The sequence below is a fragment of the Bradysia coprophila genome (genome assembly GCF_014529535.1).
Source record: "Bradysia coprophila strain Holo2 chromosome X unlocalized genomic scaffold, BU_Bcop_v1 contig_12, whole genome shotgun sequence".
Lineage (NCBI taxonomy): Eukaryota > Metazoa > Arthropoda > Insecta > Diptera > Sciaridae > Bradysia > Bradysia coprophila.
In genome coordinates this window covers 5,975,610-6,097,505 of record NW_023503293.1, presented here as the reverse complement: position 1 = coordinate 6,097,505, position 121,896 = coordinate 5,975,610, and the positions used below count along the sequence as shown (strand labels likewise).

General features: G+C 34.9%; 11 protein-coding genes across 26 annotated transcripts; 7 read left to right on the top strand and 4 right to left on the bottom strand.

Moving 5' to 3' along the window:
• Nucleotides 1–200: 200 nt before the first annotated feature.
• On the bottom strand, nucleotides 201–4,106 carry LOC119067292 (prion-like-(Q/N-rich) domain-bearing protein 25). Of its 2 annotated transcripts, XM_037170183.1 has the most exons (3): nucleotides 2,174–4,106; nucleotides 1,591–2,113; nucleotides 201–778 (listed from the first exon to the last, which is right to left on the bottom strand). In XM_037170183.1, the coding sequence occupies exons 1-3, from the start codon at nucleotides 3,992–3,994 to the stop codon at nucleotides 612–614; spliced, it is 2,511 nt and encodes an 836-aa protein (XP_037026078.1). In that variant the 5' UTR covers nucleotides 3,995–4,106; the 3' UTR covers nucleotides 201–611. The 2 variants fall into 2 exon arrangements, with proteins under 2 accessions (XP_037026078.1, XP_037026077.1); XM_037170182.1 differs by having other exon boundaries at nucleotides 1,591–4,106.
• Nucleotides 4,107–5,290: 1,184 nt separating this feature from the next.
• On the bottom strand, nucleotides 5,291–11,185 carry LOC119067317. The gene is made up of 3 exons (XM_037170228.1): nucleotides 10,988–11,185; nucleotides 5,618–5,794; nucleotides 5,291–5,562 (listed from the first exon to the last, which is right to left on the bottom strand). The coding sequence occupies exons 1-3, from the start codon at nucleotides 11,152–11,154 to the stop codon at nucleotides 5,445–5,447; spliced, it is 462 nt and encodes a 153-aa protein (XP_037026123.1). The 5' UTR covers nucleotides 11,155–11,185; the 3' UTR covers nucleotides 5,291–5,444.
• On the top strand, nucleotides 11,147–20,757 carry LOC119067316 (transforming growth factor beta-1-induced transcript 1 protein-like). 2 transcript variants are annotated; one of them, XM_037170227.1, is made up of 6 exons: nucleotides 11,421–11,483; nucleotides 11,713–11,723; nucleotides 15,655–15,699; nucleotides 16,475–16,648; nucleotides 20,209–20,442; nucleotides 20,508–20,757. In XM_037170227.1, the coding sequence occupies exons 2-6, from the start codon at nucleotides 11,721–11,723 to the stop codon at nucleotides 20,580–20,582; spliced, it is 531 nt and encodes a 176-aa protein (XP_037026122.1). In that variant the 5' UTR covers nucleotides 11,421–11,483; nucleotides 11,713–11,720; the 3' UTR covers nucleotides 20,583–20,757. The 2 variants fall into 2 exon arrangements, with proteins under 2 accessions (XP_037026121.1, XP_037026122.1); XM_037170226.1 differs by lacking the exon at nucleotides 11,713–11,723 and having other exon boundaries at nucleotides 11,147–11,493.
• LOC119067311 (enoyl-CoA delta isomerase 2-like) lies at nucleotides 12,253–25,062 on the top strand. 2 transcript variants are annotated; one of them, XM_037170220.1, is made up of 5 exons: nucleotides 12,253–12,264; nucleotides 12,850–12,857; nucleotides 24,233–24,319; nucleotides 24,373–24,564; nucleotides 24,625–25,062. In XM_037170220.1, the coding sequence occupies exons 2-5, from the start codon at nucleotides 12,855–12,857 to the stop codon at nucleotides 25,012–25,014; spliced, it is 672 nt and encodes a 223-aa protein (XP_037026115.1). In that variant the 5' UTR covers nucleotides 12,253–12,264; nucleotides 12,850–12,854; the 3' UTR covers nucleotides 25,015–25,062. The 2 variants fall into 2 exon arrangements, with proteins under 2 accessions (XP_037026115.1, XP_037026114.1); XM_037170219.1 differs by lacking the exons at nucleotides 12,253–12,264; nucleotides 12,850–12,857 and adding an exon at nucleotides 22,902–23,054.
• On the bottom strand, nucleotides 21,701–28,131 carry LOC119067305. 2 transcript variants are annotated; one of them, XM_037170213.1, is made up of 6 exons: nucleotides 27,918–28,131; nucleotides 25,963–26,271; nucleotides 25,651–25,899; nucleotides 25,469–25,582; nucleotides 22,478–22,681; nucleotides 21,701–21,950 (listed from the first exon to the last, which is right to left on the bottom strand). In XM_037170213.1, exons 2-6 carry the CDS (start codon nucleotides 26,263–26,265, stop codon nucleotides 21,762–21,764), a joined length of 1,059 nt encoding a protein of 352 aa, XP_037026108.1. In that variant the 5' UTR covers nucleotides 26,266–26,271; nucleotides 27,918–28,131; the 3' UTR covers nucleotides 21,701–21,761. The 2 variants fall into 2 exon arrangements, with proteins under 2 accessions (XP_037026108.1, XP_037026107.1); XM_037170212.1 differs by lacking the exon at nucleotides 27,918–28,131 and adding an exon at nucleotides 27,566–27,832.
• Nucleotides 28,132–33,661: 5,530 nt separating this feature from the next.
• Nucleotides 33,662–44,975, top strand: LOC119067301 (carboxypeptidase M). Of its 8 annotated transcripts, XR_005085905.1 has the most exons (11): nucleotides 38,121–38,349; nucleotides 38,947–39,138; nucleotides 39,199–39,531; nucleotides 39,601–39,788; nucleotides 39,971–40,000; nucleotides 40,819–40,920; nucleotides 40,988–41,073; nucleotides 41,135–41,512; nucleotides 41,628–41,799; nucleotides 43,282–43,306; nucleotides 43,365–43,504. XR_005085905.1 is itself a non-coding variant. In XM_037170205.1 (10 exons), the coding sequence occupies exons 3-10, from the start codon at nucleotides 38,951–38,953 to the stop codon at nucleotides 43,506–43,508; spliced, it is 1,449 nt and encodes a 482-aa protein (XP_037026100.1). In that variant the 5' UTR covers nucleotides 33,662–33,813; nucleotides 34,062–34,128; nucleotides 38,947–38,950; the 3' UTR covers nucleotides 43,509–44,975. The 8 variants fall into 8 exon arrangements, 6 of the variants coding, with proteins under 6 accessions (XP_037026100.1, XP_037026099.1, XP_037026101.1 ...); XM_037170205.1 differs by lacking the exons at nucleotides 38,121–38,349; nucleotides 41,628–41,799; nucleotides 43,282–43,306 and adding exons at nucleotides 33,662–33,813; nucleotides 34,062–34,128 and having other exon boundaries at nucleotides 43,365–44,975; XM_037170204.1 differs by lacking the exons at nucleotides 38,121–38,349; nucleotides 41,628–41,799; nucleotides 43,282–43,306 and adding exons at nucleotides 33,662–33,813; nucleotides 34,059–34,128 and having other exon boundaries at nucleotides 43,365–44,975.
• Nucleotides 44,976–46,947: 1,972 nt separating this feature from the next.
• On the top strand, nucleotides 46,948–51,757 carry LOC119067304 (ubiquitin carboxyl-terminal hydrolase MINDY-3 homolog). Its single transcript, XM_037170211.1, has 9 exons — nucleotides 46,948–47,191; nucleotides 47,271–47,404; nucleotides 47,479–47,667; nucleotides 47,755–47,919; nucleotides 48,194–48,347; nucleotides 48,411–48,548; nucleotides 48,614–48,773; nucleotides 48,834–48,993; nucleotides 50,114–51,757. The coding sequence occupies exons 1-9, from the start codon at nucleotides 47,071–47,073 to the stop codon at nucleotides 50,261–50,263; spliced, it is 1,371 nt and encodes a 456-aa protein (XP_037026106.1). The 5' UTR covers nucleotides 46,948–47,070; the 3' UTR covers nucleotides 50,264–51,757.
• A 2,145-nt stretch (nucleotides 51,758–53,902) lies between these two features.
• On the top strand, nucleotides 53,903–61,203 carry LOC119067302 (zinc finger protein OZF). 4 transcript variants are annotated; one of them, XM_037170209.1, is made up of 8 exons: nucleotides 53,903–54,052; nucleotides 54,764–54,810; nucleotides 54,881–54,919; nucleotides 55,020–55,152; nucleotides 55,971–56,105; nucleotides 56,238–56,592; nucleotides 56,715–56,789; nucleotides 57,336–61,203. In XM_037170209.1, exons 2-8 carry the CDS (start codon nucleotides 54,766–54,768, stop codon nucleotides 57,988–57,990), a joined length of 1,437 nt encoding a protein of 478 aa, XP_037026104.1. In that variant the 5' UTR covers nucleotides 53,903–54,052; nucleotides 54,764–54,765; the 3' UTR covers nucleotides 57,991–61,203. The 4 variants fall into 4 exon arrangements, with proteins under 4 accessions (XP_037026104.1, XP_037026102.1, XP_037026105.1 ...); XM_037170207.1 differs by having other exon boundaries at nucleotides 54,869–54,919; XM_037170210.1 differs by having other exon boundaries at nucleotides 53,907–54,378.
• Nucleotides 61,204–62,496: 1,293 nt separating this feature from the next.
• Nucleotides 62,497–67,475, top strand: LOC119067297 (probable aminopeptidase NPEPL1). Of its 2 annotated transcripts, none has more exons than XM_037170197.1 (11): nucleotides 62,497–62,688; nucleotides 63,273–63,564; nucleotides 63,628–63,665; nucleotides 63,741–63,772; nucleotides 63,850–64,178; nucleotides 64,255–64,434; nucleotides 66,319–66,412; nucleotides 66,484–66,634; nucleotides 66,702–66,884; nucleotides 67,008–67,118; nucleotides 67,195–67,475. In XM_037170197.1, exons 2-11 carry the CDS (start codon nucleotides 63,273–63,275, stop codon nucleotides 67,324–67,326), a joined length of 1,542 nt encoding a protein of 513 aa, XP_037026092.1. In that variant the 5' UTR covers nucleotides 62,497–62,688; the 3' UTR covers nucleotides 67,327–67,475. The 2 variants fall into 2 exon arrangements, with proteins under 2 accessions (XP_037026092.1, XP_037026093.1); XM_037170198.1 differs by having other exon boundaries at nucleotides 62,676–62,881.
• Nucleotides 67,476–70,931: 3,456 nt separating this feature from the next.
• LOC119067312 (filamin-A-like) lies at nucleotides 70,932–72,597 on the bottom strand. The gene is made up of 5 exons (XM_037170221.1): nucleotides 72,156–72,597; nucleotides 71,923–72,083; nucleotides 71,675–71,861; nucleotides 71,502–71,612; nucleotides 70,932–71,219 (listed from the first exon to the last, which is right to left on the bottom strand). The coding sequence occupies exons 1-5, from the start codon at nucleotides 72,247–72,249 to the stop codon at nucleotides 71,032–71,034; spliced, it is 741 nt and encodes a 246-aa protein (XP_037026116.1). The 5' UTR covers nucleotides 72,250–72,597; the 3' UTR covers nucleotides 70,932–71,031.
• A 39,485-nt stretch (nucleotides 72,598–112,082) lies between these two features.
• LOC119067276 (venom carboxylesterase-6-like) lies at nucleotides 112,083–114,421 on the top strand. The gene is made up of 9 exons (XM_037170153.1): nucleotides 112,083–112,283; nucleotides 112,382–112,525; nucleotides 112,592–112,742; nucleotides 112,801–113,180; nucleotides 113,256–113,421; nucleotides 113,475–113,659; nucleotides 113,715–113,995; nucleotides 114,062–114,258; nucleotides 114,322–114,421. The coding sequence occupies exons 1-9, from the start codon at nucleotides 112,083–112,085 to the stop codon at nucleotides 114,399–114,401; spliced, it is 1,785 nt and encodes a 594-aa protein (XP_037026048.1). The 3' UTR covers nucleotides 114,402–114,421.
• The last annotated feature ends 7,475 nt before the right edge of the window (nucleotides 114,422–121,896 follow it).

The window sequence follows — 121,896 nt, the reverse complement described above, 5'->3', positions numbered from 1 at the left end:
CGCAACGAATTTGTAACTAAAATTCCAGCAAATTTAATTCGCAGAATTAATGTAATTCGAAATGACCATGAACAGTGTGTGTGAATTAGAAAATGGGAAATGTTCTCTAGAAAACTGCGCAGATGACAAAATTCCACTCGTATCAGTAATTTTGCAAAACTTACCATCCTTGGATACACAATGGTGTAGACCTCACGTTTTGTGGTGGAAAATAATCTTTGGTTTTCATTAGGATTTATTCATTGTATTTTTGTTCATATTTTCACTTGTAAATAATTAATTGATGCTATGTGTCACTAATGTCTAGTCTACGGTAGCAGTTGTTTTATTTATAAATAATTACTGCAAAGTATTTTATGTCTCTTACATTTATCTTACTCGGTTAAGGATTATGGAAAATTTTATTTAAAAAGAGAAATTATAGCAACCAAGAAAAGCTCTTCGTTTTATGGTATAGTGCTTTGAAATTTCGTTAAAAAAATTTATCCGGTTTGAATATCTGATACATGAGTGAACTTGAATGAAATATAAGCTCCGATCTCATGCGTTCGATTTATTTTTGTCGTAGACTCATTCTGTTGTAAACTAAAAAAATGTTTCACAAAAGTTTCTTATTCAAAATATCCATCATCCGTTGAGCATCCTTCGGTTTCGTTATGATCCCATTCCTCACAATACGTGTCCTGATCGATAAACGCACAGTCTGGGCGCCTACAATCCGGATAACTGTAACATTCTACTGAACAGCGATAACCACCTTGAATACAACCGGAACAATCTGAAAGAGAAGTTTAAAAAAACCGCTTAATCTAGGTAAAGAAAGGTATTGAACGAACATGCATGGGTGTTTTGTCCTTCTGAAGCCGGGCTATTGTCTTATATAATATCGAAAGTCGTTCTTCCTAGCGGTTGCTGTGAGATAGATTACTGGAATCAACAATCAGAAGTGCTGGTGTGCAGCGCAGCTTTAGAATTTTCGAACTAAATGATTATTTTTGTTCAACCGGGTTTGAATACATGAATGTTTTCATGCGCACCATCTTAAGAGTTTCGTTCAAACTTTTAAAATATTCGTTGAATCCTAATTTCGGTGTATGACATAAAAGCGTATGTATTTACCACATAAGAACCTAACATAGGTTTGCATCTGAACTAAAATATTGAGTAGCAATTCAAGAGGTTCTTGAAGTTGTTTTCCGGTAAACAGTTTAGTAATAAATCATGATTCTGAAGGTTCTAGATTAACGGCTGAGGGTTTCTATAGTGTTCATTTATAACTTAAGTTGCTTATATGTAGTTGTGTCGTGAAAAAGGAAATGATAACATGTGTCAGTGGAAGGGAAGTTCAATTTTACGGTACTTGTGCTAAAATGTGCAGTGGAAATTTAAATTATGCGAAATAATGAAACTTTGGAGGCAAATAAAGTCACACCTTAAGTGTAGTTTCCACTCAACAAAAAGTATTACGTGAGCGAGCTGTCAAGGAAACAAAGGAAAAATTTAATAAATTCAATTTTGCCTCCAGTACGAAGTACTTTTTTAGCAAGTGGAAATCAAGCCTCAGGAATATCTTTTATTGCTAATACGTACCCACAGCTCCTCCGCTTAAAAATCGTCGTCGTCCATAAATTCGTCGTGGCGGCGGTGGCATGATTAAAATCGGTGGCTGGTAATGAATCATTTTCGGTTTTAGATAGATTTTCGGTTGAGTGCAAATTTCACCGCATCGATTGTACTTCTTATGGTAACACGTCCATTCGTCACCGTTTCGTTTACATTGTCTGGGCGTAATAACTTCGCAACACTTTTCGGCTACCTCACCTTCGTCTGTTGCATTCTGTCCGTTAGTATCGTAATCAAAACTATCGTCAATATTCGCAGGCACGTATATCTGATTCTGCTGTCCCGGTGGTCGTTGATGATGATGCGCCACATTGACGATATTCGTTATGCTGATATGACCATCTTTTGTGATATAATGTGTCGATTGCGGACAATTTGAACAACCTGTGTTCGGTGGGAGAGGATTTGTTTGGCCACTTGTGGAACATGGTGGATTGTTTGATGGACAAGGTTGACAGGGTGTGTTAGTTGCTGAACAGGGTTGACAAGGAGGATTAGTTGTTGGACAGGGTTGACAAGGTGCATTGGTCGTCGGACAGGGTTGACATGGTGTACCAGTTGTTGGACAAGGTTGACACGGAGTATTTGTTGTTGAACAGGGTTGACAAGGTGTATTACTCGTCGGACAGGGTGGGCATGTGGAATTTTGATCATTTGGATTACAAGGTTGAATGATCGGCGGTACAACTGGAATTACAGGTGGATTGCCTGTGCCAGGTTCAATTGGTTCCACAGTTGTGATCATACAAGTTCCATTTATCCAGTAGTATCCTGGTGGACAAGGCGCAAAGCATGGATTTTCAGGTCCAGGATGTGCATTGACACAAATTCCCTTGATCCATTGATATCCAGTGGGACAAGGATTAATTTCCGGATTGTCTGATGGTACGCACTTTCCGTCGATCTTCTGATACCCAGGCGGACAGTCACCGGAGCCGATATCAGTCGTAATTACACAAATTCCATTTATCAATTGAGTATTCGGAGGACAGACATTTTGACAAGGCGATTGTAGGCAACTTCCATTTACAAACTGGTGGCCTGGTGGACACTCATTTGATTGGGTGAGTATACATCTGTCATTTATCAATTCGTAGCCGACAGGACAAACTTTTGATGATTGACCAGTCAGTATACATAAACCATTGCTTAAAGTGTACCCAACCGGACAGGCGCAGGACGATGTTTGATTCGTCTTACAGCCTGGTTCAGTGCAATTAGCAATCGGCTTTTCAGTAGAATCTGGTTGTAGTGGAACGCATTTTCCGTTTATTATTTCAAAATTGGTCGGACATACCGGTGGATAGTGATCCTGTTCGTAATAGCACAGTCCGTCCTTATACACATAATTCGGAGGGCACATGGGTGTCGGTGGATGTGACGTTGTTTCATTTATTTGTACACATTCACATCCCACTAATTGATAACCAGTCGTACAGTTTGGAGTGATAAAAGATTCTGTTTCGTTTGAAGCCACAATTTGTTCCACACACATCGAGTCAATTAGAGTAAATCCTTTCGGGCAAATGATTTCTGAACTGACACATTCATTTCCGATCATTTGAGTCCGTGGTGGACATTCGAAATCGGGTTGTTTAACAATGTATTTTTCACACACATTATCCCTCAATATAAAACCGTCTTCACAGCTGTTGGTGCTATTCACACAACTTTGTCCGTTCCAGCTGTAGCCGTAATCACATTGAATCTTGACTTGATGATGACCGATGCATTTAAAGTTATCCATAAACGTTCCACTGGGACATGCGCCTACGTCAAACATTTCACAGTATCCGTTATTTAAGACGAAACCTTCTGGACAGGATGGAACTATTCGATACAAGCACTTAGCTCCGTCCCAGTAAAAATCATTCGGACAAACAACTGGAGCTTCAAGTAAACCGACACAAAAATCACCGTGCAGGTGGTAGTTTTCTTGACACAATGCTTGCACAACACTAACACATTGTCCATCAATGGTCAGATTATGTCCTGGCGGACAAATTGGCTCATTAGCTAAACGTTGATAGCATTCCTGACCATTCCACTCGTAATAACGTTCGCACACTGGCTTAACCGGAAGTGGATCCGGATTTGTTGGCGGCACAGTTTCCGGTTGCCGTATCGGCTGAGATGAACATTTCGTAACGGGTAATGTACTAGATTCCGGCTGTGCCGTCGGTGTAGCAGTAGCAGCCTGCACTGGTAAACAGTACTGTCCGTTAAAATAGTAATTCGGTGGACAACGTATTTGACTGTACGCACAAGAGGTCAGGGCTGAACTTGTACATTTTGTCGTTCCACTTATTTGACCCAGTGTGAGTTGAATTCTTAAAATAATCGCTACGACGATGATTATGCTAATCGTCATATTTTACAAAACGAAACACTATCTAATTGACTACCGAAATTTGACTGGCCGTTTGTAAATTTTGATTCGAATGGGGTATGATAATCAAATTTCTGTTTATATTAAATGGGTCGTGTGCTATACACAAATTAAGTTCTAATAAGTTCGGCATCGTTTTTGTCTTATGGAGAGCAGTCGTCTTTATTTAAATCATTTTTTCAGCCCCAAAAAATACGATGTGCGTGCTGGTTAGGGAGATCGTATCTAGCATTCGTACGTTAATGAAGCTAATGAAGTAACAGACTTTAAACTTAAATCTGTTGAAAATTGACCAAAAGAAGTAACAGACTCAATAATTGCATTAGTTCTAGGACTGTCATCCCCAGAAGATTAATTATGAACCACTGGCACATCAAAGCCTGATGGTTTTAGTGATGAGAAACGTAAGATATGAAAATCTGGATTTAGGAACAGCCTGACACGAGACGCAGCTTGTATCTTTTCACTTAAGACTTTTGATTTTACCCCACTAATTGAATCACTTATTAATTATGTTGATGATTCATTTAGACATTCGCGCATGCAATTACATAGACACAGTGCCACAAGTAGATTAATTGAACATGAAAACCAACAACACTTTTATTTCTAAAGTAGTATGGCTTTCACAACTAAATGTTTTACAGAGGTCAAGCTTGTTGATAATGTCCGAAAAATCGTCAATATGCTTCTTAAGAAACATTGTGTTTTGGGAGCAAATAAAATGTCTCGTTACATTATCGTGTGGATAAATAAAATTAAACACAAAAAATGCTTCTGATGTTGGTGATAGAGTTTCTATAATACTCCTCTTCCACGTTGTCTGGAGCTTTAATTTATTTTGCATCACGGTCTCTGTTTTATTTTCTTAGAAAAGGGCTAATCGAACTAGTAAAAATTCCATTCTTTCACACCTGTTACGGACGGCTTTCATCTGTTATCTAAAACGAATTAAGAAATAAAAGGCAAGCTCTGACGATGACCTTATTAGATATAGCAAAAAAAAACATGGTCAAAGAATTGAATTAAAAGATTCTATGGAATAGTATATTACTATACAAGGGAAGGAATTTGATATTTCGTATCCAGATGCCCTCGGACACTTTTACTCATCGTGATACGAAATATAAAATTATTTCCCGAGTGTGGAGGAGGGAAAGAATTTTCCCTAGGGACGGAAAGTCTGATCAAATGAAGTAATAGATCTCAAAATCTGATGGCAAGACTGTAAAAGTGCAAAGCTAAAATAGAAATGTCCAAACAAGGACGTCAATACAAAACATTTATTACTTTTCTATAACTTAAATTGTTTTTTGTCACATCATCTCAGCAAGCAGCACATCAAATGTATTCCAGTCGAAGTGACTGAAAGTAGTGCGTATATTTTTGACCTTGTATTGAGCTTTTTTTTCACTCAGAGTAAGTAATTTATTTAGAAGTTTAATTCCGCTTCCAAAAAGTCTTTAACATACGTCGCAATAAATGAGTTGCCAGCATCGATTAACTCGGTTCTAGTCTGATCGATTATGTTGTTGGTCCTATTGAAAATTCTGAAACATTCCGCTATTAAACAAGGAGCTCTCTACTTATCTAATCTGTACAAACCTTCGTAATGTCGAATTTGGAGACGGTTTATCCGTAGGAAAGTCTTTTGTCTCAACTGCTACATCTGTTTTAGCGATTGTTTCAGCCGGCCGGTCATCCTTATCAGTTTCATTATCATGATGACATTTCACATGCAAGTGCTGAACGTTTCGTGAGAATTGAATTTTTTTCTCCGATCTGATAAGATGAGAAACAATTGAAAAATAAAAAGATTTTTATTAGCTACAGTGCAGAGGTTATTGTTAGGAATTTTATTTCTTAAAAATGATAATTTGGATCAATCTATAGTCGTTCTTACAGAAGGATCTTGTCAAAAGCAGTGAAATTTTAGCATGAATTTGCTTCAGTTGTTTTTAAGCTGATCCACACAAACAATCAACACTGTTTATAGATCTTGATACGGTTTTGCCACTACCACGCGCGTGCAGCAGTTTCAACCGTATAAACAAGTATAAACGTTTAGACTCTGTGTGGATAAGCCGAAAAACAGCTGAAGCAAATTCATGCTGAAATTTCACTGCCTCTAACTCTAACACTACATTCAATAATATATGAAATACGCTCAATATATCGAAAAAAATCCACATGAAAACGGGAGTTTAGCGAGCTTGCATTTATTAATGTTTTGTGGTCTCAGACACTTTTTATTGAGGACGTTTTCTTATCAAGTGGCACGACATTTTCTTTGTCTACGAAGTTCAGAGTACTTTAGAAGAAATTTGAGGAATTCCATGTTGTTTCATGAATTTAACCTGTTGCAGACGGCAATCATCTAATCAGTATTATTATCTGGTCTATTACTTCAATCGATCAAAGTATTTTTAAACTGTTTCAAATCTGGTACTTCAATTTTTTAACATGCATTATAACGGACCATATTACCTAGAGCTTGTCAATGTTTTTGTCTTCGTTATCAATAATGTCACGATAGTGTAACATGTGCATATAAGTAATAGCGGTTCGAATTTATATATTCAAAGTCAAAGAATTCTACCAACATTGTTAGGATGACCAAAACAAAATTTCTTAAAATATAGCCAAAAAAAATGTCTGAGGTTTTCGTGGTAGAATGTTATTATTTTGACTATGCATTTAAAATGAACGTGGATTATGTTAATTTCTTAGCAAATGAAGTACTAGATTTTCTGAAATTCTGTTATTAAATTGCGAAGTTTAAAATCTAGCACTTCATATGTTGAACCAGAATATGTAATATACAGATAAGTCATAAACAAAAGAAAAAAATGTGTCATTTTTCACATATTTTAAATAACAAGCCCTGTCTGCGACAATACTGCCATTATATTTATATTGCATGTTCAATTGATTAGACATAAATCTCTGGGCAATTACTTCTGCCGGAATTCAGATTCGAATATCAGATTTGAGTGCATTCATAATGATACGTAAAAGCTTATATTTATATTATTAGCATCATGGATGATATCAATTAACAATTGAAAATTATCGTCAAGTGTGAACAATTTAATCGCGCAGCAATAATAATTTTTTTTTTGCAAAATTGTCGATGACATCATTTCGGTGTGTTCAAGCATAAATATTTTATGGATTTATTTTTATTGTTTTTTTAAGGTGTTTTCGCTCTTTTTAATATTTTTTGTTGTTTTGTTCTTGCTGCTTTTTTTATTATATAAATTGAAACATTTACTTAAATGAAATTGACGATTTTCGATGAAGAATATTTTGTTTTTGTTTAAATTCGAATACTGGTGTACAAAACCAACCAGGCAGGCCTGTGTTATCAATAAAATTGAAATTTTTATTGTTATCTATTGATAACGAATATATTACGACACTATCGTACACCGTACTTCATAGTCTAATTCGGTATTCTTTGAATAGTACAAATAAATCAAGTCATAAAATACTAAAATACCTCAAACAAATTGCCATTTCTAGGCTATAGTTTCTGATTATTTAACTAGTATTAAATACCAAGAATTCGCTATCACAACACAGTCTGAAAAACCATTTCGATCCGGAATTAATTTAATCCATCCGATTAGAAATGCTTTTCTAATCATTACGGACGTGTCATCCGATATAAATCGAATGAATGCTATTTAAGAAAATGACGTGATTATCTCCAGTCATACATCGCTAAATAACCTTCTCTCAAATCGCCTATTTGCATGTTTCAGTTTCGAAAACAAGAAAAGCTGCTTTTATACACATCCATACACCAAACACATACCAAATTATTGATTCGAAAAGATAATAAAAACCAACCCCAAGCGACTAGGTGGTGCCTGGTATAGACGGCAGAAATATAAAAAAAAAAGTTTTCTGAGCTGCGTATGGATATAAATATTGTAATGTTAACCGAACATGCTTTCACTTGTCTGTGGCCTGAAATAGAATCGAAATTTTACATTTCACATTTTTCAGGGGCACTCGCACAAGTTTTTAGGATCAGAGTTTCCCCGTACTACATTAGAAAATGTTCATGTAAAGCTACAGATTTAAAGTATAAAGTAGAGAGCAGTTTAAGAGACTAAATAGAATAGCGATTAAATGAACACTGTGACTGTCAACCTTGGATAAAGTCTACAATTTGGGAAGCCCTAATCTTGCAATCCGATTGCAAAATGTTCTTCGAGTTTTGAAGTGATTGGTCAAAGGAAATTCTATAAAATTCCTAAAAGTTCTAAAAAATTAAAAATTGAAGAATTTAGGAATTTTATAAAGATATTTTAGAATTACATTCCTTAAATAGGTTAAAGGGCAAGGCATTTTTCAAAATATTATCTGTGAGAATTATGCACAAAATGTTCGATTGGAAACAATAACGGATGAGTATCATCTGTTATCAATAAAGAATTCAGAAATAAGCGACAGACTCTGACTAATGTGGTGTAATATAGCAAAAAGCATGTTTAAAACAATGAAGTAAAAGATTTGCAATCAGTGAAAACACTTAGATCAATTGAAGTAGTAGATACGATTGTAAAACTTTTTATATGTTTGCCGTCTGTGAAAGGTTAATCGGTTGAAAATGCTTAGGACTAATGAAGTAGTTTGTTGAATACAGATCTATGAAAGATCTACATCTACAGGGGATTTTTCACAGGGTCTCGAAAAATTCGTTTTACCTAAAAGTCGGTACGTGTGAGAATTTCACAAGAAGTCGTTTACAAGGTTTTTTCAAAAATAAAATTTGATGTAGATCCAAACCTTGGTAATCATCACTCACTGAGAATTTATAGCATTTGCTTTTACCTAATTTGAGAATCATTTCAAAATGATTTTCAATTAAATACTAACCACAAGACCAACAATCAATCTATCATTGTATCAGTGACCCCTATTATGATCGAACTAAATAGGTTTACGTTTCAAAACAACTTGCATATCATATAGGTCGTAATTAAACTTTCTATCGTTGAATGACGGTTGGTTCGATGCCTATTTTACAATAATCGTATATATAATGCAAATGCATATAGATCGTTGCAATTGAGAAATCAATTGTAATTATTTCGAGGCATGCCGCAGAATAATTTATGGTTTTAGAACAAAAAAAAAACTTTTTTTTCTTCTCTTTATCACGAAGTATGCAACAGAGAATCTAAATCAACTTCATTTCAAATTAACATCGACTCGAACAACGTCTGAAGTCTTTGCATTCCGAAGAGCTTTTTCCGCTTGATGTTTGTTTTTTGTTTGCTTTAAAAATGTTTGCATTTCACACACATATACATGTATAGAACGTTCGTCTTTGAGAAGTGATAATAAAACTACTCTCGTAACAATTTTAAATTCCGAAATGAAGAAACTATTGTGTATGACGTCAAACGCCTAGCTTATATAGAATAAGTTTTATTCTACTTTGCGAATCAGTAATCAACCTCAATCAAACTGCACAATTTTATGAACAAGTAAACAAGTAATTTAGAACGACAAATATTCGAAAATGGCTTGCACCACAAAGATAATTTTAAGTTGAAGAGGCACTTGGACTTGATATTGTTTACTGAGGGTGAAGCCTAGAACCAATTTTATTGTTGTTTCTTAGCACATTTGATTTTTGTACCAGCCCTGTTCGAACGTCGTTCAAACTGAAAAATGTTTATTTTTATTTTTTAAGAAATCGAAATTTAGGCAACATCAACTTCTGTTATAAAGTACTTCAATTGGCATTAGGCAATTGCCGAAACTGTATGGTGTTACATGGTATCTAAACAGTGAAATGATAACAGATGGTGCTGCACAGACCGAGTAGGTGACGCCATCTGTTATCATCTCTGTGTATCTAAATGGTATTTTATGACAATTGTTGAAGTGTTATCCTGTGAGTGACTGAAACCGAACTTTTACATCGCCATCGATTATATTGTCAGGTTGTAGCGGTAACGTTTGCAATTTTATCGTTATCCATTAATCGATTCCATCAACAGCCCGATGGCGTAATGGTTAACTCACTCGTTTGCTTTCCATTATTCGATTGCGTTGCCAGTGTGAGGGTTCGAAACTCAACCGCAGCAGAAAGAAAAATCGATTGTCAGACATGTACACAAATACACATCTGGATGAATCGTTTCAAATCAAGTGTAGTTGTGTGTAGAGCTGTCACACGGCTTACCGGTCAAGACATTGTTGGGAGCTGCCGGTATTCTATTCCTACTGCGGTTTAAAAACCCTCAACCAGAAAACCGTCTTAAATTTCAAGCGAATGTAAAACGTTCAAATGGTTCCAGATCTTATTCAGACTGATTTATTGCTCAAAAAAAAGACTAAATTTGACCTGACACATTTTACATTGAGGAACATGAAGTAGAGTGTAGTATGTTAAAAATTATTGCAGAATTTTGAGAATTTTATCAGAAATCATTTTCTAGAAAATAGGCCCTGATCGAGCGACACCAACATTTCCCATTACAAAATATTTTGAGGCTTAACGACGAAGGACAAATGAATTTCGTGAGTGTCAACCCCATTGTACATTTCCGAGTTTTTTTACGAACTCCTACGGCCTGGTGTGTGCAGTGCATACTATTTACAGTACAGAATACACTAAGCGTTTGTGAAATCTTGCCTACAAAAACTACAATTCTAAGTGATCCAAATTCTAAATTAATTTTTCTAACAGCCAAAGGCCCGAAGAAGTTGAAGACATAAATTCGTCCCGTTTTGCGTACTTCACTTACCCATCGTTACAAAAAAAAAACAAATCCATATCCAAACAACCTTGAAACGAACCCCCAATCATCTAACGACCGAAATTAATTCAGTTGCTCTCTAATGAAAAGTGCACACAATAGAAATTTTGTCTAATAATACGCCTACAAATCCATCATATAGCATCAAATGTTCAATTTTTTTTTTCATCTTTTTTTCTAAATGACTTACACTTGTGATCGTCTATTTACATCTCCACATTCATTATATCCATTAAGCATTCTCATCTGATATTGTGGCAACGTAAGGCAGCCTGTTCTTCTTAGCATCGTCATAATTTTATGGTCGTTCTCGATATTTATACTGCTGGCAGAGCTCACTTCTCGTCGGTACAACATATTCGTCGTATCGCAATTCGCAGTTATAGTGTTCCGTTTGTTGTTGCTCACATTATTACCACATTGACTGACGACTGGATTGTTTATTATATTCAAGGTGCCATCAGTATTGCACGTATTGTTGGACGAGGAACAACCAGAATTGAAATCGGAACGAATTGTTTGAACAGTGCCGGGAATCTGTGTGTGGTGTTACGATTTTTTGGAAGAGAAAAGAAAGAATTTATTTTGTTTGAAAAAAACATTCGGTTTTTTTTGGATTAATCAATTTTGTGTGGTTCCAAAAGCGAATTGTTTTCACTGTTTTTCGAATAATTTTGTGACTTAGTCAATAATATGGTAAGTTGTGGACTATTTGCTGTTTTTGTTAGCTCTTCGTTCTATCGTAATTTTCTAGTTTATATCACGGTGACTCTTCATGTGGTTTTGTTATTATAAAATGAATTTGTGTCGGTCAAATAAGTTTATATAAAAAAAAAAAAATTCTAATTCGATTCGATTGGATTGTGTCATCATATTGATAAATAACATAAAGAATTGAGTCATTTATAAAGACAGCAAAAAAAATGGTTTAATGAGTTCAAGTCGTTCGATATTACAAATTCTTTTAATATGCGACAAATTTCAGTGTGTGTGATTCTCAATAGTTTTGCTGAACAAATGTAACGCAAATGATTTCTATGTATCGTCAATTGAGAATCTTACACATTCATTGGGGATTCGAGTGTCAGACATTATCTAATAGTCAACCAACGACTTAACCGCAGTGTGTTTTTTAAGTAAATCTTTTGCACTGAGATCAAAAATCCAAAAAAATGCTACACCCACTGACTTTCTTAAACGAAACTTAATTCGCCTGTGTGTTTTAATTCTCTTTTTTTTCATTTTAGATGAAAAAAAAAATTGTTCTGTAACCGGTTTGTTCCTATATTAAACCCAAGCATTGTGCCATTATACCATAGAGAATTTTTAGTAATTTTATTTACACTCCCAATGTATGTGAATTATTACTTACTCATTTTCAAATAAGACTTCCAACTTCGTCTAATGTGCGAAATAATTTTTTTTTTATTTGTTTAATTTAGAGATTTTAATTTGCTGGCAATTTTTGTTTTTCGTTCTTACTTCGTTCTTGGTTTCTCATTCTAATTTACTCAATTTACTACTTAAAGATTAGGAATTACATGGATTATAATGAGTCATAAAAAACCGAACGGAAAGTTAAAAAACAAATTTTTTTTATTAATATCACGAAATTAAGCAGCGCAAAACGATAAACAAACAATTATTATGACCGGTTAAATATCGATGATCTGATTGCAAAAATATCAAAATGTAAATGTAGAACGAACATATTTTATCGGATAGCTTTTGCGTTTAACAATTTTTTAATTTTTAATGAGATTTTTGGATGAATTTTAATTTAATTTTATAAATAAACCGCGTGCTCTTGAAACAGTTGCCGTTGCATAACCGATTTTTCTTCACATCTTCACACTACCGCACTAATCCAAACAACGGCCCACCACGTTTATTTAAGCTTTTTGACCTTAATCTTTTTTAAAATTTTAATTCTAAACGAAATTTCTACAGTTTTGCACATTTAAATGTACCTAAGGTCCCTGACCATGATGTGTGGTATTGTGACAATTTTTAACTTTGTACGTCGTTTTCTTGAAATCCTTTGACATCCAGGAGTAATGGTTAACTTTATTATAAAGATTGAACATTTGGCTTCGCAATTAATCAAAAACTAATCGATATTTAAAGAATTTCTTTAACTAAGTTCAATTTTTTAATTGGATCGAGATTTGCGTTATGGTGTCCGTGATTTGTGGTATTTTATATGAATAATAGAGACCGATATTTGGAGGTATCTAAAGCGTCATACAAATTATACCGCAAATCAAGATCCAACATAACCGTGATTTGCGGTATAATTTAGTTTACATGTAAATTTGCATAAGCAAATCATAATCATGCTCAGGTTTTCGCATCCGCACATCATGGTCAGGGACCTTACCGTCATATTATAAATTTCTTATTTCTATAATTTCTCCAACTTCTGTCATCATAACGATTATGGAGAAATGACAGAAGTAAGCAATAGTACATTACGTCCTTGTTTGGAGATTTTTATTTTGTCGAGAAGTTTGTAGCCAGAGCCGAAGGCGAGGGCTGTAATCCCTCGTGGTAAAATAACAATGTCCAAAAAAGGACGTATAGTATTTTGTGTATCTGTTTTGGACGATTGTTTTTAGGCAATTTCGCGAGTTGTTACATGCGAAAGTGCCTAAAATCAATCGTCCAAAACGATTGAACGATTGATTCGAATAAAAATTTGTTGAAAAATTATTCTCTCTTCAAAATTATTTTTGTGAGAAAATCATCACAACGAGTGAAACCAGCCGAAGATGGTAGCAGTTTGCATTATATTTTTGCTCCACTACGCACACTGAAGTTAAAATGCGGTTATTCATTCAATAAAACAGTCAAGTTCAATATAAGTCTAGCATCACATTATCAATGTGAGAACAGAAGAAGCTATTGTCATTTTGTCTGTGGAATTTTCAAGTATTTAATATGCAAACTTTGCAACATCCCTTTTTTCGTATATATATATATATATTTAGAATAGAAACGGAATGCAAATAAACGTCCAAAACAGACTGTATGTATCTTTGATGTTTGCCGACTGATTGTTTTGTCATAAGCTTGGTGACAAAAAATCAATTTGATCATGTGAATCGGTTGAATAATAAGTTTCTTCTTTTTGGAATATAAGACAATGAGTGTTGACATAGTAAAAGAGTTAGCGACGACACATTTCTTATTACAGCTAATATTTCTGCTGACCTGTTCTGATATCAGCGACTGTTGTTTTTTGTAAGATGAATAAAAGTGTGGGTTTTGGTGTTTGGTCCAACATAGTCAACTATGTACTTCGACGAAATTATTCATCGCTTTTAATGATCATATCCGTATGAAGTGACACAACCATATATACATGAACTATGATGGGAATTCACGTATTTGTAATCGAATATAGTCAAAATATTCTTTTTGTAAAAATCTGATAATTTGGCGAATAGAATTATAAGCCAAAACAAGTTAGTTAGGTCGTTTAAGTTAGAACGAGAAAAAACAAATGGGTGTTCATAATGACCACAACACGACAAATTTTGGCAGAAACGCAACAAAACAAAATTAAGTTTTTTTGGTCGTTCTAAACAGTTAATGGCCGTTTATCGCTGTTTCGGCCGAAAATTAGTATAACGTATCTTCGTATTCATAGAACAGTTCATCTGATTGTATAAGTTGACGCCTGTCCCTGAAATTGACAATGTTTTTATTCTGGTCACGAGAAAAATGAAGATTTACTCATTCATGAACGAAAGTATTTTCACGAAACTATTCGCCAAAATTTCTACTCTGTTCGCTCGTAATATCATTGTTGTGAAAAAGGTTAGCTGAAACATCAATGTGGAAACACATTCTTTCATCCTCTCCAGAGTTGATTTTGATGTGCTTTGAGAGACTGAGAGTTTGTAATACTGAAATTGAGACGATGATCTTGATATCAACTCGAAAAAGTTTTAGAAAGGGGAATGTTGTAAAAAAAAAATGTTGGTAGACGACGGTATTTTATAGTCTGCATGCTTTTCTTCCTTATGATACGTAGGGATGAGAGTTAAAACAATTGTTGATTTGATCAACGGTTTTCATTTCAAATATCAATTCCATCTTACAAATAGCAAATGTATCACGGTAAAATCATTATAATCTATTACTGCAATTGTTAAAACAATTTTCTGATGTTTGATACGAAATCTTCGATTTCTTTTGTTTAACAAATATTTTGCTACATATAATCACACCAGCTAGAGTTTCCACTTTTAGACACTGTTGTCGTTATTAGTGATGTCTAAAGGATTAATTGTTGTTATGAATCTTCGTTACAAATTCTAAAATCACACCAGTGATTTCCAATCTACATGGGAATTATATCCTTGTTGCTGAATCAGATTGCTTCAGTGATTCCTTAACCAACGTCTTCTATGTAGGAACTTCAGCATTTCAGTTTATAAATTTACCCTAACTGCACCGAACGGTGTACACGACTCACTGCATGGATTTTAAAAGCTCAGAACTTAATATTTTTGAACATTTTTGAACATTTTTGCACTGACCTGAAATTACCTGACATTTGGATGTAGCTATCAGGTTCTCGTCAGGTTACTTTTTCTAAAATTACCTGACCTAACGAACCTGAACTTTCGACGTAATCTTGTTTTTGACCGTGGTTTTTGGACAAAGTGTAACTGAATAAGAACTAAATAGAAATACCTCGGTCACAGACCATTTGAAAATATGTTTCTTCTTGAAAATTAACGATATTACGAAGAGAAATCTGTAAATGTTTTGAATGTTTCAACAATTTGTAATTTTAAAGATGACACAAAATTGTTGGTTTACTAATCAAAAATAAATATTTTACAGGCGGAAGTAATTTGTGGTAAATGCAACGAAACTGTAACCGGAAGGGTAAGTGATACATTTTCGTTCAATATAATGTAATCAAAACGCATTCCATCCAGCCACTACATTAATAAATTGGCAAAACAATATTTTTTGTTCCGTCAAAGCATAATAAAAACAAAAAAAAAATTATTTATCGAAACAACTGAATATATCCATGTGGATGTATACGTATCCAATATATCCATGTAAGAAATGATGACTCAAAAATTTCGACCGTGATAAATGTATTTGCTACCATGCTATAGCATTAACGAAACTCTATTCACCGAAATCAAAATAAATGACATCATTTCTCGGTTATGAGTTTTGTTTTAGAAAACATTAGGTGTACAATTATTGCTTTCTGTGTACAATGTTCCATATTAAGAAAATGGTTTGTGTGTGTCGTTCAATTCACATTATCAAGTGAAAAAAAAAGTTTTCTTGAACGATTACCAAGTAGCACACAACACTTTGGGTCATTTAATATCTTTTTTGCAAAACATTTTCCACGTCCAAATGAACACATTGGAACGCTTACAGCGTTTGCTGCACTTGTGAGAAAATAATTGGAGTGTGTGTCATTCACGTGCACCTTCGCTTTAATTCATCATTATTTCGGTCAGGTGTGCATCTGTGTCTATTACAGTAACAGTATTATATACACACTAATTCAACTTAATAATTCAATTTTGAAAATAAATTTTAGGATGAAACAATACAACGACTTCATTATACAGAATCATTCCTGGTTGTTGAAAGTATGACACAAAAATTCAAAATCATTTTTCTTCTCCAGATCATTACAGCTCTAAACAAGTCGTGGCATCCCGATCATTTTGTGTGCCTGAAATGTGATAAACCCATATCCGGATCAACATTTAATGAACGAGAAGGCAGTCCAATCTGTTCAGATTGCTTCTTGCAATACTTTTCCGAAATTTGTGCTTCGTGTAAAAAGCCGATCAAAGGGGTGAGTTGAAGAAATGGAACATTTCTGGCCAATTTGCCAGGCCGTTTGAGTGGAATGTTTAGGAAATTTATTGATGTAAATGAAATTTGGGGATTGGGAAATGGGAAATCACTTAACTGGAGAATAAAGTTCACAAAAAACTGTACAAAAAATTAATTCGCGTGGACTTTGGTAAAATAGAGAGAAGAAATAACGCCCCATAAGCTCAAAGTTGACTGTACCGAAGGGTCTCCAAATGTTGTGGAGATATTTCTACGTGGGAATTAAGTTACGTTAGCTTAAAATTGACTTTTCCGTTTTTGGCATGTTTGTGCCAAACGGAGTGAACTATCTTTGTTCCATAGTACCAACGATAGCTGATATCTAATTCCACTGTTAGTGATGAAATAAGCCAATTGCGACCCCATAGAACTCAAAGCATGTAATAGTAGATTATGCGCCTCTGTCTAAAAAATTTATTTTGACGATTTGGAAGTTATGTACCGCTCCGCTTGTATGGAAAACTTGGGTATAGTGCTGAAAAAATCAACATTACAACACTTGTAAGACAACATACTATTACATGCTTTTGTTTTCCTTGTGACGTAAAAATCCATTTTCGACCCTAGGGAAATCAAAAGCATGTAAATAACTGTTAACCAGCTGTTATTGTGCTTGTACGGTGGAAGAAATATAAGAAGTTACATTTTCAACGATTACAATCCAATCGACATTATTCATTCCACATGCGAATTAAACGTAATAATACATACGTAAATGTCGTAACATTGGTAATGCATGTAGAATGAATAGTATCGATTGGATTGCAATTGTTACTTCTTATAATTCCGGCACTGTAAATATAATATTGGGAGTGTATCCATTCGATACAGCTATAATGAGAGAAAAATCGCAATAGATCGCTTTTAAACAACACAGGTTAGTGTTGTTATACTCACTGCATTTTTGACAAAAATGTTGGTCTGAGTCCAAGCCCAAACAATAATTTCTCTTGCCGTTAGTAACTGTCTCATTTTTGTTTGTACTGTTTTGTAATCAATCACACTGGCTAAAAAAAACGGCGTTCCACGTCCAAAGTGACGAAACCACTGGCTCTTAAAATTTCGACAAAAGAAAGGAGGCGTCCAAGAATTTTATGCAATTAAATTCCGCACAAATGAAATGATATAATTTGAATGGTTTTCTCTGTTATAATATTTTGTTATCAACTATTTTTGGGAACGGCACGCACTTCGTTCATGACAATGTTTCTGGTTGAATCGACTCGCTCAATTCAGTGGTAGAACGAAAAGCAAGTGGTGGCTTGGGAACAAAAATTATAAAAAAAAATATTTTAAATTTTGTTATTATTGAAACACTTGCTAGCATATATTTGGTTTTAATTGTTTTAATCTTGAAATTTAAAATTAGACACGGTTAACACTGTGTGCGTGGATGAGAACGGTGACCACCAATTCAAATAATTTCACACAAATATTCATAGAAAACTTAAATTTCATTTAACAAAAAACGACAGAACAACAGAAGAAGAGTGAAAAAAATGGTCTCGCGTAAATTTATCTACTTTGTTCTTAATCGAAAATCTGCTGTTTCAAATTAGCGATTATTTATTTTGATTATCGTCAACATTTGAATAGCCTGTTGATCCGTCATCATCACAAATCATTTAATTTCGTTGGTATTAAGAACGAAAAGGAAAAATTTGGTGGAAAATATTCGAAAAATTCATAGTAAATTTTCAAATCAACGCCAACGTTCATAAAATGCTTATGTGAATAATCAAGAAATAATATAATGTTCGGCGAGAAGATTCTTAAAATAGCTAGTTTTACAATCAAAACAATAAGAAAAACTGACCGCCTCCACTTGAAAATACATTTCAAAGTTGTTGTTACCTATGCTCTATTATGTCTAACTGTATTTTTGGTGTGTACGGCATGAAAGAAATATAATTTCATAATTTTTTCGGTTATGAAAGGAACGGGTAACATTTTACATTTTGTATTTATACATCACCATAGGTCGTGAATGAATATTCGTTTATTTAGAGAATTTCTTTGCGTCTCTCAATAGAATAATATGGTTACGATCTGAATGGTATTATTGACTTCACAACTGTGATTTTTATTCGTTTTTAATGGACGTATTTCTTTTATGATTGTTGACCTCTACTATTGATCTTTCGACTATTCTCTCACATGTTTGTCCGTGTGCTGAAAATAGTTCGCAATTCCATTCACGTCTCTTGACTCTTGGTACGGATTTACCGAACCTATTACTCAGAATAACCGCTTTAGGTATAGCGTTATCGAATAGCCACTTTAGTACCAGTTACAAGCTTGAGTACAGAATTTCACGGTCAACTTCAATGGCTATTCATTTTCAAATAATGTTAATTTGGAAGAAAAAAATCCTTCGGCCTGTATTTATACAGACTCTACATTTGTCGAACACAAATGTCGAAAAAAAAAACATTTACCCAAGAAGTTTGTTGCTCAAAATACCGACTTTTGATATGTCCTTATCACAGAACAGCTGACTTATATAATGAATTACTTTCGCAGCATCCAATGTAATCTACTATCGCATCAAAATGAAAATTCTTAAAACAATAGAAGTAATAGACTCAAAGGTCATCCTGACAAAGGAACGAAAGAACTTATATTTCCGTTCATAAATATGGCATTATCGTCTCCTAAGCATTGTACAATTATCATGGTAGTGACGCTCTATTGTGCGAAGAAAACAGGTGATAAGAACTGATAATCTTAACGAGGTTTTGATTCTTCGTTGCTTAGTGTGGCTTAGTGGATCTTTTATAAGACTCCTTGGTTTATAAACATTGTGGAGAGAGACCAAAGTTTTCTTTATATTTAAAGAAATGTTGCAGCACATCATTAATATTTCACAGACGGAATCATCGGAAATTAACAGTTTTTTACTATCAGATCTATTACATCATTAGATCGAAGTATTTTTGAGCGATTAATTTAAAATCTTTTACTTCATTTTTTAACATCCCTTTTCCTATAAAAAACCCGCATCATTCTGTGTTTATCGTTTATTCTTGTTGTCATTTTCGATAACAGATGATAATCCGCAACGATAAGTAAATGACTTTTCGCAAGGATAATGATCAGACTTGTTTTCCTCATGGAATTTTTCTAGCGATTATATCGCAACGTCCTAAAGTTCACTCAAGCTTAATTGGGTAGTTGAAGTCTGTTTGGTAGCTGCAACGATGTACACACTAAATGACTCGTATGGGACCTAAATACGACGAATTTGTGTGCATAGAGTCTAGCCTACATTTAGGCGAGATATCAATTAAGCACCTAACTTTCCTCACCGAGTATTTTGCATACTTCGAGGAAGACCACCGGCTTGTCAGCGAAGTCAAAGACTAAAGAAAAATATCTTATTTCATTGGGGAGGTAAAGACGTGTGGGACATATCTTACGAATTTTATGCATTGCCCCTAGAAACTAACGTAAAACTTAGATTACCTTCTCCATTACAAATGACTAAAATTAAATTAATATTAATTCTGATTCCACCAGAAAATCATCAAAGCCCTCGGACAAACATGGCACGAAGATCATTTTGTGTGCGGCGGGCCATGCATGAAACCGATGTCGGGCGAATCATTTTTCGAAAGAGACGGAAAGCCATACTGTAGAGAGGATTTCGAGAACATTTTCGCTGCCAAATGTAAAGGATGTGAAAAGCCAATATCGGACAAAGCCATTGTTGCTTTGGAAGCTAAATGGCACAAGGATTGCTTTAAATGCAAGGTATGGTTTGGAGTTTGTTTTTATTTTGCTAGAGAATTCTAAATATAATTTTCAATTTTCATCAGGCTTGCAAGGAACCAATTACGGCTAACACATTTGCAGTGGAAGACAACCAACCGTTATGTACATCATGTGCCTAAACTAATTATTAGCATGCTTTTTAACACGAAATGGCTTTCCGATAAATTTTCAATTCAGTCAAAAATTATTATTTTTTTGCACTTTACCACTTTAAATTTAAATAAATATTCTGTACACTCTCGAGTCGATAATATTATACGCTTAATTAAATTAAAAAATGTTATTTTGAAACGGCCTTTTTGTTGTGAAGACGAACTGATAAATGGGGTTTAGTTTATAGGAATGATAAGTTGTAAGATAATGTCAATGTGTGGATGCTTATCAATGCACAACAATTTGTTGAATTCTTTATGTTCTTAGAAATTACTTCACTCTGGTAAATATCTAGGACATGTCATAGCAGTGAAGTTGGTTCACAAAAAGTAGTGCGCTTCCGGTAATGATTTTATAACGAAATGTCGAGGAACTCCTATTTACACTTATCCAAGGTGTTTTGTCATAACATGGCACTACAAAGGCTAGGCTCTCTCACCATACGCACCATGTCTCGGACTTATATCACTGGAGCCGGTCAGAAACTTAGGATAATCGTCTGTATTTTCACCTAAAATGGCTGATATCACCAACAGGTCAACATGGACCTGGTGGTATGTATACTCAAAATGTGCGTCCTTTCAAGGTATACAAGGCTAGCTAAAAGAAAAGGTTTTAATCGACTAATCGCAATAAAACGATTTTGGGCCCCTTTTGTAGCCTACATTTAGTCGTTAAAATAATCCATTTTGGCAAATTCTTCCCAAAAATGTAAGTGCAACGATCTTTTTGCGGTAAGCTCATACTTGTAGCACCGTTTGTGGAATGTATAAAAAATATGGTTATCAATGCCGCCAGATCAAGATCATGTTATAATAATAGCAGCTCACGAAAGTGTAGCTAAGCGAGTATTATGTACCAAAAGATAGGAGGGCAGACTGGCGGAAAAAATTTGGTAGATTCATTGTAAGATTTAAGGCCAGCAATGGAGGAAGGGAACCTACGTGTTTATACCATGTTATGAGTTAGTACAGTTTGTTCTTAACAAAAACATTTCGCGTAAATTTGCAGCAAAACAATTTAGACATCACACCATCACTGTGTCCGTAGTGGATATAAAAAGAGGGTAAAGTTAAAACAGGCCGGTTATATTCTGCAATTTCTATTTAAGACACACGAATTGCACAAACTACGCTGAATGTCAGCTAATGTGGTGAACTTTCTAAATCAAATTCAAAGCTCGATAAGTCTAACAACGATCCAGCCGGAGAGATTTCCGTTCCATTTTGAGTTTCTTTTTGTGGCTCGGATAGTAGGAAATAATTCATGGCAATGTCTTGATCATTAGCTCCCTTGTCATTTTGTTTTAGGACTTCTTCATAAGCATCACAAGTCTGAAAATTTCAAGCATTTTTTGCAGTAGGAAGGCAGCACAAGTCCCTTTACGTGTGCCAGTAGTCGGACACCAGTTATTCTTTCATTTATAAAAAAATTCAACTAAAAATGAATATGTCTCCGACTACTGATACAATGTCCGGAAGAGCCTGGTGCGTTGATAAAATCTTCTTAAAAATAATTCACCAACAAACAATGAACACTGTGATTGTAACGTTTTGTACAACGTTTCTTAAATCAATTTCGGCGCAAACATTTACACGTTCAGTAGCCTTATCCTCGGGCTAGACAGACTATAACACTTCTTGAATGTCTATAACTGATCCTACTCTTTCTGTTGCATTGGATATTGTATTGGACGTAATAGTACATTACGTTCGAGGTTCCAATTTTTTTTTAATTTTTTGACGAAATAAAAATTTGGAACCTCTAAGGAACCAGTGCTTTACGTGAATAGGCAATGTAAATTTACGCGCCATTTCCATTGCCGTAACACGTAAAATGAATTAATAGGAAAAATATTTACCGATGACTCTCCGCTACAAACTTGCGCCTCGAACATTCTCTGTATTTCGCCAGTGTGTTGACCGCGTCTATGTTGATTCCCGTTGGTCGAACCTTTTCCATTTCTGTTTGTTTTGGTGACAGTCATCATTGATTTAGTCGGTTTCACCTTTTTAGATTGTGAGGCATACATTCCATATCGATTGGTCGTTGGAATGTAAGTGTCCTAGAGTGTCACCGATTAATTAGCGTTAGTAAATTATGTATTTAGGCAACACTAAAGTTTAACTACATATATCGAATAGTGACTTAAAGCAAAGCGACTTGCGTGTCACTTTCCATTTGAGAAGGTTTTATGGGATTTGGTATCTCTAAGTACTTGAGTTCTCTCTTCACTTGTTCATTTACTGATAAGAATTGAATTGATAAATAAAATTTAATTTGCTTTTCATCCGCACTTTTATTGTTAATTTGTTCAAATAGTTGTAACGAACGGCCCAATTTTCGGTATGGCTGGAAAACGTATCAAAGTGACAAATAAGGGAGCATTGCGAATCATCACCACGCACAATCAGCAAAAGAAAAATGCATGGAACAAAGTACAGTGATCGTTCACAAGCCGCTTATCGGGACAATAAATTTTCTGTTAAAAATGAGTGAGAGCAAGTAACTGGAAATTGTGTGCGTGTAACTCTAGAGGTGTCACGAGTGTAAGGATCGTTTAAATGAGAAATTCCACGGAATTTTTTAGAGAATTTAGGCAATTTTTTACACAACGGTCAATATCCGTAAATGGTCAGAAAAGAGTTCATTGTCTGTTTGGCCTATGAAACGTCACTCATTCATTCTGAACTCTAAACGAAATTTAAAAAAAAATCTTTATTGCCTGCCCCATGCGAAAATTGACTATTACACGGCTGTTTACCCCCTGCGAAAGTGATCCATTACACCAGGGATATTTGGGGTTTATTTCAAGTTGACAGTTCTTTCAAGTAATCTGGTTACAACATACTTTTAGAAGAATTCGCAACACAGAATTGTCGGCCATATTTATTGTAACAATAATTTTGATGTTCCGAAGTAACACTTTAGCCACACATTTCGTTGTATTTTTCACTTGTAACACCAAATGCTTTTGCTTTTAGTACAAACACTAGACTTTGTCGCACATTTTTTTGAAAACATTAAAAAGGACTAACAAAATAATTGCACAAACAATGCGTCTTCATCGATACTAACTGCGAAAAACTATTCAATGTCAACATGTCACCAACGCAATTGTAACTACTGTTGCGACAATACTAATGTAACATGAGTGCTGTTTTCGGGATCAATTTTTTAGGAGACGTGTAGCGTGTGAGCCGATTTCGTAAGTACACTAGATTTGTTTGTAAATGTTTTATCGGAAGAACAGATTTATTTTTGTTTTGTTGGTTTTGGTTTATTGAGATACTGAATTTTTGTAGAATTTCTGCAGAACAGCCGTGTAATAGTCAATTTTCGCATGAGCAGGCAATAAACCAGAATACGTTGGATGCTGCGACGTAATTCATTGCTCTCGGACACAATTTTGTTGAACTCGCACACTCACTCGTGTTTTTGAGCAACAATCTTCGGTAACTGTTTTCTCGACAAGCGTACTCTACGCTTGCCTCGAAAACAGTTACCGAAGCTTGTTGCTCAAAAACTTACTCGTGAGTTTGCTCGTATCACAAAATTGTGTCCTTGTGTAATGAATTACTTTCGCAGCATCCATCGTAATCTACTATTTCTGAAGGAATGCTACGATGACATAAACAATGCACTTTGTGCAGCTGCTGTCGATGATACGGTTAACGTGGTGGCAATAACAGGAGCGGGCGATGTAAAACAACATCTTGCCTCTCAAAATTGTTTCCAATTCAAAACAGATTTAAGTTTTTCAGCTCCGGCAATGACCTGAGCTCCATGGACATGGACAATATCGACGAACTGCGAGACTCAGCACAGAAAATGCTTATTGCGCACATCAAGTTCCCAAAACTTCTAATAGCTGTCGTTAATGGACCATGTATTGGAATCGCTGCCACTATCGTAGCATTATGCGATGTTGTCTATGCGGCCAATATTGTAATTTAAAACATTTGCTTCTTATCAAACGAATAAAACAAAAAAAATTATTTCCCCCAGGCGTATTTCTACGCTCCCTTCACACAGTTGGGAATATGCATAGAAGGAGCAGCGTCCTATAGCTTTCCGAAAATTCTCGGTCCATCAAAGGCTGCGGAGGTGCTTCTATTAAACCATAAACTGACTGCCGATGAAGCGTTGAAGTTTAAATTGGTGTCGGAAGTTTTTACACCAACGGACTTACAAACGACAATTTGGCCAAGGATCGAAAGCTTCTCAAAGTTGCCCAGAAATTCGATTATGGTTGGTAAAAAGTTGTTACGAAATATCGAATCGGATAAGCTTGAAAGGGCTCGCAAAGAAGAAGCGGTTGCATTATTTAAACTCATTGATTCAGGTGAATTTAAGAACGCAGCGCTTCAATTCTTGAATAGAAAATCGAAATTATAATTTTTGGACAGAACGGAAAATGAAATTGGCTTTTTACTCTCGAGACAAGGCACACTATTCGTCATGAAAAACAACTGTCTTGCTTACAGTCAGAGGAGGTGAAGTTTCAGCATGAATTTGAATCAGCTGTTTTTCAGTGATTGAGTTATCCACACATACAATCAAAACTGTTTATACGATTGAAGCTGATACATGCACACGCGTGTGGATCAGCTGAGGAACAGCTGAAGCAAATTCATGCTGAAATCTCACTGCCTCAAACTGTAACAGTCACTCGTGGACCAACGCAGTGGACTCCAAGAACACGCCATGGCTTATCCCAACATTAAAAACTGAATTTATATGAGAATTTTGGACTACAGCGTCATGGAAGCCCCTTATTTTTATTCTATTATTTGACCTGTTCTTGGACTGCGTTGCGTGGACACTTATAGTCAAAAAAATACTTTCATACCTTAGTTAATGCCATAATTGATGGTTTCGTTACTGGTTGATTTTCTGTCGGCGATTCACGGAACATTATATGTCGCAAAAGTGCAATAAATTCTTCGGATTTATCCAGAAGCACCTGAAAAGAAAGTTGGAACACAATTACAAATATTTTGTGCTGCGACATAATCATTCAACAGAACCAACCTTAATCAACAGATCATCCTCGTCAAATATCTTCAATTCAACGGACACATTTATGCCAACGACAATCAGCTCAGTCAAACGCAAGAGCTTTTCCGAATTTTCATTGTTCATTCTGGCCAATTGTTTCTGATAGATTTGCAAAGCGCGCATGATCACTGCGAACAGATTGCACACTTTTCCAATAAAATGATTCGTTGAACGTTCAAAGTAGGAATAGTGATCGACCTGGTAAAATTGAATTTCTTCGATCTGCGGAAAAAATTCAAAACATATGAATAAACTCGAAACCAAAGTTTACTAGCGCTGGCTTACAATTCGGTCGATCTCGTAAATATAATTTCGGGAAAAGCGAGCGATAAAATCGGCAAATAACTTCCTCTGTTTGAATTGGTCGGTAGGATCAACGAATGTTGGTGATTTTTTCAAAAGTACCATCAGATCGTCCATCGAGGACACAATCTTCAACTGGTACGTTGTGACTTTTGTCACAATCACAGCCTTTTCTTCGTACTTTTGACGGAATAATTTTCCATCTTTCGAATTAAGATGGAAACATTTTGGAACCAACTTTTGTGTCTCCGAATCACCTGTCTGTACGTTGGTATATTTGTTCATTGCATCCTAAAATAAGTTTCAAATTGAATTTTTAGCTGAGAAAAGTACCTCGCCCAGTAAAAAATGAAAATCTAAGTCAAGTTAAGGGTCACGCTTTGCTGAAAAGCATATATTTGAGCGTTTTTTAAATACTGGATTTTAGTTTAGTTTCGGTACTTACCTAACGTTGTAACCTACATTTGCGTGTCTCGTATTTCATTTTTGATGATATCTTTCAACCAGAATTCATTTTCAAAAATGTACGACTGCAATGACGACCACGAGTGTGTTAGCTTGTAAAAGAATTGAATTGAATTGAATAGATTTGATTGTAGCAGTTTGACGAGCTCTGAGGAAACTGAGCAATTTATGAAAATTTCGTTAAGAGCGTTCACTCCTTGGCAAATTTCTAGCCTACATTTGTGCGTAAAAATATTCGTTTTTTGATGATTTCTCTGAACCACAATCTTTTTTTGAAAAAGTTCAACCATTAAAGCATGCAAAAACGTGTTACTTTTAAAGGAAAAATTGGTTTGTCAGTCATGACTTGACCCACTTGGAGAAACGAATGCAAAATGTGTAATTTACACATTTTGCAAAGGTTTCTCCAAGTGGAATAAGCTATCAACCACAAACCAATTTTTCCTTTAAAAGTAACACATTTTCATCAGTCATCAAAAAACGAATATTTTTGCGCACAAATGCAGGCTAGAAATTTGCCAAGGAGTGAGCGCTCTTAAACTACTCACGTTTCTCAGAGCCGGTCCACCAACTATAGCCAAATCTATTTTCTGTTGAACGCTAACACGTTCGCTGTCGTTATTGCGGTCGTACATTTTTCAAAAAGGGTTCTGATGAAAAAATATCATCAAAAATGAAATACGAGACACACAAATGTGGGCTACAATTTTAGCTAAGTACCGATGCCTTTAAATTTTCTTGCAAAAATACCAAGTGTACCCCAGAAATTGACAGTTCCGCGAAGGACCATACAAAAGCCTGCAGGAGAATCAAACTAATCTTTGGTTTTTGATAGGACCTATTATTAGTGAATTTATTTACCGAATTTACTGTTTACCGAATATTTACTGAATTTATTGAAACATAAATTCGGTAAATTTTGGTGAGTTTCAGTAAATTCGGTAAATGAATCACCAATAACGGGCTAGTACATAATTTTTGAAGCACTTACGCACAATGTGCCGACGGTTATCATTATAATTGCAAATTACATTTTTATTAGGTGAAACCTTTCTAACGAAGAAGAATTTCATTCACTACAGTAACAACAGCGCTAACGAAAAATATTCTCCGGAATCACCTTTAGCTCATGCTCATCTCTATAAATAAGATATACGGTCGGGCATGCATTGATGACGGCAATAGGGTTGAAAAGAAAATTCTCAAGTTCAAGGCTTTTCGGAGCAGAGAAAATTTTATTCGTAGACATTGGGTCTGGCGTTATGTATGATTTATTTGAATCGATATGAACTGAGTATTTCGTTGATTTAGTTAGCACATAGAAAATAAAAATTCGAAAAAAATGTTACGCTGAATGAACACACACAACAAATTGACAGTTTGATACGTCATTAGACTAGATGGTTACTAACTTGGTATAAATTTCTTTCAATTAAAATCTTTCACTCAACAAAATTCAATGAAGAACTTACTCGTTGTTTGATAAACACGTAGTGTTCGACATTCAAATTTATTTCGAACACTGAACCATTAATTTTCAACCCCTTAAATAATCAACCGTAACATGTGATCCAGCTACCATTGCCAACTAAAAAGGTGCCACAGCAAACCAAAAATACATTCGAAGCGTTTCTTCATGTCATTACGTTGTTTCTTCAGTTGTAACTAATTTCAAGCAACTCGATGTGAATGAACTTACGTTCCACTAACATAATCAACTGCAAGATACACAAAATGAAATCATTTTTATTGAAGTACATTACGAACTACAAAGTTGTGGACACCACATTTGTATTAATAATTTTTTTTTATTATTTTTGAGCACTACCTACACATTTTATACGTGTTTTGTGAGTGAATTATACACGTTTGTTGCATCTGTTCCATTTAACTGCTGCATTTGTGGTTATATAGATGGCCCTATAAAGAAAAAAGACACTGTAATTACAAGACGAATATGTGAATACTTCGAGTGAGGAAAATGATGGGGCTTAAGGATCATTGTGAACTATTGACAATTTTACTTACGTTTAATAATTTCTAAATGAAGTATAATGAAAAAATCTTCGAATTTTCCTTCGATTTTCCTACAATTCTACACCGAGTAAGTTATGTATCCGAAAACGTAAAGGTAAAATTTATATTGGTGAGAGCCAGACAAAAAGTTTCGTTTTGCTCTCACTAATACGATTCCCATTTGACTCAAAACTGGAATAACTTACTATCCTGACGTCTCTTTCATCAATGAAAGTAGATATTTACTTTCATTGTCTTTCATGCTATCGCGATTTAGGACGAAAATCTACCTATAAGATTTTGGACTCGTAGCTGATTCATGAAATCATTTACACACCTCTTACACTACACTGACAGAAAAGTTAACAGCTATCACAGGTAATGTATGTCTCCAGGTAATGTATTTTTGTTACATTTTATCTGTCACACGTAATCTTTTTAACACGTAGGGGATAATGCTCGAGCAGGCACTTTAGGCACGCTGGAAAGTGCTAAGGGAGTCGAGGAATACCTCCAAATAAATTTCAAAAATCACAAATTTGACATATCGCAATAACCGGCAACTTGTTAGCTGAGTGACTGGTAATGCGGAAGCTTAATTTTGGCAGTAAATTTGCAAATAAAAAAAGAGTTGCTCCGTTGCTCGCGCTGGGTTCGATCCGGTAACCCTCAGGTCATGAGTCGAGTGCGTTGTCACTGAGCCATTCAGTACGTGACATTACATAGCGTTATTGCTAATATAACCCGTAGCAGCTAATGTAGGTTACCTACGACAGATAAATATACATTACCTATGACAGCTAACATTTGACAGACAAATTATCTGTCACAGGTAATACTTGAGAGATAGCCTACTTACAGGAAGCTTTAGGGATCGATACCAGACACAGATATTTTTTTTCTGTAAAATTACATGTGTCAGCTAACTCTTGGTAACATTACATTACCATGTGTAGGTAATCCGTTTGAATATATTATCTGTCACAGATAACTTGAAAAAATATTTTTTGAAAGCTTAATTGTTTTTAACTATTGTCATCTGTCATCGATACAGAGGAATAAACGACAAGCTCTAAGGGACACGTTCATATACATAGCAAAAAAAACATGTAAAAAAATGAAGTAGCAGATTCAAAAATCAATCTATCGAAAAAAATTTAAATCAAATGAAGTAATAGATCCGAGAGAAAAACTATTGATGTACTTGCCTACTATTAAAAGTTAAGTCAGCCGATAGAACCAATGAAAGTATAAACCAGGTATGGTCTGTTCATACAAACCGGAGGACATAGCAATTTCATATAAACAAACTCACCTTTCATGGGAGGGAGTTTGTTTATATGAAGTCGCTATGTCCTCCGCTACATACAAAGTTTGATATTCGACCATAGCTTGTGTTGACGTTCATTGGATAGAACATATTTTATTGTGCCAATGATGATAATAACGTAAAAAATTGTTCTAACGAAGTGTCAAATCTAGTACTTCGAATTCTAAGAAACATAAAGCCGGTGGTTAGGTTAACTGTATCGTAACCGTATGGTAGTAGCATTTATCATTAGCAACTCATTTCGCTTGCGTTGGTACGATGATCGAACGACACGCAACAACATATTTTAATTAATCATATCGTCGTAACTCGTAACATTGATGACGATCGAACATAATATAATAATATAATATTTCACATGCATCGAACGTGTGTTCCGCTATTATAATTTAAACGAGAACTCTTTTGAAGATAACAAAAATATATTTTTTTCAATAAACAATTTCTTTATGCGTCATACGAATACTTCGAAAAACTCGTACTGTTACTTGAACCTAATTATATTCGTTTTCAATCTACCACAATAAAAGACATGATCATTGGATGATTAAAAATTTGAAAGTTAAATTAACTATAAAAATATTTTTTTTTTATATTTAAAAAGAAAGAAATGGAAAAAAGTAACATGAAACATGGTTGTTGCACCTAGTTACAACTTAATGCAACAGAGCAGAGTTTTCACCTTTTGTCCAGATTATAAGTTCTTCTACGTTCAATACATTTTTTTGCTATTCGTTTATTAAAACCGCATTGGAAAAAAAATTGTTCATCAGTGGAAATTTCTTTTAAGTTGAATGCAGGTTATATGCACCGCACAAGATATTGTTAAATACGTTCTGCGACTATAATTGTTTAAGTTGATTTCGCTTTTTTATTTAATAAAAAAAAAATCGAAAATTCATATTATTATTGGCAAAAGTACCTATCTAATCTTTGCATAATTGCTAGCTAATGGTTTTACTAAACGAACGGATAAACAAATATATTTTCAAAATTTTTAGTAACTTTAAAAAATTGAAAGTTTTTCATTTTAATTACCTAATGTTGAGTCATAGAAATTTGGTGTCGTGATTGGGTTTTTTTAACAACAAGATGATGATACATGCAACTGCTCTTTTTTTCGTCTGTTTCTTCTCTTCGCTTATCAGATCATTATGCGAAGAAAAAAAAAACGTGATCCCGGATGGCTCGTAAACCAACAAAATGGATGAAACATGTGCAAACAATTAACTCATCTGTCATTAACAGTCGAACGAGAAAAGAAACACCAATGGTCTACGACCTATTGGTAATATCAAGCAGTTGTATTATGTGAACAGATGAAGTAAAAGATTTTTTTTCTTCGTAAAAAATTCTCAGTCTTCATGTCAACCTTCGTTTGCTTCATGTAAATATCTCACAATTTGTTCGTTATACTACATTCATTGCAAGAAATCAATTGGCCTGCTGTCTCAGAAATTCTGCTTTAAACACAATCCGTCTATTGCGTCAACACCAAAAGCACAGATGGTGCGCTACAGCAGTAATCGGACAATTGCTATCACATTTCATGAGAGTCAACGGATAAGTTTATCTGAATGAATAATTTATAAAGTGGCGAGGATCAACACTAACCCTTCGGAAACGGCAAGCGTATCGCCATATCACGACTCTTTCGGTCAAAGTATTGCCTTGACTTCGTTTTGTTTAACATATAATTGATAATAACTATATAAGAGACCACGTTAACCGGAGGTCATCGGCTATTTCGGTCGTTGCTGTCGATAACAGATGATTATCCGTTTCTGAAAGGTTATCAATGATAATAATTGTATGCAATTATTGATAGTCCATCGATTAAGACAGTCATTAGCAAAAAAAAAAGATGCGCATGGTAACAACGTAGATTAGAGAATGCACAAATATAAAACTGATAATGCAAATTAATGAGGTAAATTACAAGGTTCTAACAGGTAAAAACGATTTGCTAAACGAATTAATTGGAAATGTAAACAAAATGAGCGTAGTTATTCTGACCACATGATATTCTGTCGATGGATGGTTGTTATTACTGTATACCGTAGAATGTATGTGAGGCAAGTCAATTTGCGGTCCAGCGCTGTTCCATCGAAGGAGGGTGGATCGAGTCCATTAAACATCTACCATGAGAGGAACGTAAGACTACAAAGAACGTAAAAACCCAATTTCTACAACGCCTCCGTTGTGACTTAAGTCAAAGGCGAATTTGTTAAAAATTCTTGGATAACAGGAGACTTCATGGTATGCTGTTGATCTCAAATTCCTTAAAAATATCATTGATGGATGCTACTTTTTTTGACGTTACTTTGCAAAAAGAGTTCGCTTCTCGATGTATGACAAGCACTAGGCTAAGAGGAAAACGACGCGTGTTGTACGAGTCTAAAACTGAAGAAATGATTTTCTCTTTCACTAAAAATCGCAATAATCCAGCAGTAGTGTCTGTTATAAATATACAGCTTTTTTGCACTGGAGTAAGAATAACACTAATACAGCTAATTGCCGATAACAAGTTAGCTCATTTTCTTGTGTTGAATTCCATGGAATAATAATTTTGAATGACCTATTTTAACTTAATTACATTTATCACACTTAAATGTTCGTACAATAATTACAACAAAATATTGAACAAATTTACCGGTTCATCCGAAAACACTTCCACATTTATTATTCTTACACTCTTGGTAACGTATTTATTTGAATGCAAGCAGCGACATTCCATATATATACAATTTCATTTGGATTATACGGACGCTGTAGGGGTATACCACTTGCGAGAGTATCATGCTTCTGGAATTGCTTCAAAAACATTTTCAGTTAACAAACAATTTTCATCGAAGTGTGGTAATGTAATTAAATAGCCAGCCCCTGGTGTGAACAGTTGCCGAAATAAAAACCAACATCATAGTTAAAATTGGCTCAAAAAAACCTGTTACAGACGGAAATCATCTGTTATCGAAAACCCCAGTACAGGAATATACGACAAGCCGTGAATATTGCGATTTGATATAGCAAAAAACATGTTCAAAAAAATGAAGTAAAAGATTTGAAATCAATCTCTTGAAAGTTCATAGATCACCTGAAGTACTAGATCCGATAGTTAAGATGAAACGATCGGAAATGTAACGGCAACTCTGAATAAGCATGACTCAATTACATAGAATCGGAACAACTAATGTAATATGTGTAGTGAACACAGTTCACTGAACAGTAATTAGGTAACACGTCCTACAACGTATTAAAACCTTAGTGAAGTCATCGTTCCATTAAAAATACACGTAAGGAATTTCCTCCAATATCAAACGGGCAAAATTGATGATATTAAAAAAAATGGAAGGATTGCAAAGAAACTCTCGGACGATGGTTTTCTTTCAAGTATAGAGTCCACAAAAAATTTATATTTTGAATGTCATTAACATTCTTTCACTGCCATTATTTCATAGGTAGTGGCATAATTTCATCCCCGTTGGGTGACTAAATCGTTCTGGACTATATATGGTGAATTGCGTCACACACACCATACCATTGAGACTACACGTATAGGTCCTATATTTCCTCCTCCAAACGCAATATTGACTATGGTAAAAAATGACTATTATATTTGTCAGCTATCAAAATTGATAAATTACATTAGTGGCTGGAACAGCTGGATTACCCCTCTTACAAAATGAGTAGGTGCGTGAGTCTGAAGCATTTGCAGCAAACATTGATAATGAAATACGATACATAAAATGTATATAAAACCAGCTGAATGACGACGATCGTGGTGATGGTCACACATTTTTGTGTTCTTCATTTTCATAACATTTGCCTGGGTATGATGGAGTATCTCCTATTATACCCATGCCATAGCAAAATTGAATTTTTCTTCAAATCAGTTGAATGGCATAAGTTGGCTGGAACGGACGCAATTTTCTATCTTTCGTTCTATTGATGTTAAATATTATTACCACTCCACAACATTAAAATATAACACAAAAATTGTGTATTCGGATTTAACAATAACGGTTAATGTTGATTTTAGCATTTCATTTACTAAGTTAAAGAAGACGAATTTTTTTTTTGTTTCTTAATTTTGTTTTCGGTTTATAATTTTTTTTGGTCGGTGTCTGTCGGTCTATAAAAAATTGTTTCCCGTAACTAAATAAATTAAATTAAAAAAAATATTAAATTTTCGTCTAATTGAAATGTTGTTAGTGTTGTGATTAATATAATTTGTGACTGGATTTTAGTTAATTTTATCGTTAAAGAGAAGACATCGGCTATAAACTTTCGTGTGACACATTGCACATAACACCAGCATATATACAATAAAAATATAGGTGGGTAAGAAAAACCTTCCACACTCCCAACACACTATACTCTCACAATACTCGTGCCACTATATCCCATAGTATAATGTCAGGGTCAAGGTTATTATATATTCTGTGCTTGTTTATATGTCTCTTGGTCATTCGTCAGTGCCTCCATAAAGGTTATACTGTATATAAAACGTTTTGTATTCCGTTGCGGAATTAGGGCACTGGGTTATGGGAAGAATAATGAAATTAGGTTATTGTCATCGCACACACTCTTTTTCTCCATCATGTGTAGATTGTATGATGATCGATGGGTTATTGAATCAAGCAAATGTTTGCTGTACAATTTATTGGGGTAAAATGTTTATATACGACAAAATGTGCTTCTTCTTGTTGTTCTCATTTCTACAGGCGAAAGTAGTTTTTCTTCGCGTTCAGCGTTACATTTTATTTGATACACTTTAATGTGAAAATATAAAATTACAGCAAATCAATGCAGAGAGCCATCAACACAAAAATCGTATTAATTTCAGATTAATCGAAGGAAATTAGTTCCACTTTATTTACAGTTCTTGAATAGCTTGAATGAATATTAATAATTCTAATTCTGAATGTTGAATTAATTTTTTTTTCTGAATATTCATAAGGTGATAGAAAATTACAATTTATGCATTTTGAGGAAATCTAAGCGATGAAATCTCGCTCGTAACCTTCCGCTTTGGCATAGATGGTTTTATTGTCAGGTCAGTAAGTAGTAGAAAATGAAACGCTATGTGTCGCATCAAAAATTTATAGTTCGAAGTGCAACACTTTCAATCGCTCCTTTAAAAAACACAAGACCTCCATCGATAATAGAGCATTTGTCGGGCCAACCGCGGCCTATTTTCGATATTTGAAAGCATTTTTTTTTTATTCAAGAATTCTAACGAATTTTTGAGAATTTTTTTAAGTTTCATTGGCTGTGTGACAAACGTAAAATGTAAAATAGAGTGGTAAAATGCACAAACAAAACTAAATTTTCTTAAAGAAAATGTAAAAAGAATGTTTGAAAGCAAAGCAGGTTAAATAGACTGATAGAAATCCGCGCATTGTCACAGACGACAAGCTAATGCTCATAATATTAAACGAATCTATCACTTCAATAGGTTAATGTAGAGGTTAATATTGTATTAATTTTTGACATGAATTGTACTACATAAGTCAGTGACCGTCGCTTGTCGATATCAGATGACTTAAAGGGCTAGATTTTTGCGACAAATCTTTATTTCAGTAAGGATTTATGTATGGTTTCCACTAAACAAAGAGAGAGCAAGCCAGGGACTATTTTTGAGACATCGGATTTCTCAAAAATCTCAAAAAATTCTCTTTCTAAAAAATTTCTCAAATTTTTCAAAGTTTAAAACATGGTTTAACAATGTAATTTTATGTGCACATAAAAGTAACCAGAGAACTTGTACAGTCGAAAAAGAGTCAGAAGAAGTAATTAAAGCCTTCGACATTCAGTTTTCAAGTATTTATCAAAACTAGCTGTCTAAATCAGTTCGAAAAACGTTTAAAATATTGTCTACATCGTTAGACACGTAACAAAGTTAATTTTACTAAATTTTATTCAGAAAGATAAGAAAAATATTTTGTAAAATTTTGAGAAATTTAAAGAAATATTTCTCCTCAAAGAATTCTCAAAAAATTTCTCAAAAATAGTCCGTGGAGCGAGCTGTGTAAACAAAGCAAAAATTCAAAAAAATTAAATCTTGTCTTTCTCCCTGAGTAGTTTTTCGGTAAGTGGAAATTAAGCATTAAGCTCTGAAGGAAACGAAAAGCAGAGCATTACAAAAGTTAACAGCATTTTGTCTCTCTATGATGCAAACTGATAAAAGCTCACACTAGGGTTATCCACGTTAAGGGCGTCCTAGCGCTAAAAAATAAAAACTGAATAATCAAATTTGAAGGACAAATGTGCACGTGTACTGTCACATGTACATCACATCCTTGAACCTGAAGCACGTAAAACTTTTATGTAAATGACATCATTTAAGCAATAATTACAAAAGAACCAGAAATGGTTTTGTTCAGAGACTTACTAATATTTTTCGCAGACTACCAAGAAAGTTTGAATAATTTTATCGATTAAAAATTGAAAGAATGAGCGTATGATAATGCTGTAGAAAAACAACAGCATTATTGATCGCATTGAATGAATAAGCTGTTTGCCATTACACACACGCTTAACCATCGAATACACCAAGTGGTTTTTTTTTTGTAAATAAAAGTGAACCATGAGATTCACTGCGACATAATTGGTTTCGAAGCATCATAATTATGTTTGTTTTCTGACATGGACACGAGGACACCAAAGCTTAATTGCTTCCTAGTATATTCATCTTTGTAGAACATATAAAAATTATTTCATTTATTCAAGAAAAATCATAATTAATTGCAATGCAGTTTGTACAAAAACTACGTAAATACCCAACATCTCTGATTTGTAATAGTGAGTAAAAATGAACTAAAGTGGAAGCAAAATGAAATGATCGATTCTGAGTGTATACAGATTTAAAAGCCAGTATAGTCTTACATACCGCCCATTTGAACTGTTTATGGCGCATTTGTTAGGTTTTTTATCTGTAAACAGTTCCAATGCAGACGCATAAGCTCGAGTTCGAAGTATAAACGTGCGCGCGCAAGCTCAATACACCGAAAAAACATTGTGAATGTTATGCAAATCGACAGAAAGCTTGTTATTTCTTTAATCTTAATAATTGATCATTTCAATTTACACTGCCTTTATGTTACATCTTTCTCCATTTATTTTTTACCTTCTGCGATCGCCTTCGGCTCGACCCGAAAACTTCACCACTCTCCAAAATTAAATAGTATTTTACATGCCACATGCGTCGAAAACCGTACTTTTCATGTTTTAAAATCCATTACATAACTCGAGATAAAAATGAAAAGTCTTCTTTTCGTGTGTTTATTGACCTCGGCCTCGCCTCGGAGCAACAAAATTCACACGAAAACTCTACTTTTCATCTTTTTATCTCTACTCATGTAAAATACTATTACATGACTAGGGATAAAAAGGTGAAATGTAGAGTTTTCGTGTGAATTTTGTTGATCCGAGGCGAAGCCGAGGTCAATAAACACACGAAAACAAGACTTGTCATTTTTTTATCCCTAGGATCCCTAGGATTTTACATGCTAAGTGCGTCGAAAGAGGTGCTTGAAACATGAAAAGTACGGTTTTCGACGCAAGTAGCATGTAGTGTCTCTATTTATGTAAAAAATGTGTTATTTTACTTCTAGACACTAGTGCTGAAATCAGATGATCTTTTCGACACTAACGGTGAAATGAAATGTGCGGTGGAAAAATCGTAGTTTTGTTTGCTAACTAATTACAGAAAATCATGTTCAATACACGTAACAACGAGCAGGGTAAAATTCAATGCTAAAATCTTAGGAATATGTTCCTTTGTATCAGAAATTGTGGCGCCATCAGTTGAGCAACGGTTTTTAATATATTTTTTATATTGAAATTTTCAATGCGTCCACACCCTTCTAATATATGTTCACCAGTAATAGACGAGATAAACTTATTGGTCATTATGATCCGAAGTCGATTTCATATCTAAGCGTGAAAAATTGACATTTCGTCACACATAATTAACAACAGCTATTCTAGAAATTCGCAGGAATTACGGAGAATTTACCGCGATCGAAACCACGATAGTACCTGGAACGTGTGATCTTTTTTTCTCCACTTAACACCATTCCACGAATGAACGTAATCAAACCAACCAGTCGAAATAGAGCTATTATAAAAAAATCACTTTACATATATGATTATTTCGATTGAAGTGGAACGTGAATCATTGTTAAAAGTGGATTGCAGCAGCAAAACAAAAAAACAAAAATTAAAGAAGAAAAAAATTATTAAATAATTGAAAAGATAAAAAAAAAATTACCGAAACATTGAAAGTGAAAACGGATTTCAACGAAGAAAAAAATAGAATTTCATTGTGTGCAGTGTCATGTGTAAGCTACATTATTAGAGAAAAATTTCACGTAAATCGGCAGACCTTAACCGAGCAATTATTTGAAGCTGTGCCATAATTCTTATTATTCTCTTTTTTTTAAATAAAAAAAAAATGGAGAAAATACATGATTGAATTGATGTTACACAAATTTGTTGAAGGATGAGTCGTGATTGATTTGAATGACATGTATGAAGAGCGATTTCATTAGAAGGTAATTTAAAACTAGGCTCCGAAATATGTGGAACTTTAAGTCTAAAAAAGCTTTCGATAAACGTAAAATGACCTTCAATTTGTAACCATAGAATGGTGGTGTGTTACTTTTTTTTGAACGAAAACGGCTAATCTGATATCGACAACGTCGACAAAAATAAGCTATGAACACTGGAAAGTGGTCTCTCATACACTCGCAGAATTTGGAAAACCGATTCATTTTCTGTTATGTGTTTTATGGTTTTTTTTTTAGAATATTCATTTTTATATGGGGAAAAGAGAAACTGACAGAAAGCACAGAAATAGAAAATGTGTCGGTTTTCAAAATTCAGCGAAATTTATGATAAAAATTGTGAAGTAGTAGATTTTGTATGTAATAACACTTAGAGCATGTTCCACTGGTGGATATGAGGACTTGGTCCACTTGGTCCTGTCACTTATATACTTTACACAAACGAAGTAACAGATTTTATGATTTTCGTTCGCGTTACGCTTTCCGCGTCCAATAGATTAAGTCTTCCAGTCAATTTCCAGAAATTTTTTCAGCAAATTCTGCGCTGCTTTCGAATATATCGACCAAATTTATTTTTTGTTAAAGGACCATGGGCTATCATCACTTGGCTATTGGACTGTTCCTGTTACAAATTTTTTACAATAATTTATGTAATTGTCAAATCCCACAATCATTCGATGATACAGAAACATTACCATCACCACGGGCATACACGCCCGATGTCGGTCTCTTAGATTTCGTTTACCACAATCATGACGAGATGACAAGATTTCTAAGGTACATCGTCACCGTTTTTTGCTTTAAATTGTCTGTTCTAAATAAGTCTTGCTTCGATAGGACGACGAGCGCTAGGTATCCAAACTTGACTGCCCTCTATTCAATCGGTAAATCTATCCAAGGCCGTGACTTATGGGTAATTGTCGTGTCTTCTTCACCATACGAGCACATGGTTGGCAAGCCAGACGTTAAATACATAGCAAATATTCATGGAAATGAAGCCGTTGGCAAGGAGTTAATGTTGCATTTAGTGCAGTATTTCGTCACGAGCTACAACACCGATCCCTATATCAAATGGTTGCTAGACAACACTCGTATTCATATTTTACCATCGCTCAATCCAGATGGGTATGCTGTATCGAAAGAAGGAACTTGTGACGGCGGACAAGGAAGGTAAATCAACTTGTCGAATCATTGCTCATGGAGACGACTTAACCTAAAAAACAAAATCATATCACACAGATACAATGCACGCGGTTTCGATTTGAATCGAAATTTCCCGGATTATTTCAAGCAGAATACCAAACGTGAACAGCCTGAAACCGATGCAGTTAAGGAGTGGATATCGAAAATTCAATTCGTTTTGAGCGGTTCGTTGCATGGCGGTGCCCTGGTAGCTAGTTATCCATACGATAACACCCCCAATTCCAGTAAGTATCAATTTTGCTATGATATTACAAAATTTGCGGAACGAAACTCATAAAAAGTACTCAAATTTCGTCGAAAATGACGCGGTCGTATATCACTTTTTGGGTCATATCGCAATTAATTTCTTGTTAAAAAATATATTTTGTGAGTTGAAACTGGTTTACTTTTCATGCATTTCTTGAAGGAATTTGTAGATCATCCGCTCTGTGCAAAAGTAAGTAAGTTGATAGAGTCATCGACGTCATAGGCGTATGTTTTACATTCAAATCAGAATATGGGTTTTATGGCCTTATCTTCTTCAATTTTCTCGAAAATTATTTAAATTTTTTGCAAGAAAATTTAAGAATTTGTAAGAATTTTCAGGAATATCGATTCTCGAAAATTTGCGTTGTCGTCCACCAAATTTTGGGCATGAAATTTGAGCATGTGTAATGCAAAGTGTTGTGGTAATTTTCATTTCCGTATTATATGAGTTTAAGTGTGAAGATAATCCATATCAGTCGAATGAGTCCGGAGATACGTTTTAAAAAAATGACTAGCCCTTTTAGGGGTGTTTCTCAGTGTTTTTCGCACATATCTATATTTACGTAAGCATCACGATGAAAGCAGCTCTTGACGACATCAAACATGGGTCGACTTTTTACGAAAAGCAGTCACAGGATCGTGACCTAGAGCTGGAGCAAGCGTCAGTCCACCTCCACCTAATCGACAATTTCGAACCCCCTTCTTACTTTTCCAATATTCTTTCTCACTCATTCATCCAATAGAATTACTCCACAGTGGCAACATTGTCTTGTACATGAATTTGAAGGATGAAAGAGTGAGAGAGAATGTTGTAAAATTGAGGCTACCGTCCGTAATTGTCTAGTGTTGCAAGCCACTAGGACTCTGCACGCCTTTATCCAATTTTTTCTAATATAATAGTTATCCAAGATGCGCCTGCACTGACCCGACTATTGAATAATTTTTTTTATTGAATATACAAAACACTTAATCTGTTTTTTCTACCAACATATTCCGTTTTTGGATCAGTGTTCCAAAGCTATTCGTCACAACCCTCGCTTACTCCCGATGATGATGTGTTCAAACACTTATCGTTAACATACGCCAACAATCATGCCAAAATGTCACGAGGTAAATACTCCGACTATAGTAATTGTCTGAACAATTCGATTAAAATAAATGTTTTGTTCTCCAAAAGGGGTTGCCTGTAAATCAGCAACACCGTCCTTCGAAAACGGAATTACCAATGGAGCTGCATGGTATCCGCTGACCGGTGGAATGCAGGTTAATAAGAATTTTATTGTTTATCACATTTGCCAATACTTAACGGAACGTATAATGACAGGATTACAATTACGTTTGGTACGGCTGCATGGAAGTGACTCTGGAAGTTTCCTGCTGCAAATTTCCACCGGCCCATGAACTTCGAAAGTACTGGGAAGACAATCAACTTTCGTTGGTTAAATTTTTAGCCGAAGCGCATCGTGGCGTACAGGGCTTTGTTATGGACTCAAATGGTCTTCCGATCGAACGGGCTTCGCTAAAAATAAAAGGACGTGACGTAGGCTTCCAATCCACAAAATACGGAGAATTCTGGAGAATATTATTGCCTGGAATCTACAAACTGGAAGTGTTCGCCGATGGCTATGCACCGCGTGAAGTCGACTTTATGGTTATTGAACAGCATCCCACTTTGTTGAATGTAACATTGCAGGCATCTAAGGTTCGCATTTTTCTATTAGAAAATCTTTATTGAGTCACATTACGGTTGATGTTGTACATAATAATTGTGATGCAATGGATGGTGACGGAGTAGTTAAATAAATTTAAAATTTCAGCACTACGTAAAACCTAAAACTCACAGAATACCTCAAGTGGTTCAACGTGAAGATGAAGGATTTGTTTTTCCATCCAATTAACCGTTGATGAACCATAGACATGTAAAGCCAAACGTATTGTACATAGATTTAAATTTTATTCCATTGTCAATCATACCAAGCACCTTTTGCTGTGAGTATTATCAACAGTCAGCTCTGTAAATTTTAACCGGGTTTCTGCGTAAACTAACAAAATGATTACACTGCCAGTATTTTTGTGGATCATTTTTTTTTATCGCAAATTTGCTTTTCGTCTGTGGGACTAAAAGTGATCTAGAGCTTCAGCGCGCTTTAATAAAAAAAAATTATCAAATGAGATGAACATAATCGATAATTAGAAAACAAGGTCGTGGTGGGATCCTTCAGAATCAAAGTGTCCAGAACGTTTAGGAAATTATGGCAAACATAAATGTTGGTTGTGAATTTTGCATGTCACAAACGACCGTTTAATACGAAATTAATGACTTATACATGAAGGTTTTAGGGGATATCTAAAATTTCACAACAAATGAAACTTAAAATATATTTCGTCAACATCGCGAACATCGAACATCCTAATCGAACAACATAACACAATAAACTAATATCGGAACGAGCTAATCCATATATTTTCTATAGCCTATGCTTGACAATAGCCCATTTTTAAACAAATTCCAAACATTGTAAAATAGTTTATTTATGCCACTCAGCAGCATAATATGCAAAATTTGCAAACTTTAGATGCCTCTGTGGTATATAACGTTGTATAAATCTCGGTGCAAAGCCCACGATGTGCATTATGACACACATGCGGCCTCTTGTCATAATTACACATCTAGTGCATTATAAAGTACTTCGCACTCGATGTCATAACTGCAACTGCGCTAAACTAAAATTTTTCATACGTGATTTGGTGGCGAAGGGTCTTTTAATCTTTGTTTATCTATATTTTGCTTTATCTATATTTTGCTCACTAGTGGTGACATGGATTTACTTTTCACCACTTCTTCTGAACCATAACCCGCAAATAAACATTCTGCCCTGACCAAATTTCGAATAACAAATTTATGATCGCAGTGAAGCAATTTTCGAAGCGTACATAAATACTTGATCGTTCACACAATATTCGCAGTGACTATTCGCAGGCGCTTACCAATAGCCAAATTATTACTAAAGATGTTATTGGCAGGCGCCTGCCAATAGCATCTACCACTTAGCGTCATAATATTCAAAATTTACTAGCTTCAGATGCTTCTATGCAATAAAACGTTGTATGCAACTCGATGCAAAGTACTTTTTTAGGCTCACGATGCGTATTATGACACACGGTCTGCGGCACCTCCATTGGCTAAATAACTATTTTACACGTCTGATCCGAATGATTTGGGCAATTTTATGTAACATCATGCACAGCTAAGCTAATGTTTTCAGTGTCTTAGAACTTTTTTACGTGCACATAATCTTCTATCCCCTATCAACTCAACATTCATATCTGAAGTGTAACATGACCCAGCCTAACTCTTTTCGTCTAATGACACTAGGCATGGAATTATTTATTTTAAATATTTCTTGTTAATTTAACTCTTTCGCTGCTCTAACAAAAAACTTTTTTTTAAATTTGGTTTTTCTTGGGAAGAGTATTGAAAAAAGTCGAGCTTTTGGTAACTCAATTCTAATTTATGTATTGTAAAACGTGCTAACATTGACAAATCATTTTAGAGAAACGACGGTCCGTACAACAACTATCGTCCCGTATCAGCGGCTCAACAACAACATTACAGACCTCAGCCGGACCGAGACCAAGGAATACTTTCATCACTCAGTAGTGGATTCAATAGTCTTGTTAGCAATATATTTGGATAGATAGAAGAGACGGGCGTAGAGAGAGATTGTAGTTTTAATTTTAATTTCTTTTTGGTTTGTTTTTGAAATGTCGGAAAGAGTTCGTTACGTTTCTTTTGCTTTAATTTATGAATTGATCTTTGCAGACAATAAAATGAACAAAAATTTACACGTTCGACGCAAAACATTACTCTGAACGATAAATTTCTCCCCGGTATGCCCTTTTATTTGCTTATTTTTTTTTAGAAATGATATTTTGTACAGCACTGCTTCTAGCATGAACAAAGAAAATATTCGGGGGCTGATGAAATCACGGTTGGCTCTTCTTTTGTAAAGATTGATGACCTGATTTCATTGCATGCAATACAAGCAATCCTAAGCGGTGTTATCACTAAAGCCTCCAAATTGGACACTTGTTAATTCAGTGTTCATGCTGTAGTAGCAGAGCTGTGTATTTTGTCAAAATTTTGGATCACAATCTTCGGCTTAATTATTGTAGAGGCACTGAGAATCCACCTCCACAAGTCTCTTCATCTAAATTAGTAGGAAGGGAGTCTCTTCAAAATGGAACAGTAGCCAAATTTTGCTCAGTATGTTACATCATTGGTCAATTAAGTCATGATTCCACGAGTTTGAATGTGTTTGTATAATGTGATTTTCACATGAGGATATATACGAGCGCACACATTGAAATGAGTACATTTGACTCACTTATTTGGCCAAGACTGTGTTATAATTTACTTGCTTCTACCTACACCGAGAACCGTTCTTTTCATCAATGAACGATGCCCTCAGCATATAAAACATTGAACGTAACTCGGCTTCGTCTCGTATCAACAAACTTTAATCGAAAATTCATATTTGTCCGTCCTTGTGACGTAATAGATATTCATGCAAGTAGAACTGTGAAACAGTATCTCGGTTCGAGATGGAGTAATTGGTTCGAGACGAAGCCGAGTGATGTCAAGGGTGTTCTACTGAAGTAGGTATCAATGATACACTACACATGAAACAACTTACCGGGCGCTGATGTAATAATAATATTTATTGGCTGTACTGTGTACTGTGCATTCAAACCGAGGGAACCATTGTATGGAGACTTCGTGTCTTTATTGAAGCTCGTTTCGTTTACTCTTCCACTTTCTTAGTTTATTATTTTTTCTAAAGGGTTTTTGAGAAAACTGACAGTGTTTGTAATGTTTGGAAACTGAATTTTGATAGACGATTGTGCACATACCGATAATATAGATTTTCGTTGTTGTAAATAATGTTTTGTGTCGATTAGAAATCTATTGCTGAAAGTGCTGCGACCAATTGCTGGAACAGATACATACAAATATAGGTTATAATGTACTAATTGTTGTTATATTTCGTAGAAAAATGTTAGAAAATTTTCATGCAGAATATTTCTAAGTTTTACTTTTAGAAATAATTTTTAGTTTCGACTTTTTCTTTTGTCCGCTGAATTTGAATTGTATTTTATAGTTTTCACACAGATTATTGTATTTATTTTATCTTTAAATGAAAGAAGAATTTTCATCAGACTGATTTGGATGGACAATAAAAATCTAAACACAAAATTAAAAATCCCGATTTTTTGAATGTTTCCTGTTTGTGGCAACTTAGAAATATGCGACCTAGTGCTAATGCTTAAAATTGCATTTGAATTAATTTTGTCAAACTTCCCCTGACATACATCAAGCTATGTTATAAATTATTTCACAATTCCATCATTTCCCGCAACTCCCTACATGAGCATAGAATCAATGCACTCCAATAACAGGCACAAGAACAGAGATTTTTTAACAGTCATTTGGCCTCTTATTTTGTATGGAAGTTATATGAGAACTTTAGACTACTGCGTCATGGAGGCCTCTTATTTATTTCTGTTCTAGTGCCTGTACTTGGAGTGCGTTGATAGAAACCATAATTTTATTCTAATTTTCAATAGTAGGGGTTGTCGATTTTGTGGGATCGGAAATGGACTCCTACAGAAAAAATTCTAGTGGCCCATAGGTACCAAAAAGCCACATACAAACTTTTTTCTTCATCATCTCCAGGTGGCGAAAAATCAAAATTTGAAAATTTTCGAGTAGCCGATTTTTTCCCATTCTAAAAACCACCACGACCAGGCTGTAAATTTTTTTCTACCTTAAAACAACATTTTATCTTTCTATGAGGTCCACTCTAACATTTAAAAAAGTAAAAAAAAATTGAAAAAGTTTGCTGACCGAGTTTTTGTGAGTCATCAAGTTTCGCCGAAGTCCAATTTTCCACAATTTTCAATATGGAAAAAACGTTTTTTTGGCCGAATTATTTATAAACTTGTCTTTCGACAGCTCATTGGAAAGGTATTTCCTTAGCGTAAGCAGAAATAGAATCGTCTTAGGGCGTAGATGATGAATTGTCTCTGGATGGACTCAATTGCAGATATTTTCGTGGTGCAGTGCGGTTGCCAAACGTTGAATGCGTATTCTAGACGTGATCTTATGTGAGCACAGTAGATGCTTTTTAGGGCTTTGACGGAACGAAACTCGTAACAAATCCTCTTCAAGAAGCCGAGCATTGAGTACGCTTCACTTGTTATGTGTTCGATGTGGGCTGAAAAGTCTAATTTTGTTTCCAGAATCACACCCAAGTCACGAATTCAGTTGACTCGCACCAGACTTTCACCGTCCATTTTGTAATCGAATTGGATGATAGTTCCGATGAAATGAGATCGAATTGCATTTATTTATGCTGACTGTGAGGCCGTTAATCCTGAGCCAATGTGTGTCGTCATCAAGATCACGTTGCAAAGCTGAGCTCATAAAATCGTCAGCGTACAATAGACACTTCGCACGTTGTATTACTTTTGTTATGTCGTCGAAGAATAATATGAAGAGAAGGGGGCCTAGGTGACTCCCCTGTGGGATTCCGGATGTAGCTCAGAACACAGTTGATGAGTGACCTCCAATTTTAACGTATTGAAACCTTCCGCTCAAGTAAGACTTTGTCCAATTTAGCATTTCAGAGTGGACTCCCATTTTACGAAGTTTCGATATCAAAAAATTGTGTCGGACTGTATCAAACGCTTTCTTAATATCTGTGTAAACCGCATCCATTTGGTGACCCTGATTCCATGGTACGAATCGCTTTCCTCGTGAATTGAAGCAGATTGGTCACAGTAGAACGACCTTTAATGAATCCATGTTGGTTAATTGAGATTTGGCCCTTACTTGTCCGTGAGGAAACGATTGACTCGATACATGGGAACATACCTGCGCTGATGAGCAATGCCATATACATATCGTTTCTCGGAAGGCTTTGAAAAGACCAACTTGCGGCTAAACCACATAGATATTAAAGTATGGTCGTTGGCATCTAGTATGGTCTAGATTGGTTTTGAATTAGAGGATGAGAGTTTGTGAACAGCCCCCTTCTCTATGCATCTGTACCAGTTTTGCCAACCGTTAAAATACGAATTGTCACAAATGTCAATGACAAATAACCTCAATTTCATTTTCTCAAAACAAAAAAAAACTTTTTTGTCAAATGTTTTGAATTTAATGTAAAACATCGTGAAAAAGTTATTTCTATACCAATGGCTGATGATGCAGCTTGTTGTGCCTCAACATCTAGCGATGAACAGGAGCTAAAGGACATTCGTCTCTTACTTTGGGGTCCAAATATTAATTTAGATATTTTTCGACGATGGTCACAGGGTTAGCTAGCTCAAGGATCTTTCTTGTTATGCATGCGACTAATTCATTCCAGTGTCATTGCAATTTATTTCTGTTACAGGGTTCGAATTCAGTCAGGATGAACCGTCTGCGCTCATACAGAAAGAAGGCGGACCGTGCGGAGTGATTGCTCCCGTTCAAGCGTTTTTATTAAAAATTTTGTTAATGGACACACCTGGACATAGTTTTTCGGATGTAATGTCAAAACTGAATTTCGTTACCGACACATCTTCGGGTCAATTACAATTTTTACCGAATTTCGCTTTCAGCTTACCACCGACAAATGTAAAACATTGCTCGTGCAAGCATTCTGTAACATTCTTCAGAAGTGCAAAGAAGACAAATTTCGTATTGTTACGTTGCCAGATCCGGAGGTGGGAAAAGAAGTGTTGGAAGAGGACGCATTGGACGATTATGACAAAGATGTGGGTGCTTCGAGCGAAGATGCTAAGATGAATGTGAGTGACGGGGCCGTACTTGTGGACGATGTTTTTTTTTTGTTCTGTTTATTGTGTACACATTGACTGTGGCTGTTTAAATTGCAGAGCCTAGTGTCATTTGAGTGGAGTCCTGAAGAGTTTCACGAGAGGCTTAGTGTATGTTCGTTAGACAACATTGACGACGTCGAGAAATATTATGCAAAAAATTTCGAAACCATCAGCGGACAATATGGCGTGCTACTTTTCATGTATACTGTTTTTTTAACGAAGGTAAACCATTTTTGTTCTGTGTGTGTTCATCCCGTGTAGAAAACCACTAGGGCCACTTTTAATGTCCGATGGCAAAAACTGTATTGTCATCAACAGCAGTTCTTGATGACATCAAACGCGTTGATGAGTGGATAAACATAATGTCACACGTATCGCCTGCTGTGAATCATCCACAAATCCCCTCACAACATAAAAGTGTCCCTGTCCCATTACCTATGACTCTTGTAGAGTAACCGAATTTTCAATTTCATATTCTTTCATTCCACCCATTCAGACCGTTGAGAATATAATATCGGAATTACTGGACACTTCCGAACCGCTAATTCACAATACGTACGGCTATGCATCACAAGGCCTTATTAATTTGATGTTAACTGGACAGGCAGTGGCTCATGTATGGGATCACGACAAGGATGTTGGTGGTTTGAGTAAGTTGAAAATATTACGCTCACACATTTGTGACCGCTGATAAATTGTTGTTCATTGTAAAGAACTTCGAGGATTGAGCCAGCAGCCCGAGATAGGTTTTATTACTCTAATGGAACAGATGCGTTACTGTACGGTCGGATCGTTCTACAAGAATCCGAAAAATCCTGTGTGGATAATGGGATCTGAAACACATTTGACTGGTAAGAGTTGTGGAGCAATGCGTAATTCAATTAGAAATGGCGATAACCGTTGCGTGTCTTTGCAGTTCTTTTTAGCAATGAAAAGCGCTTAGTATCGGCCGAAACACCAAGCGAAATTGCTCGTCGGGTGTTTAAATCTTTTGATCCAGAAGGAAATAATTTCATTCCAACGCCAGTTTTACAGGACGTTTTGTGTGCACTTGATTTAGTTAGTGAACAGGGATAGTAAGTACAGCGACTGAGATTAACCGGACAACTTATCGAAAATGACAATTTCATTTCCAGCGTTGACATAATGAGTAGTAAATTGGATCCAGAATCTCTGGGCATAATTCTAATGAACGCCTTCATGGATGAATTTTTCCCGGAAGAAGCGCGTTCAATGCCGGACACATTCAATATAATGCATTACAATGGGCTTCCCGGATCGAATTTTTCGCAGAAGGTAAGAGATACGTGGGCAGAATTCAAATTGAACTTTTAGAGAACCAAACTGATGAGTCTACGCTATCAACGTTGTTGCTAATATCTATCTGGTCTTTAAATAGAGCGATATTTGTTTAGGGAAATAGCTGCGACAGCAGTTGAGAGACCATAGGTTTTTTTTCTTTTTGGTATCTAAAAGAGGGGGTTTTGATGGTGATGGTGGTCAACTACACGAATAAAACCAATTCACAGTTCAACCAAAGGCGAAAGTCTTGCGAAGTGCTGATGTCAAGCAGTAATAACCTTTATTGCTGTGCTGGCCGCGGAAGTACTCGCACAACTTGTTGAGATTTGAATTTTTTTCAGCCTTTTTGGTGACCTAATAAAAAAATGTTGCTTCGGTCTAGTAATGGTTAAAGTTACCAATGTAAGTTGTTCCACACCAAACTGTAATTCCAAAAGAAAATAGATCCTACTTCTGTCGGCTATTTTTCCGAACAATTTACACTTAACTTTGCAAAATGTTTTCTCCGCCAAAGTACAAGTGTTGTACAAGAACAAATGTACTATGAGACCTTCATATGCTCACATGCTTGGTTCTGACATAGGAATTGTTTCTTGTGTCGTTGGTTCGGCTAACCAAAGATATTGACTAAGCCAATCAATATTTTTGGATAACCGAGGAGCTATGCACCAAACATTCAACGAGCAAACGTTTGTGCCTTGAGCAAACACATTTCAACTTCAATAGCAATAGCGGTTTCTGACACTTTTTCGATCGGATAGACGAAGGGAACACATTTGTTCAAATGTGAACATTAGGATGGGTTAATTTTGTGTGAAAATTGAAGTATTTCTTAGAACTTCAGGCGCTTATCCTTTTTTGGATTTACATTCGGACTTTGAACGAAAGTCTTAAACATCACTGAAGCCTGCGCAATCAGACTGAATTTTAGAAAATTGAAAATGGCGGTACTAGACAAAGTTCGGACTTCGCAGCGCAACCCATCAAAATGTGATGTACAGTGTTTAATCTTCAGTTAAGAATCCAAACATTAATTGTCCCAAAAATCATTCAAATCAACCAAATTAAAAGACGTTGAACGTGCCTAATTGTGTGCTTATTTGTGTTGATTCAGGTAAAATACAACATAGGCTCAGCCATACTCCTGGAAAGTGATCTAAAATCGATGTGTAGCGTTTCAAATCCAATGCTCACATGTCTTCAAACAAAGTGGCCAAACATTGAGGTGAACTGGAATGGCAACCGAATGCCATCATTAAACTGACCAAAAAAAAAAAAAATTATTTAAACAAAAACAATCCTAATTTAAAAAAGAGAACAGAAAAAGGAAAAAAAAATCTTTAAATTATAAATTGCGTTAATTAATGGATCAACCAAGATTATTCTAAGTTAATTTTAAGATTTATAATTTCTTGTCGAAACAAAAAACACTTATTAATACCATGTGGCAGTGTGGTTGTATAACTCTGTGTCATTGTTGCATTCGTTTAGCATAATATCCAAAAACATTTTTGTATTCTCAATTGAAGAGTATGCAACTGAAGTGTTAGACGCTTCTACAGCTTGTCGATTTGCCGTTAGCATAATACAGCAATCATTTTACACAAAAATTGTAACACGTTAAATTTGAATTCAAAAAATTCCACTTCATCAATAAATCCGTCCCCCAAATTTTGTTTGTTCTTAAGTTGAACTTGAAAGATATTTTGCCAACTTATTTGTAGTTCGACCATGTACTTGGGACAACTACTGCACAATGGTTATGCAGCTTAAAACTAATGAAGAAAAATAAAATTTAGTCAGTTCTAACAGCTTTTTTGAACAATCGACTGAAATAGCAACGTTGAGTAATCAATAGCGAATACCAGGTGGAACCTTTTTTTGTAAAAAATTCCACTTGATAGCCATAGCTATTTCTTTAAATTTCCTAATGCTCAAGGTCATAACCGTTATAAACAATAAGGTTGCACCAAGGCCTATTGTTGGGAATGTTAATTCTGAAAATTCGGAAATATTCCGAATAATTTTGACAGAATTCCGAAAAAATTCTGAATTTTTTTGTTTCGTAATTTTCTGGAACTTTCTCCGAATTATTCGGAATTCTTCCGAATTTTCGTAATTAAAATTCCCAGTCATAGGCCCCGGGTACAATTAAATTTCTTAGGCCGAAAACACACGAGAGCTATTTTGCGTTGCTATGATCGACAATTTCCATTGGTAAACGTATGCCATAAATCGGATTACAATGGAAACCGCATCATAATTGGCAATCTCAGCAACGCAAAATTACTCGTGTGGTTTCCGCCCTGATCTGTGAGCGATTTGTATTTTTCGCTGAAATTTATCATCGTATCAACCAATAGAAACATTTTTAGCGCAGCTCAAAACGTAGGGTCATTTTGACTGTCGCCACCTGTACAGATTAATCATTTTATCCATTTTCTTTCTAAAATTGGATCGTTCAAGTTCAACATTATAGCTGTATAGAAACATATCGATGTTAGTTAAAACAATCATCCACCCACACCCTTTCAATTAAACAGAATGTTAAATGTTCCCGTTCCGATTATAATTGTAATCTTAATTTCAGCTACACTTTCCAATAATCACCAATCCCCTCTACCCCTCCATATAGACTCAATAATAGAACAAATAAATAACACGTTTCAATGAGAGCATGCTTTTTTATATGATTACTAATTTAACTTTTTATTTTAGAATGAAGAAACTACCCAATAAAAAGAAAACATTACAACAATCCGTACCGTCTGTTTTAATTGTTGATATGAAAATATTTGTCCTCTAAATTTATGAAGCTAGTTATAGTATGAAATCGCTGACACTTCGACAAACTGAAACGACAATAAACCGACGACAGTAAATTTGGGATTAAATTCTAAGTCCGTGTGGGATTATTTTCAGATTTTTTTTTTAAAGAACCTATTTTAATCCCTTTTCTCTGTAACAACGGTTCGAAATAAACTCTGGTGAGATTAAGAACGCAATAGCTCAGTGTGAAGATTCTCGGGTACTCTTTTCAAACCTCATCAGATATATAAATAAGATTTTACCATTTTTAATTTTGCCAGTACGAAGTATAGTGAAGGTAATCAATGAACGTATAAACCAGGTATGGTCTGTTCATACAAACCGGAGGACATAGCGATTTCATATAGACAAACTCACCTCTCATGGGAAATAGAAATTTTACCTAAAAAATTCTTTTACAATTACAATTACAATTTTTGCGTACAAGCGCAGAAGGCGCCACCTACAACGATATCAGTTGTTTTGGAAGTATACACAAGGATTTGCATAACTTTTTACTCTTTGAAGGGTTTTTGACCGATCTATAGTACGCCGTAGGTAAAGTATTCGATATGCACATGATCGCAAAACCTCTCAAATTTGTTTAATTGCAACAGGTACAGCATGTATGTAGTTCTGGGGTGCCTAGCAATATTTTAAAGATAGACTATGTTCACTCTGCATCGCTACACCATTTCCCTGCAGTCAAAGAGGCTTCCCGACTATGAGCAAAATGTAAAAAATAGTGTTTTTTCAGAAAGAGTCCCTCGATATCGAACTGTTATGGGCTAGATTTGTCCCTTAGACACGTTACTAATAAAAACTATTTTGGACGAGAATTTGGTTCAAATTTACTCTTTTATTCCAGCCGTAAAGGTAAACTTTTTTTTCAAATGGTCCGCAAATCCTGCAACACAAAACTTCTGAAGTCAAATTTTGATATGTGATGGTGGCCAACTACCATAATATGTAGTCGGCCCCTCAGAACAATGATGTTGCAGAGATACAGCACTCTTTGAAAGTTGACCATACTTTGACTGCTGGCTGACCATGGGTGGTGAGAGCGGAAGTCAGGGTGGGCTCAAATTGTCGGCCGTGGACAAGCCAACAATCATACAAAGTTTTAACTTTTTGGGTTCCTCCTTCCTCAAGATATTGCTAAAAAAGTGTATTCACCACCCCTTGACATCATATGACATGTACACACATTACACCCAAACTGGATTTTTTTTTAAAAAAAAAATGGCAGACACCCGTTCGCTAGAATTGAACGACGAATCGAATGAGCTATAACTCAATAATATCGTAGATAGCTTGTTTCAAAAATTGAAAATTTGGCTGACGAATTGGTGAATTAACCAAAATATCGTCGACCGTCTAGCAACAATTTGATCGTTGTATACACATCGTGAAAATCGTTTTAGAATGAACAAAGGCAGATTAAACCGATCAAATTGAAATCCTGTTAATGTGAAATGTGGCAAGTGGTACTGTAAGCTGACCACAAATAAATTTCCCCCGGAAATACGGAAAACAGTAGCCGAAGTTTCTATGTCTACATTTGGGCGTATCGTAATGCATTTTCACTGCTATCATTTCACAAAAAACCTTTGGAAAAATGTAAAGACGATAACCACCTCAAATGTGTTAGATTTCAATGAAAAATAGATTTGTTTGTGTCAGTTTAACCTGTTCTGAGAGATAGTTTCTCAGAGATGATCAAATCTATTTTTTATAGAAGACATTTGTGTTATTTTGTTATAATTCCTTCCAGCAATTAGGCGAAGTGTAAATAAACGTGTATATGATCGTCTCTTTGTGTAGTATTGAAAGAACAAAGACGATACTACTGTAGCTATATTTAACGGTTTTATCTCTGTTTGCACTAAATACATCACGCTTGGTATTTGGTTTGTTCACATTTTAAAACTCCCACTGAAACTTGGTTCACTTTCAAGTTTCAGACGATTTTTTTTTTAACTTTTCCAATATATAAACAGATCGACGGGACCGACCCATACAATCTACTACATTCGTATTTAATGTCCACAAAAAATAATAAAACGTTGTGCGCATGACGAATTCCATTACAAAAATATTTTTTTGACATATACGCGCTTCCATTCTATCCGCGTAATTTCTCAAATAATTTTTTTTTTAAAGAAGTTTTAAAATCCAAAGGAAGTTAATGAATACAAACAAAGTTTTTTAAATTAACAAAATCAGACTGGACTGCTGTAAATAGGTGACTAATAGTGAATAAGGCTGAGTGTTCCTAACTGGCATTTTTCTTTCTCCAGCGGGATTTGTTTATAATGTTTTTTTAAGAATCTAATAAGTAGTCCTCTCTCACTGAAGTGAAGTGTTAATGTTTTTTTTAATTCGTTTTTTTATCATAATATAACGTTTGACTACTGCATTTGAATACTTGCATACGTCTCGAAATAACATCACAACATTTGGATTTCTTTAAAAAAAAATTCTTTTAAATGAAAAAATCCATCACGATGTCTTTATGTTTTCTTCATTTTTTCCTTCTTCTTTTTTTTGGGGTTGATCAAATGTAAGAGTGTGAGTATATAATGTAAGAATATAAAATTTATAGAAAGATGTAGCAACGTCTTTTCTCTTGCTTTGGAGCATATATGCTTTAACATGTAGAAAAATTGATCCCATCGTCGGGTTCCATGTGTGTGTTGTACATATATACATATGTCTTGCAAGCAATACTCCTTCTGATGTTATGAATAAGAAAAAAAAAGAACGAACGCTTTACCTTCAGATTGTTTTTTTTGGTATTTTTTTTGTATCTTCTCACAAATATCATGGAGTCGCTTATTGATTTTAAGATTACTAATTCTTGGAGCTCATTCTTGTTATAATTAATATTTTATCGATAAACCAAGAGTTCCAATTGAAAATAATAATTTTTTTCGGGGATATTTTTCGTACAAAGCCATGATACACGCTGTGGAACAGACTATCGGCCGTCGAGCTGAAGCGGTACGTGTTTGCTACATTCATTTAAACCTCTTTTTTTTGTACCATAACGACTTGTTAGAATTTATTGCAGCTCGTCTACGAATTGGAACGTTCCCTGCAGAATGTCGAGGTGAGTGTCGATAAATTCGAGTTCCAATTTTGGTTCGCATTTGGATCATGTTCGTTCGGAGCAAACAATAACAAAAATAAAAAATTTAAATCATTCACAGAATGAATTAATGTATGGTGAGGAGGGTACATGTACGCTGTGTTCCAAAACATTTGCCCGAAAGGCATCACTATTAACGCATATTCGAAATCACACCGCTGAACGGAAGTTTATTTGTTCATATTGTCAGAAAGGTATTTTTTTGTTGGTTTTTTTTTTCTTCTTTCATATTTCGTTTTTTTTCTCTCTTTAGATTCAATAATTTTATAGCAAAGTCTAGAGATTCTTGTTGTTGTTGTTGTTGGTGTTGTTGGTTTTTTTTTTGTGTGTAATAAAACTGGTTTCCTTCACTAATCGAAAATAGTTGGAGATCTTAAAGTGATTTGAATTGAAAAAAATGTAGACTGTTCGGGAGTCGTCTTACGAAAACGAGCCATCGACAAGGTCTGAGTCTCAAAATTGTATGGACATTTTAGCTTTGACTTCGGGAGTGAAGTCACCAAACAACTGATTCCACGTTAAACCGTTAATCTTACGTTATCATTATAAGGTGCTCTTTTAAATTTAAGTCATAAGCACCCCATAGACTCAAGATAACGTAAAATGGTGACTAGACTCTGTGTCGAAATCACACCGCAAGCACTGTATTCGAATTTGTTAGAGACTGAAGTGGAGGTGAGAAACCCATTCCGTTTGTCTGTATGACCTCTACGAGTGAAAAAGTGGACATCCTCACTTTTTATATGCCGGCTTCACATATCCGTTTATTACAAACAGAAAATCCGTTTGAGGATCAAAGCATGAAACTTGGCCGAGAAGAGAATATCCGCAGATTTGTTCTCCACTCAGTTGTTACTCATATGAACACTAGTTGTCTGTACTAAATCTGGTTACTACTTCTACAGATTATTGCTTGGTGCCTTTACAACAACAACATCAACAAGGGAACCGATTATTCTTGACCTTTCTTGACATAAAGAACTATACCCAAAGTAATTGAATATTCCACCAGGTTTCACACAGGCAGCTAATCTGAGAAATCACGAAAGAATTCATACAAATCAGCGCCCCTATGCCTGCATAGATTGTGGAAAAGCCTTCACACAAATCACAAACTTAAACAATCATCGAAGGTTACACACAGGCGGTAGGTTCATCTCAATCTTTTTTTTGTGTGTCTTTGGAAATATTTTTTTCTCCGAATCGGCTCGAAAAAGTCAGAATCTGTCCCTGAACGGGAACATTCGACAGACAGCTAATTGTTTAATCGCGTCCACAGAGCGTCCCTTCGTTTGCATTGAAGAAGCTTGTGGCAGATCATTTGCACAAGTCACCAATCTCAACAACCATATGAAATCACACCATAAAATTCAGCAATATGCGTGCAATCAATGTCCTAGACGTTTCACTCAAGTGACATCCTTGAACCAACATCTACTGCTGCACACCGGCTTCAGTGGTTTCTACTGTCCGCAATGTCCCGATAAAACATTCAAACAGCAATCGCAACTGCATACACATATGAAGACGCACGGATTGAGCTTTCCGTACTCTTGCAGTCTGTGCGAAGAGAAGTTTCTGCAAATGGCACACTTAAGTCACCATATGAAAATGCACGAGGAATACAAATACAGGTAACATTGTCATCCATCACTGCATCCGCCGCAGTTTCATTGCGGATGAGGCTCACAAATCACACAAAAAATCAATCCAAACATTGTCGACATGATTTACAGGCATCACTTTTTCATTTCAGGTGTACAATGTGTGCCAGCTCGTTTAACCAGGAAGCTCTTTTGAAAAAGCATATTCAAAGACATATCGATGGGAGGTGAGGCTCTATTTTGTTAGTTTTTTTAATCATTCGAATAAGAAAGCGCCAGAGCGAGACAACTATCTCAGAATTATGAAAGTTGCTCAATATTTCAAACCACTCGGTCCTGTCACAGTTTCATACGCCTAATAGCCTTAGGGACCACGTGCGTATCGCTATCAATCATTTACTTTAACAAGGTTTAAAACTCATGTTTTTGAGCGTGATCACCAGTGAACTCCCAGCACCAAGAAACACCTCAGGTAACAATGTGGCATATCCTTATTTGGGTCTGATGTTCACGTAATCCTGGCGGCTCAAAATGTCCGGATGATAAAGTCTTCAGTCTATGATGACTCCTCACAGACAAAAACCACGCAATGCGGCTGTGTGATAGGCTAACAAGAGTGCAAATGTAGTCGTTTGGACGACGTGCCGGAGATAGTTTTTAGAATTTTTGTTGTTGAAATTTAAGGATATGTCCGTTGCGGCGGAAACATTTTTGCCTTCCACATCCGATATCGATCCCAAATATTTACGTTTCACCTCAAATCTAATTCGCAGATACATGGCATGTCCGATGCCCAACTGTAATAAAGGTTTTACCATAAAACATCACCTAACCAAACACTTACGGAATGCTCATGCGAAACACACCCCCATTACACCGTCGCCGAAACGAATGTCAGCCAAACGGGCAATAGCTGCGACGGGAAAACATACTTGCTACTTTGACAGTTGTGAGGCATACTTTGACACCGCCGAATTACTCAACGACCATTTGGCTATCACGCATGGCCTGTCGATCGTAAAGAATGCTGGCAAATTGAGCAAAATGGAAGTCATATTCTCCGAACAAATAAAAAGCCCGAAAGACGATCACACTGCTAATAATAATCAAAATAATCAAATTGTGCAACAGCAACAGCAGCAACAACAACAACAACAGCAGCAACAGCAGCAGCAGCAGCAACAACAACAACAACAGCAGCAACAACAACAGCAGCAGCAGCAGCAAATGCAACAGCAAATATCTAATAATCACATGGTAGCTTCCATTATAAGTACCCATGGAAGTGACCGTCTCAATGGTTTGTCGAAACCAATAGAGGAGCTAGCCGTAAGAATGTTCAAATGCCATATGTGTAATATTATATACGAAAATGAACGAGACTTTAAAGTGCACAGTTTTTACAAGCATCCGGGAGTTCCTGTTTAAGTGGGTTTATTGGTTTATGACATTGACGATAAAAAAACGGATTTTTCTTTCGTCTCCGAAGAAAATCTCAAAATGCAAATTTAAACACCGATTGGTTCTAATAATTGCATAGATAATACTATATGATAGACGAGACCAACAAAACTACGCCCAACGTTCTACTACCGAGAGTCTTAGTTGTAAATTATATTATTTACTTCGTGTTTGAATTGTGGTCGATTTATTGCGGGATTGAAACCCGACACTGGGGAATTAGTTTAGAAATTTCGATTTCAAACAAAAATAAAATAAAATCGGGAGACAAATTTTTATCTGGAAATTTATAAATTTCTTTGAATCTCTTTATCGTAAGAATTGTTTTTCGCTTTAATTTCTCTCGATTTTCAATTATTTTTTTATTTTTTGGCAAACGAACTGCGGGTCTCATTTTAATCGGATTCCAACGAACTATGGAATGGCTGAATTATTTCGGGAGTGCGAAGCCACCACTGCAATATTTAAACAAGAGAACTTTAAAGTCATGCATCCATACCACACCTTTAAAAGTCGAAATAATTTCTTCCAATAAACGTTAAGCGAGTGTAATGTTGAACATGTTATTTTTAAGGGGCGGAAGAGCCAGATGAATTTTATTTTTTGTTTAAAAGTTTTTTAATTTTATATTTATAATCGGTATTCGTTCGATCATGTGCATAATTCGGGTGGTTGTCCGAGTAATTTCCGAATTTTCAATTCACCGACACTCAATCGTCACCGGTAGTTGTATTGTTAAGTACCGATTAAACCGGTGTTTATGTGCTCAATAGTGATACCAATATTCGAAATCAAATCGCATCTACAGTAAACATCGTAAACAATGACCAGAGCGAACGCAAAATGGGTGTAATGGTAAAGTGATCAAGCCACACTTGGTCTGACGAGTTTTATTTTTGAGCCGTAGAAGGGAGAGCAGGCCTAGTATTATACACCGAAGATATTGAAGTCGTTGAAAAGAAAAGTTTTTATTAAATGACATCAGGCCGTTGGTCTGGTAAGACAACTCAAATTTTCGGTTTTTCAACTTGTCTGGCAAAACAGGCTTTTCAATATTTTTTTTTTTTTACAAATTTCACCCACTACCTTCATTTTGACACCAATTTGGATTCTCTATGTTGTGTGAACTAGGCTCGTTACGGCTGTTCTAGGGCTCAATAAAGTAAAAGTCGCTGAACAATTATTTTTCGTGTCGGGTAATGTCATAATATGGCCCAGGTTTCGAACCGTGGTACTATGAAGGACTCAAAGTGTAGCGTAGTTATACGCTTCTTGTGTGATAACTTACGGCTCCATCCAACAAATTTTGCGACTGTCAAACCGATTACGAATCGATACAGCCCCAAGTAATAGTGAAAATATTTTTTTTTTTAAATCGGGATATAGTTCAGAGTCAACCATGTCGTGCAACGTTTTGCTTATATAAATGTTTCAACTCGAAATTGATGAACCATGGTAAAATTGCTGTGAATTGAAAAAAAGATTAAATTTCGAAAATGAACACTCTTTACTGCCGTACTTTCGGTATTTTCGGAATCAACTCGTAACACTTAACGTTTTTATGATTTTTCCATAAATAATAATTCTATTCGGTGACGACGGACGAATTGAACAAAGTGACAAATTTTATTACGACCAATAGTTAATGAAGATTTACTGACATATTAATTTTTAAGTCGACGGGTCGCTCGATGTGGATGCTCCCGCCACACATAAGTCCATCGAATGTATTGGAACCGAACCTTTCGGACTTTTGACACAATTCACAGTAAATATTAAGTTTTGCCCAGCTTCAAAGCAATTTTATTCCTAGCGGACAATTTTGTGGTTCCGATGAAAAATTGTAACGATCTATACGAGTGACACTAGTAAAATAGTGACAAAATCAATTATAATGTAAGTTTGTCTTTTTAGTTAGATCTGAAGCTGCAATCGTAGTCACTTCGACCCACGTCCCGTTTACTTCACGAATGGAAAGTTGAAGGCGTTTTTTTTTCGTCTGTGCAGTTAACATAAACGTATAATCGGAGTGAGTGCGTTTCGGGCTTCACACAAATCCTTCGTTTTTTATATAAAAGAAAAATTTGGTTTAAGCCGCAACAATTTAAGTTTTATTAGACTCCAGTGAAATAGGAATTGTCCTAGTGTGATGTGATTTTTAAAAGGAAAGGAAGGAGAAAACAAAAAACTTTATAATTTTATGGTGCAACGTGATAAAGATGATAATTAAAAAAAAAAGAATGGAACGAAATTGAACGCATAAATGCCTATCTATCAATCAATTTATTAGACGTAAAAAAGAAATCAAACAATTATAACAAGGAAGAAACCAACCGTAACAAAACACTGAATTAAGCCGAGATCTACGCTCTTAAAATTGTTCAATTTGACCGGTTCAATCGGTTTTTGTTTCCTCATTTATCAATTTCGAAAAACACAAAATTTTACTAGTTTTTACAAAACATTTTTTTTTATCTTGTTCGTTGTGACACCTCCGAAGTTACATTTAATTGATGCGTTTTCTATTCCCGGCTAAAAATGGAATCCCCAAAATGTTGAAATGAACATTGGATGTCATCCTCAATAGAATTGCTCATTTCGACAATATTCCATTTTCACCCGGGTTCGGACCTTCGGAGATTGGATGCTTAACACTTTCCGATCGGTGGTATAAAGGGAATTCAATCGCGTAAACTGCGCTTACCGTTCTCACTAAAGCATGAACAATTCTGAGTGTTAACATTGGAATCGAGAATAGAAAATTCCAGTTGCAATCGCTCTTGATCGTAAACTTTAACTTTTTGGAACTATCTTCTCTTTTTAATGCCACGGTTTATAAATATAACAAATTATTGGTGCTGTGTAATATCATCATTATTATTTTGTCCCTTCTTCCATACGGCCATAGATACAAACAATTACCTTGATTGAACCATTTTTTTTGGGTTTAATTTCAAATTTTACTTTGTGTATTCTATCTCAAGATTGATCAAAATGAAAACAAAAGGATAAAATTAACTACTCTCATACTAAGTGAAAAACAAACAAAAAAAAATTATAAAATTAAGGTAATGCAGTCTTGAAATATTTTAATATTTTATATAAAATACCTACCAGGATACTACTGTTGATGAGTTGTATTTCATGATGTAATAATAAAGATTAAAATTATAAAATGTACCGACTGTGTCGTGTAATTAAGCTTGTAGTCCGTAGATGTCGTACAACCTGGAAGAATTTTTAGAATTGGGAGTAATTCTTTTGATGAGTGGATTGAGAATGTTTAGAAATTTCCATTATTACACTACTCAACATCTAAAGACACTCATAAATTTAAAGACACTCATAAATTCCTACATTGAAATACGCCCTCATAATGTACTATGATAGTCCATTTGTCAAAGTACAACGTTTTCACCGAAACATCTTACTCGATACCATAACATTACGGGCAACAACTTTATAATTTTTGGTGCTGATAGTAGCGTTACATTTTATATTATCGGTTTTCGTAACGTTACTCATGTACTAACATTTTACTAACGGCATCGATAAACGACGGTATAATCGTTTCGTCCATATGTTTTGCATACGTAAAAACGGTCACTTTCGTATCGAAGACTGTTTTTGCTCTTATTCTTGATATCCAATTACACCGTTTATATTACGCTCCGTTTGCTCTCCGTTTACTCGTTAAGCAATAAAAAAGAGAGGTGGTTTAGCTAAACGGAGGCAAAACGGCGTAAGTGGAAATTAAGCATTATGCTCCGTTTCTACTATGATTGCCATCATTTCGTAGGAAATGACAAATCAGAGAAACGAAGAGGAACAGCTTTGATACAAATGTGACACGTTTTACGTGTGCAAAACTGCTTTAACTTTTGTTCAACTATTACCTCATTGGTTTTAGTTTACATTTTCGGTAACATTCGATATTTTTGACGTTGCGAATTGGCAATGAACAATTTAATTAGAATATCATATGAGTGAGTGTTGTGCTTGATTTCCTCTTACGCCTTTTACGCTCCGTTTACGTTTTAAACAATAAAAAAGAGGCGAGGTTTAACTAAACGGAGAGTAAACGGAGTAAGAGGAAATTAAGCATTACATAGAAAGCGAATGAAGGAAAAATCATCTTGCGCTTGCCCATCGTCTGGTACACCAAAACCGCAAACTTTTCAAAAACTTACAAGGTGAAGTTGCACATGATTTCTCGTTACCAAAAGTTTGTAAAAGGAGAACTTTTAAGTGAATGACAGGCTTAACAAATAATTTTAAAATCAATTTGGCGTGTGCAAGATTGTGAAACATTGACATTAAAAATGGAATCATTTGCATCGCTTTGAATCAGCTTTGTCGTAGCCGGTAACAGATGAGTAAGCCATTTCTAATTTGACTTTCTTTTACCCTTACGACTAGATTTGATCTAGTATACTGTTCCAGACCTAGATGACGTTGCGCCCACCATTCTCGATATCATTTCTCTGCGTTGCCAATCTTTTTTCGCCTCCAATTTTTATCTATATTTTATGGTAAAGAGCACTGTGTATGTGCTGTTGATTGTATTATACCAGTGCAAGCAGCAAACAAAGAAGAAGAGAATTTCAGACAGAAATCGAAAATCATCCATACGTTTCGTTTGGCGTCGCATCAAACGGATCAGAGGTAAGCGGTTGCATTCATTTCGATAATTCATTCGTATAATTAATCAACTTTAATGGAATTGATGCATAAGGTGTATGAAAACGTGTGGATTTTTCGCATTTGTTGATGTAAAGGATAGAAAATGTTGTAAAGGAGTATATGCATAAACCGGTTTTCGTTATGCTCTTCGTGTGGTGTACACTATTTTTCTTATGTTAGTGCTACACTCTTTGTGTGTCTCATTTTCCGTAATCTGTCCAAACATTGTATATCGTCGGTCGGTGTATTACACACGCCTATACAGCGACTAAAAAATGCTAAACATAAAATAAAATTGTTGTTGCTCTTACATGTGTGCCGTGCATGTCCGCACACAATGTATGGTATAAATTTTCATATCGATAACGTTAACATCTTATAAGCACATTGACATCAGAGCAAACAATTTTGTATTTGTTCGTTGATTACAATCGAATGTTTGTTTTCATTAGATTTTCTATATCTCTCCAACTACGACACACAATAATCTGTGTTTGCCAGAATCGATAGACAGAAAGTTAAACAAAGGATGAAAAGCCAAAGAAAATTCTGTTCAAACCTTTCAGATGGTTACCAAAGTCAAATTCAACAAAACCCTCACCAAGACGGATCCACAACAACATCCCGTCTTGATAATTGGTCAACTGCGGCATTTGTCCATTCTACAATTTGACCATGTCCGATGCAAACTGGAACCGCGCGTTACCGAAGAAACATTCAAAAGTGCCTTGACATGCTTGCACCCGTCGCCTACCGACTATTGTCCATTGTTTCTGGATGTTGCGACCATTGCAGCTCTGCCAACCAAAACCTCACGACATAATACACCATCGCGGGCTCATTCAGTGACTGCACTAGGTAACATTTAGCTTTGAATTGAATTGACGTCGATTGTTCTAACATCCAAATTGCACTTGTCAGTGAAAACCCATGCGATGACCGTTACAGAGAGCATAGTGGTAAGACGATTTTCATAATTTTCTATAATCCAAACCTAAGGTCACGCTAAAATCATCCTCTTTCTACTTTCGCAGATCGTCTGTAATAAAAGTGATTTGTATGCCAGGTACGTACCAGTTGCACCTCCGATTCATAAATTTACCAAAAGTGTGGGAATCTCAAGATAATTTCTTTTACCAACAGTGCATGTGCAGCCGTCCGAGCCTTTCCACTGTTCTCGTTGAAAACTGTAACCGCCGATATTTCATCGACTGTTAACATTGAGTTCATTCTGATCGAAAATGACTCCGTCTCCGACTATCAATTGACTGACAACGACATTGAATGTTTAGAAAATGCCGAGCATGCCATCCGTTTAACAGCCAAAATTGTCGATGCACCATGCAGTCATATGGATGTATCCCATTTTATCAACGAAATTCAAAAGATTGGCAATCTGCTTGGTATCTCGCCATTGATAATCAGCGGCGAAGAGCTGAAGGAGCGAGGCTTCGGTGGTATTTATGGCGTAGGTAGGTTATCAATTGTCTTTATTTCAACTTCAACGGACGTGACCTGAACGTTTTTTTTTTCTCGAAATAATTTTAGGTAAAGCAGCAGTCGTCCCACCAGCCTTAGTAGTTTTATCTTATGAACCAGCTGCAGCAACCGATACAATTGCTTTAGTTGGTAAGGGAATCGTTTATGACACTGGTGGCTTAAGTATCAAAGGAAAAACAGCCATGCCGGGCATGAAACGTGACTGTGGAGGTGCTGCTGCCATTCTTGGTAAGTTGTTCTGTAGAAATTTTAAATTAATATTCAGAGTTAGGTCTACTTTCGTCTCTATAAAAACGATGAACATTCACTACAATTCTGGACAATGAATGTTCATAACAAATAATCTGAAAAGTTTTGTTATCCGAATCATTTTTGTTCGTACGATAGCAGCAAGCTCTTATCATTATGCAATAAAGCTGAATTTTACGTTCACGGAGAATTGAAACCGAGTTCAATGAATTGTCTGCCGCAGTTCTGTTACATCAACTAAATTTGAAGGTGTTGCCTTGCTTTTTGGAATACTTTTTACTACTTAGGTTGTAAATAATAGACTGCACTATATATATATGTGAAGCAATCCATGAACAGTTCCGTGCCTGAAGAACTTTAAAACGAAAATAGCTTTAAATCTGTTGTTAGACTTCTCTTAGAACTTGAATTCTTCTGAATTCGTTCCACTAGTAGGTGAGGTGGTAAAGTTCCGCGAGCTAAGAAAGGTCCTGTGCGAAATCTATTTGAAAACGAAATTCTCTTCTCTTTACATTTACTTCAAAATCGCTAGGTCTTTCACATTTTGTACTCATCCACCAACTTATCATTACGTCACTGACATATGCAAATGAAATTTATGGTTAGCGAGTAGAGAAAAAGTAGTGTCGACCAACCATCCATAAATTCCAAAATTTTCATTCAGGCATTCAGGGATGCCTTATCGATGACGCAAAGATTCTAGAACTGATTGCTGTATAGCATGCTTCGATCTATGGTTTCAGTGCGAAAAATAGTAAATTTTAGTCTGAGATCTCACGTACATGCAAGCAATACATAAGACCACGTAACGTTGTTTTTAAGCGCCGGAAGTACCCCGATCAGGGTCTCTCTATACGAGTATAAGTGCAAGATCTTTTTGGAGTCTTGTCCAAACGATTAAATCTGAAGTCGGCTCATCTGAGGTTTCACCTTGGTCTAGGAGCACAGAACAAGCATGTTTCAGCTTAGGTAGCGCATTAGTATAGCATATACTTTCTGATTTATGAACCAACGATATGCTCGATTGGATCTGCAGACCTTCCGCGCTTGAAAAATCCTCCTATATCTATGAGTTTTAGGAGGTTTTAGACTTACATTTTAGGAGATTTTTAAGATCTTCCATTCGCTGAATGAATATATTTGTTAACAACCTTTTATGTTTATGGATGTGGAAGGCCATTATTTTTGTGATTGATTCATCCTTGAACGAAGGTTGATAAGCCCCAATTTTTTTCGCCATTGCTGGGAAGTCACCTGTTCGTGTAACATCCTTTGTTTGTCCTACGTGCAAAGAATTGTTTTGACTTTTCAGGATCAAAAATGGATCTATCCAGGAAAATTGTAGTCCAAATTTACCCATAAGGTCTAAGTTCGATTTTGGACATTTGGCTCTTCCTACACAAAATTTACGTTTTTTTTTTCATCTGAATAAATAGTTTGATTGACCGGTCTTGAGACGGAATCAAAGTTTCATTAAAACTTTGATAAAATGTTACTAAAAGTATGTCGATATGTGATTGCAATAGCTAATTTAATAGGTAATTCCCAAAGGAATTCGGGACAGGATAGTTTTCAAACATATTTCAACATTTCATCGAGCTACTACTACTGTACTGACCGAAAATGTTTATTTTAAAAAGCATTTTTAGTTTATAAATCCTGATTTTAGAGGTGTGGGAGGCCTGGATCTGACCGTATTTATCGGACACGATCTATTCGATGCGATTGTCTTCTAGTATTGTTTGCAATTGTGGTGGTGAATTTAATTTCTTAATAATCGTTTTAATTGTCGATAATTTTTTTACCTTTCTAATTAGTGTCTAATTGACCTATAATACAAACACGGTTCTTGTGATATTTCAGGTGCATTTTACGCATTTGTTAAATCAGGATTTAATCAAAATCTGCACGCTGTTTTTTGCCTAGCTGAAAATTCAGTTGCCGGTAATGCAACGAGGTGAGTAGACGATCATATTTTGTGTCAGTTGAAGAATGAATTTCTAAAAAAAAAACTTTCCCCCCATTCAGACCAGACGATATACATACCCTTTATTCGGGTAAAACTGTAGAAATAAATAACACTGATGCTGAAGGTCGACTGGTGCTAGCCGACGGAGTAGCATATGCAAGAAAAGACTTAAAGGCGAACATAATCGTTGATATGGCCACATTGACTGGGGTATGCCACATCAAATCCAACCGACCCTGGTGTTATGTTACATTTTTCCCATTTCCGTTCGAATTAGGCGCAGGGAATCGCAACCGGAAAGTATCACGGTGCTGTTCTGACAAATGACGAAGAATGGGAAATTCGTAGCGTTGAAGCAGGCCGCGCATCCGGTGATTTATTAGCACCAATCGTTTACTGTCCAGAACTGCATTTCAGCGAATACACATCGGCCGTAGCCGATATGAAAAATTCAGTCAGTGTATGTATACACCACAAGCTCTCGGTGCTGTTCATTTCTATATGATATGAAAGTAGCGAGAAACCATAAATTTGTTACATCAAATTTACGAGAGCGGAAAAAAATCGAATTTGTGTTTTATAGGATCGCAGCAATGCGCTCTCATCATGTGCTGGATTATTCATAGGTTCCCATATTGGTTTTGATTTCCCTGGCATATGGATCCATTTCGATATGGCATATCCAGTGCATTGTGTACGTTTGGAAATGAGTTTGCACAAGAAATTGAACTTTGAGCTGATATATGTATAATCTCGTCCATCCATTGTAGGGTGAACGTGCCACTGGCTATGGTGTTTCACTGCTGTGCACATTGTTTGGCAACGAAACACAATGCGATTTACTCAGATCGATAGCACCGAAAAAGTGTGAACCGCCAGTTAAGAAAATATGCCGTGGCTGATAAGCCATTCGAAGACAAACATTGATTCGGATGAGACGTTTTTTGTCGTAAGACTTTTCATCGAGTGCTCAATCTTCAATAAAAGAAAATTCTTTTTGTTTTTGTGGCCAAAATATTTTTGCGAGATAATTAAATATTTGCATTTTCAATTAGACTTTTCGTTTGCCACCCCGTTTATGTACACAAATTCTGTTGTCACAATAGATTTCCGTTCATCGACAACATAGCTTGAACCGATTAAACTGGTATAATAGCACGCGTTCTGTGGGCAAATGTTTGCTTAGAGTCATGTGATTACCACACTTTGCACGTGACCTCACTGCACAAGAATGTATAATATTCAATATAAGTTGGGATACGTACCGGTTAGTTTGCATTATGGGTAAGTTCAACCACATTGTACTCGGTAGTTGTTAAATGAAATAGTTTGCACACATGCTGGGCGGTCTATTGTCATTCAGAGTTTCTTTTTTTTAAGTAGGGCGGGTCTTGTGACCTCAATTCCAGATATCGTAAAAATGTCCCCACTCATAGCACCATTAAAATTATGGACGTCAGAAGCAGAAACTGAATTCGTAGCCCTTAGCCCCGCACTGAGGGCTACTATAGTTGATATGTCATTTGTGACACTTCAATAGTTCATAGCAGAGTGTAAGGGCCAAGTGTCTGCGATACTAAATTCAAAACTTGAGGAAATTGTGAATATGAAGATTGGCTAAATCTGTCGAGTGTGTCCCCGGGAATATAGTTGAAAAAGGGCTATGCTAGAGGGTCATTTAACTCGTGAACTAAGAATCCTTCTCTAGTTATTCGATGGATTGAGAACTTCATTTCAGTAATTTAATGGCTGCTACCTACTTTTGTTGTCATGCCGTAACAGTAAAATAATTGATAACATTGTCGACCTGAATTGTATAAGTTTAACGCACTTCAAGCTTGAGTGGTACTCAAATTGGAGCACTGAAACTGGACAGTGTATTTATACAAGTTTTGTCACTGTAAAAAAACGGAGCGCGTTGATAAGTGCGAAGGGCTAATTATTATGAAAGGTCTTTGATGGGAATTTTCTGATTATTTGAGTTCATTGTGGTGAATTAAGATCATCCTCAATTGTAGAGAACTCAATTTGTTCCACATAAATGAAGAGATGAAAGAAACTACCAATCAACGTTATCTAGGATGATAAACGTTTGACTTTCAATTCACACATTACCGAAGAGGTCAACAAATCAGAAAAAAGACTCAAAATACTCAAAAGGTTAACTGGCACAAAATGGGGCGCATCCAAAGACACTCTAATGTTGACTTACAAAACGTACATTTTACCAGTGCTCATGAACGGAAGCGAATTGAGATTTGTGACAAAAGAAGAGACTGGAAATAGTACAAAATAAAGCACTTCGGATCATAACCGGCGGCATTAAATCGACGCCAATCGCTGCAATGTAAATATTTAGTGACCTTAAGCCGATTAAATATTTATGTGACGAAGCTGTCCTGGAGGTATCGGGGAATCTGGTACACACAGTGCCAAAAGAACGCACTTTTAAACTACGTAAAAGGTGAACTCGCACACGCAAGTTTATTGCTGCAAATGCTTTTTAGCCATCTCATCGACTTAATGACTCCTTTTACAAAATTTTGGTATCGAGAAATCGTGTGCGAGTTCACCTTTTACGTAGTTGAAAAATACGTTGTTTCAGCACCGTGTGCCAAAATACCCCACGCCGCCCTGGAGTTGTTTGAAAGACTACGTAGAATTCCATACTGTCTCTGGAATTATGTTAAACCTGTGGAAAACATACTGCGGTCGAAAATGTCATTCTTCCTTAAAATACAAGATCTATACATAAAATATTGAATAAGCCTGGAGCCAAAAGTAAGACGGTTTACATTGAAAAAGAAGAGAAAGTCGAACATGAAAAAATTCAAAATAGCAAAAAGTAAAATAAGAAAATCATTGTTGGAAAATATTGCTTTACATCATGTACTTGAAGCCAGAAACAAGTCGTGGTCAGACTTAACTCCCAATTCAATAAAATCAACCACCAGAAAAGTTTACGTAGCAAATTTCAGAAAAATGAATGGTCATGACATGTTATGACCTGAACCGTATAGGAATGAACAGTCACGGCAGAGTAAAATAAACCAGGCAGGAGCGGTTCATTTTCGAAACGTCAAATAAGGGACCTAATACACTGTATAAAAATGAACCCAAATAAACACTGACATAAATTGAAAAGCTTTATTTGCAAAAAATATTGGGCTACTAGATTATTCAGGTCCCTAGTCAAACAAGCGCTCCTGCCTGGTTAACTTTACTCTGTCGTGGAACAGTCCAATGCGTCCATTGTGTAATTTAACCGACCAAACTTCCGACCATATTATTAACTGCCTTGTCAGTTATGAAAAATGATTTACTGCAACGAAACCTGAATGATGAAGAATTATTCTCAGAAATCTACTGGCATGTGAGAGATCTTCAATGATTTGTAAAATGTATATGAAATTTTGAAACGATTTCAATAAAATAGCACTATACAAAAAAAATTCTCAATGCGACATTTTCCGCTGAATCCTAGTATGTATCGGGGCGTTGAAATAATCGATTTTGGATAACAGTGACTCGTTTGTCAAACGTCGAAAAGCCTCCAAGTTTGGATAGATGTGTACGTGTACACTTGCATGTGTTTGTGTTGCGTATTTTAATTCACACGAAGTAAGCATGACTCCGCATAAAAAAGGTAAAACTCTTGCTGACTGATTTCATCAGTCTCCAAATCTTTTCTATGTTAATGCTAGGAGCTGTGCTACGATAACAGACATCATTTTTGAAGAATTATATAACAAAAGGACCAGAGAATTCAATTTTGATTTATGAATAAAAATGTGTTTAAACAATGCGAACGGAAAAATCTAAAATTTTCAAGGGATTAAGCTCTCACTCTATAATGTCATTTTCATGTGTCGGACCGACAACGGGGGTTTTACAGAAATTTTCGGCTCTTGCATGAAAAGTTGGATTCGCATCTGTTGTGGACAATTTACTTTAGGCACTTTCAATTGTCGCCCTCACTTCGTTGGGCTGTAACTCACGAAATTGCCTAAAATGTACCGTCCACAACAGATACGTAAATAACTATTATCGTCCTGTCTGAACTGTCATTTATTGTCCTAATATCATGGTTTTCAAAGTATATTTTGTGGTTTTAAGACTAAAATGTCGGCGAACTCCACAAATATGTTTAACGGTTAGCTGAAATTGCCACAAAGTAACATATTCATGACGAGAATATTTTCGTTTACTTACCTTCAAATTGTATTTGCCTAAAGAATCCAAAGTTCTGAAAGTTCTTCCTGAACCTTGAAAGAATCAACACCGGTTAGTGCATCATCGGCTTATGTCAAAGTATTGGATGACATTCAACAGCGTGAATCGGATGACGTTTTCGCAGATTACTTTCTATTTTGATATGGACAGATGACGTGTATTCGTCTGAAATGCTTTATTCCAATGCTTCCCTTCAATCCTCCGATTTCTCATGTATTTTGATGATTTGTCGCTCTTTGTCCGAAACTGAAAACTCATTTAAATGCTAAAGTGCTTTCTGTACACATAATTTCGCTATTTATTTTAACAATATCTAGTCCTAATAATACATCGACAAAAATTTTACTTTACATAGCCGCACTAACTGTCATTGGTTAGTTTGTTTCCAGTGAAAATGGTGAGTTTGGGACATGTTCATCGCCCCATTTGACGGCAATCAAGTATTGTCCAGGATCTTGAACACGATAGGTCACATAATAGTTATTTTGGCCTAGATGTTTCACAGCCACCTCTTCGCACTGTCCTCTCGGACCGCAAACGCCAATGAATAATATGTTATTTCCTATGGTAACACAAAAATATATTACACGACTGTGGACAACGCACTGCAAGCACCAGCACAGATTTTTTTAACGGTTAATTGGCTCATTATTTTGTTTGGAACGCCGCGCCAGTGCCGGGAAATCGATTCTTGAAAACACACGAAATTATTTAAAATTCTTGAAAAATTAATTAATGAAAAAATGCCCTGGCAGCGTAATAAGCAGGCCCCTTATATTCTGTTTTGGTGTTTCGCCTGCAGTGCATTGCTGTGGTGCGTTAATAAAGAATAAAATTGAAATACCAGCTTTGGACGCATCCACATAGAATTCATTCTTGTCGTGAAGGCTTATGCTCTGAATGCCAATTCCGCGATATGTGACTTTGCTCGCATCAGAACTAAATACCGGAAGTTCTAAATGTAAACATTTTCATTCATTACTGTTGCCGCGATAATATTCAGCAAAATGAACATACTATGTGCGAACGACTGGCTTTCATCACAAACGTCAAACTGAAGAGGTGATTGAGGGATCTCTACAGCATTGAAGCGAACATGTATCTTATGACTTCCGGTTTCCAGTGGAACAATACGAACAGTTAGTCTGTCAGGGTCGGTTGGATGAAGGTGTAAAATGGTTTTCTTACCACTCGGCGCTATTAGCTGGTGGTACATTTGAAAGTATTAATTATTGAATTCAATTTTAATTGGCATAAATTGGCACCTGGGCTTCGACATTTCCTCTGGCATCATTTTTCTTAACAATAAATTCACAAACTTGATTGATCTGCAGAGGATCGGTGGGAAAGTGAAGAATCGAAATTTTTTTTGTGTCCGACACCTCTGGTGAAACAAACACTTTGCGCTCGTTTATCGCATAAGAACCTGTAAAAGTGGACGGGATTGCACACATTAATTTCGGTGTGATTGTTTGCGAATTCAGAAAGTATTTATAACCGTCATTTTCAGATTTTTTGTATGTCCCATAAATATTGCTCAAATTTGCCGAATCACTAGAATTTAGGTAAATCTCTTGTGACACTTTGAACATAATATCTGATTTATTGTGTCAAAATATACGCTGAATCACACATAAAATATTTATAAAAAATATGGATGCTTAAAGTTCACGTAATATGACGCAAGTAAAACATATACGACGTTGGTACTTTCACAGAATTGAGATTTATGAATTTGCGGTTTTATGCGCGTGCTAAATGCCAACTACTTATTTATGAAAGAGGAAAAAGCAAAGAAAAAAAAAATCAAAACAAAAATAAAATGGAAAATGTAAACTGAAATTTTCCGATTTCTTTTCCGTTCGTGTAAACAGCGGGGAATGGTGTAACTCTCTTTCTCTTAATGAATGATGTTTTCTTTGAAAAAGAACTTATAACGCAGGGGAATGTATGTACGTAACGGTGTTTAACAAGTATAATTTTACTAATGTGTCTTATTAAAATGAAAGAACCACTCGTAACCAGTGATTGAGCTAAAATTAGAAATGAAATTTAAATTTAGTTCACAAAATATTATTTTTACGTGCGAGCGCGAATTTTTCATCAAAACATCCTGTGAGCAAATTGAAAACTGAAATCATTCAACACGATGTTGTTGATGACTGTTATGTTATTGACTGTGTATAGGTTCGTATAATGATGCAGACTCTCACGTCATCACGCTCTAAGTTTTATTCTAAGGTGGAATGAAAAAGTGGAATGTTTTAGAAATGCAATCGGACTGTTTAGAGCACGTAAAAAGTGCCACTTCGGTATCTAAGCTGGTCTTATCCGCTTCTCTGAATTCCTCTCATTGTCTGCCATACGAAATGTGAGAAATCAGACAAATGAATAACAGCAAGAGAACAGCTTAGATTCAAAAGTGGCACTTTTACGTGTGCAAAACAGTAATTGCAGTGAGGGACTTTGCCACCAAAAGTCACATGAAACTTTTAATTGTATCGACCTACTAAATTACGATAAAACCTTATGAATGTTGTAAAAATGTTCATAAATGTTCAAATTCTCGCTGCGAATGCTCAGGAACCATCGTCAAACAATTAATTTTAATTTTGAATCAGGAAGGCAACTTTCTGTGAATTTCCTAACATCGGGAAATGGGAAGCATCAATTTTGGAGTAATTAGCTTATTTTCTGTAGATCTGTACGTTACAGAGGACGTCAATGACGTCATCTGTTTTTCAGCTAATCCACTCACACAAACAAATCGGCTTGTAGTTGTTTTAACGGGTAATATATGCCACTAAAACCATATAAAGGCGTATATGAGTAATTTTGTTTGTTTGACTGGATGAAAAACAGCTGAAGCAAATTCATGAATAAATTCCACTGACGTCCACTGTAATAGGAAAAGAACGAACCTTTATTCAATCAGAACAAAAATTAAAACATTTTCTCCGGTTGTCTGTTGGACGAAGCACAAAGGAACCCATTGAATTATATGAAAATCACTATGACCTGGCCTTATACGGATTTTGGACGACTCGAACAAAGTTGTAACCTATACCAATCTATTTCAGTACGACCAATTTTCTTCGACATAAAACTATAGTGGGAAATTTCCTGGTAAGAAAACATTCTAGACTAATCGTTCAAGGTTTGAACACTAAGAAATAATCTCCATAACGAAGGAGTTCTCATTTTTCATCATTTTATTCCAGATCAGCCTTTCGTTCCATGTTCTTGACGGCATAAGTTTCTTATGCTCTTGAGCATAAGTATTTAAAATGGGAAACATTTTTGCAATTGAAATTCAACTCTCGAATCTAGTCGAGAAAATTGAACTACCAGCGAAACGATACTATTATCAACTTAAAAAAGAAAATTGGTCTCTTACTCTCCATTCCACTTCTCCTCCACGGCTACTCGGGGTCCTATTGAGAAAAAAACTGAACGAAAAAACACCAACCAGGTAAATTTGATGTCACCTTTGGTGGTGGCATAACTTTGTGGTAATTTTTTCTTTTTAACCTAATTAAAAAAAACTCAATTTTGTGTTTTAACGGTCCTTTTGAAAACATAAATATACTCTTGTACACTCTCACTTTATCTCTCTAGCTTGTGGAAATTGTGTGTGTTTGTTTATACGTCGATGGTTCGAACCGTCCTTCATATACACTCTATGTGCCATTAAAAATTCATTTCATTATGAAACGCAACATTGTCTTGAATTTTTTTCGAATAAATTTGTATTATTATTTTAATTAATTTTTTTCCCGTCATAATTTTTACATTATTCTTTGTCGCTGTACCAAAAGATAATTTATATTTTATTATGTCCTAGAACAAAGCAATAAAGAGATGTGAATTTTCTAAAAAAAAAAAAAATTTAAATAATAATGTCTAACATAATAATAATTCAGCGCGCGGGGTTTTTTTTTTTTTAAATATTCCTCTACTTCTTTCTACTACATGTTGTATAATGTTAAACTCATTAAAACTTGTCTACATACCGCACAATGAATAGAAATCATGCAACTATGAAACCGTGATAACCATACTTTAACAACGGAGTCGTTAGTCGTCAACCATTTATTATTTTCGAAAGAATTTCTTTTCTTCGATATAATTGATTCTGGGTAGAATCAACTCCCCAGTATCGTATAATATACAACACAAAGAATGAATGAATGCTCGGATAAAGAGAACCGGGGTTCAGTTGCTTGCGTTTATTAGTTTTTGAAGTTATAACAATGGAACAAATAATGTAGGTCGCATCGCAAGTTAGTACAAAAATGTTCCTTATAAATGAAATTTTAAATGATTCCGGGTGTATAGTTCGATACATCGGATGTTGGTAAGAAAATCGGTTGTGTGGCTGAGGCAATGGATTTTCTTGAAAGATATTACATTTTTTTGTTGTAGAGGCTGGGTGGCTTTTTTTTAAACCCAGATTGACATTATCAGTCAAACATGGGTCAGAAATCTTACGAATGTTCTTCGAGCAGGGCACTAGCATTCTTCCATGCAGAAAAATTGAAAACTTTCGTTAAAATTAATTTTCAGTGGTTCCTCACAAACAATGGCACTATGATGATAGGGCGATAGTTGGAAGCAAAAGCTAAACAATCGCGTTATTAGAGATGGATTTTGTTGGAAACCTTACTAGTTTATCGATGCATTTGATAAAACTAAATAATTTTCAGACTAGCTAACAGACTCGCTTTGTGAAATAATAGCGAAAGAAGATAAGAAAATAGCACTACATTCCATGACAGCGACCAAATATTAAGGTAACTTATCTGGGTTCGTGCTATCAAAAAATGATCTTGGTTCGCTTATGGGAATTTACATGCAAACAATTTGATAGCACGAAGTTTGATTCGATGTATTTAGTTTCGTGCTATGACTTTTGTATGGTAGCACGAAGTAAGATTCATACAAAAGCACGAACCGCGATCAGCATAGCACGAAGCTGCATCATCAATAAAATATAAGTTGCTCTTAATTATTAAAACTTTTTCATGAAATTATTGATTTAATCGTTAATTAATTAAACATACTTCAAGTTGACACTCAGTCTAAACCAATTCCAACAACACTTTCCACGTTATCAATGCTCAAATGCAAAATGTTGAAAAATAGCACGAACTACGATAAATTACCTTACTTGCAATTGATCATTAATTTGATTTTTTGCCTGAACGACATCCAATAAAATTGGACACTTAAAATAAAACGAATTTTTACAAGAAGTAAGTTTAATTACATCGATATGTAAGAACGCGAGCGTAGCGAGCGTTTTTTTTTATTCATCGCGTCAATTGATATTATTTGCTTAAGTTATGCGTTTTGGCGTTTGTCCCTTAAATTAATGTAATCTTTTTCTTTTACTATGAATAACTGAATGCGAGCGGAGCGAGCCAAAAAAATCAATTAAGTGAAGTATTCTAAGATCATAAAATACTCAAGTGTTTTTTTAAAGCAATCGCTCAATTATTGGATTTGTTCTTCCAAAATTGATATTTCCAAAACTTTGCATGAGGGAAGTGCCCTACTGTTGAAAGTGGTCTCTTAAGATCCCATAATACCCAGAGCGACAACCACTTCTTGAAAATAAAAAAACGGTGAGTTCGTGCAGATACTTCAATTACTCGTCATTTCTTCAGGAGCTCGCGGATTCTTCGGAAAGCCGTCGATACTCATGTCATCGATTTCTCGTTGTAATGCAGTTTGGAAAAATTATTTTCTTGAGACTTGTAACAAGGCTTTCCGAGTCTGTTTGGCATCGTTCCTTCGACGGTTGTGGGTGTAACTGAATAGACCGTGTGTGATTTTGAGAAAAAGGTTTTATATTTCAATAAAAAGAAGATTTACCATGAAAAACATTGAAAAAAAAAAAATTTTTTTTATTTAGAAATTATTGAAAAATATTCTTGCCATCCCGATGCCATCCCACTTATTAGAATCTTAGTAAGAATCCAATTAGAATGAATTAGAATGGTTCGGATACCCTTTAAGTCTCATTCAAATTACAGCTTTTAAAGTAAGATATAAAATCAAGCAGACATTTTTCAGATATTCTGAACACACTTTTGTTCTACAGAATAATAATCAACGTGAATTAAAAATAAATTATTTATACTTCACACGGTCTATTGTGAAGTCAATCAAGTACGAAAACCCACATGTGGAAAGAACTCTGGAAGGCCGTCCTTCTATGAACACAATGCCTATGCTCCTAGTAGGAAATTCGTACAGCGTTGAGATAGACAAAAAATAAACATGAAAAGTCCATTGTTAAAGAATTATTAACAATAATTACTGTCCACACTCGTTTCAAGATGTAACCATATCGGACACCATTAGGGATGTGACGGGGACGTTGTTTGAAAAATAAATGATTTAAAATTGAATATTCGTTCGAAAATGGAACTGTTTTAATTTGCGACCAAATTAATGGTTTATACTGAATAGATTATCCTTAATATTCATATTACATTTAACATTTTATTTTTCCCCTTGAATGTGCGGTACTTAAAATTTAAAGACATTCAAAATCAACAAAAGATTTTCATTTTCATCTTATGTCACACAAAAAAGAAATATTTTTATTTTTAGTTTGTTTTGAAATTAATGAACCCCAAAATAATTTGACTTTTAAATTACCAACTCAATTTATTCCAGTCAAATGTTGACTTGAATACATAAGATGATGTAAGAACATAAAAAAGTATAAATGAATATTTGACAAATAAGAGAATTTATACAACGAAAAAAAAGAGGAACGTAAATGCTCTCGGAAGCATCATGTAAAAGATCGGCATTAAAATGTAAATATTTTACAAAATATTTTGGATATTTTTTTACTTCTTCTTCTTCTTCCATTTCGGTGTATTATAATCAATAGAGATATGGAATGACTACCATAAATAATGCATTGCAATTTTCGTTCCACTTCCAGGACAAGACACAATCGTAAGATTGATTATAACCGCTTTCGGAATTTTGTAATAAATAGCATTTTGTGTATACGTATATTGTAATACAATGCAAGTTGAAAAGGCAAAGGGGCGGTGTCGAGCTTTTTTGAAAGGAAGAAAAAAGAAATGAAGAAGAAGACGACGACGACGACGAAGAAAACCATATTGATGTATTAAAATGTAAAAGACTCTTGACGGTATCCTTATTTTGAGCGATATTTATGATATCGACTGTTTGTGTACATAATATTGAACAGAGCACATACCTCACAATACTCCAACGCGGAGTGTAGTTTTTTTTCCTTCATATTTTCTTCCTACATCGAACAACTTTTCATTTTATAATTCCCTTAAAAATGGGCATTAGAGATTATAATCTCTTACAATTTTTAAGTGAAAAGAAGAAAAAAAGTACAGAAAACGCAGATTGAAGTACGGACCTAGAATAAAATCTTTCAGAGATTAAAAAATAAAATTGAATCCCTCAGGAATTACTTTCGTTGCATTTTGAAATAGTAAAATTAAATATTCTGAGATGTCAACGACTGTCAACATACACGTGTCGGGAGGTTTTTTTTAAATTTATCTGAAATGAGAAATGTTTGAATGTTATAGAAGAAAATAATTCATATTCCTAATGAGATTAGAATCCGGAGCCTACAGCCGAGAATCCTCATCTTGAGCCATTATGTTCTTTATCCTGACTGAGTTTATTTCGAACAGTTGTTATAGAGAAAGAAATCTTCGTGGGATTAAAATACAATCTTTACTCCCTAACAAATTGAAAGTAGCCTCACACGGACCTAAAATTTTAATTCAACATTTTTATCCGTTAACCAGACGTTACAAATGTTACAGGTATAAAAACTACCCTGGTAAGTACTGATAACTAAAGTTTATTGTTAACTGAACCAACAACCAATTACCATGATATCACAGGTGTGAATTATTGAAGAATTGACAAGTTTAGATGACTTTTATTTATTGTAAAATTTATTTTTTGAAAAGATCGATTTTTTACTGGCTGCGCCACTGTGAGCAGTTTTTTTTTCGCTTGTCAATAAAATAAAACCATTGCAAGAAAAAAAAAAGAAAACAAAAAAAAAAAGTTTAAATCAAGATCATTGATCATTGATTGTATTTAAATTGCTGTTACCTTTTATGCTTTGTTACCTTTAAACCTTTATTTTGAATCGAATTTTGATTTGGATGTGTAAGGTAATTGACCGTGATTTGAGATATGGTGACACTTTTTAACTTTGTACGTCATTTTCTTTCTTTTGATATACAGAAGTAAGGGCGAACTTTACAAAAATAATTAATTTTAAGTAAATTTCTTTAATTAAAATTAACGTTTTCGTGTTTTGAGGTAATGCATATAAAATACATGAACGGATAGTTGGTGGCAGCCAAAACGCTAATACACAAATCACTTATTCCTTATTGACCGTAATATGTGGTAAAAAAAAATCATGCACAATTGCATAAGCTTTGGCTTCGGTTGGTTTTTCCATTCGCAAATCACGGTCCATGACAAACGGTCAAAGACAGACGTTTTTCGTATCATCATCTGTAGTAAGGCGACGAAATCATTTCCCAAAGGCATCAAGACTAAGATTGTTTTCTGGCATAATGACCTGCTCCATTCGTAATATTATCAGAATTTTGGAAACTGAGAGGAAATAATTTTTTTTGACACTTTTATACAAAAAAGAATAGGCGATCCAATCAAACGAAGCCATTTGCTTCACAGGAGAGAGTTTGGGTCAATCAAATCATAGCATTTGCCTTACGGGAGAGAAATTTCCCGTTTTTTGCACTTGCCTCCCGAGCAAAAAAAAAATCGACGAAAAAGTATATGAAAGTATAAAACTATTTCCTTGTAAACGGTGAAGTATTTAAATACCCTCTTTTCGATTTTTTTCCATACAAAACCAGTATATGGAAGTATAAGAATATTCAGTATACCGTCATGCACTTTCATGTACTTATTTAGCATATCACCCCGTATACTTTTTTATACTCATGACGCTCTAGTGACATTTGTAAGAAAATTGAAAATTGGTAAAAAGTGCTTTTAATGAAATATGACATTTTCGGTTTTGATTACCCATCTGCGTTTACTCACAATCTTTATTGCCAGTTGCACATTTTTCTGTTAATATCCGTTGTCGCCAGACAAACCCTAACACCTAACGAGACAAAGCCCTACACATATTCCTAACAAAAGAAAGCCCTACAGATACGCCTAACAAGAAAAACGACAACGGAATTAACAGTATAATGTAAACTGATAACAAAATGTTTCATGAATTTTCTTATTTTTGAACATTGGTCTCACATGACACCGCACGAGCATGTTGCCTCGACGAGAGTTCATGACAGACTGACTTTCAGTATGTTTTGTATACAGAAGGGTATGAGTAAATACTGTTGACAGTATATGAACATTTACTATTATGTACTTGGAAGGAACCAGCATATAAAAGTAAATGTTCATATACTGCAAGCAGTATTTAATTATACCCTAACATATACCTGCAATAGACAGTATATAAAAATTTATGATCATATACTTAAAAACCAGTGTATGCATATACTTTTTGGCTCATTTTTTTGCTTGGGCTTATATCGTGCTACCATTTCGACCAAATTTCTGAAAACAATAGGCAAAAAGGAATTGTCGTTCGTTCCTTATTAAGGAATACCGAAATCAACTTCATTTTTCTTGTATAAACTGGTTTATAACTCAAAATGAAGACGCTGATATCACTCTCGATTTGACGAAAAAAACTTAAATCGAAAAGATTGTGCTTTTTCTAAATTCCCGATAAATGTGATTTGTGCTCTTTTCCTACATAATTCAACGAGGAAGTTAGTATAGGAAGTCAGTATAGGAGTGATAAGCTTTGAAACGCCATCATCAGCTAAAGCAGCTTGGCATACTCCATCCTGAGTGTTGGGCATTCGTTTTTTGCAATAAAAAAATCACAATTTAAATCTGTGCCTTGCCTTGGATTTTTGTTGGACAGTCCCTAACAAAATGGAAAAAATATGTCTGATTAAACAAAAACCAGCTAAATAGGCCCATTATTGATTAGCGAATTAGTCAAGAAATTCCAACGCTAATTTAAGCATTTCCAATTTTCGCATTTAACTTTTCGGTTTAAATGAAATCTTTTGTCAGAATCATGTAACACTGTCGCTCAATTAGTGTTCGAATTACACGCACGGTGTGTGTGAGTGACACACATGTATTCATCAATTGAGAGCAGTATATCATATGAATCAACGAAACGTAATATCGTTTTCGATTCCCCATGTAGCGCAAAATTTCTTATTAAATTTAATAATTTCAGATTTCCATAAAATTAACTATAAATTCGAGCATAAATACCAGCGTTTTGCCATCAATTTGTGTTTATGTGGAAATTTTATGTGCGAAGGGATAAATAGTACATCAGGGGTGTAACTTAGAACAATTTTTATTGTCGCTGCTTAGTACATTTTTGATTTTTGTACCAGAGCCCTGTTGAATGTCGTTCAAAATGATCGACTCGTTTTTTAATTTTCTGAATGTTATAGTTTTCGGCAACAACGATTTTCTGTTATAGTAACCTTTGTCTTCGGCAATTGACTAAAATCGATGGTATTTCACCACAATTTTTATGGTAAAGTGGTACACCCCTGAGTACACCACCTCGAAAACTAAACTTGAAGAGTAAGATTCCCACTATGCGATTAATAATAATCTGTGTGTAATGTATTATGCTCTCCATATTACACATATAAGATTATTATGCTAATTTGTAGTATACTTGTAGTATATTACATCGCTTATCTTTTGGATGCTGTTTAATCATTGTTTGCTGGGGGTCTGCGAGTATCAAAGGTATTATAAGGGATATTGAAAATTAAGTTGTTTTCAGAAATAACCAATTTCAGAACATGACAATAATGTGTACCAAGTGATACATACCAAACAATCTGGTCGGATAATACCAACAATGTATATGTATAATGCATACCGATTATTCCAGCACCTTCTGGCATTATGAATAAATATATTGAATTGCGTAGATGCTTCACCGCATCTAATTTTGCTTATATAATATATTGTCTTCACCCGACCAACGTAATCAAAATCTTTCAACTTCACCAGACAGACGGCTTTACTTCAATTCACTTGAAAATTAAGTACACGCATGGTGGCCAAGTATAACTTGATGTATATAGATTTGACAAGATATATACCATGTACTGCATGATTATGGACGAATCAACGTGTTACGCGTATAATTTACGTGTAGTGCGTACTTGATATGTACACCGTTACTTTGTAGTGAATTTAAAATGGTATTTTTCGAGGTTACATCGCCTACTGTCCTATGGCCGGAAGCAAGCGAGCAATTTTGCGGTGATGAGATCGACAATTAGGCTGCTCCTTTCATTGTTTAGCCTGTGGTGAATATCAAATTACAATAGAAAACGCAGCATAATTGTCGATACCATCATTGAAAAATTGCTCGTGTGTTTTCCGCCTTGTGCGCGCCACCTAAGGTCATTAGTTTCGCCGCTTCTACTCAACCAGTTTCATGCGTAACTTATTCGTTCAAATGATCATAAGTACCACAGTACTCACAACGCCAAAATTTTCTAAATTATTTTTAAATTTTCCACAGCTTTTCCATCAAAACTTCATTACCCTCAATTATTGTATGAGCCAGCCAGAAAATTGAACATAAGCCGGCCGTACTGTGTCGGCCTTTTACCATTGCTAAAGAAAATATGCTTTTGCTTTCTACACAGTCTCTGCTCCATGAATACAATAGCGATGCATTTATCTCCGATGACACCGGTTAAAGAAAATTCCGCTCCACCTAAATGTATGATAAATTCTCATTGTTTACAGTTTTCGGTATCGTGTGCTCCAGTTATCCGTGTAGCGCAGTTTCGCATAAATTTCAGTGGCAACAATAGTTCAACCTTTCACGTACTGTGTCTATTGTTACACGGACGCAGCATGGTCCGTATAGGGTTACAATTGAAATGAAATGAAAACACCAAGAGAGGTTTTTTTTTGAAAAACTTATATGGATTTTTATTTTTTTGGATATTTTATAGTTTTGCATATCGGAAAATGTTTGAATTTCCGTTCAAAAAAAAAATTGATTTAAAATTAAATATTTGTTGCTGTTGTTGTTGTTTTTATTTTGACTATTATTTACAATGAATCAAAATTCACAATATCAATTTGAAACACAGAGTGTTGTGTTCTACTTTCTTTTTAGTATTATTTTTAATATTTAAACATGTAAATTGTTCTTTGTTAACAAACATTTTAATCATACAATTTTATTTACAGACCAACTAGGAAATGTGTGCAGAGTACATCAAGAAAATACGGTGATAATCTATCAATTTATGTTCAGAATTGTTTATTTTCAATATTTTTTATTTAAATTTTATCTTTTTTTGTTAAACCAAACGATTTTACGTTTTTTTTAAATATATTTGAGACAAAGAGTGATAAAAGTTTTTTTTTTAATGCAGTCGAATATTTTACATGACACGTTACAGTGACTAAGATTTAACTTTCATCTTTTAATTATCACTTCAACAGAGTGTACGGGAATCCTAGAAAATCCTTATTTGCCCCTCTCGCAACACGGTCAGAAAATTCTTTTTTGTTTAAAAAATCCTCAAATTCGTTTTAAATGTTAAAAAAAATAATTAATTTTTAACAAAATCTTTCAAAATCTTAGAAAGTTTTTAAAAATTGAACGAGAATCTTCAAAAAAATCGAGAAAAATGATTGAAAATCCTTTGAAATTGACAGAAGATCCTTCGAGGATTTTCTTTTAGAAAATTCTTTTGCACAGAAAATACACGATTATCTGCCCCCGCACAACACAGTCTACATTTTCTTTTGAAGTTCTTTGAACTAACGAGTTAAAGTAAAAATATTTACAATATTTAAAAAAAAAATCCCACTGTTAGAAACGGAACTCGTCTCGGAACCTAACTTTCCCCAAACAGTATTTGCATACTTCGATACTTGGTTCGTAAGTAACAGGAAGCCGGTGGTCCAGACTGAACTTGTTATTGACCTTAAAATGCTGTTAGTGAGGTCTCTAAACGACCAAATATTTACGAAATTTGCTACTTCTATTCTTTAAACTATTGCCTTGTGTTATAAACGAATCTTCTCATTCACATCTCCTTCTTAACATTTGCTAGGTATAAATGAGCGCAATAAGTCAGAGCTCATTACTTTTTTTGTCATCGTTTATCGATAACAGATGACTGGTTGTTTCTGGATAGATTTTTTTGAGAATATTCGAACTTTCATTTTTTATTGGGGAAATACCGACTTTTGTCAGCGTTTACAGACCTTACAATAATGTTAAATTCACGCGGTAATCGTCCAATTTTACTTTACTTAAAAATGATCATCTTTACGTAACTAAAGTGCATGATCAGCTGATCCACTCATGCTGTTTTTTTTGTGCTTATACGGTTTTACAACAAACACGCCACAAACATACATTTAGACCAAGATCGTCTGATTTGAACAAGTCACTTAACCTTTCTCAGTAAGTATATCAGTCATGGAACTGTCGAGTCAACTACTTCCTTTGATCTAACCATTTTTACATAACGAAAGGAAAATTGTTCCAAACTCATTCAAATTGAATGTTGAATTGATATTCGGATGGAATGATGAACGTTATTTTTTAGTCACTGTAATCTCTTTCTTACTTTTATTTTTATAGAAAATGATTTTTTTTTTGGGGAATTTGATTCCGCATTTATAAAAATTGACAATTGATTTGTAAGCCGATGAACCAGTCGATGGATTTTCAAATTGTTTATCGTCGACGTTTCGAAGTATATGATAAACCATTGGCACTGGAACTAATTGGGGCTTTACATTTTTTTTTAAGTTTTTTACGGTACAAACAAAAATTCGATTGAAGAAAGGGAAAAATCAAAAAATTTCGAAGTGATTACTCTGTCCTCATTTTACTATTAAACCCATTGCAAAACGAGAGTTTAAAAAAATTTATAGAACTTGATCATCTACCGACCAAATTTCCTGTAGACTGAGTATACTTTCATTTATATTTTGGATACAAATCTATAGGTTGATTACGTTTTAGTCTACTTAATGTGTGTGTTGGGTTTTTGCAGGAGATCGTTAAGACAACTCTGGGTCTACTCTAAATTTGAATACCAGATGCAATTATGTTAAAACGTGTTGCCAACTTTTTAATCATTAAATAAAAACTTTGTGGTCAAATTAACAGGGTAAAACTACCAAATACGAGCGTATTCGAGAGCAACATCATTAAACTGCATATCTCCAATATCTCAGTAACTAATGAACCGATTTTCATAAACATTTTCTTTCCTGAAAGATAGTAAAAAGTTATGAATTTTAAGCCCGACATGAAGACAATCGATCATAAAGATATATTGTCGAAAGACTGAAAAGAAAAGCCTCCAGAGAATACGACGAACACTGGTAATTTAACTGAAATTTATGTCGGGCTTAAAATTCATAACTTTTTACTACTTTTTACGGCAAAAACGTTTACCAAAATCCGTTCAGTAGTCTCTAAGATATCGGAGATATGCCCTTTAGTGATGTTGCCTGTATGTACATACCCTGTCTAGTATTGTCGAATGAACGAAAAAAAATAATTGTTTAACCATTGCCGCTTCATTCGAAAATAATTTCAAATAGACAACTTGAGACTTTCTTTTGCAGCAAAGTCACAGCCTAACCTTAATTTTTCCTTGAATTATTGCGGTAAAGCCATAGTGTGTCGACAAATCAATATTGTCTTTTCATAGTATATTTGCAGCCAAGTACAAAAAACAGTACCAGAGACTACTTTTTCGTATAAAATTTCCCTCATTTTCCACCTTTTCCGACATTTTCCAAAAAAATGTTGTTGGGAAAATTCGGAGAAATGCAGGAAAAGGGACTATGTGGGAAAAGGTACGAAAACCAGGGAAAAAGTTTTCCCAAAAATAGTCACTGCAATATACTATTGTGAGATGTATTGGCCACCTGATGAGTGCAGACTGCTCTTGGGTAGATTTTCTTTAAACAATACAACGAAAAATCTGACATTAAACATTTTTTCGCTGATTTTTATTGATTGATTCCATTTAACGTAACATCTCAAGTACATCTCCGTTGAGATGGGGCTTTTTTTCCCCTGTTTATTGCGGTTACATATGATAAAATCTTCCTTTCTTTGAGACGTATAAATCTCATAACTGAAATCACATGGGGTTGTAACAAGTATATTTCGTCCTAACTAATAAGTTATCTTAGTTAAAACTCATTCCATCGTTATCCACTTACGTTCAATTTAATTTTCAAGAACCTTTCATGATCTTATTAATTAAATGAATTCTACGAAAGTAATATGGATGACGATGATAGGAGTGTATTGTTAGTTAATTATAAGATATAATATTGAGCAATAATGAAGGCTAATTCTTTCTTTTTGTGAGCAATCCAAAACATTTTTCACACAAAACATATTAACATTTTTGTACATTAAAACAATTCCAGATGAACGAATTTCCATTGATCCACATCCACCAACACTGTTGTTGTTGGTTTATTTAATGTGGATAATTTGAACTATTTTTGTGTCCGGGGTGTGCAAAAATGTTTTAAATTGCACAGTAGAATATGAGCCACAATTAAATTTTTGAAATGATCAATAAAATTTATAATTACGATTTTTAACTGGAATTTGACAGTGTGTGGTAACAAAGGGATCAGGTTGTATCGGGTATGGGTTTTTGTTGTGAGAACAATTTTTAACAATTTTTACAAAAAAAATCCGAAAATTTTACAAAAACATTTTTTTTGGGAAAATCAGGAAAAGCGGTAAAATTTAGGAAAAAGTGGTAAAAATGACAAAACGTTTTCTCAAAAATAGTCCCTGGGTACCGTTCATATGATGTTGGGAAAAATTTGAAAAGTTTACGCAATATGCTGTAAAACTGTGGATGGTCAAAATTTTGCGTTGAACACTTTCTAATTCGTCTTCGATTTCGCTGGATTATTCGTTGTACAAAAGCTGGTGTTAACAGATGTGTCCTCCTAAAATTTCAATCAATTGATACTATTGAGTCGTTCATTAAGACCGGTAGCATATCCGAAAACGTATTCTTGTTCATATATTTGAAGATGGGCAAGAGCACTCCGCCAAAAAAATTTCTCTTCGTGGATGATGTACAAGGACCTGTATCGCTCAAATGAAGTTTAGCAGTCCGGAATACAAAAGAATTGATTAATAAATTGATGAATCGACTTCTAATCTTCATTCCATTTTATAGTAAGAGTTGCTAAAACACATTAGCTGAATATTTACTTTGCGGCGCTTCCAGCAAATTAAAATTTTCGCTTCGATTGGAAATTTCTGTGTGTGTTCGCTTTTCACGCAAGTTTAAATTTCTCATTTTCAATTTATTTTCCCCGTGTGATAATTTTGAGTTATTTTGTTCGGAAGCTTTTGTCATCCCTATTATTGGCTGGTTTTAGGAATCAATCTTACTGCAGTTTCAAAATGATTTTAATTTTAATATTAGAATGGCTGGCCTATGGCATATGAAAAGATTACATAAAAATGATCAAAATGGGCCAAAGCATAGCACTTCTCCTAGAATTAACAGACATCGGATGATTCAGCGATAAGAGCAAAGATTGTTTTTATTGTGTGGTTTACAACGAAAACAAGTCGTCTATCTTTACAAAAGCTTTTATCAGCTTTTGAACATTTTCTATGTCAATGCAGTGCTATGTTGAAAGTCATGGGCCGACGTTGTCAATGCGAAAACTAACTTTTTTCTTTTGAAATTTTCTTTTCCAAATTTTTGTTGTTGTTTACAACATTATAATTCATAGACTTGAAATTTAAAAGGAAAAGATCTTTGACCATTTTCTCGGCTGATTGAAGTCCAATTACCAATTCGAATTAACAAATGAAACCAAATTTTCATAAAGCATCCATGATTTTGCTGTTGCACAATAATTGCGAGTAATTTGAACGAATCATTTTTTTTGCTTTTATTCAACTTTTAACATTTAAATCTCATTTTGTCGTAATTATTTTTTACTAATATAACGAACTTGTTACCGAAACTTTTTTTTTCCTGACTCGCTCAATTATTTTCACTTTTAATTGGGAAAATTTCAATGTTTCCGTGTAAAGACTAGCAAAGAAGTGGAGATAGGGATTTTTTTTTGGAATTAAAACTTTAATGATTTATTGAACGAAAACATGGACACACTTTGTTCGAGTTGTTTGTTGTTGTTTTGCTTCAAAAAGTTCCCAACTTAAATATATGCCAACATCATATAGACAAGATTTCACAAAACAAATGATGTTTCATTAAGAATATTTATCGCATAGGTACAAATTACTCGTAAATCTTCCTTTGTATCAAAACTAATTTCACATTGTAGGAACTTTCTTATCTCTGCAACTTAAAACTTATTATTTAATTCTATACTCCGAAATAGAGGATGTAAAAAACTATCGTAACAATTTATAATTAACATTTTGTAGCTCTCTCTTTCCATTTTTCACAAAAAAAGGAGTCAAACTTACAATTGGAAATTTAAATTTAATTTTTTCTTTTGGTTGAATCAAAAACAATTTGGTGAAACTAATAATTCAAATTAATGATAATTTAGTCAACTCATTACATTAAATGAATTATTCCGAATGAGAGATGCGGTGAGAGGTATTATCAGCGTTAACAGTAATTGAATTGAACAACTGCTGCTTCCTGTAATCAAAAACAACAAGAAAAAACGCCATATGTGAATATCTCAGTTTCGAGTATAAACTTCCACAGAGGTATGCAAAGAACAAAAAATCCAACCCGTCGTAACCCCAAAAAGAAGAAGAAAAACTCACCTGAATTTCGCCAGTTTATTAATTTCTGATTGTTGAGAAAATCATTTGCTGACATGATAAATACTTTAGCTGTTTTTTCCCTTGTAGCCGTTGGAAATTGCTCGATGTTAGCTAAGCATTTCATCTTCATAATACCATGAGATTTGGCCGAACGTGTTTTATCAATTCGAAACCGTATTTCAACACTACGGGACCGTAATATAAAACCGTCCGTGTTTATCGTGGTTTCATGCGGGGGTTGCAGATAATCGGAAGATGCCTGCGAGAGAGAGAGAGGATAGGTTAGGTATATGTATATACGTATACGTATAAACGAAAAAAAATTTATATCACACAGATTAGTTGGTAAATTTAAGGCAGAAAACAAACCGCACTTTATTTATAATGTTGAGATTTATTTGGATTTAATTTGATTTATTACAGTATCACGTTACATAAGAAACGACACGTCTTCGAATTAAGGTTATATTCGTTTTATGTGAGAGATGTTATACGTAAACGTAATGGATAATATCTTTGCTTACGTGAAAATGATGATTTATGGGCTCTAACTTGATCAAGAATATTTGTTGGTTGTCAGTCTGGTGTACAGTTTTTTCTTTGCGTTTTGTTGTTAAATGGACAGAAAAAGTATATGTGGTAGATGTGTAGGTACGTGAAAATGGTCTTAACAATATGAACAAAACATCATGACGACTTTTTGCTTCACGAGACTCTCATCATCCATTTTCGCTATTTTCATGAACATAAAAAATGTGGAGAAAAAATAAATAAAATAAATAGTTGGAACGAAATAACAACGCTGGCTGCAACACCAGCATAATATTGTTTAAAGCGCATACCGTGGTATGGACTTTTATATATACCACATTCATCATTCGCTCTATTGAGTTCAGTTCAGTATACTTCACTCTTTTCAAGATGGAAAATAATTTCATAAAAAGTGATGCAATTTGAGGAAATTTATGATTTGATTGAGAGATTGAGAGAAGAAAAATTCTTTTCATTTTATGATAAATAACTCCAATACCAACAACTTTTTTTTGTACAACAATTTCTGTTCAGTTTCAGCTTCATTTGTCATTCATTAGTTCGAGAAAAATTGCAAATCTGGAAAATTGGCGGTCTCTTAGGGAAGAAAGACAGCAGTTTGTAAATGGATGATTATAGATTGGATTTTGGAAACAGTAATACGTTGGAAACAACGAAATGAGTGGTGTTTGAGTTGTTGTCGGATGTCGGTTTAAGATAGCAGGACTTTTGCAACAGAGACCTTGACCGAAGATGAGTTAAAATTAGCAACTATTTTGGCGAATATGTTTCCTTTGTTTTCCTAAATTTTCTTTGGATTTCCACATACATTCTCGCTTTTTTTCCAAAAAAAAGGTTTTTTTTTCGATATGATCGAGAGAAAATGTCGAAAAAAAACTGAGAAAATTTTGAAAAAATGGAAAAAATGTTTCCCAGAACTTCTTGTGACATATAGTTCCCAACTTATAAGTTAAGAGTGATATCGCGAAATCTTCGAATAATTTTGGGACAAGGGGTCACGGATATTATTGACTTATAGCTCATTCGGTTCGTTGAACTGTTGCGAGTAAAACGTGGTACTACGTTTGGTGTCATATATTTTGTTGTCGACGCTCATGTGTACGTAACCAACGTGGATATATCAAGTAACTCTTTACTTTAGTTTAGCCTTTTTTCGCTTTTAATAAAGAAAATGAGGATTTAGTTTAGTTCACTTCAGAGATAACACTTTTATTGAAAATAAATATTGAATAGCCACAAAAAAGTCCAAAAATGCTTCATACCCTACTTTCATATAGAAAATAGTCCAAATAGATCGAACTTTGGATTCCAAGAGTATAAGAACCACGTGAATACATCGAAAAATTCTTTATTTTAGTTAATCTTACTCTTATCAGCAATAAATAATGAATAGCCGCACAAAAAACCTCAAAAAAGCAAAAAACAAGCGAAACAAAGGGATAAAATTTTGCGAACTTGGGGCTAAAGTCGCTCCAACCCTTTGCAGTGAAACTTATCCAAGGATGTTTTTACATGTTATGGTACTACAGAAGCTAGGCTCTCTCACCATACATACGATGTCTCGGACTTATGTCACTGCAGCCGGTCAGGGACTTGGGAAAATCACCAAAACCAAGAACATCAACATGGACCTGCTGGTGTGTATACTCAAAATGTGCGCCTCTTCAAGGCCTACAAAGCTAGCTAATCGCGAGAAATCGATTTTGGGCCCCTTTTGGCAGACCCTTACTTCATGACCTCGAGCGTCGACAACAAAATAAAGTTCACCAAATGTAGTACTACGTTTTACTCGCAAAAGTTCAACGAATCGAATGAGCTATAAGTCAATAATATCTGTGACCCCTTGTCCCAAAATGTCTGATTTTGTTCGATGTTTTGGCGATATCACTCTTAACTTATAATCTATACGTCATTTGCGCAAGCTGCCTTGTCGGAAAAGTTTGGCGTTAATAACGTCAAGAACTCTCAGACTTTCGATCATATTTATACTCTTAGCTCTGAGGTGTCGCGGACTTTCGATGATATTTATATCCATATCTCTGAGGTGTCGCGGGACAGACCGGTTGGCATTCGCTTGAAAAGATAGGTGCAAAATTTGTTGATTAAATTTGGTTCAGGCACACCGTGCGTGATTGTTAAAAAATTGTTATTTTGACTAGTGGGATTGTAGGCCTTTGCAGCTCGCCAAAGTAAAAATGTCCAAACAATGTCTTCTTCAACGATTTTTACCGTTTTTCGCGGTTTGCATCTCCAACACAGACCCATTATGTGTCCAAAGAAAACAATCGATAAAAATACGCGAATTTTGTCACTACCGTTCAATTGTCGTACATCCAACAAAATTTTTAAACTACACCACAAAATCCCATTCAATGAATTACGGATTCATTCAATGAAAACCTGAAACATACCGATCTCCCCCTAGGGAACCACAGTTTCATTGATTAATATATTACTTCACACACACTTTGTCCCCATGCCTAATTGAAAAAGTAAAAAAAAAGAAAAATTTATCCGTTCCAGTCCATCCATTACGACAAATGTAGTATACGTAATCCGAAAATAATTATAACTCAACTATACTCAACATTACCTCAAAATGGCAAAAACATTTTATGAAATGATCAATGAAAAAAAATCCAATAAAACTATTAATCAAACATTTCACACAAGATGTGTGTCCATAAATTAACGATCTAACTCTAACCCATAGCATAAAAAAAAGTGCTGTCACTGAGCTGTCCATTTCCAACTTAATATAAAACTAAATTAACACACAAACTTCTACTGTATACCGTACGAGAATACATTCTTGGTTATCCATGAAAGCTTTTCACTATACGTATTTTAATATATCTCTCTCCATATATATACGGATGATATAATGTTTCCACAACCGTCCATGGCATTACATAAACGTATAAATTCCGAAAACTTTCAATATATATATACCGTAGCATACACTCATACATGCACATATATATATATATCCATGCAGACGCTTATTTATATCGAGAAATGGTTGCGGTCTTACCTTTTCATCATCAATAAACCAATATAAAGAAGCAGCCGGACTCGATCTATCGGTGGTACAGTTTGCAATTAGAAATTCGCCAATGTTGTATGTTGTTTGAAGCCCATATATGATTGGATCGTGGGTCGGTAATGCTGGCAGTATAGAAGGAAAGTGAGAGAAAGAAGAAAAAAATGGGAATGTTAATTAACAGCAATATTTTTGGTAGGGTTACCCAGAACCCCGAATGAAAAGGAGTTAAAAAGTGTTGATAAAACAGCGACGTGTATTCTATATAGATATATTCTATGTGTACAATATGAAGGCGAACAAGTGTTTTTACAACGGTAGAAATGTTCTTTAGCTCTATAATTTGGTGGTTTTCCGTTACCGAACTTTTCTCATTCAATTTACTTTTGTATAATTGCAAATATAGCCAAAGTTATGTTCCAGTTGCACGGGGTAGGTTTTATTTAAATAAGTCAAGGGAAATTTTTTAGGTATCTAACGTTAAATTATGAAGAACATGAATAACAAGCAAAGGTTTCTAAATGATTTCTCGAAAATTTTACTTTTCGAAAGAACAACTTTTTATATACTCCCTTCAGCTCTAAGTTACTCGCAACTCAAAAATTATGCAAATTAAATTGAAAATATTCATAACCACTTTATGAAATTGGAATATTGTTGGATAATTACTTATCCATTCTGACTCATACTCCTTGCGTAATTCATATATTATGACTGACTTATTCCCTCCATCTACGACTGTGTTTATTATCTATATATCTATAGGTATTACGTAATACACATACCCCGTGTAGTATATGCATTTGTAATTAAGTTGTGTAATGCTCTGATATAGTATCTATGATATGGTGGATACACGTTTACGGTATTAATATGGAAATGAGTTAGTTAATTTTCATGATAAGGGAAATGGTATTTTTGCGATTTCGTATAATATATTTTCTTCAGGTCGATTTGGGAGTGAAGGAAAACAATAACTGAATCATCTTTTAGTATGTGAAGTAAAAAGAATAAAATTGGTGAACGGTAACGTCGATGTAAAGCATGATTCATTTGAGATGTTATTGTTCGCATCGAAACAAATTCGAAGAGAAAATCATTTTAGCTTCAGGTAAATTCAGCTACGGGAAGCATAAAAAAGTGTACTCGCAACTCACTTTTTTCTTGTTGGTGTTGTTGAAATTAGCTAATAATTTATAGGAAAAAAAAAATTATGAAAAACCCAATACCTTTTGTAAAATTATACCGAGAAATGTTTTTTACGTTGAGCATCAAGTTCTAATGCCTGGGGAGATTTGTTTAGATAAAGAGTGTATACAGGTGGATTCAAATTTGTTTTGTGAAATTCTAAAATTGCGTTTATTTATGGCAATTTATTTTTATTCACAACGTGGGCTACGTTTTAATTTTTGCTGTCCGAATTAGCAATTTACATAAAGGTTAAAAAAAAACTAATGAATTTGGTTTTCCGCGTTTTTTTTTCTCCTCCCAGCATACCACACTCAATTTCTTATGAACTTGTACTTCCTCGTGAATTTTATCCGTTACTTCACATTAATTATCTTGAAACATCGGTCAAGTGAATAAGTTTGAATGTGGGCGAAAGTATGTCCGAGCGTGAATGTTTGCAGAGTGAAGCGGAGCGAGTGGAATAATTTTCACACGACGCCATAACAAGCGCATGTGCTCAAACAATTTTGTTTGAATTTATATGCAACAAAGTATCGAAATACGACCTATTTCGGGCTTGCAGATAGCATTGAAATGTGGATTTAATAAATTCTAATTTGACGAGAAGACATGGTAGAAAGCTAAAAGTAATTTATGCCACCGATTGACAAATGTTTTTTAGGTACTAGATTGTCACTCGAGGCCGCAGAAGCCAGAATTCTGAAGATATTTTGCTCTTCAAAAAAGTAACTGGTGTATGTCAATGCAAAATGGTTGCGAATTATAAGAAAAATGAAATTTGATTTTTTTGATTTCTGTGTTTATGGAATATTTTTTGTTTTTTTTTTTAGCAGATCGCTGATGTAAATAAAAGATGCCTATGTCCTATTAACCGGAAAATGGCGTTGTTAAAACCAACAACAGAAATTTGGGTTATTTTATAATTCTTCAATACTTCATGTAAATTTCCCAATTCTTTGGCTTTCACCAAAGAATGTTATGAGAAGCAGAGAAGTTATGAGAGTATTGAATTTTAAGTTAAAAAATGTTGAATTCAATTTACAGATATTTTTCTTCAAAGAGGACATTACGGCCGGCCTGGACTGGCCATATGTGGCGATTTGGAAGTTCACAAGTTCGTTTTTCTGAATTCATTCAATTTGCTATATTGAAGCCTTTGAAGACTCTTTTGGCGTCTTTTCTTCACTTCGAGCGCTTTTTTGTTACATTTCAAGTGCTTTTTCTTGCTAATCACAAGAGTAAGGCTCGAAACAGCTCAGGTTTACCTGAACCTGACCCAAAAATACCTGAACCTGTTTCAACATGAACCTGATTCAATTAACTTTGACCTGACCTGATTATAGTGTTCAGGTCTGACCTGACCTGAAACCTGACAAGTTGACCTGAAAAATTCAGGTCAACCTGACCTGACAGGTTTTAAAAATTCAGGTTCAGGTCAGGTCAGGTTTCTTCATAAATGAAAACCTGACCTCACCTGAAGTTTCAGGTTAGTCACTTTTTTGACCGCGGTCGACCGATTCTGAGCGCACAAGAATGTGGAATGATTTTTTTCGGAATTATTCGGAATTACAGCAGAGTAAAATAAACCAGGCAGGAGCGGTGCATTTTCGAAACGTCAAATAAGGGACCTAATACATTGTATGAAAATGAACTCAAGGTTAACTTTACTCTGCCGTGTTCGGAATATTTCCGAATTATCAGAAGGATGAAAATGGAGGCTTTAAAACCGCAGTCTATTAATTTTAATATTATTTTATTGGCTAGTAAACTTCCACCAAAAGTCGAAAATTGGTGTTTTTTTGAACGTGATTTACTGCCGCTACAGGCTTTGGACATACATGTGTGTGGGCTCATTGGATAGGTATTGTCCAGGAGATACGGGCCTACGGGGCAAGCACAGATATCTTCCATGTCCTGTACCATTGTTCGAAAAGAATAAAAATAAGGTTTCAGTCAAAAGCTTGACATTTTTATGAACTTTGAAAGGTGATATCTCGCATTTTGCAAATATTCATCTTTCGATCAGTGGACGCAGACATCAAAAAGAGCATAGTTCGAGTATTTTTCTAAAATAAATATTTTGTTTTCGCGTATTAGGAACGCTATTCACTTTGATCCCAAAAAGTATCCTAAACCTGTCACTACTATGGCAAATGGGGTATCATTGTGAATCTAGGTTAAGTCTGTATCAGGGCATCCGCTGGTCTAAACATAAACATTCGCCAGGTGCGAGATATCACTTTTTGAAGCTCATGAAAATTTCCGGCTCTTGGCTGCAACGTTATTTTTGTTATTTTCGAACAATGGTACAGGACATGGAAGATATCTGTGCTTGCCCCTGACCAATACCTATCCAATGAATCCTCACACATGTATGTCCATAGCCTGTAGCGGCAGTAAATCACTGACAAAAAACACCATTTTTCGACCTTTGGTGAAAGCCAATAATATATATTACACACTTGTCACGAAGAAGTCGAGGCTTGCCGAGACTGATAGTGACAAATGTGTGCTCTATTTTATCACATAAGCGAAAACGAGACAACAACATAGACCTGAAGTGTAATTTTTGAATTAAACTTCTAGGTAAGTAATTTTGACAGCCGAACACCGCGCGTATGTGATAATATATATTACACACTTGTCACGGAGAAGTCGAGGCTTGACGAGACTGACAGTGACAAGTGTGTACTCTGTTTTATCACATAAGCGAAAACGAGACAACAACATAGACCTGAAGTGTAATTTTTGAATTAAACTTCTAGGTAAGTAATTTTGACATCCGAACACCGCGCGTATGTGATAAGAAATTAAGAAGAGAATATTAAAATTAAACGCCTGCCTGCGGTTTTAGACTATTGGGGCCAAGGGCTATCAGGGCATGTTAACAAAGTGTCGCCAAAAAAAAGCTCCGACGAAGCCTGGTCAACTTTCAAAAAAAAAATCCCATAATAAATTAGTGTCACTTCTTTTGCACTGATTAGGTTCAAGAGATGAAACAATATCTTCCACTTCATTAGTTGTAACACATAATTTTCCTGTAAAAAATCACACTAACAAGAGCTCAGCCCTTATTTTCGATAACAGCTGAACGATTTCGTGACTCTTTATAGAAAAGCGAATTCCGATGAGTTAAAAACAGTTCAGCAAATGTAACGTTCACGTCGACTACATGTAAACATGTTTATTTACTTGAATCATCATTCGATTTAAAATTGAATTGAAATTTTCTAGTTATGGTGAAATTTTCGAATGCAGAAAATGTTATGTTTGTTTGTACAGCTTTGTTACGCTAATCATTGATGCGAATTTTTCTTTTAAATAGAACAGAAAATCCATAAAAAAAATATGGAAATGTAACCAAATTGAGCCAGACAAAAATATTATTTATCATTGACAAAAATGAGAAATTAAAGAATCTTTCTGAGTATTCCTTTATTTTATGTAAATGGGTGTGGAGGATGGGTTTTCCATTCTGCACATTTCTCAAACATTTTCTTTTTTTTCGCTTCTGTTATTGTATCCATAAAGAAATTGATCGTCCTACATCCATTTCGATAGAAATGGTTTGTTCAATGCTCACGTATATTTTCATCATTTTTTAAGATTTCTGAAGTGTGTAACAATAACGTGTCACATTGGGGAAAAAAATGGGACCCTGGCATACTGATGCAGGCCATGTGTAGGTGTATGAAGTGGAGACGGATAAATCAGTGTCAAAAATGTCCTATATGTGAAAGTCATTGTTGCACGATTCTTTCAAAAGTTTTTTACGCAGACGATTTGCGGATGCTGAATATTTTCCAATTTTCAGATTCTTCAAATTAAAATTTAATCTCGTTGATTGTCCTGAGCGAAGTAGTCGATCTATGAGACTCTGTGATATGTAGAACGATAATATGGCTAAATTGTTGTTTCTCCGCACTAGTGTGGAAACGAAATTGCTTCTAACTTTTTCGCGTTGTATCATTTGACGGCAATTGATTAAATTATGTCGCTCGTATAAGTGGAACGTATATAAGTTGTGTAGTCAGACGCTTGCGTTGTTAGTGTGGTTGTTAAAGAAGTTAAAGTTTTGTTTCAGTGAATTATAAATTTAAATTGAAGAAAATGTCAACAGAAAGACGAAAGTTGAGCTATTGGCACTCGAGATGTTTCTGTCAGTGACTTCTACCCCTCATTTCGGTATGTATTTTCAATTGAATTAAAGTGAACTTACTTTGGAATCAGATTAAAGTGGAAACATTCGGTAAACGCGCTCATTAGCCATCAAATAATTGACACATTACCATAAGGTCATTCAAATAGTGCGCACGATTTATTCGGTTAGACCAAAGCGTGTGCTATGTACATTTTCATGGCAGTGTAAAATAAACCAGGCAGGAGCGGTTCATTTTCGAAACGTCAAATAAGGGACCTAATACATGGGATGAAAATGAACTCAGATGAACACTGACATAAATTGAAAAAATTTATTCGCAAAATATCAAGGGCTACTAGATTATTCAGGTCTCTAGTCAAACAAGCGCTCCTGCCTGGTTAATTTTACTCTGTCGTGACATATTGAATTTTTTCCATGTATTTTTGTATGTATGGGTAGGGGATGTCTTAAAACAGTTTTTTTTAGAGTGCGCACTATTTGAATGGCGCCAAATACGGTCGAAATAGTTAATTAAGGGCACATACCATTACGACACAATTGTGAATGGTAGCTCCATCTATGGACTACAGATGGAAGCACATACACAAGGTTTCAAAAATAAGCTTGATCTCATTTTATTAGAATCAGCAGTACGCCTAACAGGCCCATTGGAGGATAAGGTACATGGTCCATTCTCTTATTATTTTCACGACTTTACCCACACACACACACACAAATGGTATGCAGTAAACACTCCTGACAGGTCTTAATATTTATGATTTCCATCTGACGTTGAGCACCAGTACAACACAGAAAATAAAATATGCAGCGAAAATTTCGAAAAATGTTAGTTGTAAATTTAAAGAGATTTGCCTCGCAGAACAAAATGCTGAAACACTTAACTATTCACTCTTTTTATATACACTACTACTGAAAAAGAGTAGAACTGATAGCTGGAAGCAATGTTAACAAATTCAAAAGAAACACATTTTGCAAAATAATTTCATGAATAATGCATGCTTCGTTCGACCCGTTAAATAATACATAGTACCATAGATAGATCGGCACAATTACAAGACAACAATCAACCCCACACAGGAGCAAAAAAAAATTGTTCAATTTTATACATATCCCGTCGAAATACAACACACACCAAAAAAAAAACCTGAAGAAAAAAAGATACCGAGCGACATTGTCAATGAGGTTGATAAAAAGGGACAATAAAATAAAGGGTTTTTTTACGTGACCACACTAACCCCTTCAATTAATATACCCCAACAAATATTTTCACCATTACACTTTATGTGCTTCCTTTTTTCAAATGTGACAAGAGGTAGCGTTTTTGCAACTTATCTTTAATCCCTCTTTTTCTTGTTTTGCGTAATTATATGTATTTTTAACGATTCGTTACCCCATAAAAAATGTTTTTTTTCTTCTTCATATAATACTGACCTGCTACTGTCATATTGCCGGTTTTCCATTCGAGCTTAAATTCTGGAGCGTCCCCAGAGATTTCACAGCGATATGATCCAGTAGACTTTTGTCCTAAATTATCCAGATTAATGGTACATGTGACTTTATTGCAGTTGTACATGTGCTCCATCAATGTCACACCATCTACTGAAAATTTCATGACGGCTGGTTGTGTCATCGGAGAGTATCTGAATCGGAAAAGAAAAGAGCTTTTTATATTCATTTTACTGTTGGAAGTTGCTGTGAGAATTAGTTCGGTTTTTTTTGTGTCTGTTTGAAAGGAATCGAAATGTTTTGGCCTTTGGGATGGTTTATGGGGAAAGCCTTTTTTTTATCTACACGAGATGTATTCGAGAATTCTGTGAAACTATTTAACATTTCAAAAACGGAAAGCATGTCACCAAATCTATTACTTCACTGTCATGTATGTGATACAAAATCTTCTGCTTCGATGGTTTTAGCATAAAATTTTAGAATTTTTTACTATTACAGAGCTCATCGCTTTTTGTCATAATTGTCACAGATGACTGTTAGTTTTCAAAGAGAATCTAAATTGAGTTGCAGTATGGGACTTGCTGCAAAAATATCACCTCAGACTTGTAGAATATTGCCGCATTATAATAAAAAAGTCAACATAAGAATTGCAAGAAAAATTGGGCAAGCACATCGGGCATTGCTAATGGCTTATTGTTCAGAATTTTTTTCGGAGTTTTCCGAATCAAAATTTCCAATATTAGCCCTGCCGTCACCCAGGATACACACGAACAAATTGTGTTTCTTAAATCATGAGTTATAAGTGGAACCCATTCACGTAAAAAATTCAATGAAGGTAAGGAGGTACCATTACTTCCACATCTTTTATATATTAATATAAACTTAGACAGTTTAGTTTAGTTTGTACAAGTGTTCCCAACGACACAGGGAACACTTGTACAAACTAAACTATTTTCGCAGTGATTGAGATTGAGCGCCTATCAGGCCCTATACAAACGACATAGGGCTATATCATTTACTGTGCTAACACCATTTATAAAAAAAAAACATTTTTACGGCCATAAACATCAAACAGCCGTCTGAAGACAGAAATCACTTAGCTTCAAAATATGAAAGGTAAATCACCCAAGACGACCCCTTAAACACAACACACAAAAAAAACGTGAACTTGCTACATTCATAATGTTCTCAAAATTTGAAACTTCGATAAAACATAGAAAATATTCTGATGAATAAAACATAGAAATAAGTAATAAAAATAAATCCTTTGTGTCTTCTAAGGCGTGTGTATAAGTACGTTTCTTTTCAGGATTTTTTTTTCGTTCGTTCTTCTCATTCTACTTATGCTGTGTTGTACTCTCAGAGGGTTGATTGTAGACATTTTATGTCTGCTTTCTTTTTCCTTGTGTAAAATCTTTTTCGTTTTATACGCTAATGCTGCAAAAACATTATATGGCAAATAATAAATAGACGAAAAAAGCTGTTTTATTGAAAGCAAGATGATGTTTAATCTTAATTTAAATTCTGCTGTAATACCAAATAAAAGAGAAATTGTGTCTGTTACGGGGTACTTCTCGTTGTACATACATAATGTACCACTCACCTAAAAAATTCGTTGTCGTCTTTGTACCATTTAACGGAGTTCAGCGTATGATTTCCCATGTTGTAGCTGCATGACAAACTTACTGTATCGCGAAAATCTACAACCTCAGGGACAACAATGTCGGTTAAACGTAATCCTTTTGTCTGTTGGCAACCTGTCGGAAAATTTTTTGAATGAAAAATTAAAAATGATATTGAAACAGATATAGAATGGAAAATTTATGCAAATTCATTTTTGTGTACGCTTTTCATTTAGTCATACCATTTTGTTAAGCTGGATGACGTTGTTGTGATACGATTTTTATCAGCAAAAAAAAAACACATTTTGTTGAATGGATCTGAAGTGACAATGATCCGTCTTTCAACCTTTATGAAACGGCTAGTCATCTGCTCTGACTAGTATTCGCTTTAGGGTGATACGAAGTTACCATCGGAAATATATTATTTTTTCTTATAAATTTCGGCTACGATTTAGCGTTGGAGTGATTCGTCTTAATTTGAAGAACAAATTTCAAGAGTCGAGAGATTACCAGTGCCCGACCGAATCTTTTTCGGAATTAAAATTTAATCCCTCAGGGGATTACTTTCATTACATTTCAAATTGATATAATTTTTTTTAGATGTTTCGGTAGTCCTTTCATATAGCTGACGAAACTTGAACCTGGGACTAACAGCACACCAGCCGAGAATCCTCACACTGAGTTCTTGATCCCATAGAAGTTTTTTTCGAGCCGAGAAAAAAAGTTTACGTGAGATTAAATACTACTCCTAACGTCCCTACAAAATAGAAAGTTCTTCCCTGAAGCTCGGACCAGCCCCACATCCATGAAGTGGTTAACAAAAAAAAATTGGGTTTAGGCTATAATATCTCATAAGCTGAAAGTAAACATCTCTTTCGGCTGACAGAGACAGATTTACTTTTATCGTACGTGTTGAACACGGTAGCAAAACATCAACATACACCATATTAAAGGACTTGAAGCTTGTAACTTCCAAGTGATTACAAGTTGTCAGCACTTCTTCTATCCGCATGACCTAATAGAGCATGTCACGTAGTACAAAGCTTATCCGGAAAACTACAAAGGCGCCATATTCAACTACACAAAAGTTGTTGACAAGTCGTGAGAATGACACAAATTTCGTGACGTATCCTCACAACTTAATCCTTCTACTATACGTAATTTTCGATGACCTCTATCTTCACTGGATGCATCATTTCGAAATTTCGAAATTCGTGCGCAATAATGTTGAAGATGAGTGTGAAATTCAATTTAAATTAGCCAGTTTTGATAAGTAAAACGGCACTGAATTAGACTGTCAGCAATGTTTATATAGCCATTTTTTATTACGTTATATACTCAGACTGAAGAGTTCCATTTCATCGTCAGAAAAAAAAGTCTTCATTTATGAGGTTAATTTGTTTTTATGGACTGAATAAAGTGGTTTACGTTTCCATGCTTCCGTACCACAGTCAATAAAATTTAATTATTCTTTCAATGCAAGTTTCATCTAGAAGTTTTCATGTACAAATACCGTTTAGGAACGATGTCATGTGAACATAACAACTTTTATAAACAGTCTTTTATGCTGCATTACAACAAATAGTGAAAACACATCGGACTCAATGCTTTGATGCGCAATCATTGTGTTTGTACATTATTTCAACCCGAAATTTGTCAATAAATCGCCCAACGCATGGTGATTATCTGCAAGCAACAATAATTTACCATACATCCCACTACCTACAAACATCTTCAACCAATTATATCATCACAAATTGTGACTTGTGACAAGGACAGTTCCATGAAAACCGTCATCATACGAGTTTTACAAAAGAAAGATTGCCAGAGCTTCGTAGATAATGATACATTGTCAGTTGTCATTATTTACCAGAGCTTGAAATGAATGACCAAAAAAAAATATTTGCTCGAATGAATGTGAATATTAACACCAGCTCTCTCTTTCTGTTTGGTAATTTTTGTGAAACGTCACAGGGGTTTTTGGGACATATTTTATAAAATTTAAGTCCATCGGAAATTGATTGAAAAATTTTCCGACCGATAGCTGACATGGGAACAAAGCAATTTTTATAGAGACGATTATCATACCACATTTCCATCATGTTATCGATTTTTTTTTTAATTTTTACTTTCACATTTCTGTGCTGCTCATTTCAATTGCAATTCTCTAACGTTTCCACATTTTATTTGTTAGACTTGTACGAAGTGCAGCGGGCCATGAGAGTTTATTCGAGAATTGATCGATATGAAACGGGTTAAACAAGTTGAAAAGTACAGTTGCTGTAAAATTTTTTGTTGATCTGAAGCGAAGCCTAGGTCAATAAACACACGAAAAGGAGACTTTTCATGTTTCATGCACCTTTCATAACACAGGATCTAAAGTTGAAAAGTATCGTTTTCGTGTGTTTATTCACCTCGGCTACGCCTCGGTTCAACACGAAAACTCTACTTTCATCGTGATACGAGATATTAAATTATTTCCCGTGTGTAGTACGCTATTTTGCTTTAGTAGCGAGGTAAAGGGATTCCTGAAATTGGAGGAAACGATAGATCTTTGACCTGCAAGCATGCAAGTCATAGAAATCGTTCTGTAGCTAATAGTTATTTATCTACCAAGGTAGGTATGAAGGTATTTTTTCGCACTAGATGTCGATTGTTGACCCGAGGCGAAGCCGAGGTCGACAAGACGTCGTGTGCGAAAAAATACCGGCAAACCTACCGCGGTAGATATAACGTTTTTCGCAATTTAGGGCCATAATCACCTTTCCAATGCAAAACATGTCCTACATTTTGTACCAAAATTCTTGCGTATACAGAAATTCATTTGAACGATCAAGAAGGCTGCATTATAATACACATTGCAATGTGATGTAAAGAGACGCGTTGAATGAAATCAAGTAGTCCTTGCTGAGTATATAGGCTTCAACAATACGTTCGGTACAATTGTGTGACTCTAGTCGCTTCTTTGTGTTCAAAAACATTTTGGTGTCGGGGGTTCGATTTCTGGTCAATGCAAGATTTTTATTTATACAAAATTTAGCCTTCGTTGAAGGTAATAGGTTCTTTAGCGTGCGAAAAAAAAGTTCATATTGCACTGTGTCCGTGAATACAGTGAAATAAATACCTTCAAGACGACATTAAATGGATGCATGGAAAGGTGATGATTATGGACCGGAATTGCGAAAAACGTTAAATGCGGTTGGGTTCATGAAGTGAGCAAAATTCGGTTTACTAGGTCATGGGCAGATAGAATATTCGGGTGTGAATCGAGCAATTGATTTTTTTAAATTTGAAAGTGAGTAAAGATCTATCATTAATGCCTCGCTATGTTACACGAACGGTATACTAATTTGGACGATTTTTCTTAGTCGATCAACATCGATTATAAACTACAAAGTTTGCAACGATAGGACGAGTAATTTTTGAGAGGAGTTAACAACTATTTACTCAGTTGTTATGACTTCCGTTACGGTAAATATATAAAATCGTCGTTAAAAATGGATCTTCTTTATTCCCTCTATGTACGATTAAACTAAATGATTCCATAACGGCACAATGTTCGCATTGCACATAAAACATAAATTTAATCATAATTTTATTCGTCAAAAAAAGAAGACATAGCCACAGCATGGTCTTTCTGTTAACTTGTGATATTATCCGTCCCATATTTGGTTTATTTTCCATTCGGTTGTGCCTTTTTATCATTGTTATACGGAAAAAAGAGCACATAAACGACCCACAAAAAAAGGTTAAAAACAAAACAAACATAAAAGCGTCGAAAATGCGAAAAACTACAATACGAAAATGTTTGTTTCTCTTTACTTTCCACAGAAATCAATACTTTATACCCCCCAACGAAGAATGACAATAAACCGAAATAAAAAATTCGAATCACACAACGTTTTTGAAAACGCTTTTTTCCCTATTTTCGAAATTGTTGTGAATTTAGCTATTTCTGTAACAAGTGTCCGAACGGGAATCCGAGCCGAAGCCGAGGTTGCAAAGCACATCGTGTGCGGAAAAAACATCAATTTATTACGAAAGATTGAAACAAAAAAAAAATTTACGCAAACAATTTTCATCAAATGAATAATGAATGCATTCAACATGAATATTACAGCACTGCAGTGCGTGTAAACATAAAATCTATATATTTCATTCCCAGCATCACAACACTTTTTGGTGTTTTTCATATCCACATACCCTTCATTTCATTTTCTTTTTATCAGATAAATTAGATAATTTCAAGGTCAACTACATGCATGTGATACAATAGCGAACATTTTATGTTCGGAGGGGTGAAATATGAAATAATGCTCTGGGTCATCATCGGTGTATTAAATATCTTGCTTGATTAATGGTTGAATAGGTCATATTTTCTGTGTGTACGTTTATACATATAATACACACAACCCATGGGTTAGCATTGTCATATATGTATGTAATATGGGAACGTTTGATAAATTGACTGTAAATGACTTTCCGATTTTGTAGATTACATTTTCAGATACGGTACTGAAGTGGAAGTTCATTGATGTTTGTTATTATTCATGTAATTGATCTAGGGAAAAATTGAATCAAGTGAATCGTATTTTCGTTCCGTTGTATAATTACATCACATACATAATATCGGACATCCCGGTAGAAAGGTCCGGATCTGAGTTGATTGCTGCACATTATTTTATTTATTTCTTGTTTCTCTTATTTCAGGAACTGAAAATACACCCACCGCACATAAAAAGGGAAATATGTCGGGGCAAAAAGAAAATAATTTAAATACAAAAAACCAGATGACAATCATTTTAGTATAAATCGAAATAAAACATCCGACCAGAAGAGTCATGGAAGAGAGTCTCGTGTATCATTTCTTTTTTATTTCTGTCTGGCGACCTTTGTCGGTGGTGGGTACACTTTGAATTAAATGGCTACAACGTTTTTTATGTGGAAATGTTTTTTTTTGTACTCGTGAACGTAGTGGACTTGATTGTTTAAAATGCTTTGCTCGTATTTTCATTTTAGAACAAAATCTCGAATATAATGGAAAAATAGCGATGTGCAACACGATGTAACCCCGTAGACTGATTTTCAATGAAATTTCGGGTAGTTTTGTTTTGGGTGAGGGTGGGGTTTGTTGATTTGCAATTTGTGAATTTTAACAAAGTGTTTGCTACAAGTAAATACAATTTAATAAAAATGACCGTAAAATTAGTAATGATGTACTAAAAAAGTCACTACTTTTTGAATTAAAACGGCTCTCGAGTCAGTTCATTTTAGGAATTTTCATTTCATTTTATAGTTAGAGTCATTCAAATTTCAACCCGAATTTACTTCAGCTGTGATTCAGCTGATCCACATATACAATCAACACCGTTTATAAGCTGCTATACGCACGTGCGTGGTAGTCGTAAAATCGTATCACGTCGTTTAAACAGTTTTGATTGTTTGTGTGGATCAGCTGAAGCAAATTCATGCTGAAATTTGACTACCTCTAACAGTATCGAAACTGAGCAGAGAGATGAAAATGGAAAACTCATCCGCCGCCATATCATCTCTCTGAAAATTTTTATGAAATTGGTACTTCATTCTGGTAGTATCATTTAAGTGTCCATTCCACTCAACAAAAAGAACTCCGTGAGAGAGCCGTGAGAGAGCGAGATACGTCAAAAATATATAGAAAAATGAGAATTGGTAATCTTTTCTCATACAGCCTGGGACAGTCAAAAAGGTGCATTTTTATTCTATACGTGTTTCATCGATTTCAGCTGTTTTGCCATTGTAATTTGTATTGTTAAAACAGCTGAAATCGATAAACACGAAAATCATAAAAATACCCTTTTTTGACTGTCCTTGGCTGTACTCACTTTTTCATAGAATACGCTCTACAGTACCAATAACCAAATTTTCATGTAGTCCAATTTTCGGTAATAATGTGGTTTAGAATACTGGCACATGGCACTTTAGGTGTAAGCTGGCAAAGACGTGACGTATGCTGCGTCAAAAATATATGGACAAATGAGAGAGAAATGAGATGACAACTCGTGATCTTTGCTTTTTCACAGAATAGTGATGCCCTCCAAAGTGAAGTTCAAGTTCCAATAGCTGCCGAATGGTATACTAAGAATGTTAGTAAGCTTCGACAAGTATGCCGTTTCGATGTCAACAATTTTCGTGTGAGAAATTTTCTGATGTCGTGAGTATTAGGGCGTTAATTTAACTCTAATATTATGTTTTTGTGTTATGGTCTGATATTACCTTAAAATAGACTTAAGTACAACTTGTTTAACTTTTGAACAACTTGTTCAACGAAATGCACTAACCAATTGGTCTCTGCTTAAGAGTCTTAAAAAGAAGGATGATGTAACCATGACTTCAGTGTACCTACAATTTCGATATGATTAATCACGTAGCTATTCTTTAATGGGAAGATTCCACAATTCCACATGGCTAAATTGTTTTTTGGACACATTCGGGCACAAAATTATTATTATTTTGATGATAATTTTAGGCTCGCATCCTTTTTGGAAAAATTACGACCATCGTTTGGTGTTAAAATGTGTTATCTTCCAGTAAAAAATTGAAATATTTGTGGTGATGTAACCTAAGACCGGGAAAACTAGATGTCTAGATTCCCCTTAATTGATTTTTTTTTTATTTGAACAAAGTTAGTTATTAATAAAACCAGTTTTTATAATTGTGTCCATAGTATGATAAAGGATTAAAAACATATTTGTGACTAATATAAGTCACACCGAAAGCTGGAATCAAACACTTGAAAAAACGTACGTTCGTACTTCCAAAGCATACAGTGTCCTGATATAATTAAATGTTAAAAAAAGGTGAAACCAAAAATGAGCAGCGGGTAAGAAAGGTATAGTTCAAAACGGTTACCGCATCACAAATGCTGTTTAAATTTTCGGTTCGTGCAAAAGTTTAAAAAACAAGCAAACCGGCAAACAATAGTCAACTTATAAATTTCCATACAATATACGACTGCTTTTTTTCTATTGTTTCTTTTTATAACATAAAGCAAACAATTATAAAAATGGCAAAAGTTTATTTTAGTTGAATTTTTAGTTTTCATTTATTCGGTTGGTCTTGTACTGGATGATAAGCGACAATTTCGGTAATTTTCAATGTTTTTTTTTGCCAATTTCGAATGGTTTTTCTCAAATCCTCGAGGATTTATTTGATTTTCAAGGATTTTTAACGTAGATGCTAATGGCACGTCATTTCCCCTGCATTTTTATGAAAGCAAAATGCTATTGGGAGGGAAAGATACTATTGGGAGGCACCTGCCAATAGTATCTTTAATAACAATTTGGCTATTGGCAGTCGCCTGCGAATAGTCACTTTAATTTTTAACTTTGAAAAGATTTTTTGAGAACTTTCAAAGAATTTGAGGATTTTCTTAGCAAAGAATTTTCTTTGGAGTGTAAAGGGCTTTTCTATGTTTATCTGCCATTGCAAATCATGCAATATCCTCTCTCAATTTCAAATGTATCAAAAACGATGTAATTTACTGGTATGTCATTACTAAAACTTTTTATCGGTAAAACCTTATCGGTAGCAGTACTTTTGAATAATTATAATATCAATCAAAATATACGAAAAGTGTTACATTTTGTAAATGCTTTTTTTTTAAGTTCCTGTTATTTAGTCTATTTTAACCAATAATTTCGACAGTGACGTTAATAACTGTTCTTTACACCATTTTCCTACAGAAAACTCATTCGGGCAATTTCCATTTATAACGAATCTTGAAAAGGATAAAAAAAATTGTCATATTTCCGCTATTCATGCTCCGCAATATAATAACGTTTCCAGGAAAAAAGGTCACTTTTATTCTAGTTTGAAAATAATGTCGGCTGGAATAGAAAGATGTCGGAAAAGTGTGGTGTGGTGTTGATGACATAAAGCCTTTAGAAAATTGTCACACAATTTTGTGGTATGTTATGCCAGATTAGTGCGAAGTATAAACAATCTTGCAGTTGATTTATCAGTCTCTATATAAACAATCTTGCAGTTGATTCAGCCTCTTCGCAACTGGACTGTAGTCCCATTTCTCTCACAGTTAAATTCAAAGAAAAAAAAATAGAATTGAATCGATATAATTCAGTTTTCGTGTACCTAAACCAAGTTAAAAACAAACGAGGAATGCAAACATAGACCATATTTGCAGCGGAAACATGTCTGCAGCGAGCATGTAACATCTGTGTGTCAGTAATTGAACATATTATTGGAAGGATAGCCTATTTCAAAGGTTGAAAATAGAAAACAAAACGAAAAAACGGCTTTTTAATTTCGTTAGTTTGTAAATGTCACTCACAATCACTCAGTTCCAGCAAATTATTGTTATCTTTGCTGTATTTCCATTTTCATCTGATAGTGCTTGATGTCTGGCTTTTGTTGCGAATTTTGTTTTTTATTTGCAGCGCGTGCTGCTAGTGTGCTATTTGGCATTTGGTGAATGTAGAATTGAATACATTCATAGGAACAAGATTGTCATGTTGCCCAGCTCAAATTAATGGCATAATTTCTCGTATTTTTCCAATATCCGAACTCGTAAACTATTGTCACTATTTTCAAATAGTAAGTTAACCGGAACGTATTAGACCCTTTTCGTACATTCAGATTCACTGGCACATATAAAACAAATTGTATGAGACTTTAGAAGCAAAGCAAACACTTCACCCAACGATCCCCTTATTTTCTGATAGGTTAAAGGTTGCCCTCGAAAGTACCATTTGCAGATAAAGTACAATGAATTAAGAATGGTAACAGAAGAAACATTTGTTTTTCATTTTATACGTCTGAGATTAGCCAATCAACTACGCAGGGAGTATACCATGTCCATACGTTGGTCGATAATAGCACTTCGTTTTGGTAAAAGAAATCTTATTAAATTTAAAAATTTTTGAAATTATTGGTCGTGCAAATGTTACACTCACTTTACCTCGATTGAACACAACAAACAAAACAATATTTAAGTTATTCTGACCACTGTGCAGATATGAAGAAGTGAAGATGAGTGTAGCATAGGAATTTTCATATGTAACATATTAAGTAATTTCAATGATTGTAAAGCTCTTGAAAATTTGATAGTTCATAACACTTAGTGACACAACATTCTTTGAATCGACTTTTACCATGAATTCATGATGGCTCATTTTTGTGTAAATGTAATAAAATGTGGAAGACACCATGAGTTTTGTCATGTACATGTACTGCAGCCAGCTACTATGTTAGGGGTAATATTTTCACAAATTTTTCTGATAATTAGGAAAACTTAAGAAAATTTTGGAAAATTTGGAAAAATGTTTGGCCAAAAATATTCTCAGCCTGCAACGCTAAAAGGCTACCAATTATGAAAGTTTAGTTAGAACGATCTGAAAAGAAAAGTGCAAGTTGAATCGCCAAACGGTATGAAATTTGAGGAAATTAAAGGAAAATTGGCCAAAAAATTACGAAAATAATATTTTAGAAGTTGTCAGCTAAAAGTGATCCGACTACGATGAGGCGCTCATTTGGAATAGAAGTAGTAGAATAGGAGAATATATTCGGGAAAGTAAAACGGTTAAAAAACAGTTTTTAGCGAATTTCGGGGAGGACTTCGATCACGCTTTGCGTTGAATTAAAAAACAATTAAGATAGAAGTTTTGTTATTTTAACGTTTAGTGAATTCAACTGTAGAAACATTTCTATGAAATTTACCGGTAAACGCTACATTTACCGGCAAACGGTGCATTTATCGGTCAAAGCTACATTTACCAGTAAACTGTACATTTACCGGTCAAAGCTACATTTACCGGTAAACGGTACATTTACCGGTGAACGCTACATTTACCGATGAAAGCTACATTTACCGGTTAAAGCTACATTTACAGGTCAAAGCTACATTTACCGGTCAAAGCTACATTTATCGGTCAGAGTTACATTCACAATTCATATCATAATCAATAGTAGATTACATTGGATGCTGCGGAGGTAGTTCATTACATGAGGAATCAATTTTGTGATACGAGCCGAACTCACAAGTGTGGTTATGAGCAACAAGCTTTGGAAACGGTTATTTTGACAAGTGTAGAGTTTGCATATCCGAGCCGAAGGCGAACTACACTACACGAACTATTTGGAACCGTTTTTGCATAAATTCTGTGAAAAATTAAAAAAAATGGTTTTTCTCGTACCATTTTCAACACATTAGAAGGTCAATGAATCTGCAACCCGGTAAAACTTTACGTCGAGTCTATATTTGTTTGAAAGCTCTTGAAATTCCCTTTAATGCGACACGCCTATTTTGCTTCACAGTCACAGATTTTAGAAAGCATTTCCTCCAAAAAATTTCTGGAAAAGGCATGGTTGGGAACACTTTTTGTAATTTTTCATCGGTGAACTGCTCTATGGTTCTGTGACCAAAAAGTCGGTTTTCACAAGTCGGCGCATGGGAGCTTCGAACTTTAAATTTTTTCTTTTGTTATTTTCGTGATCAGTGGACCATTCTGCATCGAGCCTACCCGCAGGCCTTAAAAAAATAAAAAAAGACTGCAAAACGCTACACCCTACTTGTGATGTAATGAAAAAGTTCCCACATTTTCCGCGGGTGGGAAATGTATGTGTAACAACAATATTCCGGGTGGATAGGCAATAAATATATTTACACAAATTGTTTTGAATAGGTACGCCTTCTGATAGTGCACTAGTAATGTTACCAACCAGCCACTTAGTATACTAATAAATAACATTGAAAAATAAAAATTATTTTCTTGTGTGGTTGATCGACTAGACTTTCACGCATCAACAAATATATTTTTACCACAACAAACACAGTTATATCGGACAAGAAGGAAAACACAAGTGACGTCACTCAAACTTGGTAACTTTAAGAATCGAATTTGAAGAATTGCTTGTTAGTGAACCGGAAATAATTGTCTTGTGGCCAGAAAATGCGTGCGTTCCGTGTAAACAAAAACCAGTTTTTCGCATTTTCTGGCCGAAAGACAACAAAGCACCGTAAGAAAGACACAATGTGCAGCATTACTGTCTCACTATGTGACTTTTTTTTGTTGAGGCGTTTGGGATATATTCCTCGCCCTCGGCTCGAAATACAACCTTTCCACACGCCCCAACAAAAAATGTCCCAGCGAGACAGTAAAATGTACTATTGTGCTGCACATTTTGTCTTTCTAGATACAAACTCTGAAAGTAAATGAATGCATTGACAAGAAAGTTATTGATTAAATGCGCTGACCCTTTGACGTCACACAAAAACGACAGTAACTCTATTTATTAGGTGTTTGTAATTGATGAATCTATCTTGTCTTGTCATTACACAGTGACTTCATTAATTTGTCGATATTTACGAGGAAGCTCTAATCCGCCAATTAATCATTTATTTTGAAATAATCTTATTCTTTGGAAGTTACTTAATGGTTCGATTTCGACGCGAAATGTTTATTAAATCATAAGTCATAATGACGGCCTGTTTAGTGCTCGCATTCAGTTTTTTAATTATTTTTCGTGCCTCAATTGCTCAAAATCCAATTGTGTGCATTAACAATGATTTCACATGTGTCGAGGGAACAACTGTTCCAGCAACTGATGCCGATGATTCGTTCGAAGTGTTTTACGGGATACCATACGCGCATCCACCGATTGGAAATTTAAGATTCGCAGTAAGTGATAAACGAAGATGTTCTCAAGTGAAACCAATTTCGGTTCAGATATCAATAACAAAAGTACAAAAGGAACTGAATCAATCAAAATTAAACAGAATCCAATACGATTTGGTAATTGGTTCGGCCTTCTAAATGCAACGCAACCAAAAGACGAATGTATGCAAAAGTTTATTATATTTCCTAATGCCACCGTTACCGGAGTGGAAGACTGTTTGTATTTGAATGTATATCGTCCCGTAGTAAGTGTAAACATGCAGTGCGAAACGTAAAAACGCGTTCTCATCAATTGTATAATTTACCGAAAGGTGGACTTGAATGTTACACGCCTTCCAGTAATAGTTTGGATACATGGCGGCGGATATTTTGGTGGTTCGGCAACACAAGATAGCCCACAACTGTTTTTGAATACCAAAGAAGTAATATGGGTATCAATGGCATATCGATTAGGAGCACTAGGTGAACATATTGTCCGTTACACACGCAGTGACCATACCTTCAAATCGCACACATTTAGGCTTCTTGTCAACGGGTGATGAACATGCGCCGGGAAATTTAGGCTTTAAGGATCAATCAATGGCAATGCGATGGGTCCGAGAGAACATCGATGCGTTCGGCGGCAATGCCAGTTCGATTACATTAATGGGAGTTAGTGCTGGTGCAGCTGCCGTACACATGCACATGTTGAGTCCATTATCACAAGGACTTTTCGATCGGGCAATTGTTATGAGTGGAAGCGCACTGGCTCCATACAATGATCCAGTTAAGGATCCATATGCTCAGGCAATGGAACAGGCTGAACTGTTGGGATTGAATCCAGTAAATAGTCCAGACTTGATAACGCGACTCAGAGATTTAGATGCTCACACAATTGTCGATAGTATTGAAGGAATGAAGGTAACTGTTAGAGTAGTTTTGTAGTCGACTTTAATGTTTAAAAATGAAGTTGTCAATAATTGCGTGCACACACAGCATTGGGATTTAGATCCATTGACCACTTATAAAACCGTCATCGAAGCGAATGTAACTGGTGCATTTATGATCGACGATCCCCTTAATATTTCGAGAAACGGAAACTACGAGCACATCCCATGGATAACCGGAGTTGTTGAACATGAAGGAGCTGTTCGGGCCGCATGTAAGTTACTTTGTACAAATGGGAAAAATGGTTCGACTTCTCTTAACTTTTAGCTATTGTGACGAATCAGGCATTATTGGACGATTTGAATGAGCATTTCGATGATTTGCTGATACTTATCATGGACCTAGATGTGCCTAACGAAGAAAATGCAGCAGAAATTATTCAAAAAATCAAAGACAAATATTTCAATGGCAGTAACGCTGACACAACGGAAAAAGAACAGAGACTTGTCGATGTTTGTAAATCGATTTTCACAAAAATGTCCTAATATGCATATTCGCACTTTACAGCTGTATTCCGATCGAGGATTTATTTATCCGCACTACAAAATGATCGAACATTTTACACAATACTCAGACGCAGACCACGTACCATTGGCACTATATCGATTTGCATTTCAAGGATCATTGTCGTATTCATATTTCCTAACCGGATCTAACAGGGACTTTGGGGTTATTCATTTAGATGATACAATTTACATGTTTCGCTCGGGATTGCCATTATCAAATCCACTGTACAGTGTCGTCACGGCAAATTTGATCGATTTTTATGTGTCATTCGCTAAGACGGGGTAAGGGGATCGTTCAGAACGATTCTCCTGGCAAAATCTGATTTTTACTTTGATTTCCAAACGCAGAATTCCGAAGGTACTGAGTCAACAAGGCATCGTCCGTCAATGTACTGTCCAGGCGTTAGCAAATGGTAATTTTTGTGATTATCAGGAATTCGACAACACAGAGGATGGAAATGGGCTTGACATTCGAATTAGAAGTGATTTCGATATTGAAATAATTGAATTTTGGAACGATATATTTGAGGTGGCGGTGCGACAACGTAAGTAAATTTTCAGTAATAATCGATAAATGAAAAATTTTGAGTAAATAAATTTGGTTACAGGAGCGGGAAGCTCACAAATTCAGTTGAGCATCAGTGCTTTAGTTTTTACGATGTTTTGTATTTGGACAGTTTATTTGTAGTAAATAAACGAATGTTTCGAAAAGTCAATGACGTATATACATTCCCCTGTTGTTTGGCTGTTCTCGCATAATTCATCACCACAGTGAATCACTGATAATAATTATCATAATTTTATTGAATTATTTGTAAAACAGTGGCAGAGATAACAAAATATCAAATGATAAATTGGTGAAAACAGCAGTTAGATAAGATTGTATCACAACTTCTAGAAAACGTAAATTGATGTTAAATACGACGCGATAAATTCAACGAACAGTAATGATTATATGAGACCTCATCGACGACATTTAAAAGAATCCAGCTATCTATTAGAATCGGATAATATTTTATTCGATCCAACCCTACCCTATCACAATCACTTCTGCACTTCTTGGAACTTGTGGTTCCACAGTGAGTTCATCTTAAGAAAACAATTTTTTTTTAGATTTATTAGAGCTTTAAAAGTCATTGATGTTCCCAGTCTATGATATTTTTAAGCGAAATTGGAATTCGCTTAGGGATTTTCAAATTTTGTGCCAAAATATCATAACATTGAAACATTTTATTGACTGGGAACATCGATTACTTAAAACTCTAAAAAATCTCAAATATGTTAAGACAAAAGTAAAATAAACCAGGCAGTAGCGGTTCAGTTTTGAAACTTCAAATAAGGGACCTGTCTGGTTTACTTTACTCTCCGTGGTTAAGAACTAAAAATACTCATTATTTGGTCTTTCGGGTAAACATATAAATTTTATCGCAAGCGGTGTATTGTCATACTGTTTCTAAATGTTGCTAGAATAAGAAAATTTGTCCTAGCAAAATGTTATGAATTTGGAAGAAAACCTATGTTCCCATGCAGCTTAGTTTATACTCGACGTGCACTGAACTCGTTCAAGCACTCTTCATAACGTACACATCTTGTATAAACCACGCAGCATGGTAATGTACTATTGCTTTGAACGCGAGTCGCAATGCAGTTCTCTCCACTAGTCTGGCGCGATCATAGTCAATGTTCCACAAATAATAATTACATGCTAAGAAATCATTCATAACAATTAATGCCACACGGTGCGTTTGAATGAACTTTAATTAAACTTGTGGAATGGATGTATTTTCGATATTTTTAAATGGGCTTAACTGAAGAAGGTTACTCAAAAAAAATATTGTCAAACGCCCCATTTGGTTCAGCGGAATCGACAACATCTACGGCCATGTACGGAGGATCATGTATGCTTCTTATCACAAAATAGAAATATTTGAAATGGATTTGTGCGAGCGCCCCCTACTGTTCAAAGATTATGTTACGCATGATTTCCGACTTAGATAACCCTCCGAAAACCGCAACTTCTGAACTTCAACAAGTCCATGCGAGCTTCCCTTGCATCCATGTAACCAATTTTCTGTACAAATACGATTACTATCAAAATTGCAATCACTACCTATTGCTACCCAAATCAGTTATCCACCACTCTCTCTGCAGCCGTAGGTGCCGTGCATTCCGTTGTACCAAATGGTTCGGTTGAAAATCAAAAATTTTTGTGAAACTTGCTCGAATAATATCCAGAAATATCGACTATGCGTCCACATGTTTAATTAAAGTCCATTCAACCTCACCGTGTCCATTATGTTTGTCGTCTATTATAGTGCCATTAATGAATAAAATCGGTCCGCTAAGGACACACCGTTTGCCTTTTTGAAATACCACAAAATATGGTAGTACAACTCGTACAGTCTCGTATTTCACAACTGAACGTTACGTTTATGTTCAACTCAATTCTGTTAAGCGGATTAGGTGGTGGCATCTTACAAATATACCAGCGACAATGTCGATGAAACGTTATTTTGTCTGCCATTTGTTTGGAATTGTAAAAGGTCACCCAGAAAAGCATATCGCTTGTGTTTGAACCAGCAAAATGTGTAATCCGAAAACCATCACCATTTCAAAAATTATAACAATCGTACACATACTCGCATATATAAACAGAATGATTGATTTCGAATGAAATTGGAAATAAACTTATTTCGTTTGATCTCTCAAAAAATATTTTTTTTTCTGTGTGTTGTTGTTCAATAATATTTAATCCATCCCGAAAAAAGCCATAAAGGTACGTATGTGTGTGTGCTTATAAATATGAAAACGAAAAATTTTCAATTTATTATTTATTTAAAATATCCAATTCGCTTGACTTCAAATAATCAATTAACTTTTCGATGGAGGGGGTGGAGGATATATGTATCAAAGTCCATTTATCAAACATTGTGAATAAACAAAAAAAGAAAACTGTACAGAAATGCGAATGGTTAGTAAATTTTATCGAAAATAAATTGATGATCAATATATGATGTTATGGAATGAGGGCATGGTTCTTCAGTGTGTGGTATGAAGAATATAAAGAAAAATTTAGAAAATAGAAAAACGAAAAAAAAAAAATCTTGACCTAAATAAAGTGAACCGGTTTCGGCTATTGTTTCAGTATATTACTCGTAACTTCATAAGCTCCGTGTTTGAATTTTTGCCTTCTCTCTTATGTAGTTTTTCGGTTTTCCCATAAGGAAGATGCGAAGCAATATAAGAGGTATATTGAGTATAATAATATTGGTACAGCACTAAAAACTTAACGAAGCGAAGAAAACATGACAAGCGAAGCAATATTTTTGTTTGATATCTTAAACGAAACAAGAACGCAATAAATTGCAAATAAAAATAAAAATGTTGTTGTGTGTCTTTATCTTTCTGCAAATAGAAATTGTATAGCGTAGGTGGAAGAACCCTTTCTTTTCCTTACTTTTTTTTGTTTGTCAAAATGGAGATAAACTATTATCTCTACGTTTTGTTAAATTATTTGATGGGATTAGTCATTTTACAGAAAGATTTGTCGTGCACCGACTACCCAGAAGAATATATCTGAGCGAAATGTTGGATTTGTTGAGCTTTTCTATTCTTACATTTCAATTCTTTGAAACGTTTGGTATATATCCGAACAAATGTTCTTCTACAGTTTGGAACATGTGAAGGAAACATTCAGACTCAGACTTTTATAACATAAAAGGAAAAAATTGTCAAATTTCTTCCATATTTTCGATTGTAAGGGAAAAATTCTGTTCAGTCACTTTAACATTTCTTGAAATAATGTTCAGCTTTAAATTGCCAAGTATAATATTTGACACGACAACCCACTTTTAAATATTAGTAAAATCACAAGGCTGTATCCGTCTTAGTCGGGTGCGAGTTGTCCTTGCGCTAATATTGAATGTGAAAAGCGATTTTATGGTTGATTATCGTAGGTGTGTCGGCCACGAACTCGAATCGCAATGTTGTCAAGCTGAGATCGGCCTGGTCTGGGCCAGGGAGCCGCCGTTAGCTAAAACTTCTTTCGGCTCTATAAAATTGAATTTCGATCCGAATTGAGTGAGAAAAAAATCCTGTGTTCCTTGAACCTTTCTGCATACGAGAAAAATATAAGTGATTGAAAAAGTATGCAGGTGGCGCTGTAATTCAAGATGGCGCCCATCAATACAAAAAAGTGTGCAAATCTGTAAAATCCGAGAAATGTTTTTTTTTAAGTAATTAATGTTTTTTTAACATAAAATAGACATTATTCGAAATATTTTCGCCCACGGAACCATGTAAAAAAAATTTCATTTTATATTTTTAAATAAATTTTCAAAAATCAAAATTTCATATAGCTAAAAGAAGTGTTGGCTCCCTAGACCAAACCAAGCCGATCCCAGCTTGCCAACATCGCGATTCGAGTTACTGGTCGATCCATCTACGATAATCAACCATAAAATCGCTTTTCACATTCAATATGAGCGAAACGGTTTTTTTGCACAACTCGCACCCGACTATCTCATTTATTAGAACCGGGGTATTCAGATCAATAAGAGATGGATTCCTTTGTAGAGACGTGAACATGTCGTATTTACACGAATGGGCAAGTTGGTATTTAGTAGAAACTTAATTTCTATTATGATTCGCTAGGTTGTTCATGCACAAAATGGTATAGTACCGATGTCATGTCGCAATGGTCTGATGAGGAATGCTACTTTCGAACTGCATATTAATGCAAAACGTCGAACGGTCGGGTAAAAGTAATCTGGGTCTCTCGGATGATCTGAGATCATTGTGAAGATTACAAGCAAAATCATCCATTAGAAACCTTCAAACTTAAACCAAGTCATTAATTATAATGCAAATTATATGCAAGAAAAGACGGCAAAAGCTAACGATATTTATTGTTATACGAAGAAAACTCTCTGCATGTGGTAAAAGTGGAGGAGGACATAAATAATTCTTTTTTTTTTCTCGAGCATTTCATGCAATGCTTTTCGCAAATCATCTTATGAACTAAAGAATACTCTCATGCAACGAAATAATGTTCCTGGTGCATAATATTACTCCTTTTTATAGCCTCAAACTTTCATAAATTGAAAAAGACATTCAATTTTTCGTGAAATTTTATGCAATTCTATATGTTCTTTAAGTGGGGAACGAAGTAGAAAAAAAAATCTTTTAAATATTTTGTATGTTCTTGTGCACCATGAGATGTAAGTGGATTCACGTTCCTTTTTACATCAGCATTTGTATACCATATTTCATGGCATTACTTGTAAATTAAATTTAATAAATCACTTTGCTCCTAACACTCCTCCAGCATGCTTTTCATACATATATACGAATGAATAGCAACTATATTTTCATGTACACTTCCAGTATATATATCATTTCAAAGTTCAAGACATTGATGGATTGAAATAAGGGACGTCTGACGAGTTTATAAAGTGAGATTAATGCAGTGTAAATACATAGTGATTGCATTTCGAATCGTTTTGAGCATAACAAATCATTGCTTCCCCGAATACATATATTATATATACTCGGACTAGTCAAACATATATTCAATGATAATTCAAATTTTAGAAATTATAATGCACTCGATGGATGAATTTTATGTTTAGATTAGACTTGAGAAATGTACATTGTTCTCGGGGCCTATGATATTGATTCAGATATATATATATATATATATATATATGCAACGCCAGCTTAAAAACATTGCTGCAATTATTTCATTGATGAGATTCAACGTTTACATATTTGCATTGATATAGAAGTATACGATTTCTGATTTGCTGAACTTAATTTTCATTCACTGAAGCGAATATTTCTATGATTATCTTCCTAAAGTCTTAAGTCAAGCGTTATATATGTGTAAATGCATGTTGTACGAAACAAGCATTAGCCTGAGTGTTTTCGGAGTAAATTAGGAGTTAAACATTCGGTTGACGTCATATACTTAAGAGAAATCTTCACTTGGCAAATTTGTAGCCTACATTTGGTCGCAAAAATCCTATATTTTTGATGATAATTTTGCTCTCACGTCCTTTTTAGAACATTAAAAACATCGTTTGATGTTATAATGTTTTAGCTTTGAATGCAAAATAGAAATGTTTGTGGTGATGTAACTTAAGTCAGAAGAGAAAACTCAATAGTTCACGAAAATTGACACAGATTTTGAGTTTTATCGGGCCTAGGTTACATCACCACAAACATTTCTATTCTTCATTCAAACACATTTCAACACCAAATGGTGTTTTTACTTTTTCCAAAAATCATATGAGTCCAAATGTATCATAAAAATAAAACATTTTTGCGCCCAAATGTAGGCTACAAAATTGCCAAGTAAAGATTCCTCTTAATGGGCCTTAAGAATAATCAGTTCCTCGCTGACATTATGTTTGGATTTGACTGGATTGGAAAGTTTATAAACAGGAACCAATTATTCTTAAGTGTCATTGAAAATGACATAAATCGTATGTAGCGTTCTAAAGACAGCCACTCTCTTCCAGCAAACGATAGTTTTTAATTAAAAAAAAAACTTTGTAATATATAGGTTAGCCTAGTCTAGGAAAAGCGAGCTAATTTATGTGTAAACAGCTCGGTGCTTCTTACATTATTCTCATTTAAAATATCTTCTTTGTCATGAGTTTAATTCGTTCCATTTCTTCGTCTCGTTGAACGGACGATTAAATTTTTTATTCCTTTGAATTGAATTGAAAATAAATTATTTTAACGCCCAAATGTAGACTACATTTCAGAGTAGAATTGAATGATTTTAATACGTGGGTTGTATGCTAAGTGAAATTATGCTTGTTGATGTGAGACGATAAATTTGTCCATTGTTTATACCATGCAAGAATACAGAAGAAGCCGGAAGCTAGGTACAAAAGACCTTTCATTTCTTCGTTTTTTTCCCATCCCCATTCATAGTGTCGACATGTTGTTTCCTTCTTACTTTTGCTGGCGATAAATGCTTTGAAGAGTTGAAATTACGCAATTTCAATAAATAAGTTCAGGACAGTATCGTATCGTTGATGGCAGCTGCCAACATTTACTCAAATTGTGTGTAAATCTTGGACATGATGTTTGCTTACAGCCTTAAATTATTATCGTTGCTCTGAAACCCTGAAACCCCATCTCAAACTATAACTCACTTCGGTAAGATGTTTATGTCAATGGTGTTGCTACGCATCATGTCAGATATTGACAAGAAATTGGGAAAATTTCGCCATTGGTGCCAATTAAAAGGCAGAAACGCAAAATATAAATCTAAATCGAATATGGACAGAGATGAAACGAAATCAGAACATTATACGAATTGGAGAAAAAAATTTGTCCCTAAAAAAAGGATCGAATGTTCTTCTACCGAATTGGAATAGCTCAACACAACTTTATTTCATTGTTTCGTCGTAAATTTAAAACTTTTCTTCTTTGAATTTTAAAATGAAATCGAGAAATTCGATCTTTATCGAATTCAACTTCTGGAAAATAAACAATATTCGCAAAAGTTTTCGAAAAGCTTACAAATTGTTGTATTTTTGGATAATATACCATATTACATGGTTACCTACACTTGCGACCAATATTCGCACGTACCGTGTACACCATTACCAAACAGATGGAGTCGAAGCCAAAAACAACATTTGGTGATAAACGTACGAAATCCTTTAGAAAATCTCTATGACTAGAAATAAAATGAAAAATCCACTCACAACGTAATTTGTCTAACGCAAAGTCGTATTTTACTTCCTCAGATACTGTCGCACCGTTCTGAACATTTTGAATATTTCCTTTGTTTCTACGAAAACATCTATTTCATCATATAAGCTTGAAATTTAGTTGACCTAGGCCTTCAACTTTCCAAGTACCGCCGTTGAATTGGTATATTTATGTGAAATTGCAATATATGAAGTATCTACTCGCTACTGGCATTCCGTACGACAACTTGTTTGGAATTATTAAATTTTATCTCGTGCACAAAAGTTCCTTTTAGGCGCATTTCATGAAAGATTTATTTATGCCGCCGAGTGGTGAATGCTTTCTTAGGCAATAGGTGTGTAGATTGTCACTCGAGGCCACAGGCGACAGTGTCACAACGGACATCATGTGGCTAAAGTAGCATACAACATTTTTCTCAATTAAGACAATGAAAATTTTACTTTTCGTCACTG

Coding starts and splice junctions, on each gene's coding strand:
- LOC119067292 (XM_037170182.1), bottom strand. CDS start 3,994: ATGACGATTAGCATAATCATCGTCGTAGCGATTATTTTAAGAATTCAA. Junction 779..1,590: donor TTTAAGCGGAGGAGCTGTGG/GTACGTATTAGC, acceptor CTTCTCTTTCAG/ATTGTTCCGGTTGTATTCAA.
- LOC119067317 (XM_037170228.1), bottom strand. CDS start 11,154: ATGTTGTACCGACGAGAAGTGAGCTCTGCCAGCAGTATAAATATCGAG. Junction 5,795..10,987: donor GTAAATAGACGATCACAAGT/GTAAGTCATTTA, acceptor TCATCTTATCAG/ATCGGAGAAAAAAATTCAAT. Junction 5,563..5,617: donor CCAAATTCGACATTACGAAG/GTTTGTACAGAT, acceptor GGAATGTTTCAG/AATTTTCAATAGGACCAACA.
- LOC119067316 (XM_037170226.1), top strand. Junction 15,700..16,474: donor ACGAAACTGTAACCGGAAGG/GTAAGTGATACA, acceptor TTTCTTCTCCAG/ATCATTACAGCTCTAAACAA. Junction 20,443..20,507: donor AGGATTGCTTTAAATGCAAG/GTATGGTTTGGA, acceptor AATTTTCATCAG/GCTTGCAAGGAACCAATTAC.
- LOC119067311 (XM_037170219.1), top strand. CDS start 22,965: ATGGCTGGAAAACGTATCAAAGTGACAAATAAGGGAGCATTGCGAATC. Junction 23,055..24,232: donor AGAAAAATGCATGGAACAAA/GTACAGTGATCG, acceptor CTATTTCTGAAG/GAATGCTACGATGACATAAA. Junction 24,565..24,624: donor TTGTCTATGCGGCCAATATT/GTAATTTAAAAC, acceptor TATTTCCCCCAG/GCGTATTTCTACGCTCCCTT.
- LOC119067305 (XM_037170212.1), bottom strand. CDS start 27,694: ATGTCTACGAATAAAATTTTCTCTGCTCCGAAAAGCCTTGAACTTGAG. Junction 25,900..25,962: donor TTTACGAGATCGACCGAATT/GTAAGCCAGCGC, acceptor TTTTTTCCGCAG/ATCGAAGAAATTCAATTTTA. Junction 21,951..22,477: donor TTTGTAGCGGAGAGTCATCG/GTAAATATTTTT, acceptor TGAAATTTTCAG/ACTTGTGATGCTTATGAAGA.
- LOC119067301 (XM_037170201.1), top strand. CDS start 38,318: ATGACATGTATGAAGAGCGATTTCATTAGAAG. Junction 40,001..40,818: donor ATCATCCGCTCTGTGCAAAA/GTAAGTAAGTTG, acceptor TTTTTGGATCAG/TGTTCCAAAGCTATTCGTCA. Junction 41,074..41,134: donor CGCTGACCGGTGGAATGCAG/GTTAATAAGAAT, acceptor GTATAATGACAG/GATTACAATTACGTTTGGTA.
- LOC119067304 (XM_037170211.1), top strand. CDS start 47,071: ATGGCTGATGATGCAGCTTGTTGTGCCTCAACATCTAGCGATGAACAG. Junction 47,192..47,270: donor TTTTCGACGATGGTCACAGG/GTTAGCTAGCTC, acceptor TTTCTGTTACAG/GGTTCGAATTCAGTCAGGAT. Junction 47,668..47,754: donor GCGAAGATGCTAAGATGAAT/GTGAGTGACGGG, acceptor TTTAAATTGCAG/AGCCTAGTGTCATTTGAGTG.
- LOC119067302 (XM_037170207.1), top strand. CDS start 54,766: ATGATACACGCTGTGGAACAGACTATCGGCCGTCGAGCTGAAGCG. Junction 55,153..55,970: donor TTGTTCATATTGTCAGAAAG/GTATTTTTTTGT, acceptor ATATTCCACCAG/GTTTCACACAGGCAGCTAAT. Junction 56,790..57,335: donor CAAAGACATATCGATGGGAG/GTGAGGCTCTAT, acceptor TCTAATTCGCAG/ATACATGGCATGTCCGATGC.
- LOC119067297 (XM_037170197.1), top strand. CDS start 63,273: ATGGTTACCAAAGTCAAATTCAACAAAACCCTCACCAAGACGGATCCA. Junction 63,666..63,740: donor CCGTTACAGAGAGCATAGTG/GTAAGACGATTT, acceptor CTACTTTCGCAG/ATCGTCTGTAATAAAAGTGA. Junction 63,773..63,849: donor AAAAGTGATTTGTATGCCAG/GTACGTACCAGT, acceptor TTTTACCAACAG/TGCATGTGCAGCCGTCCGAG.
- LOC119067312 (XM_037170221.1), bottom strand. CDS start 72,249: ATGTTCAAAGTGTCACAAGAGATTTACCTAAATTCTAGTGATTCGGCA. Junction 71,862..71,922: donor GAGGAAATGTCGAAGCCCAG/GTGCCAATTTAT, acceptor ATGTACCACCAG/CTAATAGCGCCGAGTGGTAA. Junction 71,613..71,674: donor AAGCCAGTCGTTCGCACATA/GTATGTTCATTT, acceptor GTTTACATTTAG/AACTTCCGGTATTTAGTTCT.
- LOC119067276 (XM_037170153.1), top strand. CDS start 112,083: ATGACGGCCTGTTTAGTGCTCGCATTCAGTTTTTTAATTATTTTTCGT. Junction 112,526..112,591: donor TGAATGTATATCGTCCCGTA/GTAAGTGTAAAC, acceptor ATTTACCGAAAG/GTGGACTTGAATGTTACACG. Junction 113,422..113,474: donor AGGAGCTGTTCGGGCCGCAT/GTAAGTTACTTT, acceptor CTTAACTTTTAG/CTATTGTGACGAATCAGGCA.